The following is a 127,500-nucleotide window of genomic DNA, read 5'->3' as shown; positions in this document are numbered from 1 at the left end:
TGGACAGCAGTACATTATCACTCACAACATGTTTGGCTGGACAGCAGTGCATTATCACTCACAACATGTTTGGCTGGACAGCAGTGCATTATCACTCACAACATGTTTGGCTGGACAGCAGCAGTGCATTATCACTCACAACATGTTTGGCTGGACAGCAGTGCATTATCACTCACAACATGTTTGGCTGGACAGCAGTGCATTATCACTCACAACATGTTTGGCTGGACAGCAGTGCATTATCACTCACAACATGTTTGGCTGGACAGCAGTGCATTATCACTCACAACATGTTTGGCTGGACAGCAGTGCATTATCACTCACAACATGTTTGGCTGGACAGCAGTGCATTATCACTCACAACATGTTTGGCTGGACAGCAGTGCATTATCACTCACAACATGTTTGGCTGGACAGCAGTGCATTATCACTCACAACATGTTTGGCTGGACAGCAGTGCATTATCACTCACAACATGTTTGGCTGGACAGCAGTGCATTATCACTCACAACATGTTTGGCTGGACAGCAGTGCATTATCACTCACAACATGTTTGGCTGGACAGCAGTGCATTATCACTCACAACATGTTTGGCTGGACAGCAGTGCATTATCACTCACAACATGTTTGGCTGGACAGCAGTGCATTATCACTCACAACATGTTTGGCTGGACAGCAGTTTGGCTGGACATTTATCACTCACAACATGTTTGGCTGGACAGCAGTGCATTATCACTCACAACATGTTTGGCTGGACAGCAGTGCATTATCACTCACAACATGTTTGGCTGGACAGCAGTGCATTATCACTCACAACATGTTTGGCTGGACAGCAGTGCATTATCACTCACAACATGTTTGGCTGGACAGCAGTGCATTATCACTCACAACATGTTTGGCTGGACAGCAGTGCATTATCACTCACAACATGTTTGGCTGGACAGCAGTGCATTATCACTCACAACATGTTTGGCTGGACAGTTTGGCAGTGCATTATCACTCACAACATGTTTGGCTGGACAGCAGTGCATTATCACTCACAACATGTTTGGCTGGACAGCAGTGCATTATCACTCACAACATGTTTGGCTGGACAGCAGTGCATTATCACTCACAACATGTTTGGCTGGACAGCAGTACATTCACACAACATGTTTGGCTGGACAGCAGTACATTATCACTCACAACATGTTTGGCTGGACAGCAGTACATTATCACTCACAACATGTTTGGCTGGACAGCAGTGCATTATCACTCACACCATGTTTGGCTGGACAGCAGTGCATTATCACTCACAACATGTTTGGCTGGACAGCAGTGCATTATCACTCACAACATGTATGGCTGGACAGCAGTGCATTATCACTCACAACATGTTTGGCTGGACAGCAGTGCATTATCACTCACAACATGTTTGGCTGGACAGCAGTGCATTATCACTCACAACATGTTTGGCTGGACAGCAGTACATTATCACTCACAACATGTTTGGCTGGACAGCAGTACATTATCACTCACAACATGTTTGGCTGGACAGCAGTGCATTATCACTCACAACATGTTTGGCTGGAGAGCAGTGCATTATCACTCACAACATGTTTGGCTGGACAGCAGTGCATTATCACTCACAACATGTTTGGCTGGACAGCAGTGCATTATCACTCACAACATGTTTGGCTGGACAGCAGTACATTATCACTCACAACATGTTTGGCTGGACATCAGTGCATTATCACTCACAACATGTTTGGCTGGACAGCAGTGCATTATCACTCACAACATGTTTGGCTGGAAAGCAGTACATTATCACTCACAACATGTTTGGCTGGACAGCAGTGCATTATCACTCACAACATGTATGGCTGGACAGCAGTGCATTATCACTCACAACATGTTTGGTTGGACAGCAGTGCATTATCACACACAACATGTTTGGCTGGACAGCAGTGCATTATCACTCACAACATGTTTGGCTGGACAGCAGTACATTATCACTCACAACATGTTTGGCTGGACAGCAGTACATTATCACTCACAACATGTTTGGCTGGACAGCAGTACATTATCACTCACAGCATGTTTGGCTGGACAGCAGTACATTATCACTCACAACATGTTTGGCTGGAGAGCAGTGCATTATCACTCACAACATGTTTGGCTGGACAGCAGTGCATTATCACTCACAACATGTTTGGCTGGACAGCAGTGCATTATCACTCACAACATGTTTGGCTGGACAGCAGTGCATTATCACTCACAACATGTTTGGCTGGACAGCAGTGCATTATCACTCACAACATGTTTGGCTGGACAGCAGTGCATTATCACTCACAACATGTTTGGCTGGACAGCAGTGCATTATCACTCACAACATGTTTGGCTGGACAGCAGTGCATTATCACTCACAACATGTTTGGCTGGACAGCAGTGCATTATCACTCACAACATGTTTGGCTGGACAGCAGTGCATTATCACTCACAACATGTTTGGCTGGACAGCAGTACATTATCACTCACAACATGTTTGGCTGGACAGCAGTACATTATCACTCACAACATGTTTGGCTGGACAGCAGTACATTATCACTCACACCATGTTTGGCTGGACAGCAGTGCATTATCACTCACAACATGTTTGGCTGGACAGCAGTGCATTATCACTCACAACATGTTTGGCTGGACAGCAGTGCATTATCACTCACAACATGTTTGGCTGGACAGCAGTACATTATCACTCACAACATGTTTGGCTGGACATCAGTGCATTATCACTCACAACATGTTTGGCTGGACAGCAGTGCATTATCACTCACAACATGTTTGGCTGGAAAGCAGTACATTATCACTCACAACATGTTTGGCTGGACAGCAGTGCATTATCACTCACAACATGTATGGCTGGACAGCAGTGCATTATCACTCACAACATGTTTGGTTGGACAGCAGTGCATTATCACTCACAACATGTTTGGCTGGACAGCAGTGCATTATCACTCACAACATGTTTGGCTGGACAGCAGTACATTATCACTCACAACATGTTTGGCTGGACAGCAGTACATTATCACTCACAACATGTTTGGCTGGACAGCAGTACATTATCACTCACAACATGTTTGGCTGGACAGCAGTGCATTATCACTCACAACATGTTTGGCTGGACAGTAGTGCATTATCACTCACACCATGTTTGGCTGGACAGCAGTGCATTATCACTCACAACATGTTTGGCTGGACAGCAGTGCATTATCACTCACAACATGTATGGCTGGACAGCAGTGCATTATCACTCACAACATGTTTGGCTGGACAGCAGTGCATTATCACTCACAACATGTTTGGCTGGACAGCAGTGCATTATCACTCACAACATGTTTGGCTGGACAGCAGTACATTATCACTCACAACATGTTTGGCTGGACAGCAGTACATTATCACTCACAACATGTTTGGCTGGACAGCAGTGCATTATCACTCACAACATGTTTGGCTGGACAGCAGTGCAATATCACTCACAACATGTTTGGCTGGACAGCAGTGCATTATCACTCACAACATGTTTGGCTGGACAGCAGTGCATTATCACTCACAACATGTTTGGCTGGACAGCAGTACATTATCACTCACAACATGTTTGGCTGGACATCAGTGCATTATCACTCACAACATGTTTGGCTGGACAGCAGTGCATTATCACTCACAACATGTTTGGCTGGACAGCAGTACATTATCACTCACAACATGTTTGGCTGGACAGCAGTACATTATCACTCACAACATGTTTGGCTGGACAGCAGTACATTATCACTCACAGCATGTTTGGCTGGACAGCAGTACATTATCACTCACAACATGTTTGGCTGGAGAGCAGTGCATTATCACTCACAACATGTTTGGCTGGACAGCAGTGCATTATCACTCACAACATGTTTGGCTGGACAGCAGTGCATTATCACTCACAACATGTTTGGCTGGACAGCAGTGCATTATCACTCACAACATGTTTGGCTGGACAGCAGTGGATTATCACTCACAACATGTTTGGCTGGACAGCAGTGCATTATCACTCACAACATGTTTGGCTGGACAGCAGTGCATTATCACTCACAACATGTTTGGCTGGACAGCAGTGCATTATCACTCACAACATGTTTGGCTGGACAGCAGTGCATTATCACTCACAACATGTTTGGCTGGACAGCAGTGCATTATCACTCACAACATGTTTGGCTGGACAGCAGTACATTATCACTCACAACATGTTTGGCTGGACAGCAGTACATTATCACTCACAACATGTTTGGCTGGACACAGTACATTATCACTCACACCATGTTTGGCTGGACAGCAGTGCATTATCACTCACAACATGTTTGGCTGGACAGCAGTGCATTATCACTCACAACATGTTTGGCTGGACAGCAGTGCATTATCACTCACAACATGTTTGGCTGGACAGTAGTACATTATCACTCACAACATGTTTGGCTGGACATCAGTGCATTATCACTCACAACATGTTTGGCTGGACAGCAGTGCATTATCACTCACAACATGTTTGGCTGGAAAGCAGTACATTATCACTCACAACATGTTTGGCTGGACAGCAGTGCATTATCACTCACAACATGTATGGCTGGACAGCAGTGCATTATCACTCACAACATGTTTGGTTGGACAGCAGTGCATTATCACTCACAACATGTTTGGCTGGACAGCAGTGCATTATCACTCACAACATGTTTGGCTGGACAGCAGTACATTATCACTCACAACATGTTTGGCTGGACAGCAGTACATTATCACTCACAACATGTTTGGCTGGACAGCAGTACATTATCACTCACAGCATGTTTGGCTGGACAGCAGTACATTATCACTCACAACATGTTTGGCTGGAGAGCAGTGCATTATCACTCACAACATGTTTGGCTGGACAGCAGTGCATTATCACTCACAACATGTGTGGCTGGACAGCAGTGCATTATCACTCACAACATGTTTGGCTGGACAGCAGTGCATTATCACTCACAACATGTTTGGCTGGACAGCAGTGCATTATCACTCACAACATGTTTGGCTGGACAGCAGTGCATTATCACTCACAACATGTTTGGCTGGACAGCAGTGCATTATCACTCACAACATGTTTGGCTGGACAGCAGTGCATTATCACTCACAACATGTTTGGCTGGACAGCAGTACATTATCACTCACAACATGTTTGGCTGGACAGCAGTACATTATCACTCACAACATGTTTGGCTGGACAGCAGTACATTATCACTCACAACATGTTTGGCTGGACAGCAGTACATTATCACTCACACCATGTTTGGCTGGACAGCAGTGCATTATCACTCACAACATGTTTGGCTGGACAGCAGTGCATTATCACTCACAACATGTTTGGCTGGACAGCAGTGCATTATCACTCACAACATGTTTGGCTGGACAGCAGTGCATTGTCACTCACAACATGTTTGGCTGGACAGCAGTGCATTATCACTCACAACATGTTTGGCTGGACAGCAGTGCATTATCACTCACAACATGTTTGGCTGGACAGCAGTACATTATCATTCACAACATGTTTGGCTGGACAGCAGTACATTATCACTCACACCATGTTTGGCTGGACAGCAGTGCATTATCACTCACAACATGTTTGGCTGGACAGCAGTGCATTATCACTCACAACATGTTTGGCTGGACAGCAGTGCATTATCACTCACAACATGTTTGGCTGGACAGCAGTGCATTATCACTCACAACATGTTTGGCTGGACATCAGTGCATTATCACTCACAACATGTTTGGCTGGACAGCAGTGCATTATCACTCACAACATGTTTGGCTGGACAGCAGTGCATTATCACTCACAACATGTTTGGCTGGACAGCAGTACATTATCACTCACAACATGTTTGGCTGGACAGCAGTGCATTATCACTCACAACATGTTTGGCTGGACAGCAGTGCAATATCACTCACAACATGTTTGGCTGGACAGCAGTGCATTATCACTCACAACATGTTTGGCTGGACAGCAGTGCATTATCACTCACAACATGTTTGGCTGGACAGCAGTACATTATCACTCACAACATGTTTGGCTGGACATCAGTGCATTATCACTCACAACATGTTTGGCTGGACAGCAGTGCATTATCACTCACAACATGTTTGGCTGGACAGCAGTACATTATCACTCACAACATGTTTGGCTGGACAGCAGTACATTATCACTCACAACATGTTTGGCTGGACAGCAGTACATTATCACTCACAGCATGTTTGGCTGGACAGCAGTACATTATCACTCACAACATGTTTGGCTGGAGAGCAGTGCATTATCACTCACAACATGTTTGGCTGGACAGCAGTGCATTATCACTCACAACATGTTTGGCTGGACAGCAGTGCATTATCACTCACAACATGTTTGGCTGGACAGCAGTGCATTATCACTCACAACATGTTTGGCTGGACAGCAGTGGATTATCACTCACAACATGTTTGGCTGGACAGCAGTGCATTATCACTCACAACATGTTTGGCTGGACAGCAGTGCATTATCACTCACAACATGTTTGGCTGGACAGCAGTGCATTATCACTCACAACATGTTTGGCTGGACAGCAGTGCATTATCACTCACAACATGTTTGGCTGGACAGCAGTGCATTATCACTCACAACATGTTTGGCTGGACAGCAGTACATTATCACTCACAACATGTTTGGCTGGACAGCAGTACATTATCACTCACAACATGTTTGGCTGGACACAGTACATTATCACTCACACCATGTTTGGCTGGACAGCAGTGCATTATCACTCACAACATGTTTGGCTGGACAGCAGTGCATTATCACTCACAACATGTTTGGCTGGACAGCAGTGCATTATCACTCACAACATGTTTGGCTGGACAGTAGTACATTATCACTCACAACATGTTTGGCTGGACATCAGTGCATTATCACTCACAACATGTTTGGCTGGACAGCAGTGCATTATCACTCACAACATGTTTGGCTGGAAAGCAGTACATTATCACTCACAACATGTTTGGCTGGACAGCAGTGCATTATCACTCACAACATGTATGGCTGGACAGCAGTGCATTATCACTCACAACATGTTTGGTTGGACAGCAGTGCATTATCACTCACAACATGTTTGGCTGGACAGCAGTGCATTATCACTCACAACATGTTTGGCTGGACAGCAGTACATTATCACTCACAACATGTTTGGCTGGACAGCAGTACATTATCACTCACAACATGTTTGGCTGGACAGCAGTACATTATCACTCACAGCATGTTTGGCTGGACAGCAGTACATTATCACTCACAACATGTTTGGCTGGAGAGCAGTGCATTATCACTCACAACATGTTTGGCTGGACAGCAGTGCATTATCACTCACAACATGTGTGGCTGGACAGCAGTGCATTATCACTCACAACATGTTTGGCTGGACAGCAGTGCATTATCACTCACAACATGTTTGGCTGGACAGCAGTGCATTATCACTCACAACATGTTTGGCTGGACAGCAGTGCATTATCACTCACAACATGTTTGGCTGGACAGCAGTGCATTATCACTCACAACATGTTTGGCTGGACAGCAGTGCATTATCACTCACAACATGTTTGGCTGGACAGCAGTACATTATCACTCACAACATGTTTGGCTGGACAGCAGTACATTATCACTCACAACATGTTTGGCTGGACAGCAGTACATTATCACTCACAACATGTTTGGCTGGACAGCAGTACATTATCACTCACACCATGTTTGGCTGGACAGCAGTGCATTATCACTCACAACATGTTTGGCTGGACAGCAGTGCATTATCACTCACAACATGTTTGGCTGGACAGCAGTGCATTATCACTCACAACATGTTTGGCTGGACAGCAGTGCATTGTCACTCACAACATGTTTGGCTGGACAGCAGTGCATTATCACTCACAACATGTTTGGCTGGACAGCAGTGCATTATCACTCACAACATGTTTGGCTGGACAGCAGTACATTATCATTCACAACATGTTTGGCTGGACAGCAGTACATTATCACTCACACCATGTTTGGCTGGACAGCAGTGCATTATCACTCACAACATGTTTGGCTGGACAGCAGTGCATTATCACTCACAACATGTTTGGCTGGACAGCAGTGCATTATCACTCACAACATGTTTGGCTGGACAGCAGTGCATTATCACTCACAACATGTTTGGCTGGACATCAGTGCATTATCACTCACAACATGTTTGGCTGGACAGCAGTGCATTATCACTCACAACATGTTTGGCTGGACAGCAGTGCATTATCACTCACAACATGTTTGGCTGGACAGCAGTGCATTATCACTCACAACATGTTTGGCTGGACAGCAGTACATTATCACTCACAACATGTTTGGCTGGACGGCAGTACATTATCACTCACAACATGTTTGGCTGGACGGCAGTACATTATCACTCACAACATGTTTGGCTGGACGGCAGTGCATTATCACTCACAACATGTTTGGCTGGACGGCAGTGCATTATCACTCACAACATGTTTGGCTGGACAGCAGTGCATTATCACTCACAACATGTTTGGCTGGACAGCAGTGCATTATCACTCACAACATGTTTGGCTGGACAGCAGTGCATTATCACTCACAACATGTTTGGCTGGACAACAGTGCATTATCACTCACAACATGTTTGGCTGGACAGCAGTGCATTATCACTCACAACATGTTTGGCTGGACAGCAGTGCATTATCACTCACAACATGTTTGGCTGGACAGCAGTGCATTATCACTCACAACATGTTTGGCTGGACAGCAGTGCATTATCACTCACAACATGTTTGGCTGGACAGCAGTGCATAATCACTCACAACATGTTTGGCTGGACAGCAGTACATTATCACTCACAACATGTTTGGCTGGACAGCAGTGCATTATCACTCACAACATGTTTGGCTGGACAGCAGTACATTATCACTCACAACATGTTTGGCTGGACAGCAGTACATTATCATTCACAACATGTTTGGCTGGACAGCAGTACATTATCACTCACAACGTGTTTGGCTGGACATCAGTGCATTATCACTCACAACATGTTTGGCTGGACAGCAGTACATTATCACTCACAACATGTTTGGCTGGACAGCAGTACATTATCACTTACAACATGTTTGGCTGGACAGCAGTATATTATCACTCACAACATGTTTGGCTGGACAGCAGTACATTATACCCATACGTAGAATGTATGCACACATGACTGTAAGTCGCTTTGGATAAAAGCGTCTGCTAAATGGCATATATTATTATTATTATTATTATCACTCACAACATGTTTGGCTGGACAGCAGTACATTATCACTCACAACGTGTTTGGCTGGACAGCAGTACATTATCACTCACAACATGTTTGGCTGGACAGCAGTACATTATCACTCACAACGTGTTTGGCTGGACAGCAGTCTTCAGTTTGACTGTTACTTGTTACTGCTCTTTGCCTTTGTAGGACTGTATGCAAGCAGTCAACGCACAACAATTCTTCATGTAATCACGGGGAAACCCTTTTGAAAGCAGTTTTTGGCCTTAGTTAAGAAAAAGAGTGGGGATCTAAGCTTTCCATTGCATATTACTTATATACTCTTACAATTACGCAGTGGTATCGTTTTAACAAAGGAAATTAACAGGAGATAATAGAGTCCAGGTGAGTCCAATTATGCAGATGCAAGTGACAATGGGAAGGCAGGTGTGAGTGATGAATGGAACGTGTGATGCAGGGTAATCTGGCGCCCTCAAGCGCCAGGGGAAGGGAAGAGCAGGAGCAAACGTGACAATATGTGGACAATTACAAATACCTAGGTGTCTGGTTAGACTGTAAACTCTCCTTCCAGACTCACATTAAGCATCTCAATCCAACATTAAATCTAGAATCGGCTTCGTATTTCGCAACGAAGCCTCCTTCACTCTTGCTGCCAAACATACCCTCGTAAAACTGACCATCCTACCAATCCTCGACTTCGGTGATGTTATCTATAAAATAGCCTCCAACACTCTACTCAACAAACTGGATGCAGTCTATCACAGTGCCATCCGTTTTGTCACCAAAGTCCCATACACTACCCTACATTGTGACCTGTACATCCTGGTTGGTTGGCCCTCGCTTCATACTCATCGCCAAACCCACTGGCTCCAGGTCATCTACAAGTCCCTGCTAGGTGAAGCCCCGCCTTATCTCAGCTCACTGGTCACCATAGCAGCACCCATCCGTAGCACGTGCTCCAGCAGGTATATCTCACTGGCCACCCCCAAAGCCAATTCCTCCTTTGGTCTTCTTTCCTTCCAGTTCTCTGCTGCCAATGACTGGAACGAACTGCAAAAATCTCTGATACTGGAAACACTTATCACCTCTTCCCCTACTGTATTTATTTATTTTTGCTCCATTGCACCCCATTATTTCTACTTTGCACTTTCCTCCACTGCAAATCTACCATTCCAGTGTTTTACTTGCTATATTGTATTTACTTCGCCACGATGGCCTTTTTTGCCTTTAAATCCCTTATCTCACCTCATTTGCTCACATTGTATATAGACTTATTTTTCTACTGTATTATCGACTGTATGTTTGTTTTACTCCATGTGTAACTCTGTGTTGTTGTATGTGTCGAACTGCTTTACTTTATCTTGGCCAGGTCGCAATTGCAAATGAGAATTTGTTCTCAACTAGCCTACCTGGTTAAATAAAGGTGTTCTCAACTAGCCTACCTGGTTAAATAAAGGTGTTCTCAACTAGCCTACCTGGTTAAATAAAGGTGTTCTCAACTAGCCTAAATGGTTAAATAAAGGTGTTCTCAACTAGCCTACCTGGTTAAATAAAGGTGTTCTCAACTAGCCTAAATGGTTAAATAAAGGTGTTCTCAACTAGCCTAAATGGTTAAATAAAGGTGTTCTCAACTAGCCTACCTGGTTAAATAAAGGTGTTCTCAACTAGCCTACCTGGTTAAATAAAGGTGTTCTCAACTAGCCTACCTGGTTAAATAAAGGTGGAATTAAAATAAAAATACACACAAAAAGTAGGTCACATAGGGAGAGGTGTTGCTTTATGAGTTGTTTGAAACCAGGTTTGTTTTCACTTGAGCAATATGAGACGGAAGGGAGTTCCATGCAATCATGGCTCTGTGTAACACTGTACATTTTCTTGAATTTGTTCTGGACCTGGGGACTGTGAAAATACCTGGTGGGGTAAGTGTCTGTGTCAATGCTGTGTGTAAGCTGACTATGCAAACAATTTGGAATTTCCAACACGTTTCTTATAAAAACAATAAGTGATGCAGTCAGTCTTTCCTGAACCCCAAGAGTGACTGGCATGTATAGTATTGATATTAGCCCTCCGAGAACAATGAAGAGCCAAAACATGCTGCTCTGTTCTGAGCCATCTGCATCTTAACTAGGTCCTTCTTTGCAGCAATTGACTACGACTGGACAATAATCAAGATAAGATAAAACTAGAGTCTGCTTTGTGTGGTGTCAGAGACAGACCTCTCTCCATCTTTACAATTTTACATCTTTACAACCATTGAATCTATATGTTTTGACCATGACAGTTTACATTTTAAGGTAACACCAAGTAATTTAGTCTCCTCAACTTGCTCAACAGTCACACTATTCATTACCAGATTCAGCTGAGGTCTAGAACTTAGGGAATGATTTGTACCAAATACAATGCTGTTAGTTTTAGATATTCAGGGCCAGTTTATTTCTGGCCACCCATTCCAACGTGACTGCAACTCTTTGTTTAGAGTTGATTTTAGAGGTTGACTGATTAATCGGAATGGCCAATTAATTAGGGCCGATTTCAAGTTTTCATAACAATCGGAAATCGGTATTTTTGGGCGCCGATTTCCAATAAAAAAAAAAAAAAGATAATTATACCTTTACTTAACTAGGCAAGTCATCCTAGGAACGGTGGGTTAACTGCCTGTTCAGGGGCAGAACGACAGATTTTCACCTTGTTAGCTCAGGGATCCAATCTTGCAACCGTACAGTTAACTAGTCCAACGCTCTAACCATTGCACTCCACGAGGAGCCTGCCTGTTATGTGAATGCAGTCGAAGCCAAGGTAAGTTGATAGCTAGCATTAAACATATCTTATAAAAAACAATCAATCATAATCACTAGTTATAACTACTAATCCAGGTTAGCAGGCAATATTAACCAGGTGAAATTGTGTAATTTCTCTTGCATTCATTGCACGCAGAGTCAGGGTATATGCAACAGTTTGGGCTGCCTGGCTCATTGCGAACTAATTTGCCAGAATGTTACGTAATTATGAGATAACATTGAAGGTTGTGCAATGTAACAATAATATTTAGACTTAGGGATGCCACCCGTTAGATAAAATACTGAACAGTTCCGTATTTCACTGAAATAATAAACGTTTTATTTTCGAAATCATAGTTTCCGGATTCCACCACATTAATGACCAAAGGCTCGTTCGTATTTCTGTGTGTTATTATGTTATAATTAAGTCTGATTTGATAGAGCAGTCTGAGCAGCAGGCCCGTAATCATTAATTCAAACAGCACTTTCGTGCGTTTTGCCAGCAGCTCTTCGCAAGCACAGCGCTATTTATGACTTCAAGCCTATCAGCCTAATGGCTGGTGTAACCAATGTGAAATGGCTCGCTAGTTAGCTGGGTGTGCGCTAATAGTTAAACGCTAAACTGTTTCAAACGTCACTCGCTTTTAGATTTGGAGTAGTTTGCCGTGGCTTTTGTGGAGCGATGGGTAACGCTGCTTCGAGTGTGGCTGTTGTCGATGTGTTCCTGGTTCGAGCCCAGGTAGGAGCGAGGAGAGGGACGGAAGCTATACTGTTACACTGGCAATACTATATTGCCTGTAAGAACATCCAATAGTTAAAGTTAAATTAAATAGAAATGATATAGAGAGAAATAGTCCTATAAATACTATATTAACTACAACCTAAAACCTCTTACCTTGGTCTCATGTTAAAAGGAACCACCAACTTTCATATGTTCTCATGTTCTGAGCAAGGAACTTAAACGTTAGTTTTTTTACATGGCATATTGGCACATTTTACTTTCTTCTCCAACACTTTGTTTTTGCATTATTTAGACAACATTGAACATGTTTCATTATTTATTTGAGGCTAAATTGATTTATATTAAGTTAAAATAAGTGTTCATTCAGTATTGTTGTAATTGTCATTATTACAAAAAAAAAGGCTGATTAATCGGTATCGGCTTTTTTGGTCCTCCAATAATTGTATCGGTATCGGCGTTGAAAAATCATAATCGGTCGACATCTAGTTGATTTCTCTAGCTGTGGTTGGATCATCAGCATACATGGCCTGGGACTTGTTTAATGCCAGTGGCAGGTCATTAGTAAAAACAGAAAAGAGTAGAGGACCTAGAGCGGCAGGTAGCCTAGTGGTTAGAGCAGGTAGCCTAGTGGTTAGAGGCAGGTAGCCTAGTGGTTAGAGCAGGTAGCCTAGTGGTTAGAGCAGGTAGCCTAGTGGTTAGAGGCAGGTAGCCTAGTGGTTAGAGGCAGGTAGCCTAGTGGTTAGAGCAGGTAGCCTAGTGGTTAGAGGCAGGTAGCCTAGTGGTTAGAGCAGGTAGCCTAGTGGTTAGAGCAGGTAGCCTAGTGGTTAGAGGCAGGTAGCCTAGTGGTTAGAGGCAGGTAGCCTAGTGGTTAGAGGCAGGTAGCCTAGTGGTTAGAGCAGGTAGCCTAGTGGTTAGAGGCAGGTAGCCTAGTGGTTAGAGGCAGGTAGCCTAGTGGTTAGAGGCAGGTAGCCTAGTGGTTAGAGGCAGGTAGCCTAGTGGTTAGAGCAGGTAGCCTAGTGGTTAGAGGCAGGTAGCCTAGTGGTTAGAGGCAGGTAGCCTAGTGGTTAGAGGCAGGTAGCCTAGTGGTTAGAGGCAGGTAGCCTAGTGGTTAGAGGCAGGTAGCCTAGTGGTTAGAGGCAGGTAGCCTAGTGGTTAGAGGCAGGTAGCCTAGTGGTTAGAGGCAGGTAGCCTAGTGGTTAGAGGCAGGTAGCCTAGTGGTTAGAGCAGGTAGCCTAGTGGTTAGAGCAGGTAGCCTAGTGGTTAGAGCGTTGGGCCTGTAACCAAAAGGTTGCTGGATCAAATCCCTGAGCTGACAAGGTCGTTCTGCCCCTGAACAAGGCAATTAACCCACTGTTCTCTGGTAGGCTGTCATTGTACGTAAGAATTTGTTCTTAACTGACTTGCCTATAAAGGTTACATAGATAGCTGCCCTGCGGTATATTACATGTTTGACATTAGAGAAGCTTCCAATAAAGGAAACCCTCTGAGTTCTTGATACTGTAGAACTGAATCCACGATATGGCAGAGGTTGAAAAGCCTTAAGACATACGTTATGGTCAATAATATCAAAGGCTCCACTGAAATCTAACAATACAGCTGCCACAATCGTATTATTATAAATGTATTCCAATCATTAGTCATTTGTAAGTTCAGTACGTGTTGAGTGCCTTTCTCTATAAGCTGGCTGTTGGCAATTTGTTTACAGAGAAGTAGCACTGTATTTGGTCAAACACCATTTTTTCCAACAGTTTGCTAAGAGCTGGTAGCAAGCTGATAGGTCTGCTGTTAGAACCAGTAAAGGACGCTTTACCATTCTTGGGTAGGGGAATGACTTTGGCTTCCCACCAAGCCTCAGGACAAACATTTTCCTCTAGGCTCAGGTTAAAGATATGACTGATAGTAGCGGCTATATAGTCAGCTACCATCTTCTGTAGCTTTGCATACAAGTTATCAATACTAGAGTTTAACAATATTGCTAGATTTTTTTAAAATCCACCTCTCCCACACTAACTTTACAAAATTAATACTTACAATACTTTTTTAATGCATGAATACGATGGCTCACTGTTTGTTGTCGGCATTTCCTGCCTAAGTTTGCCCACTTTGCCAATGAAGTAATCATTAAAATAATTGGCATTATCAAATGTTTTGTGACGAAAAAGCCATCTGATTCGATGAAAGATTGAGTTGAATTTGTCTTTCTGTCCATTATGTCATTCAAAGTACTCAAGTTTTTTTCTATCAATCTTTATATCATTGATCTTGGCTTCATAATACAGTTTATTTTTCTTCTTGTTGAGTTTAGTCACATAATTTCTCGATTTGCAGCCAGTCAGATGTGCAGCCAGATTTATTAGCCACTCCTTTGCCCCCATCTCTTTCAACCATACAGTTTTTCAATTCCTCATCAATCCATGAAGCCTTAACAGTTCTAACAGTCAGTTTCTGAACAGATGCATGTTTATCAATAATCGGAATAAGCAATTTCATCAAGTGCAGCAGCGTCTGGATGCTCCTTATTAATTACATCAGACCCACAAATATGTTTAACATCATCCACATAAGAGTCACAGGTTACTTTTTTGTATGATCTCTGATAAACTATTTTAGGCCCAGCTTTTGGAACTTTGGCTTTCCTGGATATAGCCACTGTGATCACTGCAGCCAATGGCTACGGATAAACCTTTAGAACAAAGATCCACAGTATTAGTAAAAATGTGATCAATACATGTGGATGATATAGTTCCTGTAGTGTTTGTAAACACCATGGTAGGTTGATTAATAACTTGAACCAGAATACAGGCACTGGTTTACAGGCACAGTGAGAAGCTACCTCATGAGCGGCAGGTATGCTGCAGTAGTTTATGTGTCGGGGGCTAGGGTCAGTTTGTTATATCTGGAGTACTTCTCCTGTCCTATTCGGTGTCCTGTGTGAATCTAAGTGTGCGTTCTCTAATTCTCTCCTTCTCTCTTTCTTTCTCTCTCTCGGAGGACCTGAGCCCTAGGACCATGTCCCAGGACTACCTGACATGAGGACTCCTTGCTGTCCCCAGTCCACCTGGCCATGCTCCTGCTCCAGTTTCAACTGACCTGAGCCCTAGGACCGTGCCCCAGGACTACCTGACATGAAGGCTCCTTGCTGTCCCCAGTCCACCTGACTGTGCTGCTGCTCCAGTTTCAACTGTTCTGCCTTATTATTATTCGACCATGCTGGTCATTTATGAACATTTGAACATCTTGGTCATGTTCTGTTATAATCTCTACCCGGCACAGCCAGAAGAGGACTGGCCACCCCACATAGCCCGGTTCCTCTCTAGGTTTCTTCCTAGGTTTTGGCCTTTCTAGGGAGTTTTTCCTAGCCACTGTGCTTTTACACCTGCATTGTTTGCTGTTTGGGGTTTTAGGCTGGGTTTCTGTACAGCACTTTGAGATATCAGCTGATGTACGAAGGGCTATATAAATAAATTTGATTTGATTTGATTTGAGGTAGCCTAGTGGTTACAGCGTGGTGCCAGTAACCGAAAGGTTGATAGATTGAATACTGAGCTGACAAGGTAAAAATCTGCCGTTCTGCCCCTGAACAAGGCAGTTCCTAGGCCGTCATTGTAAATAAGAATTTGTTCTTAACTGATTTGCCTGGTTACATTTTTAAAATTGTGGACAGCTTGATGAAAACCAGTCAATATTCAGGTCCCCAAGAAAGTAGACCCCTCCGTTTTGTTGGATTCTAGCTTATTAGCTTATTTGTACAATTTTTGTAGAATAATAGCGAAGACATCAAAACTATGAAATAACACCTATATTAACAAATCAAAATATATTTTATATTTGAGATTCTTCAAAGTAGCCACCCTTTGCCTTGATGACAGCTTTGCACCCTAAATATAGATTTGATTTGTTTAACACTTTTTGATTCCATGATTCCATATGTGTTATTTCAATGTAGAAAATAGTTTTAAAAAATAAAGAATAACCCTGGAATTAGTATATTTGTCCAAACTTTTGCCTGGTACTGTATATATTTCCCCCTGTCTGTAAATGTACATTCTGCCAGTGTCGGGGTGTGCTAAGTTGAGGGTCTTAAATTTGAGTGATAGACTCAACGTGAAGAATTAAGGACTGTCATTCTAAATTTGGTTTGGATAATTTATCAACAGTTCTAATGATTCGGAGAGGTGAGAAGGAGAGACAGAGCACTGCTCTTAAACTGTGAGGAGAGCACAAAGTGAGGGGGTTCCACTGCTCATCCTGCAGGTGGTTTCTAAAACGAATTAAATATTTGAAAGAATCCAGTGAGTCTAAGGAGGGTTACTCAGAGGAAACCGTATCTTTTCATGTCCTCTGAGAGGGAGGTTATCAGAAAACCCACTAGATTGTACAATTATTGGAACATTGATTCTATGGGCTTTGTTTTAAGATGCCATCAGAATCCCAATGTTAAAGCGCATTAATACATATGGCTTTCTGGACGATAAGTTCCAATGAATTACTTACAAGGCCCGTAGTCTGAGTCTTGCTTTGACACCTGAGGATGAGGATGAAGGAGTGGGTGCTAGTGAGCTGTCTCTGATGATCTGAAGTCGATTGGGGAAGACTGGGTAGCAGTGAGAGGGATATCCAACAGGGAACACATTTTCATGGAGCCCAGTGAAGATCTCGCGTCCCATTGACATAGAACAGATCGGATGGACGGTCTTTGCCCCAATCTCATTCTCATCAAAGGTGGTGTGTAATGATTAAACATGTATTCTCTCTTTCCCTGTTCAAGTCAATATGTATTCTATGTGTTGTGGAACATGTGAGTGATCATTGTTCCAGATGAGGGACTGCTGGAAACTGACTAATTGACTTGAGGAGGTTTTAGAATGTTTAGAAGGATATAATTGTCCTTGCAGTAGTATTGAACGTGTTATGGGTTAGATGGAATGATCTCCCTAAGGGTGAGATAGGAGTCATATGATAGAGATAATTCTATAGATTTTGAACTATTGCCCTACAACACTGTCTTATAGCTTCACTGTTTGATCTTATTGTATTCTCTCTATGTTTTGCATCATGATATTCACTTGAGTAGGAATGGGTTGCTTATTCTCAAATAGCTCTGTGTATGAGTCCAGGTAATTAACAATGCACTGAGGCAAGGTGCACAATGTATACTCCCTACTGATAAGAAGAGATGGACATGTGTGGAGGAGCACCAAAGACTCTGGACTCTGGCTGGGACGATAAGACCACCTGCCTAGCCACAGAGATGCATTGTACATCCTAGACTCAGGAGGGGGAGGGGTTTGTCTGGGAAAACAGAGGCGAAGTGAGGACGACATCGCGTCTGAACACATGGAAAACCAGCAGCCTGAGGGGAAAGTCTGGGTAAAAGTATAGAGCCTTCATTTTTGTGGACCCCAGCAGAACAGTATCCCAAATGTATAGAGTCAGGCTAAGGGAGAGTTGGAATCGTCATGTTATCAAACTTTGGTTTTTGACATAAACATGCATTCAGAAAGTATTCAGAAACCTTCCCTTTTCCAAATATTATTACGTTACAGCCTTATTCTAAAATGGATTTAAATAAATAAAAATCCTCAATCTACACAAATGCTCCACAATGACGAAACGAAAATAGTTTTTTTAAATTCTTGCAAATATATAAGAAATATAAAACAGAAATAATATTATTTACATTTAGTATTCAGACCCTTTGCTATGAGACTCGAAATTGATCTCAGATGCATTCTGTTTCCATTGATCATCCTTGAGATGTTTCTACAACTTGATCGGAGTCCATCTGAGGTAAATTCAATTGATTGACATGGTTTGGAAAGGCACATGCAGTGCCTTGCGAAAGTATTCGGCCCCCTTGAACTTTGCGACCTTTTGCCACATTTCAGGCTTCAAACATAAAGATATAAAACTGTATTGTTTTGTGAAGAATCAACAACAAGTGGGACACAATCATGAAGTGGAATGACATTTATTGGATATTTCAAACTTTTTTAACAAATCAAAACTGAAAAATTGGGCGTGCAAAATTATTCCGCCCCCTTAAGTTAATACTTTGTAGCGCCACCTTTTGCTGCGATTACAGCTGTAAGTCGCTTGGGGTATGTCTCTATCAGTTTTGCACATCGAGAGACTGAAAAATCTTCCCATTCCTCCTTGCAAAACAGCTCGACCTCAGTGAGGTTGGATGGAGAGCATTTGTGAACAGCAGTTTTCAGTTCTTACCTCAGATTCTCGATTGGATTCAGGTCTGGACTTTGACTTGGCCATTCTAACACCTGGATATGTTTATTTTTGAACCATTCCATTGTAGATTTTGCTTTATGTTTGGGATCATTGTCTTGTTGGCAAGACAAATCTCCGTCCCAGTCTCAGGTCTTTTGCAGACTCCATCAGGGTTTCTTCCAGAATGGTCCTGTATTTGGCTCCATCCATCTTCCCATCAATTTTAACCATCTTCCCTGTCCCTGCTGAAGAAAAGCAAGCCCAAACCATGATGCTGCCACCACCATGTTTGACAGTGGGGATGGTGTGTTCAGGGTGTTGCTTTTATGCCAAACATAACGTTTTGCATTGTTGCCAAAAAGTTCAATTTTGGTTTCATCTGACCAGAGCACCTTCTTCCACATGTTTGGTGTGTCTCCCACGTGGCTTGTGGCAAACTTTAAACAACACTTTTATGGATATCTTTAAGAAATGGCTTTCTTCTTTCCACTCTTCCATAAAGGCCAGATTTGTGCAATATACAACTGATTGTTGTCCTATGGACAGAGTGTCCCACCTCAGCTGTAGATCTCTGCAGTTCATCCAGAGTGATCATGGGCCTCGTGGCTGCATCTCTGATCAGTCTTCTCCTTGTATGAGCTGAAAGTTTAGAGGGACGGCCTGATACTCCTTCCATTTCAATATTATCGCTTGCACAGTGCTCCTTGGGATGTTTAAAGCTTGGGAAATCTTTTGTATCCAAATCCGGCTTTAAACTTCTTCACAACAGTATCTCGGACCTGCATGGTGTGTTCCTTGTTCTTCATGATGCTCTCTGCGCTTTTAACGGACCTCAGACTATCACAGTGCAGGTGCATTTATACGGAGACCCATTACTCACTGTAACTACAGGGGAGGTGTTGTAGACTGTGTATCTTACAGCAGGCTGGGTCCTATATAACTACAAGGGAGGTGTTGTAGACTGTGTATCTTACAGCAGGCTGGGTCCTATATAACTACAGGGGAGGTGTTGTAGACTGTGTATCTTACAGCAGGCTGGGTCCTATATAACTACAAGGGAGGTGTTGTAGACTGTGTATCTTACAGCAGGCTGGGTCCTATATAACTACAGGGGAGGTGTTGTAGACTGTGTATCTTACAGTTCTCACAACTTTTTGTAGCAGGCATTAGACTATAGAAAATTAACACAGAATTGAGAATTTTTGTATTTTTCATTTGGAATATTGCTCAACATTATTTATTTCACATTTAATAGGCCACCTCACATCTTATCGACGGTATCCTATGAACCTGAAAGTAACAAAGTATTTCAATGTTTTCTCTCAGGTTGTGGTTTGTGTGTTGGTGTGTTCAGACCTCTGACGCCGGCCCATACTGGTTAATACAAAGGTGGTGATAGAGCTACTCTGATCTACCAGTACCTGTCCCTCCACTCAGGTGGTCTACTCTGATCTACCAGTACCTGTCCCTCCACTCAGGTGGTCTACTCTGATCTACCAGTACCTGTCCCTCCACTCAGGTGGTCTACTCTGATCTACCAGTACCTGTCCCTCCACTCAGGTGGTCTACTCTGATCTACCAGTACCTGTCCCTCCACTCAGGTGGTCTACTCTGATCTACCAGTACCTGTCCCTCCACTCAGGTGGTCTACTCTGATCTGGTCTCAAGCTCTATTACAGTATGTCAATCATCAACACAGATTAAAACAAATCCTCTACATACTTGAGTTTCTCCAGTCTGCAGTGTGGATCATCCAGTCCAGCAGAGAGCTGTCTGACTCCTGAGTCTCCTGGGCGATTGTTACTCAGGTCCAGCTCTTTCAGGTGTGAGGGTTTGACCTCAGAGCTGAGACCAGAGAAGCACAGCCTTCCTCTTCGACTCCACAGAGCGACAACCTGCAGAGTTGAACATGATTTAAAACTGCTATTTTTTGATGGTCAAAAGGAAGTGGCAGCTTTATTCTCAGTCAAAGGGAGTGGATTGTCAGATTTACAATTAATTGTGTATTTCAGTCCTTTATAAACAGGAATACTGACCTCAGAGTCTCCAGTTTACAGTGGGGATTCCCAGTCCAGCAGAGAGCAGCTCCACTCCTGAATCCTTCAGGTCATTGTTACTCAGATCCAGCTCTCTCAGGTGTGAGGGGTTTGAACTGAGAGCTGAGACCAACACTTCACAGGATGTGTCTGTGAGGTTACAGTCAGTGAGTCTGTCAACACAGAGGAAATACCATGACAGACAGGTGTTATGTTACGCTTAGCTTTCCTGCTCACACCGTTATCGTGCATGACTAATGTGAACACTGTGCATACATGGCTTAATGCTGCAACTTCATTTGATCAGTTTGAATTATAATTTGTTAAAGAATTTTCAGCTGATAGACAATCTATTCAGCCAATGAAATTGCTGTTCCCACAAAGATAATCTCGGAAGCACAGAACTAAATCTCACGTAGCCTAATTGCGTCAGATGCTTGATTAAGTTCTGGGGGAGACGTGTTAAAAATATTCTAGAACGAGGAGTGGAAGCAGGGTGTCACGCCTTGGTCATTGTATTTTGTGTTTTTGTTATATGTTTGGGTAGGCCAGGGTGTGACATGGGTTTATATGTTGTTTTCGTATTGGGGTTTGTAGTATTTGGGATCGCGGCTGATTAGGGGTGTGGTATAGGCTTGGCTGCCTGAGGCGATTCCTAATCAGAGTCAGGTGATTCTCGTTGTCTTGGATTGGGAACCGTATTTAGGCAGCCTTAGTTTCGCTTTGTATTTCGTGGGTGATTGTTCCTGTCTCTGTGTAGTTTCACCAGATAGGCTGTAATTAGTTCACGTTCCGTTTGTTGTTTTGGTATATGTTATAGTTATTTCATGTTACGCTCTTCAGTCATTAAAGTCATGAGTAACAAACACGCTGCATTTCGGTCCGACTCTCTTTCCACAAACGAAGAACGCAGTTACACAGTGCGGTAGCTCCACCCACCTCTGCAAGTTACGGTCAAGTCAATGGCCCAAATTAAATTTGAAAGATGCGAACTTCTGCGAATTTGTGATTTGCCAAAATGATCAGTGATGAAAAATGTGTGCACCGTAAAAAGGTTTCTCGTTAATTGTCACATCCCAGTCTGTTGACAGACGATACCAGTTATGTTACATGTGTCATATACTTATACACTGGGGAGAACAAGTATTTGATACACTGACGATTTTGCAGGTTTTCCTACTTACAAAGCATGTAGAGGTCTGTAATTTTTTATCATAGGTACACTTCAAATGTGAGAGACAGAATCTAAAACAAAAATCCAGAAAATCACATTATATGATTTTTAAGTAATTCATTTGCATTTTATTGCATGACAAGTATTTGATACATCAGAAAAGCAGAACTTAATATTTGGTACAGAAACCTGTTTGCAATTACAGAGATCATACGTTTCCTGTAGTTCTTGACCAGGTTTGCACAAACTGCAGCAGGGATTTTGGCCCACTCCTCCATACAGACCTTCTCCATATCCTTCAGGTATCAGGGCTGTCGCTGGGCAATACGGACTTTCAGCTACCTCCAAAGATTTTCTATTGAGTTCAGGTCTGGAGACTGGCTAGGCCACTCCAGGAGCTTGAGATGCTTCTTACGGAGCCACTCCTTAGTTGCCCTGGCTGTGTGTTTCGGGTCATTGTCATGCTGGAAGACCCAGCCACGACCCATCTTCAGTGCTCTTACTGAGGAAAGGAGGTTGTTGGCCAAGATCTTGCGATACTTGGCCCCATCCATCCTCCACTCAACAAGGTGCAGTCATCCTGTCCCCTTTGCAGAAAAGCATCCCCAAAGAATAATGTTTCCACCTCCATGCTTCACGGTTGGGATGGTGTTCTTGGGGTTGTACTCATCCTCCTTCTTCCTCCAAACACGGCGAGTGGAGTTTAGACCAAAAATCTCTATTTTTGTCTCATCAGACCATATGACCTTCTCCCATTCCTCCTCTGGATCATCCAGATGGTCATTGGCAAACTTCATACGTGCCTGGACATGCGCTGGCTTGAGCAGGGGGACCTTGCGTGCGCTGCAGGATTTTAATCCATGACGGCGTAGTGTTTACTAATGGTTTTCTTTGAGACTGTGGTCCCAGCTCTCTTCAGGTCATTGACCAGGTCCTGCCGTGTAGTTCTGGGCTGATCCCTCACCTTCCTCATGATCATTGATGCCGCACGAGGTGAGATCTTGCATGGAGCCCCAGACCGAGGGTGATTGACCGTCATCTTGAACTTCTTCCATTTTCTAATAATTGCGCCAACAGCTGTTGCCTTCTCACCAAGCTGCTTGCCTATTGTCCTGTAGCCCATCCCAGCCTTGTGCAGGTCTACAATTTGTAACTAGACTTTACAACAGTATATGTTCGGTTTCTTGGTCCAGTTGACTCCTTGTCCTTTATTCATGAAGACAGTGTCTCAGAGGAGGAGTGCTGACCTAGGATCAGGTCTCCCCCTCTCCATGTAATCTGATCAATTATGATCTAAAGGCAACACTGATCCTAGATCAGCTTCTACTCTTTATGAATACTGTCACAGGTGACTCCTCAAGATGAGGCTCATGATTTCTAAGTTATATTCTTCAAGAATCAATTAATGTCATTAATTGAACTGCTTTGCCATGAACATGTCTGTGAGGTCTTACCTTAAAAGGTACAATATAAACCTAATGGTCATTTTAATGGGGTTGAACATCCATCCCATCAGATTGTGTGAAGGATTTTATGAGTTCAGAAAAATACTGACCTGGAAGCATCTCTCTGACCTCATCCTGCTGAAACACACTCAAGTCAAGACCACATAGATACAGTTATATGTCTGTTTTTACCCACTTTTAGAGCCAATGTATGGACTGGTATCCATATGAATCAGTGGAATATACAGACTAGTTAACCACCTCCCAGTAAGGGTTCATCAAATCTAATTTTATTGGTCGCATACACATATTTAGCAGATGTTATTGTGGGTGTAGTGAAATGCTTGTGTTCCTACGTCCAACAGTGCAGTAATATCTAACAATACACGCAAATCTAAAAAGTAAAATAATGGAATGAAGAAATATATAAAATACGAGGATGACATCAAGCATGCAGCACTAAACAGACAGCCATCTCAGGACATTCAACAACTCCTGGGGGCATATCAACATTCTACATGGACTTCCCCTCCTTGTCTCCTTCCCTTCATCTCAACTGACGTGAGAGAACTGGACAGGTAAAAGCAATGTTTCCACACCAATTAACTACCTTAAAACCTTTTACTGCAGCCGACTAAATCAGGGTTACAGTGTTTATTTTACTAGGCAAGTCAGTTAAGAACAAATTCTTATTTACAATGACGGCCTAGGAACAGTTGGTTAACTGCCTGTTCAGGGGTAGAAAGACAGATTTGTACCTTGTCAGCTCAGGGGTTTGAACTTGCAACCTTCCGGTTCCTAGTCCAACGCTCTAGCCACTAGGCTACCCTGCTGCCCCATGACCACTGATCTGACCTACGACCTCTAAAATGCTGATACTGCACTCTGCCGCTGTATGACCTTAAACAGCTGTATGGGTAATACAAGAGCAAAGAAATGTAAATGTGTTGATCCAACATTCTGTTGTTTTTCTGTTTGATGGAAACAGTTTGAGTTCTAACTACATTCCAACTGTATTAATGGTGTTTTGTAGTTGTGTTTTCATGTTTTGAATGTTTTAACCCAATTTAACCCAATTGATCCTGGAGCGGTGCCTGAGACAGTATATTCCACCACCATCAACAAAACACCAAATGACGGAGTTTCTTGTGGAGGAATGATGTCGCATCCCTCCAATAGAGTTCCAGACACTTGTAGAATGTATTTCAAGGTGTATCTACACCAAGGAGCATTGTTCTGGTGGCTCATGGTGGCAAAACGCCCTGTTAAGACACTGTGTTTACTCTATTTTGTTTGTTACCTGTAGGGGTATGTCGCGCAGAAATGGAATGAAAGTCACAGAAAATAGAGGTTTTGGTTGCAGCTGCAGAGGATTTACTGCAAAACAGCTGCAGGCGGTGTTGAGTGGTAGTGATATGTCCTCTCAGTCCGTTGGTCTGGAGTAGGAGGAGGTCGGGTTAAATAGTGGAATGGGTGGTGTTTTTTCTTAGAGGGCTAATAGTTAGTAGGGTAATTTCCCTTTTTCCCAACTTTGTATTATTGTATCAAAGAATATAATGTAGGTAGGTGGCGGTGTATGCACCTAAAAGTTGGAAGCAATCTATCAACCAAATCCCGAAGAAGAATTATTCGCTTTGTAAGAGCTCTATGTTAGAGTGTATAAACGCAGAAGTATACCCATAGCTATTCAATAGCTTGGAACAGCCAGCTAGCCTCTCTATCAGAAGTATACCCATAGCTATTCAATAGCTTGGAGCAGCCAGCTAGCCTCTCTATCAGAAGTATACCCATAGCTATTCAATAGCTTGGAGCAGCCAGCTAGCCTCTCTATCAGAAGTATACCCATAGCTATTCAATAGCTTGGAACAGCCAGCTAGCCTCTCTATCAGAAGTATACCCATAGCTATTCAATAGCTTGGAGCAGCCAGCTAGCCTCTCTATCAGAAGTATACCCATAGCTATTCAATAGCTTGGAACAGCCAGCTAGCCTCTCTATCAGAAGTATACCCATAGCTATTCAATAGCTTGGAACAGCCAGCTAGCCTCTCTATCAGAAGTATACCCATAGCTATTCAATAGCTTGGAACAGCCAGCTAGCCTCTCTATCAGAAGTATACCCATAGCTGTTCAATAGCTTGGAACAGCCAGCTAGCCTCTCTATCAGAAGTATACCCATAGCTATTCAATAGCTTGGAACAGCCAGCTAGCCTCTCTATCAGAAGTATACCCATAGCTGTTCAATAGCTTGGAACAGCCAGCTAGCCTCTCTATCAGGAGTATACCCATAGCTATTCAATAGCTTGGAACAGCTAGCTAGCTTATCCATCAGGGTGCTCTGCTGTCCCCCACCCGGTTTGGCTTGTGCCATCTCGTTTGGGTTTCGTTCTTGTTTTTATTACTTTTCACAGTATACCAACCTGGGTGATACTCAGTTTGGTCTACCAGTATTGTGGCGCTGAGGGTTTGTCTTAGTTCTCTGTGTGACTTGAAGGGCTGTATCAGATTAAAGAAAATATTGGTCGACCAAGAGTCGTCTGTTCTTTCGACCAATCCATTCATTGGTCGACACTTCTTTTTTTTCATATATTGACACATCCTATGTGTTTCAATCAAATCAACTATATTTACTGAGGTTGTCTGATGCTTTAAGCACAGGGTTTGATAAAATAATTAAGACACACAAATGACTAGAGGAAGTCCGACTAGCAATGGATTTGATAGTGCCGGGCCTGGCTCAGTGGTGTCAAAAAACAAGACAGTCAGTGACTGTGACTAGCAAACATTGTCTCTCTCTGCTCCCTGCTAAAGGTCACCAGCACAGAACATCAAAGTGTTTATCGCGCTGTCCGTGTTACAACGTAATTACAGCCATTTCTGACTGAAAAGTTCTGTTACCAAAATCCCTAATTTGTTTCGAAAAACATTCCCTATTCCCTCAACCCTTGCTCTCTTTACATGACACATGTATGCATCGCATGCACATGACCAAAGACCTTCTCTGCAGATCCTCTCAAGCTCTGTCAGGTTGGATGGGGAGCGTGCATCACTGCACAGCTATTTTCAGGTCTGTCCAGAGATCGATCGGGTTCAAGTCCGGGCTTTGGCAGGGCCACCCAAGGACATTCAGAGACTTGTCCCAAAGCCACTCCTGCATTGTCTTGACTGTGTGCTTGGGGCACTGTCCTGTTGGAAGGTGAACCATCGCCCCAGTCTGAGGTCCTGAGCGCTTTGGAGCAGGTTTTCATCAAGGATATCTCTGTACTTTGCTCCGTTCATTTTTCACGCTTCCCTAAAAACATCCCCAAAGCATGATGCTGCCACCACCATGTTTCACCGCAGGGATGGTGCCAGGTTTCCTTCTAAATCATGTCAAGTCAATTTTACCACGTGGACTCCAATCAAGTTGTAGAAACATCTCAAAGATGATCAATGGAAACAGGATGCACCTGAGCTCAATTTCGAGTCTCATAGCAAAGGGTTGGAATACTTATGTAAATGAAGTATTTGTTTTTTGTTTGTAATACATTAGCAAAAATGTCAAAAAACTGTTTTTGTTTTGTCATTATGGGCTATTGGGTTTGGCCGGGTTTGGCCTACCCCGGCCTTCATTGTAAATAATAATTTGTTCTTAACTAATTTGCCTAGTTAAGTAAAGGTTAAACGTAAAACAAATACTGTGACTGTTACCTTGATATTGGCTAGGTAGCTGCTTCCCACGCTGTCGCCGGACAGTAGTGCTTGTCAAGCGGGAACCAAGGGCCCTGTGTCCCGGTGTTGTTACCTTTCATTTCCTCCACATTGAGTAGTAGATTGTATGTATCAAGGTGACATCGAGATGGTAATTAATATTAGCTATGCCTTCTCAACAACGCTATCATCGAGGCAGGTCCTACAAGCCCTAGTTTTGTTGCACCTGGACTACCGTGCTTTTACACCTGCATTGTTTGCTGTTTGGGGTTTTAGGCTGGGTTTCTGTACAGCACTTTGAGATATCAGCTGATGTACGAAGGGCTATATAAATAAATTTGATTTGATTTGATTTGATTTACTGTTCAGTCGTGTGGTCAGGTGCCACCAAGAGGGACTTGGCAAAATGACATTTGGCTCAGAACAGGGCATCACGGCTGGCCTTTGGATGTACACAGAGAGCTAACATGAATAATATGCATGTCCATCTCTCACTGACTTGCCTAGTTAAATAAATGTTACATTAATGGCTCAATGTACAGGAGAGATGGATCACTGCTTGTTCTTCTTCCACCTGGTGGTTATAAGTTATTAATAGTTTTCATAATTATTCAACATTATTTCAAAAGACCCACCAAAAAATCTGGTGTTTCTATGTCAAACGGTTTGGTTATATTTCAGTCTTCTGTGACGTAAATAAAGCGTTATATTGGGATACAAACAAAATATTGAACACAAACTCAAAATGTAATACATTTAAACTCTATATCTGACATGGTACAGGTTTCTTCTTTTTTGTAAAGCCCATAACCATGTGTGTGAGGTGTATACTTTTGTTTCAAATGTTTTTAAGACTATCAAGGGGCGGCAGGGTAGCCTAGTGGTTAGACTAGTAACCGGAAGGTTGCAAGTTCAAACCCTGAGCTGACAAGGTACAAATCTGTTGCTCTGCTCCCGAACAGGCAGTTAACCAACAGTTCCTAGGCTGTCATTGAAAATAAGAATTTGTTCTTAACTGACTTGCATAGTAAAATAAACACTGTGACCCTGATTTAGTTGATTGCAGTAAAAGGTTTTAAGGTAGTTAATTGGTGTGGAAACATTGCTTTCTCATGTCAGTTGAGATGAAGGAAAGGAGACAAGGAGGGAAGTCCATGTAGAATGTTGATAGATGAAGGAAAGGAGACAAGGAGGGAAGTCCATGTAGAATGTTGATAGATGAAGGAAAGGAGACAAGGAGGGGAAGTCCATGTAGAATGTTGATAGATGAAGGAAAGGAGACAAGGAGGGGAAGTCCATGTAGAATGTTGATAGATGAAGGAAAGGAGACCAGGAGGGGAAGTCCATGTAGAATTTTGATAGATGAAGGAAAGGAGACAAGGAGGGGAAGTCCATGTAGAATGTTGATATGCCCCCAGGAGTTGTTGAATGTCCTGAGATGGCTGTCTGTTTAGTGCTGCATGCTTGATGTTATCCTCATATTTTATATATTTCTTCATTCCATTATTTTACTTTTTAGATTTGCGTGTATTGTTAGATATTACTGCACTGTTGGACGTAGGAACACAAGCATTTCACTACACCCACAATAACATCTGCTAAATATGTGTATGCGACCAATAAAATTAGATTTGATGAACCCTTACTGGGAGGTGGTTCACTAGTCTGTATATTCCACTGATTCATATGGATACCAGTCCATACATTGGCTCTAAAAGTGGGTAAAAACAGACATATAACTGTATCTATGTGGTCTTGACTTGAGTGTGTTTCAGCAGGATGAGGTCAGAGAGATGCTTCCAGGTCAGTATTTTTCTGAACTCATAAAATCCTTCACACAATCTGATGGGATGGATGTTCAACCCCATTAAAATGACCATTAGGTTTATATTGTACCTTTTAAGGTAAGACCTCACAGACATGTTCATGGCAAAGCAGTTCAATTAATGACATTAATTGATTCTTGAAGAATATAACTTAGAAATCATGAGCCTCATCTTGAGGAGTCACCTGTGACAGTATTCATAAAGAGTAGAAGCTGATCTAGGATCAGTGTTGCCTTTTAGATCATAATTGATCAGATTACATGGAGAGGGGAGACCTGATCCTAGGTCAGCACTCCTCCTCTGAGACACTGTCTTTATGAATAAAGGACAAGGAGTCAACTGGACCAAGAAACCGAACATATACTGTTGTAAAGTCTAGTTACAGCACGTGCTTGCTGCCATCTAGTGGAAGATACCAATAAAAACGTTATTATCAGGGTGGGGAGGCGGCTGAGCTGAAACAGAAAGTAAAGTTGTTATTCTTTACAGGATCCATTTTGAGACGACCGAGCAGAAAACACTATATGGAGAGAAGTAAACAATAAAGTAAGTGTTTGTGAACAGTAATCTATTCCAAAGGACAGAGTAAAATAATGACTACCTGGAATGAGATATTACTAGTTAGTAGAACTGCTACTTGAGCTGAGTTGCTGACAGACCGAAGTTTTCAAAATGGTAACTAGTCGGGCTACGTGTTAGGCGTTGTCTGGTAGAGATGGCGCAGGAGCTTTTCAATTCTAGGATTTAATGTTTATTTTATGGGTTCTCAATCCATTTGTTCTCGACCAGCACTTACACACATGATTAAACTAATCATCAAATATTTTAACAGTTTAATGTTTGAGGCATATAAATGAATATTCGCAAATCAAACTTTTGTGTTTGAAGGCGTGTTTACAGAGCTGCCAACTCACGGCACCTCTTATAGTTGTCCTGTCTTGCCACAGCTCTGTGAACCGCAGTACATTGAAGCAAATGATTGGTACAGCTACGTAAGGGATCAAGGGGATTGGATGCATGTTTTAAAGAATACATTTATTTCTAGAGGGACAATTAATATAACAATACTTTTGTTAGGGTGTATGGGCAGCTTTATGGGCTCCCGAGTGGCGCAGCAGTCTAAGGCATTGCATCTCTGCGCTATAGACGTCACTACAGATCCTGGTTCGATATCAGGCTATATCACAACCACAATTGGGAGTCCCATAGTGCGGCACAATTGGCCCAGCGTCGTCCGGGGTAGGCCGTCATTGTAAATAAGGATTTGTTCTTAAATGACTTGCCTAGTAAAATAAATATGAGATATAATTTTTTATTTTGTCTGATAAGTGGAACAATTCTCCTTCTTACCAATGGTCTAAAATATAGGACAATTACTGTCTTGTCAGCAACAACACTACTGTTATTCCCCACACCTACTTTATTATTCCACGTCTTCCCAGTGTTGCCAGCATACAGTAATCACATATTTGAAGTCTGATCAGCCAACTTGTGTCTTTGAAAATTAATGATATGAGGCTGTATGTATTATTGAAGCCATTCATGGACAGTTTCAGGAACCATATATCATCTCACTCCAAGTTTCTTCAAAAGTTGTGTTTACAATTATTATAGGCCTACAGTAATTCACATTTGAGTGGAAAAAACATAACTAAATCTGGTTTCAAGTAAGTTATACTTTTAGCTAAAAAATAATTTAAAAAAGATGTCTTGAAGGACAAAAAAACAACAACCTGAAGCAAGATTCAGTACAATGTCCCGAGTTACTGCTGTGGTATAGCAAGATTCAGTACAATGTCACGAGTTACTGCTGTGGTATAGCAAGATTCAGTACAATGTCCCGAGTTACTGCTGTGGTATAGCAAGATTCAGTACAATGTCCCGAGTTACTGCTGTGGTATAGCAAGATTCAGTACAATGTCCCGAGTTACTGCTGTGGTATGCAACTGACTGTTAGCTCCACCCTCTGGTTACTGTTGTTACATAAAGGGGTGACAACGTGACAGCTGTTGAAGGTGAAAATAACAAAGTAAATGTACAGGGCCCCTTTTTGTCAGTTTTTTCCCCTTTCCTGCAATGTCTATTTTTCTATAGTTTACCAACCCAACAGTAGGTGGCACCATTGAATAATAAGAATATAGACTAAAGCAAAGAGAACATTATGGAGTAAACAAAACTAATGTTCAAGTGCTTCTACTTCAGTTAAAGTGGAACTGGGATGAGGAAGTGAATCACCAGGCCTATGTGGCGATGTTACAAGTAAAATGGTTGGGAGATCTTTAGCTTTTTTCTTTCAATTTATTATGTTATTTGAGCGGTTGTGATATTTTGTTTGATTATTTGTTGTCCCGTGTGTCAGATACAGTTGAAGTCGGAGGTTTACATACACTTAAGTTGGAGTCATTAAAACTAGTTTTTCAACCACTCCACAAATTTCTTGTTAACAAACTATAGTTTTGGCAAGTCGGTTAGGATATCTGCTTTGTGCATGACACAAGTCATTTTCCCAACAATTGTTTATAGACAGATTATTTCACTTATAATTCACTGTATCACAATTCCAGTGAGTTAGAAGTTTTGCATACACTAAGTTGATTGTGCCTTTAAACAGCTTGGAAAATTCCAGAAAATGATGTCATGGCTTTAGAAGCTTCTGATAGGCTAATTTACATAATTTGAGTCAATTGGAGGTGTACCTATGGATGTATTTCAAGGCCTACCTTCAAACTCAGTGCCTCTTTGCTTGACATCATGGGACAATCTAAAGAAATCAGCCAAGACTTCAGAAAATAATTGTAGACCTCCACAAGTCTGGTTCATCCTTGGGAGCAATTTCCAAACACCTGAAGGTACCACGTTCATCTGTACAAACAATAGTACGGAAGTATAAACACCATGGGACCACGCAGCCATCATACCGCTCAGGAAGGAGACGCGCCTGGCTCCCAGAGATGAACGTACTGTGGTGCGAAAAGTGCAAATCAATCCCAGAACAACAGCAAAGGACCTTGTGAAGATGCTGGAGGAAACAGGTACAAAAGTATCTATATCCACAATAAAACGAGTCCTATATCGACATAACCTGAAAGGCCGCTCGGCAAGGAAGAAGCCACTGCTCCAAAACCGCCATAAAAAGCCAGACTACGGTTTGCAACTGCACATGGGGACAAAGATTGTAATTTTTGGAGAAATGTCCTCTGGTCTGATGAAGCAAAAATAGAACTGTTTGGCCATAATGAGGAAAGAGGGGAGGCTTGCAAGCCGAAAAAACACCATCCCTACTGTGAAGCACGGGGTGGCAGCATCATGTTGTGGGGTTGCTTTGCTGCAGGAGGGATTGGTGCACTTCACAAAATAGATGGCATCATGAGGGAGGAAAAGGATGTGGATATATCGAAGCAACTCCTCAAGAAATCAGTCAGGAAGTTAAAGCTTGGTTGCAAATGGGTCTTCAAATGGACAATGACCCCAAGCATACTTACAAAAAGTTGTGGCAAAATGGCTTAAGGACAACAAAGTCAAGGTATTGGAGAGCCATCACAAAGCCCTGACCTCAATCCCATAGAAAATATGTGGGCAGATCTGAAAAGGCGTGTGCGGGCAAGGATGCCTACAAACCTGACTCCGTTACACCAGCTCTGTCAGGAGGAATGGGACAAAATTCACACAACTTATTGTGGAAGGCTACCTGAAATGTTTGACCCAAGTTAAACAATTTAAAGGCAATGTAACCAAATAATAATTGAGTGTATGTAAATGTCTGACCCACTGGGAATGTGATGAAAGAAATAAAATCTGAAATAAATCATTCTCTCTATTCTCTTAAAATAAAGTGGTGATCCTAACTGACCTAAAACAGGGATTTTTTACTAGGATTAAATGTCAGGAATTGTGAAAAATGTAGTTTAAATGTATTTGGCTAAGGTGTATGTAAACTTCCGACTTCAACTGTACATAAAAAAAAAATGTCACACTATCATGTTTAATCCGGTGATGAATGTAATGTGACTATGTTGTGGGTTTTAGTTCTGCTGATCTGTACCCTACGCTAGGTGTCTCGACAATCAGTCTGCGTGGTGAGGATGAAATTCTGTAGAGAGAGGAAGGGGGCACTGCCTCTGGATAAAGTGTGGATGGAGGCACATCACAAGGACTAGTCTCTCCAGTAACCAGTCATCTGTCCATGAAGAGTGACTTCTCTATGGACCATCCTGTCAATTTGAGTGATGGAACAGGAACCTTTGACCCCAGGTATGTTACTGGTCAGCATTTATGATATTACTGTTAAATAGAATAATTTTCTATTTTTTTATGTGAGTATATAAAGCATCTGCTAATAATCAGTGCTTTATGTATACTGAACAAAAATAGAACAACTCAACATGTCACCATTTCAGAGATTTCACTGAGTTACAGTTAATTTATGGAAATCAGTCAATTGAAATAAACAAATTAGGCCCTAATCTGTGGATTTCACATGACTGGGATTACAGATATGCATCTGTTGGTCACAGATACCTTATAAGAAAAGGTAGGAGCGTGGATCAGAACCAGTCAGTATCTGTAGTGACCACCATTTACCTCATGCAGTGCGACACATCTCCTTCACTTAGACTTAATCAGGCTGTTGATTGCGGCCTGTAGAATGTTATCCCACTCCTCTTCAATGGCTGTGTTAAGTTGCTGGATAGTGTCGGGAACTGGAACACTGAATACACGTTGATCCAGAGCATCCCAAACATGTTCAATGGGTGACTTGTCTGGTAATTATGCAGGCCATGGAAGAACTGGGACATTTTCAGCTTCCAGTGATTGTGTACAGATCCTTGTGACATGGGGCTCTACACTATCATGCTGAAACATGAGGTGATGGCGGTGAATGAATGGCATGACAATAGGTCTCAGGATCTCGTCACGGTATCTCTGTGCATTCAAATTGCCATAGATAAAATGCAATTGTGTTCGTTGTCTGTAGCTTATGCCTGCCCATACCATAACCCCACCGCCACCATGGGGACCTCTGTTCACAACGGTGACATCAGTAAACCACTCGACTATACAACATCGTGCACGTGGTCTGCGGTTGTGAGGCCGGTTAGACATACTGACAAATTCTCTAAAATGATGTTGGAGGCAGCTTATGGTAGAGAAATTAACATTCAATTCTCTGGCAACAGCTCTGGGAGAAATAAGCTTTTTGTGCGTGTAGAACATTTCTGGGATCTTTTATTTCAGCTCATGAAACATGGGACCAACACTTTACATGTTGCGTTTATATTTATGTTCAGTGTCGTATATTTTAATATATTTAATTATATTTGTAATGTATTTGAATGTTTCATAGGTTATATTTTTTCTTTTTTATGGGCATATATTTTAATGCTTGTGTAATGTATTTTATCTATTGAAATATATTTTGGATATATTTTTAAATGTAGTTTCATTGTGATTTATTCTGTTTTCCAGAATCTCTAACCAAACTCAGAGACCAGTCTCTCCAGTAACCAGTCATCTGTCCATGAAGAGTGACTTCTCTATGGACCATCCTGTTAATTTGAGTGATGGAACAGGAACCTTTGACCCCAGGTAAGTTACTGGTCAGAATTCATTAGTCCTCAACATACACTGCAAACTTCTGGCCACATAAAAATCTATTCAGTTTGACCCCAATAAGTTAACATATGGCCATATATATATATATATATTTTTTTGTAACTTTTTTTTTTAACCGTTATTTTACTAGGCAAGTCAGTTAAGAACAAATTCTTATTTTCAATGACGGCCTAGGAACAGTGGGTTAACTGCCTGTTCAGGGGCAGAGCGACAGATTTGTACCTTGTCAGCTCAGGGATTTGAACTTGCAACCTTTCGGTTACTAGTCCAACGCTCTAACCACTAGGCTACCCTGCCGACATCTGAAAATGTCTGCTAATAGTAGATGTTAATCTGTTCTGGCCTTGTTTTAGATACAAATTGTCTTAATGATGCAACAGATACACTGGGGAGAACAAGTATTTGAAACACTGCCGATTTTGCAGGTTTTCCTACTTACAAAGCATGTAGAGGTCTGTAATTTTTTATCATAGGTACATTTCAACTGTGAGAGACGGAATCTAAAACAAAAATCCAGAAAATCACATTGCATGATTTTTAAGTAATTAATTTGCATTTTATTGCATGACATAAGTATTTGATTACCTACCAACCAGTAAGAATTCCAGCTCTCACAGACCTGTTAGTTTTTCATAAAGAATCCTTCCTGTTCTCCACTCATTACCTGTATTAACTGCACCTGTTTGAACTTGTTATCTGTCTAAAAGACACCAGTCCACACACTCTTTCAAACAGACTTTAACCTCTCCACAATGGCCAAGACCAGAGCTGTGTAAGGACATCAGGAATTAAATTGTAGACCTGCACAAGGCTGGGATGGGCTACAGGACAATAGGCAAGCAGCTTGGTGAGAAGGCAACAACTGTTGGCGCAATTATTAGAAAATGGAAGAAGTTCAAGATGACGGTCAATCACCCTCGGTCTGGGGCTCCATGCAAGATCTCACCTCGTGCGGCATCAATGATTATGAGGTAGGTGAGGGATCAGCTCAGAACTACACGGCAGGACCTGGTCAATGACCTGAAGAGAGCTGGGACCACAGTCTCAAAGAAAACCATTAGTAACACACTACGCCGTCATGGATTAAAATCCTGCAGCGCACGCAAGGTCCCCCTGCTCAAGCCAGCGCATGTCCAGGCCCGTATGAAGTTTGCCAATGACCATCTGGATGATCCAGAGGAGGAATGGGGGAAGGTCATGTGGTCTGATGAGACAAAAATAGAGATTTTTGGTCTAAACTCCACTCGCCGTGTTTGGAGGAAGAAGGATGAGTACAACCCCAAGAACACCATCCCAACTGTGAAGCATGGAGGTGGAAACATCATTCTTTGGGGATGCTTTTCTGCAAAGGGGACAGAATGACTGCACCATTTTGAGGGGAGGATGGTTGGGGCGATGTTTCACGAGATCTTGGCCAACAACCTCCTTCCCTCAGTAAGAGCACTGAAGATGGGTCGTGGCTGGGTCTTCCAGCATGACAACGACCCGAAATACACAGCAAGGGCAACTAAGGAGTGACTCCGTAAGAAGCATCTCAAGGTCCTGGAGTGGCCTAGCCAGTCTCCAGACCTGAACCCAATAGAAAATCTTTGGAGGGAGCTGAAAGTCCGTATTGCCCAGCGACAGCCCCGAAACCTGAAGGATCTGGAGAAGGTCTGTATGGAGGAGTGGGCCAAAATCCCTGCTGCAGTGTGTGCAACCTGGTCAAGAACTACAGGAAATGTATGATCTCTGTAATTGCAAACAAAGGTTTCTGTACCAAATATTAAGTTCTGCTTTGCTGATGTATCAAATACTTATGTCATGCAATAAAATGCAAATGAATTACTTAAAAATCATACAATGTGATTTTCTGGATTTCCGTCTCTCACAGTTTAAGTGTACCTATGATACAAAGCATGTAGAGGTCTGTAATTTTTAAGTAGGAAAACCTGCAAAATCGGCAGTGTATCAAATACTTGTTCTCCCCACTGTATAAGCATTTTATGGTTCAGTTCTATGATTTTGAATCTTATAAAGTTGTATTGTTCATATTGTTTCGTGATTATAATTTGCTCTGTGGACATTTAATAACTATTCTAGAGGTGTCCAAAGGACTCGAGACCAGTCTCTCCAGTAACCAGTCATCTGTCCATGAAGAGTGACTTCTCTATGGACCATCCTGTTAATTTGAGTGATGGAACAGGAACCTTTGACCCCAGGTAAGTTACTGGTCAGCATTTATGATATTACTGTTGAATATAATAATTTTCTCTATTTTTTTATGTGAGTATATAAAGCATCTGCTAATAATCAGTGCTTTATGTATACTGAACAAAATAGAACAACTCAACATGCCACCATTTCAGAGATTTCACTGAGTTACAGTTAATTTATGGAAATCTATGGATTTCACATGACTGGGATTACAGATATGCATCTGTTGGTCACAGATACCTTAAAGAAAAGGTAGGAGCGTGGATCAGAACCAGTCAGTATCTGTAGTGACCACCATTTACCTCATGCAGTGCGACACATCTCCTTCACTTAGACTTAATCAGGCTGTTGATTGCGGCCTGTAGAATGTTATCCCACTCCTCTTCAATGGCTGTGTTAAGTTGCTGGATAGTGTCGGGAACTGGAACACTGAATACACGTTGATCCAGAGCATCCCAAACATGTTCAATGGGTGACTTGTCTGGTAATTATGCAGGCCATGGAAGAACTGGGACATTTTCAGCTCTCAGGATCTCGTCACGGTATCTCTGTTTATACAAATTGCCATAGATAAAATGCAATTGTGTTCGTTGTCTGTAGCTTGTCTAATGCTTCATGTAATGTATTTCATCTATTGAAATATAGTTTTGATATATTTTTAAATGTAGTTTCATGGGGATTTATTATGTTAGGTACCTGATCAAGATTTGTTTATAATGGCATGACAATATTTTACCTGATTGACTGTTGATTTCCTAGTAACCACAGAACATTCATGAGCTGATTGTCTACTAGAATGGATGGCTGACCGACTGCCTGGTTGGTTATTTTCTGTAGCTGTTTCCTCGCAGAGGGGTTGGGAGGTGCTCCTTTTCATCCTGAAGTGCATGTTGAAGTTTTTACATCGTTATAAGGAACCATCATCTCAATCTGGAATCTGTGTATGTGTAAACTGCAGAGTTAACATATTCAGGATTAACATGCCGATGTTGGCAGAGTCATACACCCTGAAGAAGGCACAGTGATGCCGAAACGTTGGAGATTTACCCAATAAATTACTGGGAGGGAGTTTATTTATGGAGTGTGCAACTCTTTATTTTTATAGTTTACAGTTTATTCATTGTTAGTCAGCACCTCTACATAAAATCATTTTCTATGGGTGTACGCCAGCCCATGTTTTTTATTCGAGTGTCATACTCCTAAAAGAAACAAATGAAAGACATTGTACTGTAGCAAGCTAACTATCTGCCTGGAATCGTTAAATACGTTCCGTGAACCGTTTTATCGTTCAGTAAATTCATCAATATCAAGTGCTCTAGGACACTCGAACAAGAGCGTTCGTATTTCAGAGCAGAGCAAAATTTACGAAAGCACCCCTAGTAAACTTGCTAGCTACTGTACTTCAGTGGATGTTGAACACATTTCTACCAACAAATGAACACAATTGCAGTGTTTTAAAGATGCACCCAAAACCAGATTCCTTTAATTTACAGTGTTAAATAACACTAGCATGTGAGAACAATATTGTTTTGTTAACAAATGTTTAATTTTGCCGTTATAATAAGGTTGGTAGCAACATCAAATCATTGTGGAGATCTGTTGCAGCTCAAGTGTCTGTTGTAGCTTAAGGCTGTCGAAAGGAGAGGACCAAGGTGCAGCGTGGTGAGCGTACATATTCTTTTTAATTAAGAATGACGCAGACAAAACAATAAACACTACCAATGACAAACCGTGAAGCTCAAAGGCTATGTGCCCTAAACAAAATCAACTTCCCATAAACACAGGTAGAAAAAGAGCTACCTAAGTATGGTTCCCAATCAGAGACAACGATAGACAGCTGTCCTTGTTTGAGAACCATACCCGCCAAAACCTAGAAAATCATAGAAACACAACACATAGAATATCCACCCTAACTCGCCCTGACCAAACCAAAATAGAGACATAAAAAGGATGGCTAAGGTCAGGGCGTGACATCAAGTCTACTACAAAATCCGCGTGACAGTACCCCTCAAAGGTACCCCCCTCAAAGGTACCCCCTCAAAATCTAAACCTATAGGGGAGGGTCTGGGTGGGCATCTATCCGCGGCGGCGGCTCAGATGCGGGACGCAGACCCCGCTCCACCACTGGCTCACCCCACTTTGGTGGCACCTCTGGTGCGGGGACCCTCGTTGCGGGCCCCGGACTGGAGGCCGTCGCTGGAGGCTCCAGACTGGAGGCCGTCGCTGGAGGCTCCAGACTGGAGGCCGTCGCTGGAGGCTCCAGACTGGAGGCCGTCGCTGGAGGCTCCGGACTGGAGGCTGTCGCTGGAGGCCGTCGCTGGAGGCCGGAGATCTGGTGCGTAGTACTTGCACAGCTCCTCTTGGCTGCATGCCCACTTTAGCACAACACGTGCGGGGAGCTGGAACAGGCCGCACTGGGTTCTCCTGGCGAACTGGGAAACCGTGCGTAGAGCCGGCGCAGGACTCACTGGGCTGTGGAGGCGCACTGGAGGTCTGGAGCGCCAAGCTGGCACAAGACGTGCAGGGTGGGGAGGCGCACAGGAGGCTTATTGCGTAGGGCTGGCACAGTCTTCACCAGACGGCTAGCACGCACCTCAGGACGAGTATGGAGAGCTGACTCAGGAGAGGAGAAATATAGGAGAAATGTGCTAGACCCTCTGTTAACTCTGGGATAGGGGGACGCTTGTGTCCCACTTGGCCAAAAGCCAGGGAAAATGCAGAGCGCCAAATTAAAATAAAATGATATAAAGTCAAAGTTTCATTAAATCACACACGTAAGATACTCAATTAAAGCTACACTCGTTGTGAATCCAGCCAACATGTCAGATTTCAAAAAGGCTTTTCGGCGAAAACATAAGATGCTATTATCTGATGATAGCACAACAGTAAACAAAGAGAGAGTAGCATATTTCAACCCTGCAGGCGCAACACAAAACGCAGAAATAAAATATAAATCGTGCCTTACCTTTGACGAGCTTCTTTTGTTGGCACTCCAATATGTCCCATAAACATCACAAATGGTCCTTTTGTTCGATTACTTCCTTCCATAAATATCCAAAATGTCCATTTATTTGGTGCTTTGATCCAGAAAAAACTGCTTCCAATTTGCAAAACATCATTACAAAATATCTCAAAAGTTACCTGTAAACTTTGCCAAAACATTTCAAACTACTTTTGTAATACAACTTGAGGTATTTTTAAACGTTAATAATCGATCAAATTGAAGACGGGTCTATATGTTTTCAATACAAGAGGACAACAAACTCAAGCATGCTTTCTAGTCTTGCGCAACTCTCAAACAGTACACATAACGTTACACTGATTCAAGATGGCCGTACTTCTTCATTGCACGAAGGAATAACCTCAACCTATTTCCAAAGACTGGTGACATCCAGTGGAAGCGGTAGGAACTGCAAACAAGTGCCTTAGAAATCTAGTTCCCCAATGAACTCATTGAATAGACAGTGACCTCAAAAAAATAAATCTGAATGGGTAGTTCTCGGGTTTTGCCTGCTACATAAGTTCTGTTATACTCACAGGCATGATTCGAACCGTTTTAGAAACGTCAAAGTGTTTTCTATCCAAATCTACTAATAATATGCATATCTTACATTCTTGGCATGAGTAGCAGGAAGTTAAAATTGGGCACATTATTTATCCAAAAGTGAAAATGCAGCCCCCTATCCCAAAGATGTTTTAAGTTAAACATTTCTCAGGGTAATAGAATTGCAAAAATGTGATCAATGGCTCATTCAAAGTGATCCTCCCGAGTTATGAACATCAACCAGTATTGAAATCTGACATGAATGATAGAGGTTTTTGCGATCTAAAAGTCTTCCAGTGTAGTGAGGGCAACTTTGCTACATTATACCAGACGGATTTCTAACTGCTTGATCGCTAATAACTCAGATAAACATGAAATGACCTGGGAATCAATAGAACATCCCTAAGAGATGCACAAAACAATATAACATTCAAAATGGGTGAATGTTTCCTTTAAATTATAGCCATGGAATGAAATGGATAACAAACTCAGGGCTCTATGTATTCTCTGGAAAATAATGCAAATCCATGGAAGGTTAGTTCCATCTATATCTGTAGTGACTGAAGGAATGAGTTATCCATCTATATCTATAGTGACAGAAGGAATGACATATCTATAGTGACTGAAGGAATGACTTATCCATCTATAGTGACAGAAGGAATGACTTATCCATCTATAGTGACAGAAGGAATGACTTATCCATCTATAGTGACAGAAGGAATGACTTATCCATCTATATCTATAGTGACAGAAGGAATGACATATCTATAGTGACTGAAGGAATGACTTATCCATCTATAGTGATAGAAGGAATGACTTATCCATCTATATCTATAGTGACTGAAGGAATGACTTATCCATCTATATCTATAGTGACTGAAGGAATGACTTATCCATCTATATCTATAGTGACTGAAGGAATGACTTATCCATCTATATCTATAGTGACAGAAGGAATGACTTATCCATCTATATCTATAGTGACAGAAGGAATGACTTATCCATCTATATCTATAGTGACAGAAGGAATGACTTATCCATCTATATCTATAGTGACAGAAGGAATGACTTATCCATCTATAGTGACAGAAGGAATGACTTATCCATCTATAGTGACAGAAGGAATGACTTATCCATCTATATCTATAGTGACAGAAGGAATGACTTATCCATCTATAGTGACAGAAGGAATGACTTATCCATCTATAGTGACAGAAGGAATGACTTATCCATCTATAGTGACAGAAGGAATGACTTATCCATCTATAGTGACAGAAGGAATGACTTATCCATCTATAGTGACAGAAGGAATGACTTATCCATCTATAGTGACAGAAGGAATGACTTATCCATCTATAGTGACAGAAGGAATGACTTATCCATCTATAGTGACAGAAGGAATGACTTATCCATCTATAGTGACAGAAGGAATGACTTATCCATCTATAGTGACAGAAGGAATGACTTATCCATCTATAGTGACAGAAGGAATGACTTATCCATCTATAGTGACAGAAGGAATGACTTATCCATCTATAGTGACAGAAGGAATGACTTATCCATCTATAGTGACAGAAGGAATGACTTATCCATCTATAGTGACAGAAGGAATGACTTATCCATCTATAGTGACAGAAGGAATGACTTATCCATCTATATCTATAGTGACTGAAGGAATGACTTATCCATCTATATCTATAGTGACTGAAGGAATGACTTATCCATCTATATCTATAGTGACTGAAGGAATGACTTATCCATCTATATCTATAGTGACAGAAGGAATGACTTATCCATCTATATCTATAGTGACAGAAGGAATGACTTATCCATCTATATCTATAGTGACAGAAGGAATGACTTATCCATCTATATCTATAGTGACAGAAGGAATGACTTATCCATCTATATCTGTAGTGACAGAAGGAATGACTTATCCATCTATATCTATGGTGACAGAAGGAATGACTTATCCATCTATATCTATAGTGACAGAAGGAATGACTTATCCATCTATATCTATAGTGACAGAAGGAATGACTTATCCATCTATATCTATAGTGACAGAAGGAATGACTTATCCATCTATATCTATAGTGACAGAAGGAATGACTTATCCATCTATATCTATAGTGACAGAAGGAATGACTTATCCATCTATATCTATAGTGACAGAAGGAATGACTTATCCATCTATATCTATAGTGACAGAAGGAATGACTTATCCATCTATATCTATAGTGACAGAAGGAATGACTTATCCATCTATATCTATAGTGACAGAAGGAATGACTTATCCATCTATATCTATAGTGACAGAAGGAATGACTTATCCATCTATATCTATAGTGACAGAAGGAATGACTTATCCATCTATATCTATAGTGACAGAAGGAAGGAGTTATCCTACGCACATACATACACACAAACAGTAGGTATCCTACGCACATACATACACACAAACAGTAGGTATCCTACGCACATACTAACACACAAACAGTAGGTATCCTACGCACATACTAACACACAAACAGTAGGTATCCTACACACATACTTCCACACAAACAGTAGGTATCCTACACACATACTAACACACAAACAGTAGGTATCCTACTCACATACTTCCACACAAACAGTAGGTATCCTACTCACATACTTCCACACAAACAGTAGGTATCCTACGCACATACTTCCACACAAACAGTAGGTATCCTACGCACATACTTCCACACAAACAGTAGGTATCCTACGCACATACTAACACACAAACAGTAGGTATCCTACGCACATACTAACACACAAACAGTAGGTATCCTACGCACATACTACCACAGGAACAGTAGGTATCCTACACACATACTTCCACACAAACAGTAGGTATCCTACACACATACTAACACAGGAACAGTAGGTATCCTACTCACATACTTCCACACAAACAGTAGGTATCCTACTCACATACTTCCACACAAACAGTAGGTATCCTACACACATACTTCCACACAAACAGTAGGTATCCTACGCACATACTAACACACAAACAGTAGGTATCCTACACACATACTAACACACAAACAGTAGGTATCCTACGCACATACTTCCACACAAACAGTAGGTATCCTACTCACATACTAACACACAAACAGTAGGTATCCTACACACATACTAACACACAAACAGTAGGTATCCTACGCACATACTTCCACACAAACAGTAGGTATCCTACTCACATACTAACACACAAACAGTAGGTATCCTACACACATACTACCACACAAACAGTAGGTATCCTACACACATACTAACACACAAACAGTAGGTATCCTACACACATACTAACACACAAACAGTAGATATCCTACACACATACTAACACACAAACAGTAGGTATCCTACACACATACTAACACACAAACAGTAGGTATCCTACACACATACTACCACAGGAACAGTAGGTATCCTACACACATACTAACACACAAACAGTAGGTATCCTACACACATACTAACACACAAACAGTAGGTATCCTACACACATACTACCACACGAACAGTAGGTATCCTACACACATACTAACACACAAACAGTAGGTATCCTACACACATACTAACACACAAACAGTAGGTATCCTACACACATACTACCACAGGAACAGTAGGTATCCTACACACATACTACCACAGGAACAGTAGGTATCCTACACACATACTAACACACAAACAGTAGGTATCCTACACACATACTACCACAGGAACAGTATGTATCCTACACACATACTAACACACAAACAGTAGGTATCCTACACACATACATACACACAAACAGTAGATGAGTTTTATCCTTCTCCATAGTTCTCACCACTGTGTATCACTACCCAGCCGACAGGTCCATTCCCCGAGATTAGGGAAACCTTGAGAAGTACTCCCTATGCTATCATAGGTTCCTCCGAGTCCGAGCCAGGTCGGTCCAAACACAGTTTAACTGTACTCTTTTTTTTGTCTTCGGCACACACATACAAGTTCAAATCCTAAGCTACGCCTTGCTCAGACAGTCTGTGTTTTTCCACTATACAGATACATTGTTTAACCTAATTCTGACTAAAACTACACACTTCATCAGATTATAATTTTATAATTCTAATCAATTTCATACAGTTTTAAGGTTTCAAAGTGGAATTATTTTATCATTACCTTTCAAAATATACATTATCTTATCACACACACTCAGAGAGCAGAGTATACTGTTCCCAGCTGTCTGTCTATGAACAGTGACTTCTCCATGGATCATGCTGTCAATTCCAGTGGTGTTGGATCAATTACCTTTGACCCAAGATCAGTCACTAGTCAGAATGTATGATATTATTAGTGAAGAGAAGAATCTCCAAGATGTCATATATTACTTTTATTTTTTTTTTTGTAATGTGTAGTTTGTTGTAACAGTTTATTACAGCAATACTCTTGTATCTCTGTAGTAGATGGTCTACTCTGTTAGAGGATCAGTATCTATCTCCTTTATCTATGTAGTGGATGATCTACTCTGTTAGAGGATCAGTATCTCTCTCCTTTATCTCTGTAGTGGATGGTCTACTCTGTTAGAGGATCAGTATCTCTCTCCTTTATCTATGTAGTGGATGATCTACTCTGTTAGAGGATCAGTATCTCTCTCTCCTTTATCTATGTAGTGTATGATCTACTCTGTTAGAGGTTACTACTAGCTGTAAACAAGACAGAGTCAGATGGACTTTCCAGGTTACTACTAGCTGTAAACAAGACAGAGTCAGATGGACTTTCCAGGTTACTACTAGCTGTAAACAAGACAGAGTCAGATGGACTTTCCAGGTTACTACTAGCTGTGGTCAAGACAGAGTCAGATGGACTTTCCAGGTTACTACTAGCTGTAAATAAGACAGAGTCAGATGGACTTTCCAGGTTACTACTAGCTGTGGTCAAGACAGAGTCAGATGGACTTTCCAGGTTACTACTAGCTGTAAATAAGACAGAGTCAGATGGACTTTCCAGGTTACCACTAGCTGTGGTCAAGACAGAGTCAGATGGACTTTCCAGGTTACTACTAGCTGTGGTCAAGACAGAGTCATGCCAAGTAGACATCTTCTATTTCAGACAACTGGAAAACGCACCAGTCACTTCACAAGTGGAGAAACACCAAAAACGACCACGTGTCATCTGAAGTGATGGACATCATGAAAGGCAAAGTCGCAGGAGATACTCTGGAACTGAAATCATACCTTCCAGGAGAACTGAGATATCAATACAGTCTGTTGTCTGCTGTGGGAGAGGAGAGTTATCATTCACTGAAGAAACCAGTGTTGCAACAGTTACACTCAGGTCATTGTGGTTCACATTAAGTAAATTGCACAAAGCTACTTCCTTCCGGTGGCTTGGATTGGATGGAAGCTTTTCCTTTCAATGATAATTACATGTTTTGGTTCCACCTCGACTCACGTTGTTTGAACGTCCTCCACTTTATTCCAGGCTACACGTCACTAAATTTGTTTTGACAAGTTACAGACAGTAGCCTACAATTAGCAAAATAAAACTCAAATGATTGAACATGAAATGTACTTCAATATGTTTGAAATAGGCTTATAGCCACCGTTTAACGCAGTCATCTCGGTTTTCATTTAATACTTTATACATCGCTTGTTTGTATCAATTGCAAAGACAACTTTGGCAACTTTGCATTTGTAGTCAGCTTTGTTCTGAAGTTATCGGTCACTGAGAGACGGATAAACCATGTGATATTATGTTTAGCGGAGAACCTCTATGTTTATAAAGAACGAGGAAGGCAAAAAGTATCTAACGACCCACTTAGCTGTTCTACGAGTGGTCTGAGGCAGGAGTACACGGAACCCAAACCGCCTGCCATCGTGCATAAATGTATTTTGTCCCCCTACACCAAACGCGTTCAAGACACGCAGGTTAAAATGTCAAAACAAACTCTGAACCAATTACATTCATTTGGGGACAGGTCGAGAAGCATTAAACATTTATGGCAATTTAGCTAGCTAGCTTGCACTTGCTAGCTAATTTGTCCTATTTAGCTAGCTTGCTGTTGCTAGCTAATTTGTCCTATTTAGCTAGCTTGCTGTTGGTAGCTAATTTGTCCTGGGATATAAACATTGAGTTGTTATTTTTCCTGAAATGCACAAGGTCCTCTACTCTGACAATTAATCCACACATAAAACGGTCAACCGAATCGTTTCTAGTCATCTCTCCTGCTTCCAGGCTTTTTCTTCTCTGGACTTTATGTTGCGATTGGCAGCTTTCATAAATTAGATGCATTACAGCCACCAACCTCGTTCGTCTTTCAGTCACCCACGTGGGTATAACCAATGAGGAGATGGCACGTGGGTACCTAGTTATACAAACCAATGAGGAGACGGGAGAGGCTGGACTTGCAGCGCGTTCTGTGTCAGAAATAGAACTGACTTCTATTTTAGCCCTTGGCAACGCAGACGCTCGTGGGCGCGCGCCAGCAGTGTGGGTGCAATAATTGAATAACAGATTTCTACATTTATTTTGTAACGCGAGCGGTGTAGTCAGGGTATTAGTTTAAGAGCGTTTTCAAGTGCAAAGTCAATAACAATGGTTTTGGGAAACAGCTCTGTTACGAATTTCCCACGGTTGAATTCATAACAGAATGACAAATTCTGGGGGCGGAGTCAGTGAGTCAAACTAGTAAAATGCTCCTACGAAGGATCTAACAATTAACTTAGCCATACGATGCTTTTGGGAAACCAGGCTCCTGTCTCATCATTATTGAATTGTTATACAGACGTGGTTATGAAACCCACCAGACATAACAACAGATTGGTAATGAGTAAGTCTGAATCTACAGGAACTATTCTGTCTGGAAGAAGTCTGTTGTTACTACTGTTTAAGCTGTTATTTTCTGTGGTTCAGTCCAGGATAATGTTAGCTCAGTGTACTACTAGCAGAGGCCAGGGCATAGTGGAGCTATCTAAGAGAGTTAACATCGTCATGGACGGCAGAAAAGGACTCGAGATGGATGTCAGAAGGAGAAAACAGCTTAATTTACAAAGGAAGGAATATTATTGGACATTTTGATGAAAGTATTGAGCAGTGGAGCTCATATACAGAACGGTTTGAATATTTAGTTCTTGTAAATGACATTGATCAGGACAACATTGTGCCTCCATGGTTTAGTATAACGGGGCCAAAGACACATCATTTACTAGACAGCCTGCTACAGTCAGACAGATCAGGTAATAAGACGATGGGGATGTTGTGGAGATACTTAAAGGACATTTTTCACAGGAACCACTAGTTAATACTGAAAGGACATGTTTCACAGGAACCACTAGTTAATACTGAAAGGACATTTTTCACAGGAACCACTAGTTAATACTGAAAGGACATTTTTCACAGGAACCACTAGTTAATACTGAAAGGACATGTTTCACAGGAACCACTAGTTAATACTGAAAGGACATTTTCACAGGAACCACTAGTTAATACTGAAAGGACATGTTTCACAGGAACCACTAGTTAATGCTGAAAGGACATGTTTCACAGGAACCACTAGTTAATACTGAAAGGACATTTTTCACAGGAACCACTAGTTAATACTGAAAGGACATTTTTCACAGGAACCACTAGTTAATACTGAAAGGACATTTTTCACAGGAACCACTAGTTAATACTGAAAGGACATTTTTCACAGGAACCACTAGTTAATACTGAAAGGACATTTTTCACAGGAACCACTAGTTAATACTGAAAGGACATTTTTCACAGGAACCACTAGTTAATGCTGAAAGGACATTTTTCACAGGAACCACTAGTTAATGCTGAAAGGACATTTTTCACAGGAACCACTAGTTAATACTGAAAGGACATTTTTCACAGGAACCACTAGTTAATACTGAAAGGACATGTTTCACAGGAACCACTAGTTAATACTGAAAGGACATTTTTCACAGGAACCACTAGTTAATACTGAAAGGACATTTTTCACAGGAACCACTAGTTAATACTGAAAGGACATGTTTCACAGGAACCACTAGTTAATACTGAAAGGACATTTTTCACAGGAACCACTAGTTAATACTGAAAGGACATTTTCACAGGAACCACTAGTTAATGCTGAAAGGACATTTTTCACAGGAACCACTAGTTAATACTGAAAGGACATTTTTCACAGGAACCACTAGTTAATACTGAAAGGACATTTTTCACAGGAACCACTAGTTAATACTGAAAGGACATGTTTCACAGGAACCACTAGTTAATACTGAAAGGACATTTTTCACAGGAACCACTAGTTAATACTGAAAGGACATTTTTCACAGGAACCACTAGTTAATGCTGAAAGGACATTTTTCACAGGAACCACTAGTTAATGCTGAAAGGACATTTTTCACAGGAACCACTAGTTAATACTGAAAGGACATTTTTCACAGGAACCACTAGTTAATACTGAAAGGACATTTTTCACAGGAACCACTAGTTAATACTGAAAGGACATTTTTCACAGGAACCACTAGTTAATACTGAAAGGACATTTTTCACAGGAACCACTAGTTAATACTGAAAGGACATTTTTCACAGGAACCACTAGTTAATACTGAAAGGACATGTTTCACAGGAACCACTAGTTAATACTGAAAGGACATGTTTCACAGGAACCACTAGTTAATACTGAAAGGACATTTTTCACAGGAACCACTAGTTAATGCTGAAAGGACATTTTTCACAGGAACCACTAGTTAATACTGAAAGGACATTTTTCACAGGAACCACTAGTTAATACTGAAAGGACATGTTTCACAGGAACCACTAGTTAATACTGAAAGGACATTTTTCACAGGAACCACTAGTTAATGCTGAAAGGACATGTTTCACAGGAACCACTAGTTAATACTGAAAGGACATTTTTCACAGGAACCACTAGTTAATACTGAAAGGACATTTTTCACAGGAACCACTAGTTAATGCTGAAAGGTTCAGGTTCCACAGGAGACATCAGGACGAGGGAGAATCAGGACCAATGTTTGCTGCTGCATTAAAGAACCTATCAGAACACTGAGTTGAATGGTGTTCTAAATGACATCATCAGAGACAGACTAGTATGTGGCTACGGAGTGAAGACACACAAGAGACTGTTGACTGAAAGTCATCTGACCTTGACAAAGGACATTGAAATCAGTGTGTCCAGGAGGGGTTGGGGGTTGGATTGGGGGATGGTCCCAGGAGGGGTTGGAGGGTGTGTTGATGCAGCTCACATGAGTGATTGCACATGTGGTTAATTATAATTGTATTTAGCTGCAATAAGTGCGTTCCATAATATACTGATATATATTTTAACAGTATTGTGTCTCCGGCTGTATAACTGTTCCTGCTGCTATTTGTTCTGATATATATTTAACAGTATTGTGTCTCCAGCTGTATAACTGTTGCTGCTGCTATTTGTTCTGATATATATATTAACAGTATTGTGTCTCTAGCTGTATAACTGTTCCTGCTGCTATTTCTTCTGATATATATTTAACAGTATTGTGTCTCTAGCTGTATAACCATTCCTGCTGCTATTTGTTCTGATATATATATTAACAGTATTGTGTCTCTAGCTGTATAACTGTTCCTGCTGCTATTTGTTCTGATATATATATTAACAGTATTGTGTCTCTAGCTGTATAACTGTTCCTGCTGCTATTTCTTCTGATATATATATTAACAGTATTGTGTCTCTAGCTGTATAACTGTTCCTGCTGCTATTTCTTCTGATATATATATTAACAGTATTGTGTCTCTAGCTGTATAACTGTTCCTGCTGCTATTTCTTCTGATATATATTTAACAGTATTGTGTCTCTAGCTGTATAACCATTCCTGCTGCTATTTGTTCTGATATATATATTAACAGTATTGTGTCTCTAGCTGTATAATTGTTCCTGCTGCTATTTCTTCTGATATATATATTAACAGTATTGTGTCTCTAGCTGTATAATTGTTCCTGCTGCTATTTCTTCTGATATATATATTAACAGTATTGTGTCTCTAGCTGTATAACTGTTCCTGCTGCTATTTCTTCTGATATATATATTAACAGTATTGTGTCTCTAGCTGTATAACTGTTCCTGCTGCTATTTCTTCTGATATATATATTAACAGTATTGTGTCTCTAGCTGTATAACTGTTCCTGCTGCTATTTCTTCTGATATATATATTAACAGTATTGTGTCTCTAGCTGTATAACTGTTCCTGCTGCTATTTGTTCTGATATATATATTAACAGTATTGTGTCTCTAGCTGTATAACTGTTCCTGCTGCTATTTCTTCTGATATATATATTAACAGTATTGTGTCTCTAGCTGTATAACTGTTCCTGCTGCTATTTGTTCTGATATATATATTAACAGTATTGTGTCTCTAGCTGTATAACTCTTCCTGCTGCTATTTTTTCTGATATACACTTCCGTTCAAAAGTTTGGGGTTACTTAGAAATGTCCTTGTTTTTGAAAGAAAAGCTATTTTTGACCATTAAAATGAACATCAAATCGATCAGAAATACAGTGTGGACATTGTTAATGTTGTAAATGATTATTGTAGCTGGAAACGGCAGATTTTTTAATGGAAAATCTACATCGGAGTACAGAGTCCCATTATCAGCAACCATCACTCCTGTGTTCCAATAACATGCTGTGTTAACTAATCCAAGTGTATCATTTTAAAAAGGCTAATTGTTCCTTATAAAAACCCTTTTGCAATTATGTTAGCACATCTAAAAACTATGTTCCTGATTAAAGAAGCAATAAAAAGGCCTTCTTTAGACCAGATGAGTATCTGGAGCATCAGCATTTGTGGGTTCGATTAGAGGCTCAAAATGGCCAGAAACAAATATCTTTCTTCTGAAACTCGTCAGCCTATTCTTGTTCAGAGAAATGAAGGCTATTCTATGCGAGACATTGAAGAAATTGAAGATCTCGTACAATGCTGTGTACTACTCCCTTCACAGAACAGCGCAAATTGGCTCTAACCAGAATAGAAAGAGGAGTGGGAGGCCCCGGTGCACAACTGGGCAAGAGTACAGGTACATTAGAGTGTCTTGTTTGAGAAACACCCTCACAAGTCCTCAACTGGCAGCTTCATTAAATAATACCCACAAAACACCAGGCTCAACGTCAACAGTGAAGAGGTGACTGGGATGGTGGGCCTCGAGGCAGAGTTGCAAAGAAAAAGCAATATCTCAAACTGGCCATTAAAAAGAAAAGATTAAGATGGGAAAAAGAACACAGACACTGGACAGAGGAACTAGACACTAATGTACTTGACCTCTTACTCATCTGCTAACCCTGTGTATGTGACCAATAAAATCTGATTTGATTTATTTGTTCCTGGCACCAAACCTGTAAACATTCATGTTAAAACGTAACTTCAGATACTCACCTGGATACACTTCTGCGGGAAACTTGGCAAGAAGATAAACACACAAACACTAAATGTTTCAACAGAAGTCAAGGGGTACATCTACATGAGGTAAAGGAAAAACAAGGTCTGAAAAGTGGTTTCAAGAAATAAAAGTAAGGAACAAGTTGTTTTTATCACATTGAATATGAACGTTGTAGTAGATTGGAGTGTATTTGCGTGTAAAAAAAATAATGCAGTTCACTATTCATCCAAACAACTTGGCATAAGTCCTGCCACAGTGCTGCTGCTTGCAGCTGGGGTTAGGTTGGGTTAGAGATGGGGTTAGGGTTGGGTTAAAGATGGGGTTAGGTTGGGTTAGAGATGGGGTTAGGTTGGGTTAGAGATGGGGTTAGGTTGGGTTAGAGATGGGGTTAGGTTGGGTTAGAGATGGGGTTAGGTTGGGTTAGAGATGGGGTTAGGTTGGGTTAAAAATGGGGTTAGGTTGGGTTAGAGATGGGGTTAGGTTGGGTTAGAGATGGGGTTAGGTTGGGTTAGAGATGGGGTCAGGTTGGGTTAAAGATGGGGTTAGGTTGGGTTAAAGATGGGGTTAGGTTGGGTTAGAGATGGGGTTAGGTTGGGTTAGAGATGGGGTTAGGTTGGGTTAAAGATGGGGTTAGGTTGGGTTAGAGATGGGGTTAGGTTGGGTTAAAGATGGGGTTAGGTTGGGGTTAGGTTGGGTTAGAGATGGGGTTAGGGTTAAGGGTTAGAGATGGGGTTAGGTTGGGTTAAAGATGGGGTTAGGTTGGGTTAAAGATGGGGTTAGGTTGGGTTAAAGATGGGGTTAGGTTGGGTTAAAGATGGGGTTAGGTTGGGTTAGAGATGGGGTTAGGTTGGGTTAAAGATGGGGTTAGGTTGGGTTAGAGATGGGGTTAGGTTGGGTTAAAGATGGGGTTAGGTTGGGTTAGAGATGGGGTTAGGTTGGGTTAGAGATGGGGTTAGGTTGGGTTAAAGATGGGGTTAGGTTGGGTTAAAGATGGGGTTAGGTTGGGTTAGAGATGGGGTTAGGTTGGGTTAGAGATGGGGTTAGGTTGGGTTAGAGATGGGGGGGGTTAGGTTGGGTTAGAGATGGGGTTAGGTTGGGTTAGAGATGGGGTTAGGTTAGAGATAAAGGTTGGGTTAGAGATGGGGTTAGGTTTGGTTAAAGATGGGGTTAGGGTTGGGTTAGAGATAATGGGGTTAGGTTGGGTTAGAGATGGGGTTAGGTTGGGTTAGAGATGGGGGTTAGGTTGGGTTAGAGATGGGGTTAGGTTGGGTTAGAGATGGGGTTAGGTTGGGTTAGAGTTGGGGGTTAGGTTGGGTTAAAGATGGGGTTAGGTTGGGTTAGAGATTAGGGGTTAGGTTGGGTTAGAGATGGGGTTAGGTTGGGTTAGAGATGGGGTTAGGGTTGGGTTAGAGATGGGGTTAGGTTGGGTTAAAGATGGGGTTAGGTTGGGTTAGAGATGGGGTTAGGTTGGGTTAGAGATGGGGTTAGGTTGGGTTAGAGATGGGGTTAGGTTGGGTTAAAGATGGGTTAGGTTGGGTTAAAGATAGGTTGGGTTAGAGATGGGGTTAGGTTTGGTTAAAGATGGGGTTAGGTTGGGTTAAAGATGGGGTTAGGTTGGGTTAAGATGGGGTTAGGTTGGGTTAGAGATGGGGTTAGGTTGGGTTAAAGATGGGGTTAGGTTGGGTTAAAGATGGGGTTAGGTTGGGTTAAAGATGGGGTTAGGTTGGGTTAGAGATGGGGTTAGGTTGGGTTAAAGATGGGGTTAGGTTGGGTTAAAGATGGGGTTAGGTTGGGTTAGAGATGGGGTTAGGTTGGGTTAGGATGTTGGGGGTTAAAGATGGGGTTAGGTTGGGTTAAAGATGGAGTTAGGTTGGGTTAGAGATGGGGTTAGGTTGGGTTAAAGATGGGGTTAGGTTGGGTTAAAGATGGGGTTAGGTTGGTTTAGAGATGGGGTTAGGTTGGGTTAAAGATGGGGTTAGGTTGGGTTAGAGATGGGGTTAGGTTGGGTTAAAGATGGGGTTAGGTTGGGTTAAAGATGGGGTTAGGTTGGGTTAGAGATGGGGTTAGGGTTGGGTTAGAGATGGGGTTAGGTTGGGTTAAAGATGGGGTTAGGTTGGGTTAAAGATGGGGTTAGGTTGGGTTAAAGATGGGGTTAGGTTTGGTTAAAGATGGGGTTAGGTTGGGTTAAAGATGGGGTTAGGTTGGGTTAAAGATGGGGTTAGGTTGGGTTAGAGATGGGGTTAGGTTGGGTTAAAGATGGGGTTAGGTTGGGTTAGAGATGGGGTTAGGTTGGGTTAAAGATGGGGTTAGGTTGGGTTAGAGATGGGGTTAGGTTGGGTTAGAGATGGGGTTAGGTTGGGTTAAAGATGGGGTTAGGTTGGGTTAAAGATGGGGTTAGGTTGGGTTAGAGATGGGGTTAGGTTGGGTTAGAGATGGGGTTAGGTTGGGTTAAAGATGGGGTTAGGTTGGGTTAAAGATGGGGTTAGGTTGGGTTAGAGATGGGTTAGGTTGGGTTAAAGGTTGGGGGTTAGAGATGGGGTTAGGTTGGGTTAAAGATGGGGTTAGGTTGGGTTAGAGATGGGGTTAGGTTGGGTTAAAGAGATTGGGCTAAAGATGGGGTTAGGTTGGGTTAGAGATGGGGTTAGGTTGGGTTAGAGATGGGGTTAGGTTGGGTTAGAGATGGGGTTAGGGTTGGGTTAGAGATGGGTTTAGGTTGGGTTAGAGATGGGGTTAGATTTGGTTAAAGATGGGTTAGGTTGGGTTAAAGATGGGGTTAGGTTGGGTTAGAGATGGGGTTAGGTTGGGTTAGAGATGGGGTTAGGTTGGGTTAGAGATGGGGTTAGGTTTGGTTAAAGATGGGGTTAGGATGGGTTAGAGATGGGGTTAGGTTGGGTTAGAGATGGGGTTAGGTTGGGTTAGAGATGGGGTTAGGTTGGGTTAAAGATGGGGTTAGGTTGGGTTAAGATGGGGTTAGGTTGGGTTAGAGATGGGGTTAGGTTGGGTTAAAGATGGGGTTAGGTTGGGTTAAAGATGGGGTTAGGTTGGGTTAGAGATGGGGTTAGGTTAGGTTAAAGATGGGGTTAGGTTGGGTTAGAGATGGGGTTAGGTTGGGTTAGAGATGGGGTTAGGTTGGGTTAGAGATGGGGTTAGGATTGGGTTAGAGATGGGTTAGGTTGGGTTAAAGATGGGGTTAGGTTGGGTTAAAGATGGGGTTAGGTTGGGTTAGATGGGGTTAGGTTGGGTTAAAGATGGGGTTAGGTTGGGTTAGAGATGGGGTTAGGTTGGGTTAGAGATGGGGTTAGGTTGGGTTAAAGATGGGGTTAGGTTGGGTTAAAGATGGGGTTAGGTTGGGTTAGAGATGGGGTTAGGTTGGGTTAGAGATGGGGTTAGGTTGGGTTAGAGATGGGGTTAGGTTGGGTTAGAGATGGGGTTAGGTTGGGTTAAAGATAGAGAGATGGGGTTAGGTTGGGTTAGAGATGGGGTTAGGTTGGGTTAAAGATGGGGTTAGGTTGGGTTAAAGATGGGGTTAGGTTGGGTTAAAGATGGGGTTAGGTTGGGTTAGAGATGGGGTTAGGTTGGGTTAAAGATGGGGTTAGGTTTGAGCCAGATGTGGTTGGATCTGAGTCTAAGGGAAATATTTGAGTCTAAGTGTAACGGTTGTCTTCCTGGGAAGGAGAGGAGGACCAAAATGCAGCGTGGTTATTGTTAAGCGTCTTAAATAAAGACGAAAACCGTAAAATACAATATAGAAAACGTGGCAAAACCAAACAGTCCTAACTGGTGCAGAGAACACAGAGACAGGAAACAATCACCCACGAAATACCCAAAGAATATGGCTGCCTAAATATGGTTCCCAATCAGAGACAACGATAAACACCTGCCTCTGATTGAGAACCACTCTAGGCAACCATAGACTTACCTAGACAACTCACTAACACAACCCCATAAATCTAATAAACCCCTAGATAAGACAAAAACACAAAAATCACCCATGACACACCCTGGGCGGCTAATCAAAATATCACAGATAACTAAAGGACACAAGGATATATAGTTTGAGGATAACTAAGGCCAGGGCGTGACACTAAGGATATATAGTTTGAGGATATATAATAGAAAACACAGATAACTAAGGCCAGGACACTAAGGATATATAGTTTGAGGATATATAATAGAAAACACAGATAACTAAGGCCAGGGCGTGACACTAAGGATATATAGTTTGAGATATATTAGATAACTAAGGCCAGAAGGATATAGTTTGAGGATAATAATAGAAAACACAGATAACTAAGGCCAGGGTGTGACACTAAGGATATATAGTTTGAGGATATATAATAGAAAACACAGATATAATAGAAAACACAGATAACTAAGGCCAGGGCGTGACACTAAGGATATATAGTTTGAGGATATATAATAGAAAACACAGATAACTAAGGCCAGGGTGTGACACTAAGGATATATAGTTTGAGGATATATAATAGAAAACACAGATAACTAAGGCCAGGACACTAAGGATATCTAGTTTGAGGATATAGAATAGAAAACACAGATAACTAAGGCCAGGGGTGTGACACTAAGGATATATAGTTTGAGGATATATAGAAAAAGGATATCTAGTTTGAGGATATAGAATAGAAAACACAGATAACTAAGGCCAGGGTGTGACACTAAGGATATATAGTTTGAGGATATATAATAGAAAACACAGATAACTAAGGCCAGGACACTAAGGATGTGACACTAACTAAGGCCATTGTGACACTAAGGATATATAGTTTGAGGATATATAATAGAAAACACAGATAACTAAGGCCAGGGCACTATGGATATATAGTTTGAGGATGTATAATAGAAAACACAGATAACTAAGGCCAGGACACTAAGGATATATAGTTTGAGGATATAAAATAGAAAACACAGATAACTAAGGCCAGGACACTAAGGATATATAGTTTGAGGATATAGAATAGAAAACACAGATAACTAAGGCCAGGGCGTGACACTAAGGATATATAGTTTGAGGATATAGAATAGAAAACACAGATAACTAAGGCCAGGACACTAAGGATATATAGTTTGAGGATATATAATAGAAAACACAGATAACTAAGGCCAGGGTGTGACACTAAGGATATATAGTTTGAGGATAAATAATAGAAAACACAGATAACTAAGGCCAGGGCGTGACACTAAGTATATATAGTTTGAGGATATATAATAGAAAACACAGATAACTAAGGCCAGGACACTAAGGATATATAGTTTGAGGATATATAATAGAAAACACAGATAACTAAGGCCAGGGCGTGACACTAAGGATATATAGTTTGAGGATATAGAATAGAAAACACAGATAACTAAGGCCAGGACACTAAGGATATATAGTTTGAGGATATATAATAGAAAACACAGATAACTAAGGCCAGGGTGTGACACTAAGGATATATAGTTTGAGGATAAATAATAGAAAACACAGATAACTAAGGCCAGGGCGTGACACTAAGGATATATAGTTTGAGGATATAGAATAGAAAACACAGATAACTAAGGCCAGGACACTAAGGATATATAGTTTGAGGATATAGAATAGAAAACACAGATAACTAAGGCCAGGACACTAAGGATATATAGTTTGAGGATATAGAATAGAAAACACAGATAACTAAGGCCAGGACACTAAGGATATATAGTTTGAGGATATAGAATAGAAAACACAGATAACTAAGGCCAGGACACTAAGGATATATAGTTTGAGGATAAATAATAGAAAACACAGATAACTAAGGCCAGGGCGTGACACTAAGGATATATAGTTTGAGGATATAGAATAGAAAACACAGATAACTAAGGCCAGGACACTAAGGATATATAGTTTGAGGATATAGAATAGAAAACACAGATAACTAAGGCCAGGACACTAAGGATATATAGTTTGAGGATATAGAATAGAAAACACAGATAACTAAGGCCAGGACACTAAGGATATATAGTTTGAGGATATAGAATAGAAACACAGATAACTAAGGCCAGAACGTGACACTAAGGATATATAGTCTTTTGTTTGAATTGTATACGTGTCCGCTGTGCGGGGAAATGATAATACAAGCGGAACTACGTAGCTAATACTGTTGTAACGGGATACTTATTGTAGCAACACACCTTTGGAGGGAAGGCAATCGTGCGCTGTGTTAGCTAAGTTTTCATGTCATCGGGTGTAGTTCATAAAGGTTGAAGAGTGTATGTTAGGATGAAGTGTGAATTCATGCCAGGAATAATAAGTGTGAAGTTTGATTTCCTCCCTTCTGTAATAAGCTGCCAATGAGGTATTTGTTCCTTTATTCATGTGTTAATCTGAACCTGTTATAACGCCGGTTAAACTGTTATGTATGTAAGCACTTCAGAGTTATACCAAGCTAATAAGTCACTCGTAAGATAAGGTCGTAAGAGTGTGCTTAACTGTATTTTTAATTTACTTTATAGTTCTCACGGAAGGTGATAATTCTGACTAAAACTACAGAATAAAGCCGTCAGTTAAAATCAAGGAACGGTTGTGCTCGTGGTTACTGAAGGGAGCTACAAATAATTGCATGGCTGTTGAACAAAGCAACACACTAGAATGAGTGAAATGATTAACAGAGAAAGTGAGAATGTATTATTATTATATTGTTATTATCAATAGTTTCTCTACATGGAGAAGAGGTTAAACACATCAGTCACCACTACATGTTGATGTGATGCATTAAATCACCTGACTGTTTGGATGTGTCTGTTAGGAAATGTTTTAAAAGAGAATCATTTAACTTCAATAATTATTTGTCACTGTGTTAACCATAACCAACATGTTGGATCTCTGTTTAGGGGTCAGTGCTCTGAAATGAGTCTCTCTGGGGGAGAGAGAGGAGGGGGCCCTGCCTCTAAAATGAGTCTCTGGGGAGAAAGAGGTGGGGGTCCCTGTCTCTAAAAAATGAGTCTCTCTGGGGAGAAAGAGGTGGGGGTCCCTGTCTCTAAAATGAGTCTCTCTGGGGAGAAAGAGGAGGGGGTCCTGTCTCTAAAATGAGACTCTCTGGGGAGAAAGAGGAGGGGGGCCCTGCCTCTAAAATGAGTCTCTCTGGGGAGAAAGAGGAGGGGGCCCTGTCTCTAAATGAGTCTCTCTGGGGAGAAAGAGGAGGGGGTCCCTGTCTCTAAAATGAGTCTCTCTGGGGAGAAAGAGGAGGGGGCCCTGTCTCTAAAATTAGTCTCTCTGGGGAGAAAGAGGAGGGGTCCCTGTCTCTAAAATGAGTCTCTCTGGGGAGAAAGAGGAGGGGGCCCTGTCTCTAAAATGAGTCTCTGGGGAGAAAGAGGAGGGGTACCTGTCTCTAAAATGAGTCTCTCTGGGGAGAAAGAGGAGGGGGCCCTGTCTCTAAAATGAGTCTCTCTGGGGAGAAAGAGGTGGGGTCCCTGTCTCTAAAATGAGTCTCTCTGGGGAGAAAGAGGAGGGGGTCCTGTCTCTAAAATGAGACTCTCTGGGGAGAAAGAGGAGAGGGGCCCTGCCTCTAAAATGAGTCTCTCTGGGGGAGAAAGAGGAGGGGGCCCTGTCTCTAAAATGAGTCTCTCTGGGGAGAAAGAGGTGGGGGTCCCTGTCTCTAAAATGAGTCTCTCTGGGGAGAAAGAGGAGGGGGTCCTGTCTCTAAAATGAGACTCTCTGGGGAGAAAGAGGAGGGGGCCCTGCCTCTAAAATGAGTCTCTCTGGGGAGAAAGAGGAGGGGGCCTTGTCTCTAAAATGAGTCTCTGGGGAGAAAGAGGTGGGGGTCCCTGTCTCTAAAATGAGTCTCTCTGGGGAGAAAGAGGAGGGGGTCCTGTCTCTAAAATGAGTCTCTCTGGGGAGAAAGAGGAGGGGGCCCTGTCTCTAAAATGAGTCTCTCTGGGGAGAAAGAGGTGGGGGTCCCTGTCTCTAAAATGAGTCTCTCTGGGGAGAAAGAGGAGGGGGTCCTGTCTCTAAAATGAGTCTCTCTGGGGAGAAAGAGGAGGGGGTCCTGTCTCTAAAATGAGTCTCTCTGGGGAGAAAGAGGAGGGGGCCCTGTCTCTAAAATGAGTCTCTGGGGAACATGACACCAAAGCAAAGAGGTGAGATGACAAGTTTGTTTAAGAACGTATAAAGAGTTTATTTCTAAAACGTTATATTTCACATTCATCATTTTTCATCAGAAATTATTTCTTATGGGTACGTTCATGTATCTGTAAAATACTGTTGTTCTGAGAATTTAATTCATGGATTTGTGTATGAATCTTTGTTTTGCAAAATGCTATATAGCTGGAATGAAATGTATGCATCCTGTAAATTTGACTGTGATATGTGGTTGTTTCACCAGAACACACGCACGCGCACGCACCCCCCCACACACACACACACATACATACACACGCACACATACACACCCACACACGCATCATTTTGCCTCCTGTTATTTATTGCCTAGTATGTTGGCAGGCATAACCTTATTGTTTTTACTAGTTCTGATCGTTGTTACAAGCTGAATTCTGACAATATAAACCGTTTTATCAACACACTCTTAACTCCTGTTTAAACCAAAAAGGGTTCTATTTTGCTTAATATCCGGAACCACTGAAAGTTCTATATAGAATCCCTTTTATAGGGTTCTTTGATCAGAACTCTAGAGGTTCTTCACTGAACCAAAATGGTTCCATATAGAACCCTGCATGGTGCCATTTATGAATTATGGCTACTACTAAAGAGTAACATTTTTAGCTAAGAATATCATTTATAGTTTTTAGCTAAGAATATAATTGATAGTTTTAGCTAAGAATATAATTTATAGTTTTTAGCTAAGAATATAATTTATAGTTTTTAGCTAAGAATATAATTTATAGTTTTTAGCTAAGAATATAATTTATAGTTTTTAGCTAAGAATATAATTTATAGTTTTTAGCTAAGAATATAATTTATAGTTTTTAGCTAAGAATATAATTTATAGGAAAATAGGAATGGAGGAAAAGTCACAATATCAGTTTAAAATGATCTTTAGAAATAGTAGTGCTGGGGGATTTGGAAAGACATAGTCAGTCAATTAACAATATCAAATCAAATGTATTTATATAGCCCTTCTTACATCAGCTGATATCTCAAAGTGCTGTACAGAAACCCAGCCTAAAACCCCAAACAGCAAGCAATGCAGGTGTAGAAGCACAATGGCTAGGAAAACTCCCTAGAAAGGCCAAAACCTAGGAAGAAACCTAGAGAGGAACCGGGCTATGTGGGGTGGCCAGTCCTCTTCTGGCTGTGCCGGGTGGAGATTATAACAGAACATGGCCAAGATGTTCAAATGTTCATAAATGACCAGCATGGTCGAATAATAATAAGGCAGAACAGTTGAAACTGGAGCAGCAGCACAGTCAGGTGGACTGGGGACAGCAAGGAGTCATCATGTCAGGTAGTCCTGGGGCACGGTCCTAGGGCTCAGGTCCTCCGAGAGAGAGAAAGAAAGAAAGAGACAATTAGAGAGAGCATATGGGGGTGGCCAGTCCTCTTCTGGCTGTGCCGGGTGGAGATTATAACAATAGAATAATGCTCTTTTGAAAAATCTGTATCTTTAACTTAGTCTGTGGATACTATGAGACTAGAAAGGTTCAAATCCATGTAAGACTCACAAAACAGTTGAATAATATATGTCAGGTGGAAATGAAGAGGATGTTCTACAGAGACAGGTGGACTGGGCTGAGAGGAGCAGAGGGGTGCGATTCAAACAGCTCACGATGGGTAATAGTCATTACTGTAAACATTATAGATGTCATTACTGTAAACATTATAGATGTTATTACTGTAAACATTATAGATGTCATTACTGTAAACATTATAGATGTCATTACTGTAAACATTATAGATGTCATTACTGTAAACATTTTAGATGTCATTACTGTAAACATTATAGATGTCATTACTGTAAACATTATAGATGTTATTACTGTAAACATTATAGATGTCATTACTGTAAACATTATAGATGTCATTACTGTAAACATTATAGATGTCAGAGTACTATCTATCCACAATGTAATGGGGGGTAATAGTCATTACTGTAAACACTATAGATGTCAGAGTACTATCTATCCACAATGTAATAGGGGGTAATAGTCATTACTGTAAACACTATAGATGTCAGAGTACTATCTATCCACAATGTAATAGGGGGGTAATAGTCATTACTGTAAACATTATAGATATCATTACTGTAAACATTATAGATGTCATTACTGTAAACATTATAGATGTCATTACTGTAAACATTATAGATGTCAGAGTACTATCTATCCACAATGTAATGGGGGAGGGTAATAGTCATTACTGTAAACACTATAGATGTCAGAGTACTATCTATCCACAATGTAATAGGGGGTAATAGTCATTAATGTAAACACTATAGATGTCATTACTGTAAACACTATAAATGTCATTACTGTAAACATTATAGATGTCATTACTGTAAACATTATAGATGTATTTACTGTAAACATTATAGATGTCATTACTGTAAAAATTTTAGATGTCTTTACTGTAAACATTATAGATGTCTTTACTGTAAACACTATAGATGTCATTACTGTAAACATTACAGATGTCATTACTGTAAAAATTATAGATGTCATTACTGTAAACATTATAGATGTCATTACTGTAATCATTTTAGATGTCATTACTGTAAACATTTTAGATGTCATTACTGTAAACATTATAGATGTCTTTACTGTAAACACTATAGATGTCATTACTGTAAACATTACAGATGTCATTACTGTAAAAATTATAGATGTCATTACTGTGAACATTATAGATGTCATTACTGTAATCATTTTAGATGTCATTACTGTAAACATTTTAGATGTCATTACTGTAAACATTATAGATGTCTTTACTGTAAACACTATAGATGTCAGAGTACTATCTATCCAAATGTAATGTGGCAGCAGCGTAGCCTAGTGGTTAGAGCGTTGGACTAGTAACGTTGTAACGTTGCATGATCAAATCCCTGAGCTGACAAGGTACAAATCTGTCATTTTGCCCCTGAACAAGGCAGTTAACACACTGTTCCTAGGCCATCATTGAAAATAAGAATTTGTTATTAACTGACTTGCCTAGTTAATAAAACGTTTTTTATTTATTATATAAATAATGATTGTGTATTGAGGGGTAGAATTTATCTTCATTATATGCAAACACACTGTTGTCCAGGAGGCATCTCTTTGTTTGAATGATGGCCCACGTCAACTCTGGCTGACTTCTTTACAGTACAGTACAATACAATACAATACAGTACAATACAATACAATACAGTACAGTACAAAGCAATACAATACAGTACAGTACAGTACAATACAGTACAATACAATACAATACAATACAGTACAGTACAATACAGTACAATACAATACAATACAGTACAGTACAATACAGTACAATACAATGCAATACAATACAGTACAGTACAATACAGTACAGTACAGTACGATACAGTACAATACAATACAATACAGTACAATACAGTACAATACAGTACAATACAATACAGTACAGTACAATACAGTACAATACAGTACAATACAGTACAATACAATACAGTACAATACAGTACAATACAGTACAGTACAATACAGTACAATACAGTACAGTACAATACAGTACAATACAGTACAGTACAGTACAATACAGTACAATACAATACAGTACAGTACAATACAATACAGTACAGTACAATACAGTACAGTACAATACAGTACAGTACAATACAATACAGTACAATGGAGAATACAATACAATACAGTACAATACAATACAATACAATACAGTACAGTACAATACAGTACAGTACAATAAAATACAGTACAATAAAATACAGTACAGTACAGTACAGTACAATACAATACAATACAATACAATACAGTACAATACAGTACAGTACAGTACAATACAGTACAATACAGTACAGTACAATACAATACAGTACAGTACAATACAGTATAGTACAATACATTACAATTCAATACAGTACAGTACAGTACAGTACAGTACAGTACAATACAGTACAGTACAGTACAATACAGTACAGTACAGTACAGTACAATACAATACAATACAATACAGTACAGTACAATACAGTACAGTACAGTACAATACAATACAGTACAATACAGTACAATACAATAAAGTACAGTACAATACAGTAGAGTACAATACAGTACAGTACAATACAGTACAATGCAGTACAGTACAATACAGTACAATACAATACAGTACAGTACAGTACAACTGTGTTCATTAGTTACAGCAAACAACAACAATGTGTGTTCTGCTCCGTTCTCAACCCCCAAACAGCAGACCTCACACATACAGTTGAGACGACCACAGGTTCAACCTCAGTGCAGCTCCCCTGGATGGAGAGCATGTTGTGGGGTTAAGGGCCTTGCTCAAGGGCCCAACGAAAGGTGATTGTTTTGAGGATGTGAACACAGCAGCCCTCCAGTGGTCATATCAATTCTGCCCGTATTTTCCAGCTACTGGCCCGGGATTCAAACCGAACACTTTTCGGCCGCAGCTCCAACGCCTGCCAAAGCTCCATCTGATTTGCCTCTGGGCGAAAACCTGAGTTACTCTTCAGAAATAAGCATGAGTTAATCAGACAAAATGCTATGCAGACATGATTATTATGTAGAACAACAACTTACATGTAGTTGTCATAAACAGCAGCCACAAGAGAGAGTGTCTGATAGTTCTGGGTAACTGCCAGACTGAGCAGAACATAGATAGTGTGTTAAAAGTCATCTACTGATTAACTAGGCTATTGAACATTTCTTCAAGTGCAGTTGCAACAACCATCAAGCGCTATGATGAAACTGGCTCTCATGAGGACCGCTACAGGAAAGCAAGACCCAGAGTTACCTCTGCTGCAGAGGATCAGTAAATTAGAGTAACCAGCCTCAGATTGTAGCCCAAATAAATGCATGATAGAGTTCAAGTAACAGACGATCTCAACATCAACTGTTCAGAGGAGACAACATGAATCAGGCCTTCATGGTCAAATTGCTGCAAAGAAACCACTACTAATGGACACCAATAAGAAGAAGTGACTTGCTTGGGCCAAGAAACGCAAGCAATGGACATTAGGCCGGTGGAAATCTGTCCTTTGGTCTGATGAGGCCAAGTATTAGGTTTTGGTTCCAACCCGTTTTTCAACAGGACAATGACCCAACACACCTCCAGGCTGTGTAAGGGCTATTTGACCAAAAAGGAGGGTGATGGAGTGCTACATCAGATGACCTGGCCTCCACAAATCACCCGACCTCAACCAAATTGAGATGGTTTGGGATGGGTTGGATCACAGAGTAAAGGAAAAGCAGCCAAAAAGTGCTCAGCATATGTGGGAACTTGAGAGAATGCCAAGAGTGTGCAAAGCTGTCATCAAGTCAAAAGGGATCTCCATCCTTATGTAGTACTCTGGGGTTCTGATCTATAACATCAAGTGCTGCTTTTAGTTTTAGACTATTGGAAAAGCTTTCCAGGTGAAGCTGGTTGAGAGAATGCCAAGAATGTGCAAAGCTGTCATTAAGGCAAAGGGTGATTACTTTGAAGAATGTATTTTGATTTGTTTATGACTTTTTTGGTTACTACATGATTCCATATGTGTTATTTCATAGTTTTGATGTCTTCACTATTATTCTACAAAAATAGTAAAATAAACTGGAATGAGTAGATGTGTACAAACTATGGACTGATATATATATCTTCTCATTTTATTTGGTTTACTTTAGTCCTCACAGGTCTTAGCGTACAGAAGGAATGTATTATGTTGTAGATAATTTAGTCTGGATAAACCATGTGATTAGCAGGTTAGCAGAGATCTTCTGTGTGAGTGACGAGGGAGGGCTCGTGGTCCTTCTGTAGCTCAGTTGGTAGAGCATGGCACTTGTAACGCCAGGGTAGTGGGTTCAATTCCCGGGACCACCCATACGTAGAATGTATGCACACATGACTGTAAGTCGCTTTGATAAAAGCGTCCGCTAAATGGCATATATTATTTATTATTAAAAACATTTAAAGACTCACTTAGCTGTTGTACGAGTTGTCTGAGGCAGGCATTAGATTATCAGCATTTTCAACTGCATCATTAATAACGATGGTTTTGGCAAACAGCTCTGTTACGAATTCTTTGCGGGTGACTGTTATCAGCACCTCACAACCCTAAGCAGTCCACTCCACTCCTCTCCCCATCCCTCACAACTGGAGCCTGAGAGTCTATGACAGGCCTGGGCAATTCATTTCCATGGAGAGACACATTAGAATATATTTTTGCCATCACGGGCCAGAATCAAATTACAGGATTATACATCATGTTTATGACTGTGTTGACAGATATAGTTGAAGTTGGAGTCATTAAAACTAGTTTTTCAACCACTCCACAAATTTCTTGTTAACAAACTATAGTTTTGGCAAGTCGGTTAGGACATCTACTTTGTGCATGACACAAGTCATTTTTCCAACAATAGTTCACAGACAGATAATTTCACTTATAATTCACTGTATCACCATTCCAGTAGGTCAGAAGTTTACAAAGAAGAAGAAGAAGAAGTGACTGTACCTTTAAACAGCTTGGAACATTCCAGAAAATGATGTCATGGCTTTAGAAGCTTCTGATAGGCTAATTGACATCATTTAAATCAATTGGAGGTGAGTTAAATAATCTGTCTCTAAACAATTGTTGGAAAAATAAGTACTACTTATTTCTCTAAGAGTGAGGCAGATTTTTAGCATTTAGCAAAAAAATGTAATATTTGTCTCTGAAATGAAACAATCAAGTGATAGATTTTAAACAAACACATGTCTGTCATTGAACAACCCCATGCCATGGCAAGATAGTGAAAAACACACCAATCTCATTCATATTTTACTTTAACAAAAAGCAAATTTACCAACATTTCTGAAAATGGATATATAGCATTTAAAAAGTATTCAGACCCCTTGACGTTTTCCACATTTTGTTACATTACTGCCTTCTTCAAAAATTGATTAAATTGTTGTTTTTTCTCTCTCAACAATCAGCACACAATACCCCATAATGACAAAGCAAAAACAGTTGAAGAAATGTTTGCAAATTAATTTTTTTAAACCTGAAATATCATATTTACATAAGTATTCAGACCCTTTCCGAATGCACTGTATAGCGATTTGGAATGAAACTCTTCTGTTTCCCCATCTGAGCTCAGAGTAGATGAGAGACGTAATGTTTGTCTCTGTTGTGTTGAAGACCAATCCAGCAGGAGAGACCAGCCTCCCCTGTACCCAGCTGTCTGTCCATGAAGAGTGAGCGGTCTATGGAGGTACCTATAGTGTTCAGAGAGGAGACTTTTCTACTGAACAAAGGTAAGAAGAACTCATGGGTCATGGTCAGGGAGTTAAACAACACTGTCTCTAGTCATTTCTCCTCTCCCATTTTCCCATTTATGTTTGTTGTTTTCATAATCCATAGGCTAATCCTTTTTTCCATTTTCATTGTCCTGAAATAATATTAAACATTCCCTCCCTGTGTGTGTGTGTGCAATCCTTGGATGTTTGTCCACAGAACCGAACAGGAGACAACAGAGTCAGAGATTCTCAGTGATCAGTCTTCCCAGAGTCATCAAACAGACCTGGCCTCCATATTCAGTGTATGTGGTCCTGTTATGTACAATTGTTTTTGTTTACCTCCAGTAAAGTTGATCTGTCAATCATTAATTTGTGTGTTAATGAGAAAGCATTTATCTTGCTTAACTTATTTACTTAAGCTATTTCAGTTGCTTTAAGAAAATATTATCACATTTGTGAAGAACGAGCTGAAGACGTTCAAGAGGATTCTTAGTCCAGAACTCCCACAAGGCTTTGAGAGTCAGAAGCAGGAAGTGGTGGACGCTGAAGATGAGAAGCATGAGAGCAGTGCCAGAGAGGGGGCTCTGAAGATCACACTGCACGTCCTGAGGAAAATGAACCAGAAGGAGCTTGCTGACACACTGGAGAAAAGTAAGAGCTGTCTGCCTCATGTTGAATGCTGTTTTACAACAAACATTTAAAAGCTGTAGCTAAAGTACAGCTAAAATAGCCGTGTAACTCAATGACATTGTAGCAGCCTTAACAAAACACCTAGTGACCTCATCAAGTAGCAGCAGGGATGTGTTAATTATCTTTCTCTCCTGTCTAAATTAATCATTATTCATTAATTATTCCACCAATTAAACCAATAATAATATAATCAGTCAAACCAGTGTGCAATTCATTATGAAAACATTAACACATTTATACACGCAGGTAAGATAATAAATTATAATAATGTACAACTTTAGGCATTGAAACAGATGTAATATTGATATCCTGTGTTTCATTTCTAGATTCAGATGAGCTTGTTGTGATTTGCCAAAGTGAACTCAAATCTAATCTAAAGAAGAAGTTTCAATGTGTATTTGAGGGGATCGCTAAACAAGGAAACCCAACACTTCTCAATAAGATCTACACAGAGCTCTACATCACAGAGGGTGGAACAGGAGAGGTCAATAATGAACATGAGCTGAGACAGATTGAGACAACAACCAGGAAACAAGCAAGACCAGAGACTGCAATCAAATGTAACGACATCTTCACACCCTTAACTGGACAAGACAAACTTATCAGAACTGTGTTGACAAAGGGAGTCGCTGGCATTGGAAAAACAGTCTCTGTGCAGAAGTTCATTCTGGACTGGGCTGAAGGAAAAGCAAATCAGGACGTCCAATTTGTATTTTCATTCCCTTTTCGGGAGCTGAATTTGATGAAAGAGGACAAACACACTTTGATTGAACTTCTCAATCACTTCTCAATGGAAAACAAAGAATCAAGAATCTCCAACTACGACAAGTACAACGTTCTGTTCATCTTTGATGGTCTGGATGAGTGCCGACTGCCCCTAGACTTCCAGAACAACAAGATCTGTTGGGACGTCACAGAGTCAACCTCAGTGGATGTTCTGCTGACAAATCTCATCAAGGGAAACCTGCTTCCCTCTGCTCTCCTCTGGATAACTACCCGACCTGCAGCAGCCAATCAGATCCCTTCAGAGTGTGTTGACCAGGTGACAGAGGTACGAGGGTTCAATGACCCACAGAAGGAGGAGTACTTCAGGAAGAGATTCAGTGATGATGAGGACCTGGCCAGCAGAATCATCTCACACATAAAGACATCAAGGAGCCTCCACATCATGTGCCACATTCCAGTCTTCTGTTGGATTTCTGCAACAGTCCTTGAACACATGCTGAAACATAAGAGAGAAGAGATGCCCAAGACTCTGACTGAGATGTACACACACCTTGTGGTGTTTCATACCAAACAGAAGAATGAAAAGTATCTTGGGAAAGAAGAGACAGGTCCACACTGGAATAAAGAGAGAATTCTGTCACTGGGAAAACTGGCTTTTCAACAGCTTGTGAATGGCAATCTGATTTTCTATGAAGAAGACCTGAAGGAGGCTGGCATTGATGTCAATGAAGCCTCAGTGTACTCAGGATTGTGCACACAGATCTTTAAAGAGGAATGTGGGCTGTACCAGGACAAGGTGTACTGCTTCGTGCATCTGAGCATTCAGGAGTTTCTGGCTGCTGTATATGTGTTCCTCTCATTCATCAACAACAATGAAAATCTATTGGAGGATCCTCAGTCAACATCCAGCAATTGTTTTCTTTGCTGTTCAGAAACAAGACTGAAGTTACTTTCTACAAGAGTGCTGTGGATGAAGCTTTACAAAGTGAGACAGGAAACCTGGACCTTTTCCTCCGCTTCCTTCTGGGCCTCTCACTGGAGTCCAATCAGAAGCACTTACGAGGTCTACTGACAAAGACAAGAAGCAGCTCACAGAGCCATGAAAAAACAGTCAAGTATATCAAGAAGAAGATCAGGGAGAATCCCTCTCCAGAGAGGTGCATCAATCTGTTCCACTGTCTGAATGAACTGAATGACCATTCTCTAGTGGAGGAGATCCAAAGCTACCTGAGATCAGGAAGTCACTCAGAAGCCAAACGTTCACCTGCACAGTGGTCAGCTCTGGTCTTTGTGTTGCTGACTTCAGAAAAGGAGCTGGATGTGTTTGACCTGAAGAAATACTCCAGATCAGAGGAAGGTCTTCTGAGGCTGCTGCCAGTGGTCAAAGCCTCCAGAGATGCTCTGTGAGTACATAACATGACATTTAAATACTAATAAGCATAATTAAATACTCAGATTATAGGAAAAATATGTACTATAATATGTATATATAATATAATACTATATTAAAATACATACTGAATCAATGCGTTGATGTTCACATTAGTATAACAATGTGACCATACAATTCTAGGAGACGGAAGGTGAATCTATATGTTTGAGAGAATAAACCAAAGGCATATGCCGCTGTCCTTCTACAATCCTGGTGTTAAATGAACAGTGTGTTTGTGAAATCATGATGATCTCTTTATCAGGCTGTCAGGCTGTGGAGTCACGGACAAAGGCTGTGCTTCTCTGGTCTCAGCTCTGAAGTCAAACCCCACACCTGAGAGAGCTGGACCTGAGTAACAATGACCTGAAGGATTCAGGAGTGAAGCTGCTCTCTGATGGACTGGGAATCCCCACTGTAAACTGGAGACTCTGAGGTCAGTATTCCTGTAGTTGGACAACAAGTGATAACTGTTCACCAGATCCACCTATGTTTATGAGGCACACATAGTCCTCACCATATGTGTTTGGACAGTGAAGCTTACTGTTATAAATGTAGTGCCATGCTGCAGCATTGTTTATTTGAGATGGACTGTTTCATATTTGTTTTACAGTTTAGAAATGAAAGCACTTTATGTATCTAGTTCTCCCATTTGAAGAAGTTGTAATTGTTTGGAGAAATTCACTTATATTGTAATAAAGTAGTCAAAAGTTTAGTATGTGTTCCCATATTCCTTACCTTCAGTGATTACATCAAGCTTATGACTCTACAAACTTGATGAATGCATTTGCAGTTTGTCTTGGTTGTGTTTTGGATTGTGTTTGTCCTAATAGAAACTGAATGTGAATGTCATTTTTGGAGTGACTTCACTTGTATTGTAAGTAAGAATAGATTATGTTTCTGAACACTTTTACATTCATGTGGATGCTACCATGATTAAGAATAATCATGAATGAAATCATGAATAATGATGATTGAGAAAGTTACAGAGGTTCAAAGATCACCCCCAATCCCGCCTCTGTTATTGGTCATTGTTGTCAGGATTTGGCCAGGGTTGTTCCGGTTTTTGGTCACTAGATGCCCCCATTGTGCTTTTGACCTTTTGTTTTCCCTTGATCCCCATTATTATTTGCACCTGTGCCTCGTTTCCCCTGATTGTATTTAAACCCTTTGTTTTCCTCAGTCCTTTGCTCTGTGTTTGTATGTTAGCACCCAGCCCTAGTACTCTGTGTTCTCTTGTTGATCCCGGTGGAATTCTGTTTTTTGTTCTTATTTATTTTTGAGTATCTTTTGAGGCTTTTTATGCTTTACCTTCCACCTTGTGGATTTACCTTTTGTCTTGGAGGATTACCTTTGTTCTTGTGGAATTCCTTTTGAGGTTGTGGAGTTACATGTTTTCCTGAAGGACTTCACTTTTACTTCATTAAATACACCGTCTCAAGTACTGCTGTGTCTGCCTCATCTTCTGGGTTCTGCTGACTATTCGGGGCTCAGTTGGTTAAGTGACTGTTTCTCACTCCGGAGACCCGGGTTCGTAACTGGGTCCTGACAATTGTGAGAGGTTAGCATGTTGTAGCTTTTGTAACTTAATTTTTTTTTTTAAGTTCTCTTAATCGGGGCATCATCATTATTAGTATTGTTTATAAACATGTTCACGTTATTTTTTTACTCCAGTCATCATCCACCATTCAGTTACTATTGGGAAAAATATAACCCAAAACACAACCAAAACAAACTGCAAATGCAACCAATGAGTTTGGGATGAAATACTAAACTTTTTACTACTTTAATATACTATAAGTGAACTGGTCAGAATACCTATGACTTCTTCAAATTGGGGAATAGATAAATAAAATACTTTAATTTTGAAATGTGATTGAGACGTGTGAAAATACTCTCAAATTAAAGGTGACATTATATACTGTCACCTCAAAATGCTGGAGTATAGAGCCAAAATGTGAGTTTCACTGTCAAAATAGATATGGTGTGGACTGTGTACACAATACAAACTAATTCTGATTAGTATCTCACTTTCTGTATTTTGACTGATACTGCTTTGTAAACTGGTCTGGTCTGTCTACTCGCATATTTGTGTTTTATATTTATCTCTACAAGCAGTACTTTGTTTTGAATTCTAATCAAATATACTGCCACTTTTTTTTTCACCACCAAAGAATAGCAGTGTGATTTAAATATGATTTTACTGTGTACAGGCTGTCAGGCTGTGGACTCACAGAGGAAGGCTGTGGTTCTCTGGTCTCAGCTCTGAAGTCAAACCCCTCACACCTGAGAGAGATGGATCTGAGTAACAATGACCTGAAGGATTCAGGAGTGAAGCTCCTCTCTGCTGGACTGGGGAATCCCCACTGTAAACTGGAGACTCTGAGGTCAGAATTCCTGTATTTGGTCAACAAGTGATATCTGTTCATCTTATCAAATATTTGTACTTGTAAATGTTTCTATCTACAAGCAAAACTCGATCATTTGGCATTGTTAATAATGATACGTCCATTTCTGAATAGATATAGCTTGTTTCAGGACACTGATGTGCACTACAAAATCAAAAGTATATGGACACCTGCTCGCGAACATCTCATTGCAAAATCATGGTCATTAATATAGAGTTCATCTCCCCTTTGCTGATGTAAACTCCACTCTTCTGGGAAGGCTTTCAACTAGATGTTGGAACATTGCTGCGGGGACTTGCTTCCATTCAGCCACAAGAGCGTTAGTGAGGTCAGGCAATGATGTTGGCTGTTTAGGTCTGGCTCGCAGTCGGCGTTCCAATTCATCCCAAAGGTGTTCGATGGGGTTGAGGTCAGAGCTCTGTGCAGCCAGTCAAGTTCTTCCTCACCGATCTCGACAAACAATTTCTGTATGGACCTCGCTTTGTGCATGGGGGCCTTGTCATCCTGAAACAGGAAAGGGCTTTCCCAAACTGTTGCCCCAAAGTTGGAAGCACAGAATTGTCTAGAATGTCAATTTATGGTGTAGCGTTAAGATTTCCTTCACTTGAACTAAGGGACTTACGGTAGTACCCAGATCTCGTTGGCTGGCCCTCGCTTCATACTCGTCGCCAAACCCACTGGCTCCATGTCATCTACAAGACCCTGCTAGGTAAAGTCCCCCTTATCTCAGCTCGCTGGTCACCATAGCATCTCCCACCTGTAGCACACACTCCAGCAGGTATATATCTCTAGTCACCCCAAAACCAATTCTTTCTTTGGCCGCCTCTCCTTCCAGTTCTCTGCTGCCAATGACTGGAACGAACTACAAAAATCTCTGAAACTGGAAACACTTATCTCCCTCACTAGCTTTAAGCACCAACTGTCAGAGCAGCTCACAGATTACTGCACCTGTACATAGCCCACCTATAATTTAGCCCAAACAACTACCTCTTTCCCTACTGTATTTATTTGATTTATTTAGCTCCTTTGCACCCCATTATTTTTATTTCTACTTTGCACATTTTCCCACTGCAAAACTACCATTCCAGTGTTTTACTTGCTATATTGTATTTACTTTGCCACCATGGCCTTTTTTGCCTTTACCTCCCTTCTCACCTCATTTGCTCACATCGTATATAGACTTGTTTATACTGTATTATTGACTGTATGTTTGTTTTACTCCATGTGTAACTCTGTGTTGTTATGTGTCGAACTGCTTTGCTTTATCTTGGACAGGTCGCAATTGTAAATGAGAACTTGTTCTCAACTTGCCTACCTGGTTAAATAAAGGTGAAATAAAAATAAAAAATGTATGAAGCTCCCGACGAACAGTTGTTGTTCTGACGTTGTTTCCAGAGGCAGTTTGGAACTTCATAGTGATTGATGCAAGGTGATTGTTACGGACTTCAGCACTCAGCGGTCCCATTCTGGGAGCTTGTGTGGCTACTTTGCGGCTGAGCTGTTGTTGCGCCTAGATGTTTAAACTTCACAATAACAGCACTTACAGTTGACCGGGGCAGCTCTAGAAGGGCAGACATTTTACGAACTGACTTGTTGGAAAGGTGGCATCTTATTACGATGTGACGTTGAATGTCACTGAGCTCTTCTGTAAGGCCATTCTATTGCCAATGTTTTGTCTATGGAGATTGCATGGCTATGTGCTTGATTTTAGAAACGAGTGTGGCTGAAACAGCTGAATCCACTAATTTGAATGGGTGTTGTCGTGGCATTTTTCAGCTTTACCAAATGAGAGTTACAAACTACACACCAGTCAGAGTTACACTTAAACTACATATTTTTATTAAGAGCTTTGCAATAGCCCTTTTTGACTTTCAATGATGAGCTATCTCTAATCAACTATTGAAAAAAGTGAATACAGAAAAGTACCAAGATCCTTTATAGCCAAGATACACCCTTCTCAACTTACATGATGAACCACAGATCTTAGGAACAGTTCACAAAGGTTAAGATTTGTATGAAAGATATCAATAAAACATAGCAGACAGTTACTGCTGTGTCAACAGTTCTCATTGTAAAGACCAGTGTCTGGCCCCCTCCTACTCCAAACTGGAACCTGTCTCACCCTGGTACGGTATAGCACAAAAACATTACCTTTACTATCTGGAATGCTCTTTAGGCTTTATTACCCAAAGACATTGTAAATCTCCCCTGTCAGTGCTATCTCATAGAGGCCCATCCTCAGTGGAACACACACACACAATAGTTAACAGAATACTGTATTCTGTCGAATAAAACAGCCATTCTAATGCAATACAAAGATTATAATATAATCTTACAAGCACTATAACATAATCTTGCAATTTTCCATGACAGTGTCCTCAAACCTTTGTATATCTAGTGTATCTGAACATTTTGAAAAAATATACTGCCACTTTTTTCACAGACAAAGAATAGCAGAGTTATTTTTAAATATTTTTACTCTTTGCAGGCTGTCAGGCTGTCTAGTCACAGAGGAAGGCTGTGGTTCTCTGGTCTCAGCTCTGAAGTCAAACCCCTCACACCTGAGAGAGCTGGACCTGAGTAACAATGACCTGAAGGATTCAGGAGTGAAGCTGCTCTCTGATGGACTGGGAATCCCCACTGTAAACTGGAGACTCTGAGGTCAGTATTCCTGTAGTTGGACAATAATAACTGTTCACCAGATCCACCTATGTTTATGAGGCACACATAGTCCTCACCATATGTGTTTGGACAGTGAAGCTTACTGTTATAAATGTGGTGCCATGCTGCAGCATTGTTTATTTGAGATGGACTGTTTCATATTAGGGGATAGAACAGAATGTCACCTTTATTATACATATCTGTTTTACGGTTTAGGAATGATGGCACTTTCCGTATGTTATTCTAACATTTGAAAAAGTCTTAATTATTTTGACAAATATTAATTCAGTTAATTTATTTGGTCCAATATTATTTTCTTGCAGTGATTACATCAAGCTTGTTGAATGCATGTGCAGTCTGTTTTGGTTGTTTTGGGTTGTTTTTCCCAATAGTAACTGAATGGTAAATAATGTCCTGTGTCGTTTTGGAGACAATTCACTTGTATTAATCGTAAGAATAGAATATGTTTCTGAACACTTCTATGTTATTGTGGATGCTACCATAATAATGTAGGAGTCGTGAATAATGATGAATGAGAAAGTTACAGAGCCACAAAGATCATACCCCCCTCCTTTCTCACTCATTATTATTCATGATTCTTTCATGATTTTTCTTAATCATGGCATCATCAGAATTCATTTAGTGGTGTTTAGAAACATGTTATCTACCCACGTAGACAGAAAATTAATCCAGTCATTCAGTTACTATTGGGCAAAACAACCCAAAACACGACCAAAATAAACTGCAAATACAACCATTGAGTTTGACTCACAAGCTTGATGTAGTCATTGCGTGCAAGGAAAATGGGACCAAATACTCAACTTTACACATGTTATACACTATAAGTGAATTGGTCAGAATACATATGACTTCTTCAAATGGGGCGACTAGATACATAAAGCTCTTTCATTTGTAAATGTTGAAGCAGATATGTAGCAGATATGTATGAAAATAACCTCAAATAAAACATGACATTATACACTGTCACCTCATATGAAACATTTGATCTCAAATATAAAATGCTGGAGTACAGAGACAAATTTAAAATGTTAGCTTCACTGTCAAAATAGATATTTCTGTCTTTTGACTGATACTGCTTTTTAGACTGTTCTGGTCAGTCTACTAAAATATTTGCACGATGCATTTTCTCTCTACAAGCAATATTTTGATAATTTGTCATTTCCAATAATGATACATTTATGAGTAGATATGGCAGGTTTCAGGACACTGATATATCTGAATATGTAGAAAAATATACTGCCACTATTTTCACCGCTAAAAATAGCAGTGTGATTTTAAAATGATTTGACTCTTTGCAGGCTGTCTAGTTACAGAGGAAGGCTGTGCTTCTCTGGTCTCTGGTCTCTGGTCTCTGGTCTCAGCTCTGAGGTCATTGACTGTTTGTTTTGGTTGTTTTTCAGAAATACCGAAAATATTATAAATGAATAGTAAAGAATGTATTATGTGTTTTTTTGTCGCTTTTATTGAAAATGAAAGTAGAATATGGTTCTGAACACTTCAATACTAACCTCTCATCATTACAATAACAGGGGAGGTTGTCAAAATAATTTGTGCCTCTGTAATTGTTTCATTCATTATCATTCACAATTAATTCTTGATCATAATCATGGTAGCATCCACATGCATCTAGAAGTGTTCAGAAACATCTTCAATTCTTATTGACAATATATGTGAAGTGACTCCACCATTTAGTTTCTACTGGGAAAAACATCATCCAAAAGAAACAGCAAAATCATCAAGTTTTTAGTCACAAACTTGATGTAATCATTGCATTCTAGGAATATGGGACCAAATACAAAATGTTTTATTACTTTTATACACATGAGAATTTGTCCCGATACTTTTTGTCCCCTAAGGTGGGGTGTTACCCAATTTGTAAGTCGCTCTGGATAAGAGCGTCTGCTAAATGACTTAAATGTAAATGTAAATGTGTTGTAATTTCTAAACGGTTCCCCGATATGAATGACACACAGACACAGTGGAGCAAAGATATGTTTACACATGATGACACCTTGACCTCTCCCCTCTCTGCGGCCCATGCAACTTAGTCTTGACATAGAACAGATAACTGCCAATGGCCACCACTCTATAGTACAACAAAATACATTCTTATGAGAAATAACTCATAAGCATATCATGAAAATAAAACATCTTACCTATGTTACCAACCAATTCTGATTATTCCCAACAGTACAGAGACAAAATAAGAAATAATGCTTCACTGTCCCAATAATTATGGAGGGATGTATCTGAAAATGTAGCAAAAATATACTGCCACTATTTTCACCACCAAAGAATAGCAGTGTGGTTTAAATATGATTTGACTCTTTGCAGGCTGTCATGGTGTCTAGTCACAGAGGAAGCCTGTGCTTCTCTCGTCTCAGCTCTGAAGTCAAACCCCTCACACCTGAGAGAGCTGGACCTGAGCTACAATCACCCAGGAGACTCAGGAGTCAGACTGCTCTCTGCTAGACTGGAGGATCCACACTACAGACTGGAGAAACTCAAGTATGTAGATGGTTTATGTCAATGTTCATATCAGACACGTTTACGTTATCAGGCTAGTTAAGACAAATATTCTTACCACCACTTGGACAAAGGTGTGTGTGTGTGTGTGTGTGTGTGTGTGTGTGTGTGTGTGTGTGTGTGTGTGTGTGTGTGTGTGTGTGTGTGTGTGTGTGTGTGTGTGGGGTGTGTGTGTGTGTGGGTGTGTGGGTGTGTGTGGTGTGTGTTCACGTGTATCACTCAATGACTGTCTGTTCTTCGGCTCACCCCTACAGTGTGGAACATGGTGGAGAGTACACAATGAAGACTGAGCTTAGAAAATGTGAGTATTGACTGAATATGACTAAGAATAAGTCGTAATTGAAGTTAAATCAAAGACTACCATTATTAAGTCAAAGACCACCATCATTACTTACTTGATCATATTAAAAAAAAAAACAGTGCATTCAGAAAGTATTCAGACCCCTTCACTTTTTCCACATTTTGTTACGTTACAGCCTTATTCTAAAATGGATTATTTTTCAATCTCAATAATCTACACACAATACCCCATAATGACATCACAATACCCCATAATGACATCACAATACCCCATAATGACATCACAATACCCCATAATGACAAAGCGGAAAACAGGTTCTTCTAAAGTTTTGCAAATGTATTACAAATTAAAAAAAAACAGCTACATTATTTACATAAGTATTCAGAACCTTTAATAAGAGACTTGTCTGTAGAGCGCCGAGACAGGATTGTGTTGAGGCACAGATCTGGAGAAGGGTACCAAACATTTCTGCAGCATTGAAGGTCCCCATGAACACAGAAGCTTTTTCATTATTCTTAAATAGAAGAAGTTTGGAACCACCAAGACTCTTCCTAGAGCTGGCCGACCTGCCAAACTGAGCAAACAGAGTAGAAGGGTCAGGGAGATGACCAAGAACCCGATTGTCACTATGACAGAGCTCCAGAGTTAATCTTTGGAGATGGGAGAACCTTCCAGGAGGACAACCAGCACTCCACCAATCAGGCCTTTATGGTAACGTGGCCAGACGGAAGCAACTCCTCAGTAAAAGACACATGACAGCCCCTTGGAGTTTTCCAAAAGGCACCTAAAGGACTCTCAGACCATGATGAAACCAAGATTGAACTCCTTGGCCTGAATGCAAAGCATCACGTATGGAGGAAACTTGGTACCATCCCTAAGGACACAGCTAAGACAACGCAGGAGTGGCTTCAGGACAAGTCTCTGAATGTCCTTGAGTGGCCCAGCCAGAGCCCGGCTTTAACCCGATTGAGCATTACTGGGGAGACCTGAAAATAGCTGTGCAGCAACACTCTCCATCCAACCTGACAGAGCTTGAGAGGATCTGAAGAGAAGAATGGGAGAAACTCCCCAAATACACGTGTGCCAAGCTTGTAGCGTCATACCCAAGAAGACTCAAGGCTGTAATCGCTGCCAAAGGTGCTTCAACAAAGTACTGAGTAGAGGGCCTGAATTTTTTTTTTTTTTTTTTTACATTTACAACATTTTCTTAAAACCAGTTTTCACTTTGTCAGTATGGGTCATTGCGTGCAAATTGATGAGGGTAAAAATAAAAGGATTTCATCCATTTTACAATATGGCTGTAACGTAACAAGTCAAGGGGACTGAATACTTTCCGAATGCACAGTAAGCTGTAGTTCTACAGAAGCAGAAATCAGGGACACCAAAGTTTAGAAAGAGTTGCTTTGACACTTTGTGTGTGTGTTTGTGTGGGCCTACACACATCCAAACAAGTGGGTGATTTAGTTCAATCACATGAATATTGTTACGAGAAAAGCCCAAATGTCCCTCAAATAGAAGGGGAGATAACAACAACCAAAATAAAATAAGTTTTAGGAGGGGTTCTGAAAGAAACTCCCGGGGTGTCCACTGACAACAACTGGGACCTAAAAGGCACCCACCATGAACACTACATTTTCCCAAGAAGAGGCAAACAAAATAAAAACCCACACCAAACTTAGACAGGAAGCAAACTAGAAAGGTAAAACTAAATCCGACAAAGGGATGTTTTTCTAGATATATAGATATATAAGTATAGATAGATAGATATATATAGATACATACACACATATATATATATATATATATATATATATATATATATATATATATATATATATATATATATATATATATATATACACACTTATTTATTTATATATATTTATAATTTATAAGTACAATGAAACACTGATGTCCAGCTTTCTTCAGGCAACTTTTCTCCGGGAAGAAGAAAGGCGGAGGTGTGTTTCATTATTAACTACTCATGGTGTGATTGTGGTAAAGTACAGGAACTCAAGTCCTTTTGTTTACCCAACCTAGAATACTTCACAATCTTATGCCGACCGCATTACCTACCTAGAGAATATTCTTCCGTTATCGTCACAGCTGCGTTTATTCTCCCTGCCGATACCACATCAGATTTCAAAAGGCTTTACGGCGAAAAGCAAACCATGCGATTATCTGAGGACAGCACTCAGCACACAAACGCATAACAAATCATTTTCAACCAGGGAGTTGTGACACAAAGTCAGAAATAGCGATCTAATATTTGCCTTACCTTTGAAAATGTTATTCTGTTGGCACTTCAAGGTCCCAGTTACATTACAAATGGTCCTTTTGTTCAATAAAGTCCTTCTTTATATCCATAAAAACTGGAGCGCTGGAGCGCTTCAGTCAATAATCCACTCTGTTTCTCCTTCAAAATGCATACAAATGAATCCCAAACGTTACCAATAAACTTATCAAAACAAGTCAATCAACATTTATAATCAAACCTTAGGTACCCTAATACGCAAATAAACGATTAAATTTAAGACGGAGAAACAGTCCACTATCAGGACTCTCCTGTGAGGATCCAAAGATCAGCTTCACAATGGATCAACTTCTACCAGACCCTTTCACCCGCAGAGGGGAGGAAGGATTGATGTGAGAGGTTTTGACAGCTCACACCCAGTCATAAAATTTAAGCAGGAAAGAATTTTCTGACTCTAGTATTGGGATGGAATGTCCTTTGTCTCCAGAAGAGTTTTGCTGCCCAAAAACTCTAGTGTCCAAAAAAGTGACCACTGGAACAATATTCCGAACATCAGAATGTGGGGAATGATGAGAGATGGTTTATGAAAACGAATGTCTATTTTTTTGATGTCATTATAAATGGTTTAAAATGGTGTAATGAAAATACTGTAACTTGGAAAGGATAACCCATTTAGCTGTCAATTTTTAATCCAATATGTTGTAAAAACTGTGTGATTTTAGTTTTCTAATAGGATAAATGTTTTGAGAAAACCTTGCACGGTAACTAGCCACGCCCAAGAGAGGTTAGAAGAGCGTGTCAGTATGATGGAACCGCCCATTTCGACAGAGTGTTTAAAAGGACTGACAAAGAATGAACATATCAGACCAGTAAAGCGTGGAGCATTAGCTAAATGTGGAAAATGGTCGAAAGATTGAACCTAAACAAGAGGTGAAAAAATAAACTCACCTTCCTTTAGACCAGAGATGAAGAGCTGCAGCTCTTGTCCATCGTAGTCCGAATCCTGAATAGCAACACGAGGAGGACGACGCCAGAAGTTCACCTCAGACAATCACTGGTACAGCTGATTAGCTGTCTTGAATCAGATATCGAGAAAAGAAAATCTAAGTGAGACTATCCTACTATGCTCATCACCAATGGGAACTGTCGATATGGCTGGTTATCTTTCAGAGTGAACAACATTAGAAGACGGAAAGAAGTGACCCTTTTGGACAATCAGAGCCACACAGTTGGAAGGCCAACAACTTTCTGAGAAGGCTTGGTTCCGCCTGAGATAAACAGCAAACGGCATTCAACACATAAATACATTCATTATTTCTTGTCTCAAATGGGCGATGGTTCGTGTGCAAGGTATATGATTTAATGTGAGGACTGTCCTAGAATGTATCCACGATAAGTGTTCTTTTTCCTCTATCTCCCCGTCTCCATCTATTTTGTAACAAGCCATCGTATCTTGTCACTTTTGTCTCATGTAAATGTATTCTGTGTAATTATTTATTGGTTAGTAAATAAATAATGAAACCAATTTGTGTAGTACTGAATAATCAGCAAAGCTGGGGTTCTTGCAGACCCAAGAAGGTTACAACTGTTCAGAATAATAATTGATTTGAGGTAATGATTAATAAGTGACTGTTATTGATATAGAACTTATATCTTTTAGAGTTTAATTCAGGAGATTGTAACTTGTTAAACAACTTCGTCTGTGGTGCCCCAAATCCTAATGATTTAACTTTTGCTAAACATCATCTAAATACTCCTGCAACCCGCCTCACCCAATGTGGCGTGGATCTGCTTTTTTTTTTCCTAAAGTATTTATATTTACTTCGGTTCTGGAATCCCTCAACTGAAGCTAGCCAGCTAACTACCAGATATTAGTCAGCAAACCATTGCCAGCGGTCATCAGCTAACCTTCAGCTCGAAAGCTCTCGCCAGTTCGAACAATGTGACTCTAACTAGAGCATAACGGACCTGTTATTTTCATCCCCGGATTCCTACCGCAAACATAACATTTTTATCTGATCTTCACAACTAGCTAACCGCAATCCCGGATGACTACTCCTGGCTAGCGTTTCCATCCCAGAGCAAAGCACCAATTTAGCTTGAAGCTAGCCCGGCCAGGGGCTCCTGTGCTACCACCGAAGCATACTCCTGGGCTACAATATTGGCCTGCTAGCTACCTAGAGCTACTTGGAACCCTACTAATTCCACGACTGGTCTATCGACGTCAGCGCACGAAGAGGCAAAAACAGACTTACCCCCCATCGCGACGTCCCCCAAAGGCTAACTTTCTATCCCCTGCTATCTGCTTGCTTGCTAACCCGGTCTGCTAACTGCTAAACTGCCGGGCCCTGGTCTGCTAACTGCTAGCTTGCCTGCCCGGTCTGCTAACTGCTAGCTCTTGCTAACTGCTTGCTTGCTAACCCGGTCTGCTAACTGCTAGCTTACCCTGGTCTACTAACTGCTAGCCCATGCTAACTGCTTGCTTGCTAACCCAGCATGCTAACTGCTAGCCTGCCCTGGTCGACTAGCTGCTAGCTTGTTTAGCTCCGGCCTACTAACTGTTAGCTTGTTAGCCTGCTAACTGTCTGAATCGGACGTAGCGAAAGGTTGCTTCCCCAGCCCAACCACTCACTAGACCCATATGTTCACTTGGCTACGCATTTGGGGCGGCAGGGTAGCCTAGTGGTTAGAGCATTGGACTAGTAGCGAAAGGTTGCAAGTTCAAATCCCCGAGCTGACAAGGTACAAAATCTGTCGTTCTGCCCCTGAACAGGCAGTTAACCCACTGTTCCTAGGCCGTCATTGAAAATAAGAATTTGTTCTTAACTGACTTGCCTAGTAAAATAAAGGTTAAAAAAATAATAAAAATGCCTCTCTCTAATATCAATATGCCTTGACCATTACTGTCCTGGTTAGTGATTACTGTCTTATTTCACTGTAGAGCCTCTAGCCCTGCTCAATACGCCTTAACCAACCATGTTGTTCCTCCTACATATGTGATGACATCACCTGGTTTAAACATCTCTAGAGACTATATCTCTCTCTTCATTACTCAATGCCTAGGTTTACCTCCAATGTACTCACATCCTACCTTACCTTTGTCTGTACACTATGCCTTGAATCTATGTTATCGTTCCCAGAAACGTGCTCCTTTTACTCTCTGTTCTGAACATGCTAGATGTCCAGTTCGTATAGTCTTTAGCCGTACCCTTATCCTACTTCTCCTCTGTTCTTCTGGTGATGTGGAGGTTAATCCAGGTCCTGCAGTGCCTAGCTCACCTCCCACCCCAGGTGCTCTCATTTGTTGACTTCTGTAAACGTAAAAGCCTTGGTTTCATGCATGTTAACATTAGAAGCCTACTCCCAAGTTTGCTTTTACTCACTGCTTTAGCACACTCTGCCAACCCAGATGTCTTAGCCGTGTCTGAATCCTGGCTTAGGAAAACCACCAAAAACCCTGAAGTCTCCATAGCGAACTATAACATTTTCAGCCAAGATAGAACTGCCAAAGGGGGCGTGTTGCAATCTACTGCAAAGATAGCCTGCAGAGTTCTGTATTATTATCTAAGTCTGTCCCCAAACAATTTGAGCTTCTACTTCTAAAAATGCACCTTTCCAGAAACAAGTTTCTCACGGTTGTCGCTTGCTATAGACCACCCTCTGCCCCCCAGCTGTGCCCTCGATACTATATGTGAACTGATTGCCCCCCCATCTATCTTCTGAGCTCGTGCTACTAGGTGACCTAAACTGGGACACACCGGCCATCCTTCAAACTAAGCTTGATGCCCTCAATCTCACACAAATGATCAATGAACCTACCAGGTACAACCCCAAATCAGTAAACACGGGCACCCTCATATATGTCATTCTAACTATTTCGCCCTCCAAATACACCTCTGCTGTTTTCAATCAAGATCTCAGCGATCACTGCCTCATTGCTTGCATCCGTAATGGGTCTGCGACCAAACGACCACCCCTCATCACTGTCAAACGCTCCCTGAAACACTTCTGCGAGCAGGCCTTTCTAATCGACCTTGCTGGGGTATCCTGGAATGACATTGACCTCATCCCGTCAGTAGATGATGCCTATTCTTTAAAAGTGCCTTCCTCACCATCTTAAATAAGCCCCTCTCAAAAATGTAGAACTAGGAATAGATATAGTCCTTGGTTCACTCCAGACCTGTCTGCCCTTGACCAGCACAAAAACATCCTGTGCGTTCTGCATGAGAGACTTGAGAGACTAGTCAAGGACCATATCACCTCCACCCTACCTGACACCCTAGACCCACCCAATTTGCTTACCGCCCAAATAGGTCCACAGACGATGCAATCTCAACCACACTGCACACTGCCCTAACCCACCTGGACAAAAGGAATACCTATGTGAGAATGCTGTTCATCGACTACAGCTCGGCATTCAACACCATAGTACCCTCCAAGCTCATCATCAAGCTCGAGACCGTGGTCCTCGACCCCGCCCTGTGCAACTGGGTACTGGACTTCCTGACGGGCCGCCCCCAGGTGGTGAGGGTAGGCAACAACATCTCCTCCCGCTGATCCTCAACACGGGGGGCCCCACAAGGGTGCATTCTGAGCCCTCTCCTGTACTCCCTGTTCACCACGACTGCGTGGCCACGCACGCTCCAACTCAATCATCAAGTTTATGCGGACGACACAACAGTGGTAGGCTTGATTACCAACAACGACGAGACGGCCTACAGGGAGGAGGTGAGGGCCCTCGGAGTGTGGTGTCAGGAAAATAACCTCACACTCAACGTCAACAAAACTAAGGAGATGATTGTGGACTTCAGGAAACAGCAGAGGGAACTCCCCTATCCACATCGATGGAACAGTAGTGGAGAGGGTAGCTAGTTTTAAGTTCCTCGGCATACACATCACAGACAAACTGAATTGGTCCACTCACACTGACAGCGTCGTGAAGAAGGCGCAGCAGCGCCTATTCAACCTCTGGAGGCTGAAGAAATTCGGCTTGTCACCAAAAGCACTCACAAACTTCTACAGATGCACAATCGAGAGCATCCTGGCGGGCTGTATCACCGCCTGGTATGGCAACTGCTCCGCCTCAACCGTAAGGCTCTCCAGAGGGTAGTGAGGACTGCACAACGCATCACCGGGGGCAAACTACCTGCCCTCCAGGACACCTACACCACCCGTTGTTACAGGAAGGCCATAAAGATCATCAAGGACATCAACCACCCGAACCACTGCCTGTTCACCCCGCTATCATCCAGAAGGCGAGGTCAGTACAGGTGCATCAAGGCTGGGACCGAGAGACTGAAAACAGCTTCTATCTCAAGGCCATCAGACTGTTAAACAGCCACCACTAACTTTGAGTGGCTGCTGCCAACACACTGTCATTGACACTGACCAACTCCAGCCATTTTAATAATGGGAATTGATGGGAAATGATGTAAATATATCACTAGCCACTTTAAACAATGCTACCTTATATAATGTTACTTACCCTACATTATTCATCTCATATGCATATGTATATACTGTACTCTACATCATCGACTGCATCCTTATGTAATACATGTATCACTAGCCACTTTAACTATGCCACTTTGTTTACTTTGTCTACACACTCATCTCATATGTATATACTGTACTCGATACCATCTACTGTATGCTGCTCTGTACCATCACTCATTCATATATCCTTATGTACATATTCCTTATCCCCTTACACTGTGTATAAGACAGTAGTTTTGGAATTGTTAGTTAGATTACTTGTTGGTTATCACTGCATTGTCGGAACTAGAAGCACAAGCATTTACGCTACACTCGCATTTAACATCTGCTAACCATGTGTATGTGACAAATAAAATTTGATTTGATTTGCATTCGTATCGAATAGCCCCGTGATATGTAACTTTTCAGGGAAGTTAGGAACAAATATACACAGGCAAGCTAAAGCTAAGGCAAGCTTTTTCAAACAGAAATTTGCATCCTGTAGTACTAACTCAAAAAGTTCTGGGACACTGTAAAGTCCATGGAGAATAAGAGCACCTCCTCCCAGCTGCCCACTGCTCTGAGGCTAGGAAAAATTGTCACCACCGATAAATCCGCTATAATTGAGAATTTCAATAAGCATTTCTCTACGGCTGGCCATGCTTTCCACATCGCTACCCCTATCCCGGTCAACTGCCCGGCACCCCTCCACAGCAACCCGCCCCCACCATTTCTCCTTTACCCAAATCCAGATAGCCGATGTTCTGAAAGAGCTGCAAAATCTGGACCCCTACAAATCAGCCGGGCTAGACAATCTGGACCCTCTCTTTCTAAAATTATCTGCCGAAATTGTTGCAACCGCTATTACTAGCCTGTTCAACCTCTCTTTCGTATCATCTGATATTCCCAAAGATTGGAAAGCTGCCGAGGTCATACCCCCTCTTCAAAGGGGACCCAAACTGCTACAGACCTATATCTATCCTACCCTGTCTTTCTAAGGTCTTCAAAGCCAAGTTAACAAACAGATTACTGACCATTTCGAATCTCACCATACCTTCTCAGCTATGCAATCTGGTTTCAGAGCTGGTCATGGGTGCACCTCAGCCACGCTCAAGGTTCTAAACGATATCATAACCGCCATCGATAAGAGACATTACTGTGCAGCCATATTCATCGACCTGGTCAAGGCTTTCACAACATTCTTATTGGCAGACTCGACAGCCTTGGTTTCTCAAATGATTGCCTCGCCTGGTTTACCAACTATTTCTCTGATAGAGTTCAGTGTGTCAAATCGGAGGGCCTGTTGTCTGGACCTCTGACAGTCTCTATGGGTGTGCCACAGGGTTCAATTCTCGGGCAGACTCTCTTTTTCTGTATACGTCAATGATGTTGCTCTTGCTGCTGGTGATTCTCTGATCCACCTCTACGCAGACGACACCATTCTGTATACTTCTGGCCCCTCCTTGGACACTGTGTTAACTAACCTCCAGACGAGCTTCAATGCCATACAACTCTTCTTCTGTGGCCTCCAACTGCTCTTAAGCGCAAGTAAAACTAAATGCATGCTTTTCAATCGATCGCTGCCCGCACCTGCTCGCCCGTCCAGCATCTGTACTCTGGACGGCTCTGACTTAGAATACGTGGACAACTACAAATACCTGGGTGTCTGGTTAGACTGTAAACTCTCCTTCCAGAGTCACATTAAGCATCTCTAATCCAAAATTAAATCTAGAATCGGCTTCCTATATCGCAACAAAGCATCCTTCACTCATGCTGCCAAACATACCCTCGTAAAACTGACCATCCTACCGATCCTCGACTTCAGTGATGTCATCTATAAAATAGCCTCCAACACTCTACTCAACAAACTGGATACAGTCTATCACAGTGCCATCTGTTTTGTCACCAAAGCCCCATACACTACCCACCATTTGCGACCTGTGCGCTCTAGTTGGTTGGCCCTCGCTTCATACTCGTTGCCCAACCCACTGGCTACAGGTTATCTACAAGTCTCTGCTAGGTGAAGCCCCGCCTTATCTCAGCTCACTGGTCACCATAGCAGCACTCACTCGTAGCACGTGCTCCAGCAGGTATATCTCACTGGTCACCCCAAAGCCAATTCGTCCTTTGGGTCGTCTTTGCTTCCAGTTCTCTGCTGCCCATGACTGGAACGAATTGCAAAAATCTCTGAAGCTGGAGACTCGCATCTCCCTCACTAGCTTTAAGCACCAGCTGTCAGAGCATTTTACTGATCACTGCACCTGTACTTAGCCCATCTGTAAACAGCCCATCTATCTACGTACCTCATCCCCATACTGTTATTTATTTTGCTCCTTTGCACCCCAGTATCTCTACCTGCACATTCATCTTCTGCCGATCTACCAGTTCATCTTCAGTGTTTAATTGCTATATTGTAATTACTTCGCCACCATGGCCTATTTATTTCATTAACTTACCTAATTTGCACTCACTGTATATAGACTTTTTGTTTTCTTTTGTTCTACTGTATTATTGACTATGTTTTGTTTATTCCATGTGTAACTCTGCATTGTTGTATGTGTCGAATTGCTATGCTTTATCTTGGCCAGGTCACAGTTGTAAATGAGAACCTGTTCTCAACTAGCCTACCTGGTTAAATAAAGGTGAAATAAAAAATAAAAACATGTCAAAAAAAAACTTGTTGATGCACCCGTCCCGTGGGATCATTTACGTCAACATCTGCTGGATTGCAGCGAGCCAAATTCAAATTAAATTACAAAAAATATTTAATTTTCATGAAATCACAAGTGCAATATAGCAAAACACAGCTTAGCTTGTTGTTAATCCACCTGGAGTGTCAGATTTCAATAAAGCTTTTCGGCGAAAGCATAACAAGCGTATTATGTAAGAACATCTCTCTCAGTAGACAAAATATTACAAACAGCTAGCAGCCAAGTAGATTGGTCACGAAAGTCAGAAAAGCCATAAATTAAATCGCTTGATCTTTGGATATTTGCAATCATGAGACTCCCAGTTACATAATAAATGTTCCTTTTGTTCCATAAAGATAATTTTTATATCCAAAATACCTCCATTTGTTTGGCGCATTATGTTCAGAAATCTACAGGCGCGAGCGGTCACGACATCACAGACAAAATTCCAAATAGTACCCATAATGTCCACAAAAACATGTCAAACGTTTTTAGAATCAATCCTCAGGTTGTTTTTTCAATATATAATCGATAATATATCAACCGGGACTTTAGCTTCATCAATAGGAGATAGAGAGACACAATGACTGCTCCAAACTGTTGCGCAAGCAAAATTCTTGTGACACCCAGCTATACACTGACACGATGTGATCTTCCTCGCTCATTTTCTAAATAAAAGCCTGAAGCTATGTCTAAAGACTGTTCACAACACGGGGAAGCCATAGGGAAAGGAATCTGGTTGATATCCCTTTAAATGGAGGGAAGGTATGCAATGGAACATGGAGCTTTCAAAATAGAGGCCACTTCCTGGTTGAATTTTCCTCAGGTATCTGTAAATGCTGTCACGGCCGTGTGACTGTTGCTGAGAATCGTTAGTAACAGTTGATAACACAACAAATACATGTAGGCTAATTCAATCTGTATGATTCAAAAGTGCAGCCCAAGCCTTAAAAGTTTGAACCCGACTCATGGCGCTGTACTTGGCTATGTCATCACACAGTTCCATGGTTAGAGCAGCAAAAGACCAGGGTACAGCCGACTTTTGTACACTATTCTCCCTGTTATAATTCTATGTACATTAACCTTCCAGCATTACCATGGGTTGAATGTTGCAATTTTCAGAATGAATCAAACCACTGTTTTCATTCCTTCTCCAACCCTAAATAATGAATTTTCTAATCTACGAATTGGTGCTGAAACAGAGATGAAAATGCATATATTTAGGATGGCTTTTTTCATTGATCCCTTATATTCTGAACACCTTCTCTCCATATATTCTATTGTATCTGTTGACTAAATTCTAACTGAAAGGTACACTGTATTTAAAGTGATGGCTTAAGATAAATGCACTAAAAACCCCACTGAATGAAAACTCCACGGGAAAATCTGTTGGCCAGCAAGTGGGAGGGTTTTCATCTGTTGAATGAAATGCATTCAGAGTGCGCAAGGTAGCCACACCTGCAGAGTTTTACACGACTGAATAAGATAAGTCTAAATACCAAATACTGAGAAGTGCTTAGGAAAGGCATACATTCCTAAGTCGAGAACATGCCCTAAATGAATCAGTGAAAAGTGAGTTAACGCTCTAATGTTAATGATGATGATTCCTAATATTGTGTCTGGTTTCATCCATCAGATGCCTGTGATCTCAAACTGGACCCAAACACAGCATACAGATACCTCTCTCTGTCTGAGGAGAACAGAAAGGTGACATGTAGGAGATTGATGAAGCAGCCGTATCCTGATCACCCAGAGAGATTTATGGACCGTGGAAATGTGCTGTGTACAGAGGGTCTGACTGGGCGCTGTTACTGGGAGGTAGAGTGGAGTGGAAAAGATAGTTACATAGGAGTGACTTATAAAGGAATCAGCAGGACAGGAAAGCTAAGAGACTGTAGGCTTGGATACAATGACAAGTCCTGGAGTCTGTTCTGCCCTGAAAACAAGGCCTGGCACAATGATGTTCACACTCTCATAGACGTCCCCCTCCAGCTCCCACAGACTAGGAGTGTATCTGGACTGGCCAGCCGGCACTCTGTCCTTCTACAGAGTCTCCTCTGACACACTGACCCACATGCACACATTCTACACCACATTCACTGAGCCCCTCTATCCAGGGTTTTATGTTTGGTATGAGGGCACTTCGGTGTCCCTGTGTCAGGTGGTCCCTTTGTCAAACACAACATGATGTTTCACTCTAATCCTGGTCCTGTTCAGTCAGACACACTGGAGCAATAATGTAGAATATCTCTCTAGTGTGTAAACATATGATTTTAAATATTCATGAATACACACCATTGAAGTTGACAGACATTGTCAACTGGGGTCATTCATTAATTGTAAAAACTGGTTTCCTTTCGAAATCATTGATCTTGTTGTTATTGGGATTCTTGGTGTTTGTAAATATTGTTGTCAAAAATATTTGTCTTGGCACAACAATCTTGTTTCTGTATAAACTCAATTCCACTGAATGAAATGTACATGTGTCAGATGTGACTAATAAAGTTAATCAACCAGATGAAAGAAGAGAGGTGGAAATGTTTTAATACTGATCACAATATGACAGTACAGTAATAGATGAAAAGAAGAGAGGTGGAAATGTTTTAATACTGATCACAATATGACAGTACAGTAATAGATGAAAGAAGAGAGGTGGAAATGTTTTAATACTGATCACAATATGACAGTACAGTAATAGATGGAAGAAGAGAGGTGGAAATGTTTTAATACAGATCACAATATGACAGTACAGTAATAGATGGAAGAAGAGAGGTGGAAATGTTTTAATACTGATCAGAATATGACAGTACAGTAATAGATGGAAGAAGAGAGGTGGAAATGTTTTAATACTGATCACAATATGACAGTACAGTAATAGATGGAAGAAGAGAGGTGGAAATGTTTTAATACTGATCACAATATGACAGTACAGTAATAGATGAAAGAAGAGAGGTGGAAATGTTTTAATACTGATCACAATATGACAGTACAGTAATAGATGAAAGAAGAGAGGTGGAAATGTTTTAATACTGATCACAATATGACAGTACAGTAATAGATGGAATAAGAGAGGTGGAAATGTTTTAATACTGATCACAATATGACAGTACAGTAATAGATGAAAGAAGAGAGGTGGAAATGTTTTAATACAGATCACAATATGACAGTACAGTAATAGATGGAATAAGAGAGGTGTAAATGTTTTAATACTGATCACAATATGACAGTACAGTAATAGATGAAAGAAGAGAGGTGGAAATGTTTTAATACTGATCACAATATGACAGTACAGTAATAGATGGAAGAAGAGAGGTGGAAATGTTTTAATACTGATCAGAATATGACAGTACAGTAATAGATGGAAGAAGAGAGGTGGAAATGTTTTAATACTGATCACAATATGACAGTACAGTAATAGATGGAAGAAGAGAGGTGGAAATGTTTTAATACTGATCACAATATGACAGTACAGTAATAGATGAAAGAAGAGAGGTGGAAATGTTTTAATACTGATCACAATATGACAGTACAGTAATAGATGGAATAAGAGAGGTGTAAATGTTTTAATACTGATCACAATATGACAGTACAGTAATAGATGAAAGAAGAGAGGTGGAAATGTTTTAATACTGATCACAATATGACAGTACAGTAATAGATGAAAGAAGAGAGGTGGAAATGTTTTAATACTGATCACAATATGACAGTACAGTAATAGATGGAAGAAGAGAGGTGGAAATGTTTTAATACAGATCACAATATGACAGTACAGTAATAGATGGAAGAAGAGAGGTGGAAATGTTTTAATACTGATCAGAATATGACAGTACAGTAATAGATGGAAGAAGAGAGGTGGAAATGTTTTAATACTGATCACAATATGACAGTACAGTAATAGATGGAAGAAGAGAGGCGGAAATGTTTTAATACTGATCACAATATGACAGTACAGTAATAGATGAAAGAAGAGAGGTGGAAATGTTTTAATACTGATCACAATATGACAGTACAGTAATAGATGAAAGAAGAGAGGTGGAAATGTTTTAATACAGATCACAATATGACAGTACAGTAATAGATGGAATAAGAGAGGTGTAAATGTTTTAATACTGATCACAATATGACAGTACAGTAATAGATGAAAGAAGAGAGGTGGAAATGTTTTAATACTGATCACAATATGACAGTACAGTAATAGATGGAAGAAGAGAGGTGGAAATGTTTTAATACTGATCAGAATATGACAGTACAGTAATAGATGGAAGAAGAGAGGTGGAAATGTTTTAATACTGATCACAATATGACAGTACAGTAATAGATGGAAGAAGAGAGGTGGAAATGTTTTAATACTGATCACAATATGACAGTACAGTAATAGATGAAAGAAGAGAGGTGGAAATGTTTTAATACTGATCACAATATGACAGTACAGTAATAGATGGAATAAGAGAGGTGTAAATGTTTTAATACTGATCACAATATGACAGTACAGTAATAGATGAAAGAAGAGAGGTGGAAATGTTTTAATACTGATCACAATATGACAGTACAGTAATAGATGAAAGAAGAGAGGTGGAAATGTTTTAATACTGATCACAATATGACAGTACAGTAATAGATGGAAGAAGAGAGGTGGAAATGTTTTAATACAGATCACAATATGACAGTACAGTAATAGATGGAAGAAGAGAGGTGGAAATGTTTTAATACTGATCAGAATATGACAGTACAGTAATAGATGGAAGAAGAGAGGTGGAAATGTTTTAATACTGATCACAATATGACAGTACAGTAATAGATGGAAGAAGAGAGGTGGAAATGTTTTAATACTGATCACAATATGACAGTACAGTAATAGATGAAAGAAGAGAGGTGGAAATGTTTTAATACTGATCACAATATGACAGTACAGTAATAGATGAAAGAAGAGAGGTGGAAATGTTTTAATACTGATCACAATATGACAGTACAGTAATAGATGGAAGAAGAGAGGTGTAAATGTTTTAATATTGATAAGAATATGACAGTACAGTAATAGATGGAATAAGAGAGGTGGAAATGTTTTAATACTGATCACAATATGACAGTACAGTAATAGATGGAAGAAGAGAGGTGGAAATGTTTTAATACTGATCAGAATATGACAGTACAGTAATAGATGGAAGAAGAGAGGTGGAAATGTTTTAATACTGATCACAATATGACAGTACAGTAATAGATGGAAGAAGAGAGGTGGAAATGTTTTAATACTGATCAGAATATGACAGTACAGTAATAGATGGAAGAAGAGAGGTGGAAATGTTTTAATACTGATCACAATATGACAGTACAGTAATAGATGGAAGAAGAGAGTTTGAAATGTTTTAATACTGATCAGAATATGACAGTACAGTAATAGATGGAAGAAGAGAGGTGTACATGTTTCAATACTGATCAGAATATGACAGTACAGTAAATGGGGTACAGTAATAGGGGTTGTGTTCAGTACATAGAAATGGGACTCATTCAGTTGAAGAGGAAGCTGTTATGAAAACACACACACAGACCATAACCATGTAAAATGTCAACTTCAATGGGGTTGAAGCTGTATTGAAGTGGTGTGTTTTTAGTGAATCTCCTTTATCATCTCTGGCACAACACGGGAATCTCCTTTATCATCTCTGGCACAACACCCTCTGTGAGGTCAGAAACATTCAGGGGAAATGGAAAGAGATCCTGTGATGTGATTTCCATATTTTGTATAGGGATTCCTTTTAAGCCTGCTAGGTTACTGGTTGTCTACAATGACGACTCCTGCTTAAGCTCACACCCTTGTGATGTTGCAGCAAGCAGCTTCAGGAAGTGATACTGTGTATTCAGTATTCACATTATAATATGCACTATTCTGTCATTATAATATCCACTATTCTGTCATTATAATATGCACTATTCTGTCATTATAATATCCACTATTCTGTCATTATAATATCCACTATTCAGTCATTATAATATCCACTATTCTGTCATTATAATATCCACTATTCTGACATTATAATATCCACTATTCAGTCATTATAATATCCATTATTCTGTCATTATAATATCCAATATTATGTCATTACTCTATCCACTATTCTGTCATTATAATATGCACTATTCTGTCATTATAATATCCACTATTCTGTCATTATAATATGCACTATTCTGTCATTATAATATCCAATATTCTGTCATTACTCTATCCACTATTCTGTCATTACAATATGCACTATTCTGTCATTATAATATCCACTATTCTGTCATTATAATATCCACTTTTCTGTCATTATAATATCCACTATATTATAATATCCACTATTCTGTCATTATAATATCCATTATTCTGTCATTATAATATCCACTATTCTGTCATTATAATATCCACTATTCTGTCATTATAATATCCACTATACTGTCATTATAATATCCACTATTCTGTCATTATAATATCCACTATTCTGTCATTATAATATCCACTGTACTGTCATTATAATATCCACTATTCTGTCATTATAATATCCACTATTCTGTCATTATAATATCCACTATTCTGTCATTATAATATGCACTATTCTGTCATTATAATATCCAATATTCTGTCATTACTCTATCCACTATTCTGTCATTACAATATGCACTATTCTGTCATTATAATATCCACTATTCTGTCATTATAATATCCACTTTTCTGTCATTATAATATCCACTATTCTGTCATTATAATATCCATTATTCTGTCATTATAATATCCACTATTCTGTCATTATAATATCCACTATTCTGTCATTATAATATCCAATATTCTGTCATTATAATATCCACTATACTGTCATTATAATATCCACTATTCTGTCATTATAATATCCACTCTTCTGTCATTATAATATCCACTATTCTGTCATTATAATATCCAATATTCTGTCATTATAATATGCACTATTCTGTCATTATAATATTCACTATTCTGTCATTATAATATCCACTATTCTGTCATTATAATATCCACTATTCTGTCATTATAATATCCACTATACTGTCATTATAATATCCACTATTCTGTCATTATAATATCCACTATTCTGTCATTATAATATCCACTGTACTGTCATTATAATATCCACTATTCTGTCATTATAATATCCACTATTCTGTCATTATAATATCCACTATTCTGTCATTATAATATCCAATATTCTGTCATTGTAATATCCACTATACTGTCATTATAATATCCACTATTCTGTCATTATAATATCCACTATTCTGTCATTATAATATCCACTATTCTGTCATTATAATATCCACTATTCTGTCATTATAATATCCACTATTCTGTCATTATAATATCCACTATTCTGTCATTATAATATCCACTATTCTGTCATTATAATATCCACTATTCTGACATTATAACATCCACTATTCTGTCATTATAATATCCACTACATTATAATATCCACTATTCTGTCATTATAATATCCACTATTCTGACATTATAACATCCACTATTCTGTCATTATAATATTCACTACATTATAATATCCACTATTCTGTCATTATAATATCCACTATTCTGTCATTATAATATCCACTATTCTGTCATTATAATATCCACTACATTATAATATCCACTATTCTGTCATTATAATATCCACTATTCTGTCATTATAATATCCACTATTCTATCATTATAATATCCAATATTCTGTCATTATAATATCCACTATTCTGTCATTATAATATCCACTATTCTGTCATTATAATATCCAATATTCTGTCATTATAATATCCAATATTCTGTCATTATAATATCCACTATTCTGTCATTATAATATCCAATATTCTGTCATTATAATATCCAATATTCTGTCATTATAATATCCACTATTCTGTCATTATAATATCCATATTCTGTCATTATAATATCCAATATTCTGTCATTATAATATCCACTATTCTGTCATTATAATATCCAATATTCTGTCATTATAATATCCACTATTCTGTCATTATAATATCCAATATTCTGTCATTATAATATCCAATATTCTGTCATTATAATATCCACTATTCTGTCATTATAATATCCAATATTCTGTCATTATAATATCCAATATTCTGTCATTATAATATCCACTATTCTGTCATTATAATATCCACTATTCTGTCATTATAATATCCAATATTCTGTCATTATAATATTCACTACATTATAATATCCACTATTCTGTCATTATAATATCCACTATTCTGTCATTATAATATCCACTATTCTGTCATTATAATATCCACTACATTATAATATCCACTATTCTGTCATTATAATATCCACTATTCTGTCATTATAATATCCACTATTCTGTCATTATAATATCCACTATTCTGACATTATAACATCCACTATTCTGTCATTATAATATCCACTACATTATAATATCCACTATTCTGTCATTATAATATCCACTATTCTGACATTATAACATCCACTATTCTGTCATTATAATATTCACTACATTATAATATCCACTATTCTGTCATTATAATATCCACTATTCTGTCATTATAATATCCACTATTCTGTCATTATAATATCCACTATTCTGTCATTATAATATCCACTATTCTGTCATTATAATATCCACTATTCTGTCATTATAATATCCACTATTCTGTCATTATAATATCCACTATTCTGTCATTATAATATCCACTATTCTGTCATTATAATATCCACTATTCTGGCATCATAATATCCACTATTCTGTCATTATAATATCCACTATTCTGTCATTATAATATCTATTCTGTCATTATAATATCCACTATTCTGTCATTATAATATCCACTATTCTGTCATTATAATATCCACTATTCTGTCATTATAATATCCACTATTCTGTCATTATAATATCCACTGTCATTATAATATCTATTCTGTCATTATAATATCCACTATTCTGTCATTATAAAATCCACTATTCTGTCATTATAATATCCACTATTCTGTCATTATAATATCCACTATTCTGTCATTATAATATCCACTATTCTGTCATTATAATATCCACTATTCTGTCATTATAATATCCACTTTTCTGTCATTATAATATCCACTATTCTGTCATTATAAAGCCATTATTCTGTCATTATAATATCCACTATTCTGTCATTATAATATCCACTATTCTGTCATCACCTCCAGAAGCTAACCAGCTAGCTACAAGCTATTTAGCTACCAGCTAGCTAGCTACAAGCTATTTAGCTACCAGCTAGCTAGCTACAAGCTACTTAGTCATTGTTAGTTCTCTTAACCTGGATAACACCCGCCAGCCCCCTGCCCCTGGACTCTGATCACTTGGCTACATAGCTGATGCACACTGGACTGTCCATTAATCACGGTACTCGATTCTGCTTGTTTGTTTTATCTGTCGGCCCCGTTGCCTAGTCAATGCCATTTTACCTGCTGTTGTTATGCTAGCCGATTAGCTGTTGTCTCACCCACTGTTTTAGCTAGCTTTCCCAATTCAACACCTGTGATTCCTGTATGCCTCGCTGTATGTCTCTCCCAAATATCAATATGCCTTGTATACTGTTGCTCAGGTTAGTTATCATTGTTTTAGTTTACAATGGAGCCCCTAGTCCCACTCCTCATACCCCTGATACCTCCTTTGTCCCTCCTCCAACATATGCGGTGACCTCACCCATTACAACCAGCATGTCCAGAGATAAAACCTCTCTCATCATCACCCAGTGCCTGGGCTTACCTCCGCCATACCCGCACCCCACCATACCCCTGTCTGCGCATTATGCCCTGAATATATTCTACCATGCCCAGAAACCTGCTCCTCTAATTCTCTGTCCCCAACGCTCTAGGCGACCAGTTTTGATAGCCCTTAGCCGCACCCTCATACTACTCCTTCTCTGTTCCGCATGTGGAGGTAAACCCAGGCCCTGCATGTCCCCAGGCACCCTCATTTGTTGACTTCTGTGATCGAAAAGCCTTGGTTTCATGCATGTCAACATCAGAAGCCTCCTCCCTAAGTTTGTTTTACTCACTGCTTTAGCACACTCTGCTAACCCAGATGTCCTTGCCGTGTCTGAATCCTGGCTCAGGAAGGCCACCAAAAATTCAGAGATTTACATACCCAACTATAACATCTTCCGTCAAGATAGAACTGCTAAAGGGGGAGGAGTTGCAGTCTACTGCAGAGATAGCCTGCAAAGTAATGTCATACTTTCCAGGTCCATACCCAAACAGTTCGAACTACTAATTCTGAAAATCACTCTCTCCAGAAATAAGTCTCTCACTGTTGCCGCCTGCTACCGACCCCCCTCAGCTCCCAGCTGTGCCCTGGACACCATTTGTGAATTGATTGCCCCCCATCTAGCTTCAGAGTTTGTTCTGCTAGGTGACCTAAACTGGGATATGCTTAACACCCCGGCAGTCCTACAATCTAAGCTAGATGCCCTCAATCTCACTCAAATCATCAAGGAACCCACCAGGTACAACCCAAACTCTGTAAGCAAGGGCACCCTCATAGACGTCATCCTGACCAACTGGCCCTCCAAATACACTTCCGCTGTCTTCAACCAGGATCTCAGCGACCACTGCCTCATTGCCTGTATCCGCTACGGTGCCGCAGTCAAACGACCACCCTCAACACTGTCAAACGCTCCCTAAAACACTTCTGTGAGCAGGCCTTTCTAATCGACCTGGCCCGGGTATCCTGGAAGGACATTGACCTCATCCCGTCAGTTGAGGATGCCTGGTCATTCTTTAAGAGTAACTTCCTCACCATTTTAGATAAGCATGCTCCGTTCAAAAAATGCAGAACTAAGAACAGATACAGCCCTTGGTTCACTCCAGACCTGACTGCCCTCGACCAGCACAAAAACATCCTGTGGCGGACTGCAATAGCATCGAACAGTCCCCGCGATATGCAACTGTTCAGGGAAGTCAGGAATCAATACACGCAGTCAGTCAGGAAAGCTAAGGCCAGCTTCTTCAGGCAGAAGTTTGCATCCTGTAGCTCCAACTCCAAAAAGTTCTGGGACACTGTGAAGTCCATGGAGAACAAGAGCACCTCCTCCCAGCTGCCCACTGCACTGAGGCTAGGGAACACGGTCACCACCGACAAATCCATGATTATCGAAAACTTCAACAAGCATTTCTCAACGGCTGGCCATGCCTTCCGCCTGGCTACTCCTACCTCGGCCAACAGCCCCGGCCCCCCGCAGCTCTCGCCCAAGCCTCTCCAGGTTCTCCTTTACCCAAATCCAGATAGCAGATGTTCTGAAAGAGCTGCAAAACCTGGACCCGTATAAATCAGCTGGGCTTGACAATCTGGACCCTCTATTTCTGAAACTATCCGCCGCCATTGTAAACCCCTATTACCAGCCTGTTCAACCTCTCTTTCATATCGTCTGAGATCCCCAAGGACTGGAAAGCTGCCGCAGTCATCCCCTTTTCAAAGGGGGTGACACCCTGGACCCAAACTGTTACAGACCTATATCCATCCTGCCCTGCCTATCTAAGGTCTTCGAAAGCCAAGTCAACAAACAGGTCACTGACCATCTCGAATCCCACGGTACCATCTCCGCTATGCAATCCGGTTTCCGAGCCGGTCACGGGTGCACCTCAGCCACACTCAAGGTACTAAACGACATCATAACCGCCATCGATAAAAGACAGTACTGTGCAGCCGTCTTCATCGACCTTGCCAAGGCTTTCGACTCTGTCAATCACCATATTCTTATCGGCAGACTCAGTAGCCTCGGTTTTTAATATGACTGCCTTGCCTGGTTCACCAATTACTTTGCAGACAGAGTTCAGTGTGTCAAATCGGAGGGCATGTTGTCCGGTCCCCTGGCAGTCTCTATGGGGGTGCCACAGGGTTCAATTCTCGGGCCGACTCTTTTCTCTGTATATATCAATGATGTTGCTCTTGCTGCGGGCGATTCCCTGATCCACCTCTACGCAGACGACACCATTGTATACACTTTCGGCCCGTCATTGGACACTGTGCTATCTAACCTCCAATCGAGCTTCAATGCCATACAACACTCCTTCCGTGGCCTCCAAATGCTCTTAAACGCTAGTAAAACCAAATGCATGCTTTTCAACCGATCGCTGCCTGCACCCGCATGCCCGACTAGCATCACCACACTGGATGGCTCCGACCTTGAATATGTGGACACCTATAAGTACCTAGGTGTCTCGCTAGACTGCAAACTCTCCTTCCAGACCCATATCAAACATCTCCAATCGAAAATCAAATCAAGAATCGGCTTTCTATTCCGCAACAAAGCCTCCTTCACTCACGCTGCCAAGCTTACCCTAGTAAAACTGACTATCCTACCGATCCTCGACTTCGGCGACGTCATCTACAAAATTGCTTCCAACACTCTACTCAGCAAACTGGATGCAGTTTATCACAGTGCCATCCGTTTTGTCACTAAAGCACCTTATACTACCCACCACTGCGACTTGTATGCTCTAGTCGGCTGGCCCTCGCTACATATTCGTCGCCAGACCCACTGGCTTCAGGTCATCTACAAGGCCATGCTAGGCAAAGCTCCGCCTTATCTCAGCTCACTGGTCACGATGGCAACACCCATCCGTAGCACGCGCTCCAGCAGGTGTATCTCATTGATCATCCCTAAAGCCAACACCTCATTCGGCCGCCTTTTCGTTCCAGTACTCTGCTGCCTGTGACTGGAACATTAAAATCGCTGAAGTTGGAGACTTTTATCTCCCTCACCAACTTCAAACATCAGCTAGCTGAGCAGCTAACCGATCACTGCAGCTGTACATAATCTATTGGTAAATAGCACACCCATTTTCACCTACCTCATCCCCACAGTTTTTATTTATTTACTTTTCTGCTCTTTTGCACACCAATATCTCTACCTGTACATGATCATTTATCACTTCAGTGTTAATCTGCAATATTGTAATTATTCGCCTACCTCCTCATGCCTTTTGCACACATTGTATATAGACTCCCCCTTTTTTTCTCTGTGTTATTGACTTGTTAATTGTTTACTCCATGTGTAACTCTGTGTTGTCTGTTCACACTGCTATGCTTTATCTTGGCCAGGTCGCAGTTGCAAATGAGAACCTGTTCTCAACTAGCCTACCTGGTTAAATAAAGGTGAAATAAAAAATAAAATAAATAAAATTATAATATCCAATATTCTGTCATTATAATATCCATTATTCTGTCATTATAATATCCACTATTCTGTCATTATAATATCCAATATTCTGTCATTATAATATCCACTATTCTGTCAGTATAATATTCACTAATCTGTCATTATAATATCCACTATTCTGTCATTATAATATCCACTATTCTGTCATTATAATATCCACTATACTGTCATTATAATATCCACTATTCTGTCATTATAATATCCACTATTCTGTCATTATAATATCCACTATTCTGTCATTATAATATCCACTATTCTGTCATTATAATATCCACTATTCTGTCATCATAATATCCACTATTCTGTCATTATAATATCCACTATTCTGTCATTATAATATCCAATATTCTGTCATTATAATATCCACTATTCTGTCATTATAATATCCACTATTCTGTCATTATAATAACCACTATTCTGTCATTATAATATCCACTATTCTGTCATTATAATATCCACTATTCTGTCATTATAATATCCACTATTCTGTCATTATAATATCCACTATTCTGTCAGGTAACAGGATATAACCATGGGACTGAAGGAATCCAACTAGAAACTTGGCATCTTTGATTTTTTTTTTCCCAGTTTCTGATTACAACATGTCAAACAAATGACAAACTATAGTAAAGCAGAAAGAGAGAGAGATGTCCAGGTTCAGCCCCTGTTATCTCCACTCCAGAGAGAAGATGTCCAGGTTCAGCCCCTGTTATATCCACTCCAGAGAGAGAGATGTCCAGGTTCAGCCCCTGTTATCTCCACTCCAGAGAGAGAGAGATGTCCAGGTTCAGCCCCTGTTATCTCCACTCCAGAGAGAGAGATGTCCAGGTTCAGCCCCTGTTATATCCACTCCAGAGAGAGAGATGTCAGGTTCAGCCCCTGTTATCTCCACTCCAGAGAGAGAGAGATGTCCAGGTTCAGCCCCTGTTATCTCCACTCCAGAGAGAGAGAGAGAGATGTCCAGGTTCAGCCCCTGTTATCTCCACTCCAGAGAGAGAGAGATGTCCAGGTTCAGCCCCTGTTATCTCCACTCCAGAGAGAGAGAGATGTCCAGGTTCAGCCCCTGTTATCTCCACTCCAGAGAGAGAGAGATGTCCAGGTTCAGCCCCTGTTATCTCCACTCCAGAGAGAGAGAGAGATGTCCAGGTTCAGCCCCTGTTATCTCCACTCCAGAGAGAGAGAGATGTCCAGGTTCAGCCCCTGTTATCTCCACTCCAGAGAGAGAGAGATGTCCAGGTTCAGCCCCTGTTATCTCCACTACAGAGAGAGAGATGTCCAGGTTCAGCCCCTGTTATCTCCACTACAGAGAGAGATGTCCAGGTTCAGCCCCTGTTATCTCCACTCCAGAGAGAGAGAGATGTCCAGGTTCAGCCCCTGTTATCTCCACTCCAGAGAGAGAGAGAGATGTCCAGGTTCAGCCCCTGTTATCTCCACTACAGAGAGAGAGAGATGTCCAGGTTCAGCCCCTGTTATCTCCACTACAGAGAGAGAGATGTCCAGGTTCAGCCCCTGTTATCTCCACTACAGAGAGAGAGAGATGATGTCAGGTTCAGCCCCTGTTATCTCCACTACAGAGAGAGAGAGAGATGTCCAGGTTCAGCCCCTGTTATCTCCACTACAGAGAGAGAGATGTCCAGGTTCAGCCCCTGTTATCTCCACTCCAGAGAGAGAGATGTCCAGGTTCAGCCCCTGTTATCTCCACTACAGAGAGAGAGATGTCCAGGTTCAGCCCCTGTTATCTCCACTACAGAGAGAGAGAGAGAGATGTCCAGGTTCAGCCCCTGTTATCTTCACTCCAGAGAGAGAGAGAGATGTCCAGGTTCAGCCCCTGTTATCTCCACTCCAGAGAGAGAGAGATGTCCAGGTTCAGCCCCTGTTATCTCCACTACAGAGAGAGAGATGTCCAGGTTCAGCCCCTGTTATCTCCACTCCAGAGAGAGAGAGAGAGATGTCCAGGTTCAGCCCCTGTTATCTCCACTACAGAGAGAGAGAGATGTCCAGGTTCAGCCCCTGTTATCTCCACTACAGAGAGATGTCCAGGTTCAGCCCCTGTTATCTCCACTCCAGAGAGAGAGAGATGTCCAGGTTCAGCCCCTGTTATCTCCACTCCAGAGAGAGAGAGATGTCCAGGTTCAGCCCCTGTTATCTCCACTCCAGAAAGAGAGAGAGAGAGAGATGTCCAGGTTCAGCCCCTGTTATCTCCACTCCAGAGAGAGAGAGAGATGTCCAGGTTCAGCCCCTGTTATCTCCACTACAGAGAGAGAGAGATGTCCAGGTTCAGCCCCTGTTATCTCCACTCCAGAGAGAGAGAGAGATGTCCAGGTTCAGCCCCTGTTATCTCCACTCCAGAGAGAGAGATGTCCAGGTTCAGCCCCTGTTATCTCCACTCCAGAGAGAGAGAGATGTCCAGGTTCAGCCCCTGTTATCTCCACTCCAGAGAGAGAGAGATGTCCAGGTTCAGCCCCTGTTATCTCCACTCCAGAGAGAGAGAGAGAGATGTCCAGGTTCAGCCCCTGTTATCTCCACTCCAGAGAGAGAGAGATGTCCAGGTTCAGCCCCTGTTATCTCCACTCCAGAGAGAGAGAGAGAGATGTCCAGGTTCAGCCCCTGTTATCTCCACTCCAGAGAGAGAGAGAGAGAGATGTCCAGGTTCAGCCCCTGTTATCTCCACTCGAGAGAGAGAGATGTCCAGGTTCAGCCCCTGTTATCTCCACTACAGAGAGAGAGATGTCCAGGTTCAGCCCCTGTTATCTCCACTCCAGAGAGAGAGAGATGTCCAGGTTCAGCCCCTGTTATTTCCACTCCAGAGAGAGAGAGAGATGTCCAGGTTCAGCCCCGGTTATCTCCACTCCAGAGAGAGAGAGATGTCCAGGTTCAGCCCCTGTTATCTCCACTCCAGAGAGAGAGAGAGATGTCCAGGTTCAGCCCCTGTTATCTCCACTCCAGAGAGAGAGAGATGTCCAGGTTCAGCCCCTGTTATCTCCACTCCAGAGAGAGAGAGATGTCCAGGTTCAGCCCCTGTTATCTTCACTCCAGAGAGAGAGAGAGAGATGTCCAGGTTCAGCCCCTGTTATCTCCACTCCAGAGAGAGAGAGAGAGAGATGTCCAGGTTCAGCCCCTGTTATCTCCACTCCAGAGAGAGAGAGAGAGATGTCCAGGTTCAGCCCCTGTTATCTCCACTCCAGAGAGAGAGAGATGTCCAGGTTCAGCCCCTGTTATCTCCACTCCAGAGAGAGATGTCCAGGTTCAGCCCCTGTTATCTCCACTCCAGAGAGAGAGAGATGTCCAGGTTCAGCCCCTGTTATCTCCACTCCAGAGAGAGAGATGTCCAGGTTCAGCCCCTGTTATCTCCACTCCAGAGAGAGAGAGATGTCTTGGTTCATCCCCAGTTATCTCCACTCCAGAGAGAGAGAGATGTCTTGGTTCATCCCCAGTTATCTCCACTCCAGAGAGAGAGATGTCTTGGTTCATCCCCAGTTATCTCCACTCCAGAGAGAGAGAGAGATGTCTTGGTTCATCCCCAGTTATCTCCACTCCAGAGAGAGAGAGATGTCCAGGTTCAGCCCCTGTTATCTCCACTCCAGAGAGAGAGAGATGTCCAGGTTCAGCCCCTGTTATCTCCACTCCAGAGAGAGAGATGTCCAGGTTCAGCCCCTGTTATCTCCACTCCAGAGAGAGAGAGATGTCCAGGTTCAGCCCCTGTTATATCCACTACAGAGAGAGAGAGATGTCCAGGTTCAGCCCCTGTTATCTCCACTCCAGAGAGAGAGAGAGATGTCCAGGTTCAGCCCCTGTTATCTCCACTCCAGAGAGAGAGAGAGATGTCCAGGTTCAGCCCCTGTTATCTCCACTACAGAGAGAGAGAGATGTCCAGGTTCAGCTCCTGTTATCTCCACTCCAGAGAGAGAGAGATGTCCAGGTTCAGCCCCTGTTATCTCCACTCCAGAGAGAGAGAGAGATGTCCAGGTTCAGCCCCTGTTATCTCCACTCCAGAGAGAGAGAGAGATGTCCAGGTTCAGCCCCTGTTATCTCCACTCCAGAGAGAGAGATGTCCAGGTTCAGCCCCTGTTATCTCCACTCCAGAGAGAGAGAGATGTCCAGGTTCAGCCCCTGTTATCTCCACTCCAGAGAGAGAGAGAGATGTCCAGGTTCAGCCCCTGTTATCTCCACTACAGAGAGAGAGATGTCCAGGTTCAGCCCCTGTTATCTCCACTACAGAGAGAGAGAGATGTCCAGGTTCAGCCCCTGTTATCTCCACTCCAGAGAGAGAGATGTCCAGGTTCAGCCCCTGTTATCTCCACTCCAGAGAGAGAGAGATGTCCAGGTTCAGCCCCTGTTATCTCCACTACAGAGAGAGAGATGTCCAGGTTCAGCCCCTGTTATCTCCACTCCAGAGAGAGAGAGAGATGTCCAGGTTCAGCCCCTGTTATCTCCACTACAGAGAGAGAGAGATGTCCAGGTTCAGCCCCTGTTATCTCCACTCCAGAGAGAGAGAGATGTCCAGGTTCAGCCCCTGTTATCTCCACTCCAGAGAGAGAGAGATGTCCAGGTTCAGCCCCTGTTATCTCCACTAGAGAGAGAGAGAGATGTCCAGGTTCAGCCCCTGTTATCTCCACTACAGAGAGAGAGAGAGAGATGTCCAGGTTCAGCCCCTGTTATCTTCACTCCAGAGAGAGAGAGAGATGTCCAGGTTCAGCCCCTGTTATCTCCACTCCAGAGAGAGAGAGATGTCCAGGTTCAGCCCCTGTTATCTCCACTACAGAGAGAGAGAGATGTCCAGGTTCAGCCCCTGTTATCTCCACTCCAGAGAGAGAGAGAGAGAGATGTCCAGGTTCAGCCCCTGTTATCTCCACTCCAGAGAGAGAGAGATGTCCAGGTTCAGCCCCTGTTATCTCCACTACAGAGAGAGAGATGTCCAGGTTCAGCCCCTGTTATCTCCACTCCAGAGAGAGAGAGAGAGAGATGTCCAGGTTCAGCCCCTGTTATCTCCACTCCAGAGAGAGAGAGATGTCCAGGTTCAGCCCCTGTTATCTTCACTCCAGAGAGAGAGAGAGAGAGAGATGTCCAGGTTCAGCCCCTGTTATCTCCACTCCAGAGAGAGAGAGATGTCCAGGTTCAGCCCCTGTTATCTCCACTACAGAGAGAGAGATGTCCAGGTTCAGCCCCTGTTATCTCCACTCCAGAGAGAGAGAGAGATGTCCAGGTTCAGCCCCTGTTATCTCCACTCCAGAGAGAGAGAGATGTCCAGGTTCAGCCCCTGTTATCTCCACTCCAGAGAGAGAGAGATGTCCAGGTTCAGCCCCTGTTATCTCCACTCCAGAGAGAGAGAGAGATGTCCAGGTTCAGCCCCTGTTATCTCCACTCCAGAGAGAGAGAGAGATGTCCAGGTTCAGCCCCTGTTATCTCCACTCCAGAGAGAGAGAGATGTCCAGGTTCAGCCCCTGTTATCTCCACTCCAGAGAGAGAGAGAGAGATGTCCAGGTTCAGCCCCTGTTATCTTCACTCCAGAGAGAGAGAGAGAGATGTCCAGGTTCAGCCCCTGTTATCTCCACTCGAGAGAGAGAGAGATGTCCAGGTTCAGCCCCTGTTATCTCCACTCCAGAGAGAGAGAGAGAGATGTCCAGGTTCAGCCCCTGTTATCTCCACTCCAGAGAGAGAGATGTCCAGGTTCAGCCCCTGTTATTTCCACTCCAGAGAGAGAGAGATGTCCAGGTTCAGCCCCGGTTATCTCCACTCCAGAGAGAGAGATGTCCAGGTTCAGCCCCTGTTATCTCCACTACAGAGAGAGAGATGTCCAGGTTCAGCCCCTGTTATCTCCACTCCAGAGAGAGAGAGATGTCCAGGTTCAGCCCCTGTTATCTCCACTACAGAGAGAGAGAGATGTCCAGGTTCAGCCCCTGTTATCTTCACTCCAGAGAGAGAGAGAGAGATGTCCAGGTTCAGCCCCTGTTATCTTCACTCCAGAGAGAGAGAGAGAGAGAGATGTCCAGGTTCAGCCCCTGTTATCTCCACTACAGAGAGAGATGTCCAGGTTCAGCCCCTGTTATCTCCACTCCAGAGAGAGAGAGATGTCCAGGTTCAGCCCCTGTTATCTCCACTCCAGAGAGAGAGATGTCCAGGTTCAGCCCCTGTTATCTCCACTCCAGAGAGAGAGAGATGTCCAGGTTCAGCCCCTGTTATCTCCACTCCAGAGAGAGAGAGATGTCCAGGTTCAGCCCCTGTTATCTCCACTCCAGAGAGAGAGAGAGATGTCTTGGTTCATCCCCAGTTATCTCCACTCCAGAGAGAGAGAGATGTCTTGGTTCATCCCCAGTTATCTCCACTCCAGAGAGAGAGAGATGTCTTGGTTCATCCCCAGTTATCTCCACTCCAGAGAGAGAGAGATGTCTTGGTTCATCCCCAGTTATCTCCACTCCAGAGAGAGAGAGAGATGTCCAGGTTCAGCCCCTGTTATCTCCACTCCAGAGAGAGAGAGATGTCCAGGTTCAGCCCCTGTTATCTCCACTCCAGAGAGAGAGAGATGTCTAGGTTCAGCCCCTGTTATCTTCACTCCAGAGAGAGAGAGAGAGATGTCCAGGTTCAGCCCCTGTTATCTCCACTCCAGAGAGAGAGAGAGATGTCCAGGTTCAGCCCCTGTTATCTCCACTCCAGAGAGAGAGATGTCCAGGTTCAGCCCCTGTTATCTCCACTCCAGAGAGAGAGAGATGTCCAGGTTCAGCCCCTGTTATCTCCACTCCAGAGAGAGAGATGTCCAGGTTCAGCCCCTGTTATCTCCACTCCAGAGAGAGAGAGATGTCCAGGTTCAGCCCCTGTTATCTCCACTCCAGAGAGAGAGATGTCCAGGTTCAGCCCCTGTTATCTCCACTCCAGAGAGAGAGAGAGATGTCTTGGTTCATCCCCAGTTATCTCCACTCCAGAGAGAGAGAGATGTCTTGGTTCATCCCCAGTTATCTCCACTCCAGAGAGAGAGAGAGATGTCTTGGGTTCATCCCCAGTTATCTCCACTCCAGAGAGAGAGAGAGATGTCTTGGTTCATCCCCAGTTATCTCCACTCCAGAGAGAGAGAGATGTCCAGGTTCAGCCCCTGTTATCTCCACTCCAGAGAGAGAGATGTCCAGGTTCAGCCCCTGTTATCTCCACTCCAGAGAGAGAGAGAGATGTCTAGGTTCAGCCCCTGTTATCTTCACTCCAGAGAGAGAGAGAGAGATGTCCAGGTTCAGCCCCTGTTATCTCCACTCCAGAGAGAGAGAGAGATGTCCAGGTTCAGCCCCTGTTATCTCCACTCCAGAGAGAGAGATGTCCAGGTTCAGCCCTGTTATCTCCACTCCAGAGAGAGAGAGAGATGTCCAGGTTCAGCCCCTGTTATCTCCACTACAGAGAGAGAGAGATGTCCAGGTTCAGCCCCTGTTATCTCCACTCCAGAGAGAGAGAGATGTCCAGGTTCAGCCCCTGTTATCTCCACTCCAGAGAGAGAGATGTCCAGGTTCAGCCCCTGTTATCTCCACTCCAGAGAGAGAGAGAGATGTCTTGGTTCATCCCCAGTTATCTTCACTCCAGAGAGAGAGAGAGATGTCCAGGTTCAGCCCCTGTTATCTCCACTCCAGAGAGAGAGAGATGTCCAGGTTCAGCCCCTGTTATCTCCACTCCAGAGAGAGAGAGATGTCCAGGTTCAGCCCCCTGTTATCTCCACTCCAGAGAGAGAGAGAGAGATGTCCAGGTTCAGCCCCTGTTATCTCCACTCCAGAGAGAGAGAGATGTCCAGGTTCAGCCCCTGTTATCTCCACTCCAGAGAGAGAGAGAGAGATGTCCAGGTTCAGCCCCTGTTATCTCCACTCCAGAGAGAGAGAGAGAGATGTCTAGGTTCAGCCCCTGTTATCTTCACTCCAGAGAGAGAGAGAGAGATGTCCAGGTTCAGCCCCTGTTATCTCCACTCCAGAGAGAGAGAGAGAGATGTCCAGGTTCAGCCCCTGTTATCTCCACTCCAGAGAGAGAGAGATGTCCAGGTTCAGCCCCTGTTATCTCCACTCCAGAGAGAGAGAGAGAGATGTCCAGGTTCAGCCCCTGTTATCTCCACTCCAGAGAGAGAGATGTCCAGGTTCAGCCCTGTTATCTCCACTCCAGAGAGAGAGAGATGTCCAGGTTCAGCCCCTGTTATCTCCACTCCAGAGAGAGAGAGATGTCCAGGTTCAGCCCCTGTTATCTCCACTCCAGAGAGAGAGAGATGTCTTGGTTCATCCCCAGTTATCTTCACTCCAGAGAGAGAGAGAGAGAGATGTCCAGGTTCAGCCCCTGTTATCTCCACTCCAGAGAGAGAGAGATGTCCAGGTTCAGCCCCTGTTATCTCCACTCCAGAGAGAGAGATGTCCAGGTTCAGCCCCTGTTATCTCCACTCCAGAGAGAGAGAGATGTCCAGGTTCAGCCCCTGTTATCTCCACTCCAGAGAGAGAGAGAGATGTCCAGGTTCAGCCCTGTTATCTCCACTCCAGAGAGAGAGAGATGTCTTGGTTCATCCCCAGTTATCTCCACTCCAGAGAGAGAGAGATGTCCAGGTTCAGCCCCTGTTATCTCCACTCCAGAGAGAGAGATGTCTTGGTTCATCCCCAGTTATCTCCACTCCAGAGAGAGAGAGATGTCCAGGTTCAGCCCCTGTTATCTCCACTCCAGAGAGAGAGAGAGATGTCCAGGTTCAGCCCCTGTTATCTCCACTCCAGAGAGAGAGAGAGATGTCCAGGTTCAGCCCCTGTTATCTCCACTCCAGAGAGAGAGAGAGATGTCTTGGTTCATCCCCAGTTATCTCCACTCCAGGGAGAGAGAGTTTGACTGTTTCTTTCCGAACCAAACCGTTTACTGTATCAGTGAATGATGAAGATCTGACCCATGTCTCCACCCTCATGAAAGGTAAGTGTTGTAATAATCAGATTTAGACAGGGTTATCACTTATCTCGATAGATATTTTACCAGACTTTATTCAACCCATTGGAGCAAAGGACAACAGAATGATGATTGTCATCTTCGTATGTCTGTCACTGTCATTCATTGTTTGTCTAATAAATGCAGTCAAGCCACTGTGCTTATTGTGACGTTTAGAGAGCAAGCATGACTTTCTTCCAGCCCTATTCCAGCCCTATGGACAAGCAGACCGCAGTCTATGATTTGGTTACCCACTGCCATCAACCATTAATATGACAACTTCCTGTGCAGCCTTGGTGTCCCCGGCACTTGTCACATACAACTTCCTGTGCAGCCTTGGTGTCCCCGGCACTTGTCACATACAACTTCCTGTGCAGCCTTGGTGTCCCCGGCACTTGTCCCATACAACTTCCTGTGCAGCCTTGGTGTCCCCGGCACTTGTCCCATACAACTTTCCACCTGAGAACAGAGACCAATCCCTGCTTCCAGCCTTCCCACTGTTTCTATCATTTGCCTGTCTCCCTCTTATTTCATTACTGTCTGAATGAAGTGGAAAACCAACAACAAAAATAAGAACAAAAAAATATTAGCATACTTTAAATTTCATCCCCCCCCCAAAATAAATCTCAAACTAACAAAGTTGTCGAATTTTGAGTTAATTTAATTTTCCAAGCATCCTGAATACACCAAATTTTCCATCCTGGTCACGAGCCTAAACCATGTCAAAATACATACGCAGAATTGGAGGAAATTATCTTTAAAACAGTAAAATCATCCTGAGGGAGGACCCCCCTGTCCCCCATCTAGCGATTGTGCCAGGGGCAATGAAATTCACATAGCAAATCTCACTTCCAATCTTTTTCAAAAGTTGTCAGCCCTGCTGGTTAACATAATGGATAATGATCTGTAGTTCACGTCAGGTAACAGGGTTGACCTTTAAAATGAGGGACAGGTTGTTTATTTTTTTAGCATTAAAATGACTCATTTCCTTCAAATCAACACATTTATCTGACTTCTAATGTTGCCAAGAAATGTGCGCCATTTTGTAACTGCGTAGTAGACTACAAACGCACCTTCACTTTCATGATATTAGCAAACCACATGGCTTGTTCCACCACATGAAGTCCCTTTTGGGTAGTGAAACTGGGTGGGGGAAAAAACTGTTTGATTTCAACTCATTTTTTACATTCTGTCATGAAGACGAACATGTTCAACTTAATAAGCATGTTTTCCCATCTCAAGAGGTTAAATAAATAATAATTAAAATCCATAGTGCCTATTATGTGCCAAATAAAGTAACAGGTTTGACCGTAACAGGGCTGACGAAATCATGTCATAAATCCATCCGTCACAATGGACGTGTCATAATAAATAAAGTAACAGGTTTGACCGTAACAGGGCTGACGAAATCATGTCATAAATCCATCCGTCACAGAGGACGCGTCATAATAAATAAAGTAACTGGTTTGACCGTAACAGGGCTGACGAAGCAAATGTTTTATTAATTGTCATGTCATAAATTCATCAGTCACAATGGACGTTTCATAATAAATAAAATAACTGGTTTGATAATTAGTGTTAAAGTGAACAGGGCTGACAAAACATCACACCAGGGTAAGTCATGTCATTCTGAAAACAAATGAATGGTGAAAAACATCCGTCATAATGATTCAATGGAAGCTTTTTATGAGTCATAATAAATAAAGTAACTGGTTTGACCGTAACAGGGCTGACGTGTTATGTCATGTCATAAAAACATCAGTCACAATGGAGAACCAGCTGTCATAATAAATAAATAACTGGTTTGACTAAAAATAATATCAGGGCTGACGAATGTCATGTCATAAATCCATCCGTCAAATGGACGCTGTCAAATAAATAAAGTAACAGGTTTGACAAAAATAGGGCTGGGAAGTTGCATGTCATAAATCCATCAGTCACAATGGACGTGTCATAATAAATAAAGTAACAGGTTTGACCGTAACAGGGCTGATTTTCGAAGTCATGTCATAAATCCATCCGTTTTCACAATGGACGTGTCATAATAAATAAAGTAACAGGTTTGACCGTAACAGGGCTGAAAGTCATGTCATAAATCCATCAGTCACAATGGGTCGTTTGTTCAAATAAATAAAGTAACAGGTTTGACCATAACAGGGCTGACACCCTAAGTCATGTCATAAATCCATCCGGAACAATGGACGTGTCATGGACCCTCTGAACCATGTCTCCATGGTTCGACTAGTCAGTCCTTCACACGTACAATCTGATGGCCTCCCACTTCTGACACCAATGTAGTGAACGGCAGGGAAGCGAAGCAGGGTCGCTGGTTTGAAAAGCAAACTCCCTACGCAGCAGGCCAATAGGGTAATTCTTGACTAAGCAAATACAACTCTGCCTCTTCCAGATAGGATAACTGTCATACTTCTGTCAGAAAGTGGTGACAGGTACAATCTTAGAGATGAAAACACTATTTCAAAAATTATCTTTAAAATATATATATATATATATATATATATATATATATATATATATATATATATATATATATATATGTGTGTTCTGATCAATCTGCTATGTAATGAGTGCAATACGCCAGCAGGCGGCAGCAACCCAAATCCACGGTGTAGTTTCTCGTCGAGATTAAATCCTGTCACTTCCGTGTCCGGTGAACCATCTTCACATTTGGAACAACTTGTCCACTGTACGGTATGATCTATCTTCAAAATGGCATCTAAACGTCGATATTTTAATGTTTGTAACGTATATTCTATGGGGACAGATGATAAAGTTTGATATTTAAAAACAACTTGAGTTCTGCTTTGGTCGATGATTGGTTGAGATCCACCGCAGCTGGGCTCTGACCTTGTCGTGTTGGCTAGGCAACTAACTAGCTAACTGCGAGACCTTCAGCGGACTCTTGCTCTTTGAACGTAAAAATATGATTTTGTATGTCTAAAATATAACTAAATAAGATGATATAGCTAAATATAAAATATCCACTTAGCTACATTGTTGGATTGTAGTAGCTAGGCAAAGCTAATGACTTTTTGTTAGTTAGCTTAGTTTAGTAGGTTGAGAGCTAATTTAGCTAAAACGTTAACCAGCTTGCCATCTGTCAGCAAACATGCGTTTGGCGCTGTCAGAACTTGTATTGGCTTTTTTTGTGTTGGTTAGGACTCAGATCAGATAGCCAGATCAGTTAGATAATAGCTACATCTCTAACAGTAGCCACTACATGACCGTGTTGTTGAAGAGTCAGGCTAGCTAGTTTCTAATCTCAGTGCACTTCAAATTGTCACCTGTGTGTGACCGCAACCTGCCTGATCGGTGTGGTCATGTCATGCATTGGCGTGCAGTAGGACATGCATGTACAATCCATCCCCTCAAGTGTCGGTTTTCTTTCATGTTATGATCTGTATCTCTTGTGGGTTTCAGCAGCTCTATTGAAGGACTTTTATTTACCCCGTTTCCAATCTTTGACAGACACAGACAGAAAGATGGCTGGGAAACGTGCAGCATTGAAAGCCATTGACTGGTTGGCCTTTGCTGAGAGGGTTCCCCCAACCAGAGGGCCATGTTCAACAACCTCAAGACGCGCGCTCAGACGCCATCGGTGCCAAGTACGTAGCCTACCCAGAGTTAACATTCAGGCATAGTTCATGACTAGCACTTCAGAGCCAGCCAATAGAGGTAAAACTTTCACTTGCATTGATGTCAATGGGAAAATGAGTAAAAAAAAAAGTAGGATTCTTCCATCTAGTGTTTTATATGCCTATGTGAAGGGCGTGTAGTTGGAGTTGAATTACAAAGTATTGTCAACCAAGACATACAGGTCGCTGCACATTGAGTGTGTCTCGTACATGCATGCTACTGTAAATGGAAATCTCCACAATCTCTTTCCCACAATGATTGTTTTATAAGTGACATCAATGAGCTGTTGTTGATGCCTCTGTCTACAGGCTGTCCTCTCTGCCAGAGAAGCCTGTTACCATCGACTGGAGCTTCTATAAGACCAACGTGGCCAGAGCCGGCATGGTAGCTGAGTTTGAATCCAAGGTGAGATCCTAAGGCCTGTGATGAGTTTCATATGAGCTCTACCCGGGAAAACAAAGTTACACACTTAACTACACTGAACAAAAATCTAAACGTTCCATGCAAAATGTTAACGAATTTACTGAGTTACAGTTCATATAAGGAAGTCAGTCAATTAAAATGTATGAATTAGCCCCTAATCTATGGACTTCACATGACTGGCCAGGGTGCAGCCATGGGTGGGCCTGAGGGCATAGGCCCACCCACTGGGGGCAAGACCCAGCCAATCAGAATGAGTTTTTCCCCACAAAGGGGCTTTATTATAGACAGAAATGCTGCTTGGTTTCATCAGCTGTCTGGTTGGCAGGTCTCAGACATTCACGCAGGGAAGAAGCCTGATGTGGACGTCCTGGGCTGCCGTGGTTACACGTGGTCTGTGTTTGTGAGGCCGGTTGGATGTACTGCCAAAAATAATAATGCTGTAGGCTCTATGGTATAGAAATGACAATTTAATCATCTAGCAACAATGGTGGACATTACTGCAGTCAGCATGTCGATTGCACGCTCCCTCAAAACCTGAGACATCTGTGGCATTGTGTGACAACTGCACATTTTAGAGTGGCCTTTTATTGTCCCCAGTACGAGGTGCACCTGTGAAATCATCATGCTGTTCAATCAGCTTTTTGATATGCCACACCTGTCAGGTGGATTAAATATCTTGGCAAAGAAGAACTGATCAGTAACAGGAATGCAGAAAACATTTTGCGTATAGAAAATGTTAGGAGATCTTTTATTTCAGCTCATGAAACATAGGACCAGCATGTTGCGATTGTATTTATGTTCAGCATATTAGTCTGGTATGTAGTATCCTGTCCACTGTGTGGTACTGTAACTCCGGTTCAGTCATCTGGTATGTAGTATCCTGTCCACTGTGTGGTACTGTAACTCTGGTTCAGTCATCTGGTATGTAGTATCCTGTCCACTGTGTGGTACTGGTTCAGTCATCTGGTATGTAGTATCCTGTCCACTGTGTGGTACTGGTTCAGTCATCTGGTATGTAGTATCCTGTCCACTGTGTGGTACTGGTTCAGTCATCTGGTATGTAGTATCCTGTCCACTGTGTGGTACTGGTTCAGTCATCTGGTATGTAGTATCCTGTCCACTGTGTGGTACTGGTTCAGTCATCTGGTATGTAGTATCCTGTCCACTGTGTGGTACTGGTTCAGTCATCTGGTATGTAGTATCTTGTCCACTGTGTGGTACTGGTTCAGTCATCTGGTATGTAGTATCCTGTCCACTGTGTGGTACTGGTTCAGTCATCTGGTATGTAGTATCCTGTCCACTGTGTGGTACTGGTTCAGTCATCTGGTATGTAGTATCCTGTCCACTGTGTGGTACTGGTTCAGTCATCTGGTATGTAGTATCCTGTCCACTGTGTGGTACTGGTTCAGTCATCTGGTATGTAGTATTCTGTCCACTGTGTGGTACTGGTTCAGTCATCTGGTATGTAGTATCTTGTCCACTGTGTGGTACTGGTTCAGTCATCTGGTATGTAGTATCCTGTCCACTGTGTGGTACTGGTTCAGTCATCTGGTATGTAGTATCCTGTCCACTGTGTGGTACTGGTTCAGTCATCTGGTATGTAGTATCCTGTCCACTGTGTGGTACTGGTTCAGTCATCTGGTATGTAGTATCCTGTCCACTGTGGGGGGTACTGGTTCAGTCATCTGGTATGTAGTATCCTGTCCACTGTGTGGTACTGTAACACTGGTTCAGTCATCTGGTATGTAGTATCCTGTCCACTGTGTGGTACTGGTTCAGTCATCTGGTATGTAGTATCCTGTCCACTGTGTGGTACTGGTTCAGTCATCTGGTATGTAGTATCCTGTCCACTGTGTGGTACTGGTTCAGTCATCTGGTATGTAGTATCCTGTCCACTGTGTGGTACTGTAACACTGGTTCAGTCATCTGGTATGTAGTATCCTGTCCACTGTGTGGTACTGGTTCAGTCATCTGGTATGTAGTATCCTGTCCACTGTGTGGTACTGGTTCAGTCATCTGGTATTTAGTATCCTGTCCACTGTGTGGTACTGGTTCAGTCATCTGGTATTTAGTATCCTGTCCACTGTGTGGTACTGTAACACTGGTTCAGTCATCTGGTATGTAGTATCCTGTCCACTGTGTGGTACTGGTTCAGTCATCTGGTATGTAGTATCCTGTCCACTGTGTGGTACTGGTTCAGTCATCTGGTATGTAGTATCCTGTCCACTGTGTGGTACTGGTTCAGTCATCTGGTATGTAGTATCCTGTCCACTGTGTGGTACTGGTTCAGTCATCTGGTATGTAGTATCCTGTCCACTGTGTGGTACTGTAATCTCTGGTTCTGTCATCACTGGTATGTAGTATCCTGTCCACTGTGTGGTACTGGTTCAGTCATCTGGTATGTAGTATCCTGTCCACTGTGTGGTACTGGTTCAGTCATCTGGTATGTAGTATCCTGTCCACTGTGTGGTACTGGTTCAGTCATCTGGTATGTAGTATCCTGTCCACTGTGTGGTACTGTAACACTGGTTCAGTCATCTGGTATGTAGTATCCTGTCCACTGTGTGGTACTGGTTCAGTCATCTGGTATGTAGTATCCTGTCCACTGTGTGGTACTGGTTCAGTCATCTGGTATGTAGTATCCTGTCCACTGTGTGGTACTGGTTCAGTCATCTGGTATGTAGTATCCTGTCCACTGTGTGGTCCTGTAACACTGATGATAATGTTGCATCATGTTGTCAGCCAGAGTCACATTTGTTTATTATTTAGCTGTAACACACAATACTAATTTATATTCTGTAGGTTTTAAAGTGATAGAGTTCTCTGCACTGCTTGGTCTTTTTTGCCAATGAACATCTGAGATGGTGGTATTGTGAATGGGGGTATTGTGATGGGGGTATTGTGATGGGGGTATTGTGATGGGGGTATTGTGATGGGGGGGTATTGGGGGTATTGTGGTGGTGGTATTGTGATGGGGGTATTGTGATGGGGGTATTGTGGTGGGGCTATTGTGGTGGTATTGTGGTGGTATTGTGGTGGTGGTATTGTGATGACTCATTTATAAAGCCCTTTTTACAACAACTTTTGTCCCAAAGTGATTAACAGTTAATATTCTGGTCTGTTCTATTTCTTCTCCTCATCTCACCCCTCTCCTCATCTCACCCCTCTCCTCATCTCACCCCTCTCCTCATCTCACCCCTCTCCTCATCTCACCCTGCTCTCCTCATCTCTTCACCCTCTCCTCATCTCACCCCACTCCTCATCTCACCCCTCTCTGTCATCTCACCCCCTGACTCTTCATCTCCTCATCTCACCCCTTCCTCATCTCACCCCTCTCCTCATCTCACCCCTCTCCTCATCTCACCCCTCTCTTCATCTCACCCCACTCTGCTCATCTCACCCCTTCACTCTCATCTCACCCCTCTCATCTCACCCCTGACTCATCTCACCCTCTCCTCACCCCTCTCACTCCCACTCCTCATCTCACCCCTCTCTTCATCTCACCCCTCTCTTCATCTCACCCCTCTCTTCATCTCACCCCTCTCTTCATCTCACCCCTCTCTTCATCTCACCCCTCTCTTCATCTCACCCCTCTCTTCATCTCACCCCTCTCTTCATCTCACCCCTCTCTTCATCTCACCCCTCTCTTCATCTCACCCCTCTCTTCATCTCACCCCTCTCTTCATCTCACCCCTGATCTTCATCTCACCCCTCTGACTTCATCTCACAGAATGACCCTGCTCTTCATCTCACCCCTCTCCTAGGTGATCCTCCTGCAGTTCTCAGCCCTGACCATCCCTGAGCCCAAGGACACAGCCTTCAGCCGGCTGTATCAACACACAGGAGGCCGAGGAATGACTCTTCACTGGTGAGAATGTAGCTCTCTTCAGAATGACTCTTCACTGTGCAGAATGACTCTTCACTGCTCTGCTGTAGTGATTCAGAATGACTCTTCACTGCTGTAGTGATTCAGAATGACTCTTCACTGCTGTAGTGATTCAGAATGACTCTTCACTGCTGTAGTGATTCAGAATGACTCTTCACTGCTGTGTAGGGAGTGATTCAGAATGACTCTTCACTGCTCTGCTGTAGTGATGCAGAATGACTCTTCACTGCTCTGCTGTAGTGATTCAGAATGACTCTTCACTGCTCTGCTCTAGTGATTCAGAATGACTCTTCACTGCTCTGCTCTAGTGATTCAGAATGACTCTTCACTGCTCTAGTGATTCAGAATGACTCTTCACTGCTCTAGTGATTCAGAATGACTCTTCACTGCTCTAGTGATTCAGAATGACTCTTCACTGCTCTAGTGATTCAGAATGACTCTTCACTGCTCTAGTGATTCAGAATGACTCTTCACTGCTCTAGTGATTCAGAATGACTCTTCACTGCTCTAGTGATTCAGAATGACTCTTCACTGCTCTAGTGATTCAGAATGACTCTTCACTGCTCTAGTGATTCAGAATGACTCTTCACTGCTCTAGTGATTCAGAATGACTCTTCACTGCTCTAGTGATTCAGAATGACTCTTCACTGCTCTAGTGATTCAGAATGACTCTTCACTGCTCTAGTGATTCAGAATGACTCTTCACTGCTCTGCTGTAGTGATTCAGAATGACTCTTCACTGCTGTAGGGATTCAGAATGACTCTTCACTGTGCTCCACCTCATTCCTGTATTAATATTACAGTAGCTAGCTAATTATGTTGTATTGTTCTCTGTCCTGGAGGAAGAGGTGATGAATGAGCTCAGAGTTCCATTTCAAGAGGCAACGCCTCATTATGCAAAGCACTCACTGCTCTTGATGCCTCCTCCATTATTATTGGTTATATTTCTTCTTTGTTTCAGAACAAAGCTGCTGTTGCCTACGTGGAGGCTTCCAAAGCTCGTATTGGCCAGTATGAGAAGGAGGTGGGTTACACACATGCCACTCCAAACCACACACACAGAATCCCCTTTATATGACACCCGGATTTCCCTAGAATGTCTCTTTATATGTTCCATATGTGTTATTTCATAGTTTTGATGTCTTCACTATTATTCTAAAATGTAGAATATATAAAAAAATAAAGAAAAACCCTGTTAGGAGTAGGTGTGTCCAAACTGTTGACTGGTATTGTAGTTCTCTCTGTTGATCCACCTTCCACTATTTAGAGACATGTAGTTCTCTTCTTCTCTCTGTTCATCCACCTTCCTCTCTTCCACTATTTAGAGACATGTAGTTCTCTTCTTCTCTCTGTTCATCCACCTTCCTCTCTTCCACTATTTAGAGACATGTAGTTCTCTCTGTTGATCCACCTTCCTCTCTTCCACTATTTAGAGACATGTAGTTCTCTCTGTTGATCCACCTTCCTCTCTTCCACTATTTAGAGACATGTAGTTCTCTCTGTTGATCCACCTTCCACTATTTAGAGACATGTAGTCCACCTCTCTCTGTTGATCCACCTTCCACTATTTAGAGACATGCAGTTCTCTTCTCTCTGTTCCATTCCTCCTTCCACTATTTAGAGACATGTAGTTCTCTCTGTTGATCCACCTTCCTCTCTTCCACTATTTAGAGACATGTAGTTCTCTCTGTTGATCCACCTTCCACTATTTAGAGACATGTAGTTCTCTCTGTTGATCCACCTTCCTCTCTTCCACTATTTAGAGACATGTAGTTCTCTTCTCTCTGTTCATTCCACCTTCCACTATTTAGAGACATGTAGTTCTCTCTGTTGATCCACCTTCCTCTCTTCCACTATTTAGAGACATGTAGTTCTCTCTGTTGATCCACCTTCCTCTCTTCCACTATTTAGAGACATGTAGTTCTCTCTGTTGATCCACCTTCTTCCACTATTTAGAGACATGCAGTTCTCTTCTCTCTGTTGATCCACCTTCTTCACTATTTAGAGACATGTAGTTCTCTCTGTTGATCCACCTTCCTCTCTTCCACTATTTAGAGACATGTAGTTCTCTTCTCTCTGTTGATCTCCACCTTCCACTATTTAGAGACATGTAGTTCTCTCTGTTGATCCACCTTCCTCTCTTCCACTATTTAGAGACATGTAGTTCTCTCTGTTGATCCACCTTCCTCTCTTCCACTATTTAGAGACATGTAGTTCTCTTCTCTCTGTTGATCCACCTTCCTCTCTTCCACTATTTAGAGACATGTAGTTCTCTCTCTTCCACTATTTAGAGACTCTTCTCTCTGTTGATCCACCTTCCTCTCTTCCACTATTTAGAGACATGTAGTTCTCTTCTCTCTGTTGATCCACCTTCCTCTCTTCCACTATTTAGAGACATGTAGTTCTCTTCTCTCTGTTGATCCACCTTCCTCTCTTCCACTATTTAGAGACATGTAGTTCTCTTCTCTCTGTTGATCCACCTTCCTCTCTTCCACTATTTAGAGACATGTAGTTCTCTTCTCTCTGTTGATCCACCTTCCTCTCTTCCACTATTTAGAGACATGTAGTTCTCTCTGTTGATCCACCTTCCTCTCTTCCACTATTTAGAGACATGTAGTTCTCTCTGTTGATCCACCTTCCTCTCTTCCACTATTTAGAGACATGTAGTTCTCTCTGTTGATCCACCTTCCTCTCTTCCACTATTTAGAGACATGTAGTTCTCTTCTCTCTGTTGATCCACCTTCCTCTCTTCCACTATTTAGAGACATGTAGTTCTCTCTGTTGATCCACCTTCCTCTCTTCCACTATTTAGAGACATGTAGTTCTCTCTGTTGATCCACCTTCCTCTCTTCCACTATTTAGAGACATGTAGTTCTCTTCTCTCTGTTGATCCACCTTCCTCTCTTCCACTATTTAGAGACATGTAGTTCTCTCTGTTGATCCACCTTCCTCTCTTCCACTATTTAGAGACATGTAGTTCTCTTCTCTCTGTTGATCCACCTTCCTCTCTTCCACTATTTAGAGACATGTAGTTCTCTTCTCTCTGTTGATCCACCTTCCTCTCTTCCAGCTGGAGAAGTTCCAGAACATGATTCCCTTCGACCAGATGACCATCGACGATCTGAACGACACGTTCCCTGAGACCAAGCTGGACAAGGAGAAGCACCCGTACTGGCCTCACAAGCCCATCGCTGAGCTGTAAACTGGCCCCCGCCGCTTCCTAGATCATATTATACTTTCCTCTGCTGAAAGGTTGTATAGTGTCCTATGTATAAAGTCAAGTCCTGTTTCATCGACAGACAGTTTTGTGAAATAACTGCTTATTGTTATTGAGCGACTGAGAAAGGTCATCTGGTCCTTTGAATGGAAATAAACATTTATGGAAATTAAATATGATTTGTGTCATTATTTTGTGCAACGTTTATTTAACAAAAGACTCTTAAGGGGTGATAGTAGTTACACCTATTTTGCGAGGGCACATTTTTATGTTCGTTCATCAACTCGTGTTGAAAGGATTTTCCATATTTACTTAGGATGTTTAGAGTAAGGGAATATCCTGATGCTCTGTGTTGATTCAGTAATATAGGACTGTTGTATTAGGCTACTGCAGACGTGCTGCTCGTTTCTGTTGGACAATCCTCTCCGCTGTCCAAGTCTGTTCCCCCCAGAGAAGATCCCACCATCTCCTGGGAAGGAGGAAGGGAATCTACTGGTGCTTTGTGTTGGACAATCCTCTCCTCTGTCCATCTGTCCAAGTCTGTTCCCTCCAGAGAAGATCCCACCATCTCCTGGGAAGGAGGAAGGGAATCTACTGGTGCTTTGTGTTGGACAATCCTCTCCGCTGTCCAAGTCTGTTACCCCCAGAGAAGATCCCACCATCTCCTGGGAAGGAGGAAGGGACTCTACTGGTGCTTTGTGTTGGACAATCCTCTCCGCTGTCCAAGTCTGTTCCCCCAGAGAAGATCCACCATCTCCTGGGAAGGAGGAAGGGAATCTACTGGTGCTTTGTGTTGATTCTGTAACATACGGTATAACTGTTGGACACCATATAGACAATGTCTAACAATGGGCATGTCCCAAACTGCACCCTATTCCTTATACAGTGCCCTACTTTTGAACACAGCCTATGGCACCCTATTCCCTATTAAAGTGCACTACTTTTGACTGGGGCTCTTGTTAAAAGTAGTGCACTATATAGGGAATAGGGTGCTATTTGGGATGTAGCCTGTTGATATACATTAGAACACATCTCCCCTCCTTCAACTGGACTGCTTTCATCCCCTGGTGACTTTTATTTGGAGAAACTCTAAATTACTTGTCTTTGTCAATCCAACTCACAAGTCATGGGAAGAGGTCTTGTTTCCTGTCCTCTGGGTTTCTCATGTCTACAGGTAGGTAGCATTGATCGTCTGCTCAGGTGTGACGGGCCGAGTTCAGAAACGACCCTACCCATTCTCTCATGACCTTCTCAATCCTTTCATTTGGTCTGTGGACCAAATGGCATCCTAATCCCTTTCTAGTGCCCTACGCTTCTTGACCAGAGCCCTGTGGGTCCTGATGAGAAGTATCTCACTAAATAGGAAATAGGGTGCCATTTCGGGCACAGACAAGACGTAACAAGGTGGTATGGGCTAGATGCTGTTTCTGGACAGGGACCCCTCTGTTATGTTCTGATGACTATAGGATGACCCAGTGTTCTGATGACTATAGGATGACCCAGTGTTGTCTCAGTGTTCTGATGACTATAGGATGACCCAGTGTTCTGATGACTATAGGATGACCCAGTGTTGTCTCAGTGTTCTGATGACCCAGTGTTGTCTCAGTGTTCTGATGACTATAGGATGACCCAGTGTTGTCTCAGTGTTCTGATGACTATAGGATGACCCAGTGTTGTCTCAGTGTTCTGATGACTATAGGATGACCCAGTGTTGTCTCAGTGTTCTGATGACTATAGGATGACCCAGTGTTGTCTCAGTGTTCTGATGACTATAGGAGGATCTAGTGTTGTCTCAGTGTTCTGATGACTATAGGATGACCCAGTGTTCTGATGACTATAGGAGGATCTAGTGTTGTCTCAGTGTTCTGATGACTATAGGATGACCCAGTGTTGTCTCAGTGTTCTGATGACTATAGGATGACCCAGTGTTGTCTCAGTGTTCTGATGACTATAGGATGACCCAGTGTTGTCTCAGTGTTCTGATGACTATAGGATGACCCAGTGTTGTCTCAGTGTTCTGATGACTATAGGATGACCCAGTGTTCTGATGACTATAGGAGGATCTAGTGTTGTCTCAGTGTTCTGATGACTATAGGATGACCCAGTGTTGTCTCAGTGTTCTGATGACTATAGGATGACCAGTGTTCTGATGACTATAGGAGGATCTAGTGTTGTCTCAGTGTTCTGATGACTATAGGAGGATCTAGTGTTGTCTCAGTGTTCTGATGACTATAGGAGGATCTAGTGTTGTCTCAGTGTTCTGATGACTATAGGAGGATCTAGTGTTGTCTCAGTGTTCTGATGACTATAGGAGGATCTAGTGTTGTCTCAGTGTTCTGATGACTATAGGAGGATCTAGTGTTGTCTCAGTGTTCTGATGACTATAGGAGGATCTAGTGTTGTCTCAGTGTTCTGATGACTATAGGAGGATCTAGTGTTGTCTCAGTGTTCTGATGACTAATAGGAGGATCTAGTGTTGTCTCAGTGTTCTGATGATTATAGGAGGATCTAGTGTTGTCTCAGTGATCTGATGATTATAGGAGGATCTAGTGTTGTCTCAGTGTTCTGATGATTATAGGAGGATCTAGTGTTGTCTCAGTGTTCTGATGACTATAGGAGGTCTAGTGTTGTCTCAGTGTTCTGATGATTATAGGAGGATCTAGTGTTGTCTCAGTGTTCTGATAACTATAGGAGGATCTAGTGTTGTCTCAGTGTTCTGATGATTGTAGGAGGATCTAGTGTTGTCTCAGTGATCTGATAACTATAGGAGGATCTAGTGTTGTCTCAGTGTTCTGATGACTATAGGAGGATCTAGTGTTGTCTCAGTGTTCTGATGACTATAGGAGGATCTAGTGTTGTCTCAGTGTTCTGATGACTATAGGAGGATCTAGTGTTGTCTCAGTGTTCTGATGACTATAGGAGGATCTAGTGTTGTCTCAGTGTTCTGATGACTATAGGAGGATCTAGTGTTGTCTCAGTGTTCTGATGACTATAGGAGGATCTAGTGTTGTCTCAGTGTTCTGATGACTATAGGAGGATCTAGTGTTGTCTCAGTGTTCTGATGACTATAGGAGGATCTAGTGTTGTCTCAGTGTTCTGATGACTATAGGAGGATCTAGTGTTGTCTCAGTGTTCTGATGACTATAGGAGGATCTAGTGTTGTCTCAGTGTTCTGATGACTATAGGAGGATCTAGTGTTGTCTCAGTGTTCTGATGACTATAGGAGGATCTAGTGTTGTCTCAGTGTTCTGATGACTATAGGAGGATCTAGTGTTGTCTCAGTGTTCTGATGACTATAGGAGGATCTAGTGTTGTCTCAGTGTTCTGATGACTATAGGATGACCCAGTGTTCTGATGACTATAGGAGGATCTAGTGTTGTCTCAGTGTTCTGATGACTATAGGATGACCAGTGTTCTGACTATAGGATGACCCAGTGTTGTCTCAGTGTTCTGATGACTATAGGAGGATCCAGTGTTGTCTCAGTGTTCTGATGACTATAGGATGACCCAGTGTTGTCTCAGTGTTCTGATGACTATAGGATGACCCAGTGTTGTCTCAGTGTTCTGATGACTATAGGATGACCCAGTGTTGTCTCAGTGTTCTGATGACTATAGGATGACCCAGTGTTGTCTCAGTGTTCTGAGGACTATAGGATGACCCAGTGTTCTGATGACTATAGGAGGATCCTCAGTGTTCTGATGACTATAGGAGGATCTAGTGTTGTCTCAGTGTTCTGATGACTATAGGAGGATCTAGTGTTGTCTCAGTGTTCTGATGACTATAGGAGGATCTAGTGTTCTGATGACTATAGGATGACCCAGTGTTGTCTCAGTGTTCTGATGACTATAGGATGACTCAGTGTTCTGATGACTATAGGAGGATCTATGGTTGTGTCAGTGTTCTGATGACTATAGGATGACCAGTGTTCTGATGACTATAGGAGGATCTAGTGTTGTCTCAGTGTTCTGATGACTATAGGAGGATCTAGTGTTGTCTCAGTGTTCTGATGACTATAGGAGGATCTAGTGTTGTCTCAGTGTTCTGATGACTATAGGAGGATCTAGTGTTGTCTCAGTGTTCTGATGACTATAGGAGGATCTAGTGTTGTCTCAGTGTTCTGATGACTATAGGAGGATCTAGTGTTGTCTCAGTGTTCTGATGACTATAGGATGACCCAGTGTTGTCTCAGTGTTCTGATGACTATAGGATGACCCAGTGTTGTCTCAGTGGTCTGTAGCTCATCCATCATGACTTAAGTTGGACAGTTGTACTTCACATGGTTGTGGCCACGACCCCAAGTCTTTGAGTGTGTGTCTGTGTGTGTCAGTGTTGTTCCTCTGTTATGACTACAGTATAAATCTCATGGTTGGAAACATGAGAGGTCTCCAGTGCCTCTTCTACATGAGGCTCAGTCTCACTGTGTTATTCTGGGTTCTCTGTCAGACTGCTGGACTGCCTGCTGATGTTAGGGGTTTGGGCAGCCTGCTGGACTGCCTGCTGATGTCAGGGTTTGGGCAGACTGATGGACTTGCTGCTGATGTTAGAGGTTTGGGCAGACTGCTGATGTTAGGGGTTTGGGCAGACTGCTGGACTGCCTGCTGATGTTAGGGGTTTGGGCAGACTGCTGATGTTAGGGGTTTGGGCAGACTGCTGGACTTGCTGCTGATGTTAGGGGTTTGGGCAGACTGCTGATGTTAGGGGTTTGGGCAGACTGCTGGACTGCCTGCTGATGTTAGGGGTTTGGGCAGACTGCTGATGTTAGGGGTTTGGGCAGACTGCTGGACTGCCTGCTGATGTTAGGGGTTTGGGCAGACTGCTGATGTTAGGGGTTTGGGCAGACTGCTGGACTTGCTGCTGATGTTAGGGGATTGGGCAGACTGCTGGACTGCCTGCTGATGTCAGGGGTTTGGGCAGGCTGATGATGTTAGGGGTTTGGGCAGACTGCTGGACTGCCTGCTGATGTTAGGGGTTTGGGCAGACTGCTGATGTTAGGGGTTGGGCAGACTGCTGGACTGCCTGCTGATGTTAGGGGTTGGGCAGACTGCTGATGTTAGGGTTTGGGCAGACTGCTGATGTTAGGGGTTTGGGCAGACTGCTGGACTGCCTGCTGATGTTAGGGGTTTGGGCAGACTGCTGGACTGCCTGCTGATGTTAGGGGTTTGGGCAGACTGCTGGACTGCCTGCTGATGTCAGGGGTTTGGGCAGACTGCTGATGTTAGGGGTTTGGGCAGACTGCTGATGTTAGGGGTTTGGGCAGACTGCTGGACTGCCTGCTGATGTTAGGGGTTTGGGCAGACTGCTGGACTGCCTGCTGATGTTAGGGGTTTGGGCAGACTGCTGGACTGCCTGCTGATGTTAGGGGTTTGGGCAGACTGCTGGACTGCCTGCTGATGTTAGGGGTTTGGGCAGACTGCTGGACTGCCTGCTGATGTTAGGGGTTTGGGCAGACTGCTGATGTTAGGGGTTTGGGCAGACTGCTGGACTGCCTGCTGATGTTAGGGTTTTGGGCAGACTGCTGGACTGCCTGCTGATGTT

At 41.8% G+C, this 127,500-nt stretch overlaps 1 protein-coding gene, 3 long non-coding RNA genes and 2 pseudogenes across 66 annotated transcripts; 5 read left to right on the top strand and 1 right to left on the bottom strand.

Moving 5' to 3' along the window:
• Positions 1 to 12,080: 12,080 nt before the first annotated feature.
• LOC127918774 (uncharacterized) lies at positions 12,081 to 16,869 on the top strand. The gene is made up of 2 exons (XR_008100774.1): positions 12,081 to 12,161; positions 15,876 to 16,869. It is a non-coding gene; the product is annotated as an uncharacterized LOC127918774 (long non-coding RNA).
• A 12,797-nt stretch (positions 16,870 to 29,666) lies between these two features.
• On the top strand, positions 29,667 to 51,174 carry LOC127918772 (uncharacterized). Of its 50 annotated transcripts, XM_052501968.1 has the most exons (10): positions 29,667 to 29,823; positions 33,330 to 33,528; positions 34,744 to 34,863; positions 36,973 to 37,091; positions 37,846 to 43,711; positions 43,746 to 43,813; positions 43,848 to 43,881; positions 44,018 to 44,051; positions 44,086 to 44,153; positions 44,188 to 44,409. In XM_052501968.1, exon 5 carries the CDS (start codon positions 41,413 to 41,415, stop codon positions 43,063 to 43,065), a length of 1,653 nt encoding a protein of 550 aa, XP_052357928.1. In that variant the 5' UTR covers positions 29,667 to 29,823; positions 33,330 to 33,528; positions 34,744 to 34,863; positions 36,973 to 37,091; positions 37,846 to 41,412; the 3' UTR covers positions 43,066 to 43,711; positions 43,746 to 43,813; positions 43,848 to 43,881; positions 44,018 to 44,051; positions 44,086 to 44,153; positions 44,188 to 44,409. The 50 variants fall into 50 exon arrangements, with proteins under 50 accessions (XP_052357928.1, XP_052357957.1, XP_052357955.1 ...); XM_052501997.1 differs by lacking the exons at positions 43,746 to 43,813; positions 44,018 to 44,051 and adding exons at positions 44,426 to 45,604; positions 45,695 to 51,174 and having other exon boundaries at positions 37,846 to 43,235; positions 44,086 to 44,221; XM_052501995.1 differs by lacking the exons at positions 43,848 to 43,881; positions 44,018 to 44,051 and adding exons at positions 44,426 to 45,604; positions 45,695 to 51,174 and having other exon boundaries at positions 37,846 to 43,235; positions 44,120 to 44,221.
• Positions 51,175 to 52,405: 1,231 nt separating this feature from the next.
• LOC127918767 (uncharacterized) lies at positions 52,406 to 55,787 on the top strand. The gene is made up of 3 exons (XR_008100755.1): positions 52,406 to 52,499; positions 52,932 to 53,107; positions 55,616 to 55,787. It is a non-coding gene; the product is annotated as an uncharacterized LOC127918767 (long non-coding RNA).
• An 8,466-nt stretch (positions 55,788 to 64,253) lies between these two features.
• LOC127918771 (NLR family CARD domain-containing protein 3-like) lies at positions 64,254 to 91,164 on the top strand (annotated as a pseudogene).
• Positions 91,165 to 113,438: 22,274 nt separating this feature from the next.
• Positions 113,439 to 122,138, top strand: LOC127918769 (ATP synthase subunit d, mitochondrial-like; annotated as a pseudogene).
• LOC127918770 (uncharacterized) lies at positions 119,830 to 121,816 on the bottom strand. 14 transcript variants are annotated; one of them, XR_008100770.1, is made up of 8 exons: positions 121,693 to 121,810; positions 121,488 to 121,642; positions 121,333 to 121,432; positions 121,063 to 121,227; positions 120,880 to 120,984; positions 120,545 to 120,686; positions 120,397 to 120,496; positions 119,830 to 120,258 (listed from the first exon to the last, which is right to left on the bottom strand). It is a non-coding gene; the product is annotated as an uncharacterized LOC127918770 (long non-coding RNA). The 14 variants fall into 14 exon arrangements; XR_008100764.1 differs by lacking the exon at positions 121,488 to 121,642 and having other exon boundaries at positions 121,333 to 121,487; positions 121,693 to 121,816; XR_008100757.1 differs by having other exon boundaries at positions 121,333 to 121,487; positions 121,588 to 121,810.
• Positions 122,139 to 127,500: the final 5,362 nt, after the last annotated feature.

This window comes from Oncorhynchus keta, unplaced genomic scaffold (assembly GCF_023373465.1).
Source record: "Oncorhynchus keta strain PuntledgeMale-10-30-2019 unplaced genomic scaffold, Oket_V2 Un_contig_14811_pilon_pilon, whole genome shotgun sequence".
In the NCBI taxonomy this organism is placed as follows: Eukaryota; Metazoa; Chordata; class Actinopteri; order Salmoniformes; family Salmonidae; genus Oncorhynchus; species Oncorhynchus keta.
This window is presented reverse-complemented; position numbering and strand designations above follow the sequence as displayed.

What these genes read in the sequence shown, in the direction of transcription:
- LOC127918772 (XM_052501997.1), top strand. Translation starts at nt 41,413, where the DNA reads ATGACTTATCCATCTATAGTGATAGAAGGAATGACTTATCCATCTATA.